Source organism: Tachyglossus aculeatus, chromosome 10 (assembly GCF_015852505.1).
Source record: "Tachyglossus aculeatus isolate mTacAcu1 chromosome 10, mTacAcu1.pri, whole genome shotgun sequence".
In the NCBI taxonomy this organism is placed as follows: Eukaryota; Metazoa; Chordata; class Mammalia; order Monotremata; family Tachyglossidae; genus Tachyglossus; species Tachyglossus aculeatus.
The window spans coordinates 52,440,666-52,544,054 of record NC_052075.1 but is presented as its reverse complement, the minus strand read 5'-3'; the positions used below and the strand labels follow the sequence as shown (position 1 = coordinate 52,544,054).

At 48.8% G+C, this 103,389-nt stretch overlaps 2 protein-coding genes across 2 annotated transcripts; one reads left to right on the top strand and one right to left on the bottom strand.

Moving 5' to 3' along the window:
• Nucleotides 1–42,457: 42,457 nt before the first annotated feature.
• SLC27A5 (solute carrier family 27 member 5) lies at nucleotides 42,458–65,368 on the bottom strand. The gene is made up of 10 exons (XM_038752702.1): nucleotides 64,818–65,368; nucleotides 60,803–61,012; nucleotides 57,867–58,025; nucleotides 55,617–55,741; nucleotides 53,728–53,922; nucleotides 52,449–52,539; nucleotides 48,739–48,937; nucleotides 48,034–48,131; nucleotides 44,883–45,013; nucleotides 42,458–42,969 (listed from the first exon to the last, which is right to left on the bottom strand). The coding sequence occupies exons 1-10, from the start codon at nucleotides 65,329–65,331 to the stop codon at nucleotides 42,793–42,795; spliced, it is 1,899 nt and encodes a 632-aa protein (XP_038608630.1). The 5' UTR covers nucleotides 65,332–65,368; the 3' UTR covers nucleotides 42,458–42,792.
• A 15,986-nt stretch (nucleotides 65,369–81,354) lies between these two features.
• Nucleotides 81,355–103,073, top strand: LOC119933317. Its single transcript, XM_038752770.1, has 12 exons — nucleotides 81,355–81,436; nucleotides 84,873–85,028; nucleotides 85,747–85,911; nucleotides 86,019–86,180; nucleotides 87,374–87,532; nucleotides 89,188–89,346; nucleotides 90,012–90,173; nucleotides 92,688–92,846; nucleotides 95,673–95,831; nucleotides 99,702–99,860; nucleotides 101,402–101,563; nucleotides 102,805–103,073. The coding sequence occupies exons 1-12, from the start codon at nucleotides 81,379–81,381 to the stop codon at nucleotides 102,978–102,980; spliced, it is 1,836 nt and encodes a 611-aa protein (XP_038608698.1). The 5' UTR covers nucleotides 81,355–81,378; the 3' UTR covers nucleotides 102,981–103,073.
• The last annotated feature ends 316 nt before the right edge of the window (nucleotides 103,074–103,389 follow it).

Genomic DNA, 103,389 nt, shown 5'->3' with positions numbered 1-103,389 from the left:
GGAAGACCCCGGGTGAAGCCCAGCTCCCGCGCCTGCCCCTCACTCACTTATCTCCCTGAGACCGGCCCAAGGGAAGTCTGTTCCCAGTGGGGAAAAGGAACTGAAACCGGAAGCATCTGATCCCGCCTCTTTTTTTTTTTTTAAGGTATTTGTTAAGCGCTTACCATGTATCAAGCACTGTACTAAGCTCTGGGGTAGATACAATAATAATGGCATTTGTTAAGCGCTTACTATGTGCAAAGCACTGTTCTAAGCGCTGTCAGGTTAAGCACAGTCCGTGGCCCACCTGGTGCTCATATTCGTAATTCCCAGATGAGGTAGCTGAGGCCCACACATCCACCAAGCTAGCTCTCTTCCTCCCTTCAAGGCCCTACTGAGAGCTCACCTCCTCCAGGAGGCCTTCCCACACTGAGCCCCCTCCTTCCTCCCCCCCTCCTCCCCCTCTCCATTCCCCTGCCTTACCTCCTTCCCCTCCCCACAGCACCTGTATATATGTTTGTACATATTTATTACTCTATTTATTTATTTATTTTATTTGTACATATTTATTCTAGTTATTTTATTTTGTTAATATGTTTTGTTTTGTTCTCTGTCTCCCCCTTCTAGACTGTGAGCCCGCTGTTGGGCAGGCACCGTCTCTATTTGTTGCCAACTTGTACTTCCCAAGCGCTTAGTACAGTGCTCTGCACACAGTAAATGTTCAATAAATACGACTGAATGCATGAATGAATGAATGAATGAAGTGATTTGCCCAAGGTCACACAGCAGACAAGTGGCGGAGCCATTCATTCATTCAATCGCATTTACTGAGCTCTTCCTGTGGGAAGAGCACTGTTTTAAGTGCTAGAAGCAGCGTGGCTCAATGGAAAGAGCCCGGGCTTGGGAGTCAGAGGTCATGGGTTCAAATCCCGGCTCCGCCAATTGTCAGCTGTGTGACCTTGGGCAAGTCACTTAATGTCTCTGGGCCTCAGTTACCTCATCTGTAAAATGGGGATTAAGACTGTGAGCCCCATGTGGGACAAACTGATCACTTTACCAGAGCTTAGAACAGTGCTTTGTACATAGTAAGCGCTTAACAAATGCCATCATTATCCAGCGCTTAGAACAGTGTTTTGCACATAGCAAGCGCTTAACAAATGCCATCGTTATCAATCAATCAATCAATCATATTTATTGAGCGCTTACTGTGTGCAGAGCACTGTACTAAGCACTTGGGAAGTACAAGTTGGCAACATATAGAGACAGTCCCTACCCAACAGTGGGCTCATAGAACAGTGCTTTGCACATAGCAAGTGCTTAACAAATGCCATCATTATCCAGCGCTTGGAACGGTGCTTTGCACATAGTAAGCGCTTAATAAATGCCATCATCATTATTATTATTCTCTGCACCTCAGTTCCCTTATCTGTAAAACGGGGATGAAGACTATGAGCGCCACGTGGGACACCTTGGTCACCTTGTATCCCCTCAGCACTTAGAACAGTGCTTGGCAAATAGTAAGCACTTAACAAATGCCATCATTTATTTTTATTTTTAGAACAGTGCTTTGCACATAGTAAGCGCTTAATAAATGCCATCATCATCATCATCATCATCGTAACAAAAAACAGATACGTTCCCTGCCCACAATGCTCTTAGAGGATTAAAATACACATCCTTCTGAGTCCCAGGCCCGTGCTGTTTCTACTAGGCCATACTGCCTCTCTTTTCTCAACGCTGAGGTAAACCCCCAGAGGGAGGGTCCCCTATTCTTGTCCAGCCTCCCCCAGGCCTGGAAGGAGGGCACAGTTTGAGGGAGCAGAGGTTTCTGCTAAAGGAAAAGTCCTCAGAACCCTCCAGCTGGGAAGGACCTCGAAAGGGGAGTGACGAAGCCCAGGTTTCACAACCCTTTCCTCCCTCTTCTCTCCCATCTTCAAGCTCGGTTGGTTTCTCACCCGGTGCTGACATTCCCTCCCAACTGTTTGAACACACGCGGGCAGGGGAGGAGAGAGAAAGAGGAAGGAAGAGGAGATGATAATAATAACAAAAATGGTATTTGTTAGGTGCTTACTGGGTGCCAGGCTGGGGTGGATAATAAACAAATCGAGCTAGAAACAGTCCCTGTCCCTCACAGACTCAATCGACATTTTTCAGATGGGGTAACTGAGGCCCAGAGAAGTGAAGTGACTCGCCCAAGGTCACACAGCAGACAAGTGACGGAGTTGGGATTAGGACTCATGACCTTCTAACTCCCAGGCCTGTGATCTTTCCATGTGGAGGAGCATCAGGTGGGACACACACACACACACACACACACACACACATGCGTGCATTAGACTATAAGCTTCTCGAGGGTAGGAATCACCCCCTCTTCCCCTCCAGCCACACACAGACAACTAGAGAATCAGCGTGGCTCAGTGGAAAGAGCCCGGGCTTTGGAGTCAGAGATCATGGGTTCAAATCCTGGCTCCGCCAATTGTCAACTGTGTGACTGTGGGCAAGTCACTTCACTTCTCTGGGCCTCAGTTACCTCATCTGTAAAATGGGGATTAAGACTGTGAGCCCCCCGTGGGACAACCAGATCACCTTGTAACCTCCCCAGCTCTTAGAACAGTGCTTTGTACCTAGTAAGCGCTTAATAAATGCCATCATTATTATTATTATTATGGTCAAGGATTGAGTCATCATCCCATCCCTGCTGTGCCCAGGGTAACTGCCTCCCTTGGCCTCCCCCGGCCCTCCCCCAACCGGCCCCTGGATCCATCGCGATGACTCCGATGACTCCGAGGTGATCAGGAACCGGCCCATTGGGCAACTCCATCCGCTTGGGCCCACAGCTCCGGCCTTGGAGGCTAAAAATAGCCAACCATCATCAGCAACCAATGGTTTTCGAGCTCCGCTCTGCCCCAGGCATAGGGGGAGGACTGCTTTTAAGACAAACACCACCATGCACCCCAAAGATCCTTCAGCCCTCTAATTCCACCCCCTCTGCCCCAGGCCCCTCCTCATTCTCACACAGATGGCAGTCTCTCAGGGAATGAACCCTCTCTCCAGATCCTCTCCCTCCCCTGCCTCTGCCCTGGGCCTCCTCCTCATTCTTACACATAAGGGGGTCTCTCAGGGGCTGAACCTTCTCTCCACACCCTCTCTCTCATCTGTGTCTATCCCAGGTGCCCCCCCTCATTCTCACAAAGATGAGGATCTCTCAGGGGATGAATCCTCCCTCGGACTTTCTCCCTCTCCTGACTCTGCCTAGGGCCCCCTCCTCATTTTCACACAGATGGGGGTCTCTCAGCAGTTGAAACTTCACTCCGCGCCCTCTCTCTCATCCATATCTATTCCGGGCCCCCTCCCCATTTTCACACAATGAGGGTCTCTCAGGGGCTGAACCTTCTCTCCACACCCTCTCTCTCATCTGTGTCTATCCCAGGTGCCCCCCATCATTCTCGCAAAGATGGGGGTCTCTCAGGGGATGAACCCTCCCTCAGACTTTCTCCGTCTCCTGACTCTGCTTCGGGCCTCCTCCTCATTTTCACACAGATGGGGGTCTCTCAGGGGCTGAAACTTCACTCCACGCCCTCTCTCTCATCCGTGTCTATCCCAGGCCCCCTCATTTTCACGCAATGGGGGTCTCTTAGGGGCTGAACCTACTCTCCACACCCTCTCTCTCATCTGTGTCTATCCCAGGTGCCCTCCATCATTCTCGCAAAGATGGGGGTCTCTCAGGGGATGAACCCTCCCTCAGACTTTATCCGTCTCCTGACTCTGCCTCGGGCCCCCTCCTCATTTTCACACAGATGGAGGTCTCTCAGGAACTGAACCTTCTCTCCATGCCCTTCTTTCTTGTCCACCTCTTCCCTGGACCCCCTCCTCATTCTCACAAACATGAAGGGCTGAACCATCTCTACAGTTCCTCTCCTTCCCCGCTCCTCAAGGCTGTGCCTTGGCTTGGCCTAGAGTCAGGGAGAGCCCCCAAAAGGTGCTAGCTGACCTGGGGGGCTGACCCTGTTTTTTGGAGGAAAGCTGCATGATCCTCGTGGTAGCTCCCTCATGGCTACATCCGTGTTCCCAGAGGGATGCCAGGCCCCCTGATGTTTCTTTGGGTAACAAACATTTCCATTTTCTGGCCTGAAACCACTGCTGAGCAGCTACATGCACCCAACACCCCAGCCCAGGGCCGTTGATCCTTCCTGGACCTGAGAAGGGAAGCAGCGTGGCTCAGTAGGAAAGAGCACAGGCTTTGGAGTCAGTGGTCATGGGTTCAAATCCCGGCTCCACCACTTGTCAGCTGTGTGACCTGGGGCAAGTCACTTAACTTCTCTGGGCCTCAGTTACCTCATCTGTAAAATGGGGATGAAGACTGTGAGCCCCCCGTGGGACAACCTGATCACCTTGTATCCCCCCAGTGCTTAGAACAGTGCTTTGCACATAGTAAGTGCTTAATAAATGCCATCATTATTATTGTCTGGGATCAACACCGCCAGTTCTGAACCCCACGAGGTCTAGCTAACCCCCGGGCTACCAGCCACAGACATTACTGGTCACCCCAACCCAGCCCACTCAACTCCTGACGCGGCCCATTAGCCAGGCTCTGATCTCCCCACTCCCTTGGCTTCCATTATTCACAGTTTATTAATTAGGCTACGTCTATTCTCTATAATCTCCTCTGTCAAACCCCACTAGGGTAGCTCATCAACATTATCTTTGGTTGAGATCTAGTGTGTACAGAGCACTGTACTGATTAGTGTGTACAGAACAATGCTACACTGTACTAGAAAAGCAGTGTGATGTAGTGGAAAGGGCATGGGGTTGGGAGACAGAGGGCCTGGGTTCTAATTTTTGCATTTCCACTTGTCTGCTGTGTGACTTTGGACGAGTCACTTAACTTCCCTGGGCTTCAGTTTTCTCATCTGTAAAATGGCGGCTAATTACCTGTTCCCTCTACTACTTGACTGTGAGCCCCGTTTGGGCCAGGAACTCAGTTCAACCTGATCTATCCCAGCACATTCATTCAATCACATTTATTGAGCGCTTACTGTGTGCAGAGCACTGTACTAAGCGCTTGGGAAGTACAAATCGGCAGCATATAGAGATCTTGTATCTATCCCAGCACACAGTGCAGGCCTTGGCACAGAGTAAGCATTTAACGAATACCACAATTATTAGGAATTGGTTAATCAATCAATTAATCAATCTTATTTATTGAGTATTTACTATGTATAGAACATTGCATTGAGCACTTGGGAGAGGGCACTGGATTTTAAGCTCCTTGAGGTCAGGGATCGTATCTATTACTTCTATTGTATTGTACTTGCCCAAGTGCTTAATGCCGTGCTCTTTACACCATAAAGAAACAGCGTGGCTCGGTGGAAAGAGCACGGGCTTTGGAGTCAGAGGTCATGGGTTCAAATCCCGACTCCGTCAATTGTCAGCTATGTGACTTTGGACAAGTCACTTCACTTCTCTGAGCCTCAGTTCCCTCATCTGTAAAATGGGGATTAAGACTGTGAGCTCCACGTGGGACAACCTGATCACCTTGTATCCCCCCAGTGCTTAGAACAGTTCTTCACACATAGTAAGCGCTCAACAAATACCAACGTTATTAATATTATTTGCAACTTTATTAATATATAATAAATCGTGATGAGCATGAGCCCGAGAGTCAGAAGACCTAATTTTGGCTCTGTCATTTATATGCTCTGTGACCTTTCACAAGTCACTTAACTGCTCTGTGCCTCAGTTTCCCCCTCTGTAAAATGAGGATTAAATCCTACTCCCTCCCACTTAGACTGTGAGCCCCATGTGGGACAAGGACTGTGCAATGGTGTCTAGTGGAGAAACTCTCTTCATAGCCACCGGGAGGGTAGGGTTTGATTTGGGGGGTTTTTTTTGGTATTTGTTAAGGCCTTTCTTCTTGATAAGTGCTGGGATAAATATGTGATAACAGGTTGGAGGCAGTCCATGTCCTAGAGGGCTCAATCTTAATCCCCATCCCCCAGGTGAGGCAACCGAGGCATAGAGAAATGACTTCATTCATTCATTCAATTCATTCAATCGCATTTTTTGAGCACTTACTGTGTGCAGAGCGCTGTAATAAACACTTGGGAGAGTATAGTATAACAATAAGCAGCACATTCCCTGTCCGCAATGAGCTTAAAGTCTAGAGGGGGAGACAGTCATGAATATAAAGAAATAAATGACAGATATGTACATAAGTGCTGTGGGTCTGGGAGATGGGATGAATAAAGGGAGCAAGTCAGGGTGATGCAGAAGGGAGTGGGAGAAGAGGAAAGTAGGTAATAATAATAATAATGATGGTATTTGTTAAGCACTTACTATGATGCAAAGCACTGTTCTAAGTGCTGGGGAAGTTACAAGGTGATCAGGTTGTCCCACGGGGGGCTCCCAGTTTTTAATCCCCATTTTTCAGATGGGGTAACTGAGGCACAGAGAAGTTAAGTGACTGCTCAAAGTCACGCAGCTGACAATTGGCGGAACGGGATTTGAACCCATGACCTCTGACTCCAAAGCCCGGGCTCTTTCCACTGAGCCACGCTGCTCAGGGAAGGCCTCTTGGAGGAGACTTCCACATGGGGCTCAGTCTTGATCCCCATTTTACAGATGAGGTAGCTAAGACCCCAGAGAAGTGAATTGACTCATCCAAAGTCACACAGCAGACTTGTGGCAGTACCGGGATTAGAACCCAGGTCCTTTTGACTCCCAGGCACGGACTCTATCCACTAGGCTACACTGCAGCTGCAGAAATTGTGAAAGCTGTCCGAGGGAGCTGCCCAGGTTCTCACCCATTCACTAATTTACCCCCTCTGGACTGTAAACTCATTGTGGGCAGAGAATGTGTCTGTTATATTGTTCTATTATACTCTCCCAAGCACTTAGTACAGTGCTCTGCATACAATAAGCGCTCAATAAACACAATTGATTAATGGATGGACTTACCCGGTTTCAGGCCCTTCCCTTCAGGCACCTACCCGGGTCTCCAGGGGTGGCATGTAGGGTGCCTCAGTTTCCTCATTTGTAAAATGGGAATGAGAGACCCCTAACACTCCCTTAGATGGAGCCCCGTGGTGGATAAGGAAATAAGCCCCTAGCATCTGTCTCAGTGCTCAACCCAGTCGATAAGGAGCGTGGCTCAGTGGAAAGAGCCCGGGCTTTGGAGTCAGAGGTCATGGGCTCAAATCCCGGCTCTGCCAATCGTCAGCTGTGTGACTTCGGGAAAGTCACTTAACTTCTCTGGGCCTCAGTTCCCTCATCTGTAAAATGGGGATTAAGACTGTGAGCATCCTGTGGGGCAACCTGATCATCTTGTATCCCCCCAGTGCTTGGAACAGTGTTTTGCACATAGTAAGCGCTTAATTAAAGCAATCATCATCATCACAGGGCTTGGGTTGATCAATCCCAAAGTTGTGAGCCCACTGTTGGGTAGGGACTGTCTCTATGTGTTGCCAATTTGTACTTCCCAAGCGCTTAGTACAGTGCTCTGCACATAGTAAGCGCTCAATAAATACGATTGATTGATTGATTGATTATTATTGTTATTTTTTTATTCTTTCCCTGTCTCCTCCTCTCCTCTTGACTCTCCACATTCCTCTCTCTCTCCACGTCCCCCACCTCCCAGCCTGCTCCCTCACCCCCCTTCCCCTCCTCCTAGGAGCCCTCAGCTTGTAGCCAATTGGTTGGAAAAACTTCGATCTGATATGGCAACACCCCCCATCCCACCCCACCCGCCATCCCCACTACCTCCTCTCTATCTGGGGGCCAGAAAACAACTCAGCCAGAGCTGTGGGGGCCAGACTGTTCCCACAGAGATCACGCAGACATGGGTGGGAAGGGAACATTTTGAGAGTACACACCTGTTCTCCTCTGACCGTTCCCCCCCAGCCCTTCCCTCACTGATCCGGTCCCCCCACCAACCCCGGGGCCACAAAGGCCACCGTGGCCTCAGTTGGCCGACGGGGTGATGGGAGGGCAGCAGAAAGAGGGTGGAGAGCAGTAGCAGGGACGGATAGGTCACGTCTGCGGACGAGCTGGAGAAGGCCCCCAGACCACTGATGATGATGATGATGATGATGGTATTTGTTAAGCGCTTACTATGTGCAAAGCACTGTTCTAAGCACTGAGGGGATACACTGTGATCAAGTTGTCCCACGTGGGGCTCACAGCCTTAATCCCCGTTTTTACAGATGAAAAATCTGCCTCCCCTTGTCATGGATCGAGGCCCAGTCCTCCCTGCCTGGATGGAAAAACTCGCGGAAACCTGGCAAAAGGGAACCCCTCTTCCCGCCACCACCGGCACTAATGCACTGACGTTCATACACTGACTGACTAACTCCAGTTGGAGTTGGCACCCAGAGGACTTGAGTTAGACTCCCGGAAGAACTTCCTGACTGTACTGGGTGCGAAACAGTATTTATTGAGTACTTACTGTGTGCGGAGCACTGTACTAAGCTCTTGGAAGAGTACAATGTAACAATAAACAGACATATGCCCTGTCCACAATGAGCTTACAGTCTAAAGGGAGAGGCAGACATTAATATAAATAAATTGTGGATATGGACATAAGTGCTGTGGGGCTGGGAAGGTGGATGAGTAAAAGGAGTAAGTCAGGATAATAATAATAATAATAATAATGGCATTTATTAAGCACTTACTATGTGCAAAGCACTGTTCTAAGCGTTGGGGAGGTTACAAGGTGATCAGGTTGTCCCACGGGGGCTTCACAGTCTTAATCCCTAGTTTACAGATGAGGGAACTGAGGCACAGAGAAGCAAAGTGACTTGCCCAAAGTCACACAGCTCACAAGTGGCAGAGGGGGTGGGGGTGGGAAAAGAGGAAAGAAGGGTTTATCCTCAACCCCACCTACACCGTCTCTCTCCTGGAGAAGATATGCTTTCCCCAAGTTCTCCTTTCCGGTAGCCAGGGACAAGTCAATCAATCCAATGATATTTATAGAGTGTGGAGCACTGTACTAAGCGAAAGTCCAATCTTTCTCTCCAGATTCACCCCCTCCATTTCTCCTTGATCCAATGTCCTGCCTGACCTCTAACTCAATATGGTGAAAACAGACCTCTTATCAATGATAACAATAATGATGATGGCATTTGTTAAGCGCTTACAATGTGCAAAGCACTGTTCTAAGCGCTGGGGAGGACACAAGGTGATCAGGTTGTCCCACGTGGGGCTCACAGTCTTAATCCCCATTTTACAGATGAGGTAACTGAGGCCCAGAGAAGTTAAGTGACTTGTCCAAAGTCACACAGCAGACAATTGGCAGAGCTGGGATTTGAATAATAATAATAATGATAATAATGTTGGCATTTGTTAAGCGCTTACTATGTGCAAAGCACTGTTCTAAGCACTGGGGGGGGATACAAAGTGATCAGGTTGTCCCATGTGGGGTTCACAGTCTTAATCCCCATTTTACAGGTGAGGTAACTGAGGCTCAGAGAAGTTAAGTGACTTGCCCAAGGTCACACAGCAGACATGTGGCAGAGTCGGGATTCGAACCCATGACCTCTGACTCCAAAGCCCGGGCTCTTTCCACTGAGCCACGCTGCTTCTCAACCCATGACCTCTGACTCCCAAGCCCGGGCTCTTTCCATTGAGCCACGCTGCTTGTCCATAAATGGTAAATGGTACCAGTAAATGGTATTTACTGAGCGCTTACTATGTGCAAAGCACTGTACTAAGTGTTTGGGAGAGTACAGTAATAGAGTCGATAGACGCTTTGCCTGCTTACAGTGAGATTACAGTCTAACTGTAAGTCAACCGCTTAGTACAGTGCTCTGCACACAGTAAGTGCTCAATAAATACGATTGATTGATTACAGTCTAGGCCTTTTCTCCCACAGACAGAGCCTAGTGGAAAGCGCAAAGGGACCGGAAGGAATCAGGAGACATGGATTCTAAACGCGGCTCTTGTCACTGCCCCTATGTAGAGAAACAGCGTGGCTTAGTGGCAAGAGCCTTGGGAGTCAGAGGTTGTGGGTTCTAATCCTAGCTCCGCCACTTGTCAGCTGTGTGACTTTGGGCCGGTCACTTCACTTCTCTGGGCCTCAGTTCCCTTGTCTGTAAAATGGGGATTAAGATTGTGAGCCCCACGTGGGACAATCTGATAACCTTTTATCTACCCCAGCCCTTAGAACAGTGCTCGGCATATAGTAAGCACTTAACAAAAACCATCATTATTATTATTATCTCGGGCAAGTCACTTAATCCCTTGGAGCCTCAACTGCCTCATCTGTAAAATGGGAATAAAATAGCCGGTCGCCCCTACCTCTTGCCTGTGAATTGTCGGGGGGCCAGCGGGGCCGAAGAGGTTGTTTCCTCTTCTGCTGTTTGCAACTGGCCACGTGGCCTTCCCTAAGGAGGGCCTCCTCCCCGGGGAACTCGCTGGCCATCGTGGGGCAAGGCCGAGGTCCCCCAGGGCCTTCGAGAGCAACTTGTTCCTGGGAGCTTTGGGGAGGAGGAGCGGGACCGTGGATGGGGGCGATGGGCTGGGGCTGGGGTGGTGGTCACAGCTCGGTGCTTGGCACCTCCTGCCAGGGATCAGGGAAGAGATGCCTGGGGCACTTGAGGTGGCAAGGCAGATAGAGAGGATACTGGGAGGGTGGCCAGAGCAGGAGGTCGAGAGAGAGAGGAGTGTCAGAGGAGGGGGAGCTACCTGGAGGCTATAAATTCAACCCCTGTTCCTTCCCGGTGGCCACAGAGGGGCTGAGGCTGACTGAGGATGGGGTTTCTGGTGGGAAAGCTGCTGTCCGGAGCCTGTCTGCTCCTTTTGCTCCTTGGGGTGGCCCAGGCCGACGAGGAGGCGGACTCTGAGGGGAGCCAAGAGGGGGACGCAGCGTCCTCCGAAGGAGGGGGAGACTCCGGAGGAGCATCCGAAGGAGGGGGTGCCGAGGGTGGGGGAGAGGGGGGTGAGGGTGACTCGACAGGGGCGACCAAAGGTGGCGAAGGGGGTGGCGAGGGGGGTGGCAAAGAAGGTGGTGAGGGGGGTGGCGAGGGAGATGGCGAGGGGATGTCCGGTGACGGGGGCAGTGGAGACTCTGGGGGGACATCTGGAGAGGGCGAGGCAACCACCCCTGAGCCGAGCACAACGACCTCGGCTCCCAAGTCGACCAAGGGCAAAGGTGAGAGTCAACTGCGACCCGTGGCTACTATTATCTCTATAGTAACAATCACTGTGGCATTGGTGAAGCGCTTACTCTGTGCCAAGCACTGTAATAAGCACCGGGGTAGATACAAGATAATAAGGTGGGAAACGGTTCCTGTCCCTTAAGGGGCTCCCAGGCTAAGGAGGAGGGAGAAGAGGGATAAGAATAATATTTGTTAAGCACTTACTGGGCCAGGCACTGTTCTAAGCGCTAGGATGAATAGAAGCAAATTAGGTTGGGCATAGTCCCTGTCCCATTAGGGCTCACACTCTCAATCCCCATTTCACAGATGAGGGGACTGAGGCCCAGAGAAGCTAAATGACTTTCCCAAGGCCAGGCAGAAGACAAGCGGCGGAGTGGGATTGAATCCTTATTTTACTGTTGAGGAAACAGAGCCCCTCCCACCTCCTCCCAAACCAGTGGTCTTGGGCCAGGGCCACCCAGATTCAAACCCTAGCCCACCCCCACCCCCAAGCTGGGAGAGACACAATGGTGAAGGTAAGCACTATGTGCCAAGCACTGTGTTAAGCCCTGGGGTAGATATGAGATAATAATAATAATATAATAATAATAATGGTATTTGTTAAGCGCTTACTATGTGCAGAGCACTGTTCTAAGCGCTGTGGGATACAAGGTGATCAGGTGATCACGTGGGGCTCAGAGTCTTAATCCCCATTTTACAGATGAGGTAACTGGGGCCCAGAGAAGTTAAGTGACTTACCCAAAGTCACACAGCTGACAATTGGTGGAGTCGGGATTTGAACCTATGACCTCTGACTCCAGAGCCCGGGCTCTTTCCACTGAGCCACGCGGCTTCTCTAATAATAAAAATAATAATAATCAGGGCAGACAGTCCTGGTGGCCAAGGAGGGGAATCCAGAAGCGGTCCTTTCGGGAGCAGGGGGGCAGTCCTGTTTGGGGGGACAAGTAGGAGATGAGTTGGGGGCTCGGTGGGGTGAGACAGCTGGGCTGTTTTTCACCTGGGGCTCATCCCTCTTCTGTGGCAGGGGGCAATTCCTGCGTCTTCCCCTTCACGTACAGGAAAAAGCTACGCTTCTCTTGTCTCACTGAGCGTCACCCCAGGCACTGGTGCGCCACCACCTCCAACTACGACAAGGACAAGAAGTGGAAGACATGCAGTTCCAAGGGTGAGAGAGAACCCCCCAACTTCCAACCCGAAACCCCTGCCAGCCGGGGCTCGGTTCCTCCCGAAAGGTCTCACCCTCTGACTCTCCTGATCCCGGGAACACGCAGTGCTCATTTGCTTATCGATTTGGCATGGGATTGATCCGTGTTGTTAAAGCTGACCGTGGGGGAGTTGAAGGGTGGTTACCTCTGCTCCTTCTCCCTTCGCAGCTTTTTCTCTGGGGTTCCCCTCAGCCCCACTCCAACCCCAGTGTCTTTTGTCCCACCCCACCCCCTTCAGTGTCCACTCTTTTCCATCCATCTCCCAACATCCCCTCAGCTTTAATCCCCCCCGACCCACAGTGTCTCTTGTCCCACCCCTGGAAGCGGTGTAGCAAGCTGGCAGGGTGCCAGTCTAAAAGCCGGAGGACTTGGGTTTAAATCCTAGCTGCTGTGCTAGTCTGCTATGTGACTTGAGGTGAGTCACTTAACCTCCCTGTACCTCAGTTTCCCCATCTGTAAAATGGGGATAATAACACCTACCTTGTGTCCCTACCTTACAGCGTTGTTGTGAGGGTTGAAATGAACTAATTAATGTGAGAGCCCTAAAGTAATAAGAGCTATATTTTTAAGCACTTTAATACAGTGCTCTGCACACAGTAAGCACTCAACAAATACGATTGAATGTTTGCCCCTCTTTTCCATCCTTCTCCCTGTGCCCCTTCAGCCTCATCTCTCCCTCTCTCCACCGTCCGTTCCCCCTTCAGTGTCCCCTCCTTTCTGTCCTTTCTCAGTGTCCCCTCAGTCCCGAGCATCATCCTCTCTCCTGCCCCGATCCCTCCTTTCCAGCTCTCTTTGAGCATCCCCTCCCACAGTGTCACCCACCGTATTCTTGAGTTCAGGGAGAGGAGGAAGGCAGGCCCCCACCATACCCCTCCCACACAAGCAGGGTGGCCTCTGATCTTCCCTAAAAACTGGGACCACAACCACAACCGTGGAAACCGTGTCGAGGAAAGGCCTGGCTTCAGAACTCATGGCACTAAGGGGCTCGTGGGAGAAAGAGAGCCACTCGCCCTGCTCTACTTTGCCTCCTAGGCCCATTTAAGCCGACTGACACCCTCTCTGCTTCCTCCCTCAGATTTCTCTCGTTGCGTCTTCCCATTCGTGTTTCGGCGGAAGGTTTATAATGCTTGCACCGACAAGCGCTCAAAAAACCTGTGGTGTGCAACCACCAACAACTACGACAAGGACAAGGAGTGGAAATACTGTTCCAGAACAGGTGAGAGGGCAGCAGGCGGGCCCGGAGGGGCTCCTTACTAGAGAGGATTCCCCGATGAGACCAAGTCTGACCCTGGGAAAGCACTCAATCAACTTGGACCTGACCCCGGAAGGGGGTTGGGGAGTGGTGAGACCCGAAGAACTGACTTGGTCTGGGCCCCCAGGAAGTTCATTCTCCACAGTTCCTGGCAGTGGCTGGTCTGAGAGGAAAAAACAGGTGCAAACTGATCAGACTGTACAAAGCCCATGTCCCACAGGGTATTCACTCTTAATCCCCTTTTTATGGATGACTGTAACTGTGGTTCGGGGAGAGGAGGAAGGCAGCCCCCCACCATACTGAAGGAGGGAGCTTCCATCCTTCTCCCTGTGCCCCTTCAACCTCACCTCTCCCTCTCTCCACTGTCCATCCCCCCCTTCGGTATCCCCTCCTTTCTGTCCTTTCTCAGTGTCCCCTCAGTTCCGAGCATCTTCCTCTCTCCTGTCCCTGATCCCTCCTTTCCAGCTCTCTTTGAGGTAACTGAGGCACAGAGAAGTGATTTGCCCAAGGTAACACAGCAGACAAGTGGCAGAGTTGAGAAGCAGCGTGGCTCAGTGGAAAGAGCCCGGGCTTTGGAGTCAGAGGTCATGGGTTCAAATCCAGCTCCAATGGTCAGCTGTGTGACTTTGGGCAAGTCACTTCACTTCTCTGTGCCTCAGTTCCCTCATCTGGAAAATGGGGATTAAGACTGTGAGCTCCCCGTGGGACAACCTGATCACCTTGTAACCTCCCCAGTGCTTAGAACAGTGCTTTGCACATAGTAAACACTTAATAAATGCTATTATTATTATAACCCTGGACCTTTTGACTCCCAGGGCTATGCTCTTTCCACAAGGCCATGTTGCTCCAATTAATTCCTGCAAGTTCCATGTCTGCCTGGGAATTTTTAGAGGCTGAGTCTTTTCGATATTTTGTCACCAAAAAATCCTGATGCCTAAGGATAGGGAACAGGCCAATAAATCCAGAATGGAGTCCAGCCAGTTGTCACGATTATCAATTCTCTATTATCGAGTGTTTATTAAGCACTATGCGCAGAGCACTGTACTAGACACTTGGGAGAGTACAATACAGATTTGGCAGACATGTTCCCCGTGAGCTTAGTCTAGTCTACAGTCTTTAGTACTGAGCACCCATTGAGATCGGAGCTTAACAGTGTAGAAGTGACACTTTCCTGCCCACAAGGAGCTTAATCTCAAAAGGAGACAGGCATAACAAGGTCAATCATTTAGTGAGTGCTTACTGTGTGCAGAGCACTGTACTAAGCACTTGGAAGAGCATAATAGATTCCAAGAATGTCCCTGTTAGCACTACCAAGAAAGCCTTCATTCAGACCTCTACCCCACCCCCTGTTCTGATTTTGTCTTCTTATTTGCCTTTCCAGTGTACTGGGGAAATTCCAAAAAGAAACTGTGTCAATTTCCATCCATCTATAACCGAACAAATTTCATAAACTGCATCGCAGGGGATAACGAACGCAATAATTTCTGGTGTCCAACTACCTCCAACTATGACAAGGACAAGGAGTGGCGTTACTGCCCTGACACCAGTAATGGGCCTTCCTCCTTCGGGGGGGGGGGGGAGGAGATGGGGATGGTGGGGTGGGAAGGAGGATAAAGGAAAGGGAGAGCGGGAGAATGGGGAAGATGGAAAGGAGAAAAATCAGATCATATTTACTAAAGGCTTACTGTGTGAAGAGAGCTTGGGATAGACATGTTGGTAGATGGATAGAGTTGGTGACATGTTCCTTGCCCAGTGAGCTTAGTCTAGAGGGGAAGACAAATAGTAGAAATTTATAAAAGCTGTGGGGTTGAGGGAGGGGGGATTGAGAGAAGATGAAAGGACATAAATCAAGGAAGCCCTCCTGGAGATGTGCCTTGAGAGAAAAGGTAGGGGACTACCAGGATGACTCAACCAGTCAGTTGTCAGTGGGGCAGGGAGGGGATACCCACCCAGTGACATCCACTTCTTCTATTCTCTCCAACCTCATTGGTTCTCGTTCCCCAGTGATTCTTGGGAATGATTTTATGGAAAAGCAATGTCGCTTCCCATTCCTCTTCAATGGCCAAATCCAGTACTCTTGCCTGAAGGGCGGACCCAGTCCCAAGAAAGCCTGGTGCGCCATCACCAAGAACTACGGACAAGACGCGGACAAAGAATGGACACACTGTGCCTTTGGCTGAGGTAGGGGGCTGGGGAAGGCGGATGGAGGATGGCAAGGAGAGCCGGGGAAAGGAGAGGGAATGCAGAAGTCCCAACTGGAACCTGCCTTCTCTCCAGCTCTTGACAAATTTCCTTCCATCCCTCAGCTGACTGACTGGTCCTTCCAAGCTCTCCATGCTTGGCACTCAGGACAGCACTCCTTTACTTGGTGTGGAAAATAAAAATGGCATGGCCCACGTGAGTGTAACTGAATTTTCTTGGATGCTCACACTGAACAAGGAGCTTTATGTAAAGAGTCTGCATCAACTGTGATTTTTCTTTTTTCCTTCTTTCCTTCCAAAGACTCCTGTGAGCCATAGATTGCGCCATACTGTGCTGTCACTTGGCTGGCAGCTTTCCATAATGCTCAATGACAAATGAAATGCATTTATTCTCCACTTGTCAGCTGTGTGATTTTGGGAAAGTCACTTCACTTCTCTGGGCCCCAGTTACCTCATCTGTAAAATGGGAATTAAGACTGTGTGAGCCCCCGTGGGACCTCATCACCTTGCAACCTCCCCAGCGCCTAGAACAAAGCCATTATTATTATAATGGTTGGTAGATATATTCCCTGTCCACAATGAACTTCCAGTCTAGCTTCCTATCTCCAGCAACTGCCCTGAGGACCCTAGAGGAAGACAGGCTAATATAAGAAATTATGGCTATATACACATGGGGTTGAGGATAAATGAAGTGTGCAAATCCAAGTGTAAGGGTGAACCAGAAGAGAATGGGAGAATTGATTATTTATTCAATGGCCCTGGAGGTTCCAAAGCTTGCCTGAGCATTGAGAACAGGCCTTCTGCAGCACTGGGAGAAGCGGTGTGGTCTAGTGGTTAGAGCCCGGGCGTCAGAAGGACCCAACTTCTAATCCTGGCTCTGCCACTTGTCTGCAAGTCACCTTAGGCAAGTCACCTCACTTCTCTTGACCTCAGTTATCTCATCTGTAACATGGGGATTTAGACTGTGAACCCCACGTGGAACAGGGACTGCATCCAACCAATCTCGTATCTGATTTCCTGTCACATTGTAAGCTCTTTATACCATTAAAAATCAGAGAATTATTTTTCAGGAACATTATGGCACTCAGGGCATTAGGGGACCTTCCATCTTGAATTTAACATCTCAACCATTCATCCAAAATAGTACCCGGGATTGCATTTTCCACTGGCCAGGGAGAATTCAGTAACAAGCATTAGTTGTAGGAAATAAAGGGAATTACAAATGGGAGTAAACCAGGACATTAGAGGGAATGTGAAATAATTGCACCCAAGGAAGGCTTCATCCAGGCAGGGCAATTCACATCTGGTCATTCGGCATTCACAAACACACAAAGACACATAAAAGTAGCAGTACAATTTATTGAGCACCCACTTAGGGCAATGAAGTGATCTACAATTATGAAGTACAGAATAATGAAGTTGGATCTCTCCTGTTCACAAGGAGCTTGTGACAAACCTAAAAACATTTGAGATATCAAAACAATTCAAAAGCTGACATGAAGGCTGAGGAGGGTGTAAATTTGTGGAAGATAGCTTATGCATTCATTCGTTCAATCTTATTTATTGAGCACTTACTGTGTACAGTGCTTGGGAAGTACAAATCGGCAACAGGTAGAGACAGTCCCTACCCAACAACGGGCTCACAGTCTAGAACGGGAAAGCTTATCTTGACATAAAATATGACATGCAAATAATTTGCTCTGGACACAGACCAAAAGACCCCATGACCCAACCCGACTTTCTTTTCTAGATTTCCAATACACGGCTTTGGCGAGTTCCATATAACACAATGAGCTTACAGTGTAGCGGGACTAAGCCGGAGTCATGGAAAGTTTAGGCATTCAGGTAGCCATTCCCCCAACCCGCATCTCATTCCTGGTTGCCAATCCCAACCTAACTCATCCAAATGGGAAGCACTTTCCCTTTTAAGTAACCGGTTAGTGCTGCCCAGTTGGATAGGCAAGGTTGAGCAATGGGGGTGGGAGTGGAGAGGGGGGATATTAGCCTTCTCTCCCATCAGGAAAGCCCACAAAATTCCAGTGGGAAACGGCGACTAGACCCTAACCAAGAACGATATGTAGTCCGTGACCTGAGAGTATGGTGATTAACTGGAGATGAGTCCCCACCAAACTCACCCAATCTGGTCGCACTTTCTGCTTTCTACATCCAGAGAGTGCAGCCGGGTTAGGTAGGCAGGGTGGGAGAGGGGAGCGCGTTCACTGAGGTTAAGAGATCAATCTGATGCCCCGAAGCTGTGACCCAACCAAACCCATCTGACCTGGTGGCAATTTCCCCATGTACGTCACTGGAGAGTGCTCCCAGGCCGGATAGGCGGGATTAAGCAATGAGCGAGCGACCTTCTGTTCTGGCAGGGTTATTTCCGTGGGTGGGATGGTGATGTGAACAGACCAAGCCCGTTCAAATTTCCCTACCATATGACCAGAAAGCAGCATGGCCTAGTGGATAGAGCACGGGCCTAATAATGAAGCTGGATCTCTCCTGTCCACAAGGAGCTTGTGACAAACCTAAAAACATTTGAGATCTCAAAACAATTCGAAAGCTGCCATGAAGGCTGAGGAGGGGGTAAGAGTCAGAAGGTCATGTGTTCTATTCCCGGCTCTGCCACTTGTCTGCTGTGTGTCCTCAGGCAAGCCGCTTCACTTCTCTGGCCCTTAGTTTACCTCATCTGTAAAGTGGGGATTAAAATTCAACCCCATGTGGGACAGGGACTATGTCCAACCTGTTTAGCTTTTATCTATCATTTCTTCAAACAGTACTTAAATATAGTAAGTGCTTAGCAAAAACATTTATGGTCATTAATTACATCATTACATGTTTATAGGTACACTTATGATACTTTCCCCCCGGGACCTTCTGGAGAGCAATTGAACCACAACCAGACAGTGTTTCTCCAGATCACTCTGGCAGAGTGCATGGGTGAGCAGGGTTGGATGGTTTAAAACATATCACTGCTGAAATTTTGGAAGGACAGGTAGCCATTCCTAGTTGTCACACTGCCCCAATCAAACACTTTCTTTCGCATCAATGGTATTTATTAATAATACTGATGGTATTTGTTAAGTGCTTACTATGTGCCAAGCACTGTGTACAATTCAGAGTTGGTAGATTCATTCATTCATTCAATAGTATTTACTGAGCGCTTACTGTGTGCAGAGCACTGTACTAAGCGCTTGGGAAGTCCAAGTTGGCAACATATAGAGATGGTCCCTACCCAACAGCGGGCTCACAGTCTAGAAGGGGAAGATGCCCACAAAGAGTTTACAGGGGAGATTAGTAGATTAGATTAAGGATGAATGAATAAATGATTGAATGATGTGCAAAGAGTACAGCTGGGTTGAATAGCCAAATGGCTGCATTTTGGAAATGGCAACCCAACCAAAACCATCCAATCCGATCAAGTGTCCCCCTTTTCCAGCACCAGGTTGGAGAGTCTTGGGAGTTCTGGAAAGCAGCTAGAAGATTCCCATGTCGGAAGCAAAGTCCCAACCAACTTCATCCAATCTGGTTGCACTTTTTTTTTAAATACAAGAGAGTGCTACCAGGCCAGATAGACAGGGTTGAGCAATGAATAAGAACCAGCCTTCTCTTCCAGCAGGAAACCACAGAAGGGTTACTGAAATGTCGGTTGAAGGGAGTGAATAATCAGAATCACAACCCAATTTCATTGCACCTCCCCTTTTATAAGGGCAGACTGGATAGATGTGGATGAGCAGTATAGCTCATCCCTGGTACATCACTTACTATCAATCAATCATATTTACTACAGCATGGTGCTCTGCACAAAGAAAGCACTTAATAAATACCAAGTGATTGGATCCCTCTGAAACGTACCCCTTCCCTTCTCAGACTGGATGGGACAGGCCAGAACAATCCTCATTAAGAATCCAATCTGAGAAATGAAGGAGAAAAGCTCATCCTGAATCTCTTTAAAACTGGTATTTAAGTGCTTACCATGTGCAGTATACTAAGTAGATCAGGTCCTGAGTTCTAATCCTGCTGCCAGTTGCTTGCTTTAACTTCTCTTGTGCCAGTTCCCCTGTTCTCCACAATACCATGAGGCCTATGCAGGATAGGGAAGCAGCGTGGCTTGGTGGAAAGAGCCCAGGCTTGAGAATCAGAGGTTGTGGGTTCTAATCCTGGCTCTGCCTCTTGCCTGCCATGACTTTGGGCATGCCACTTAATTTCTGTGCCTCAGTTACCTCATCTGTAAAATGGGGATTAAGACTCTGAGCCCCACGTGGGGCAACCTGATTACCTTAGATCAACCCCAGCACTTAGAACAGTGCTTTGCACATAAGCTCTTATCAAATACCATAATTGTTGTTAATTAACCTACCCCAGTACTTAGAACAATGTTTGAATAAATTATATATGTGCTGTGGGGATGGGAGGAAGAATGAAAGAGCAAGTGATGCAGAAGGGAGTGGGCCAAAAGAAGAGGTTGGCTTAGTGAAGGAAGTCTTCTTGGAGATGTGCCTTCAACCCCAGCACTTAGAACTGTGCTTTGCACATAGTAAGCGCTTAACAAATACCATCATAATTATTATAAGGCTTTGAAGTGGGGGGGGGGGGTGCAATTATCTCACCGAAATGGGGCTCAGTCCTAATCCCCATTTTCCAGATAAGGTCTAAAAGTGGAATGATTGTCCCTAAATCATTCAGCCGACAAGCGGCAGAACCCAACCCAACCAGGCCCTCCCTTGCTCTTTCCACCACTAGACCAAGCTGCTTCCATGCCGTGATCTTCCCGACCACACCCATCCAATCCGGTCGCACTTTCTGCTCATTATGTCCAGAGAGTACAGCCGGGTCAGATAGCCATAGCTGGGCGAGTTCAGCCAGATGACCAAAATCCTGCATTTTAGAAGCCATGACCCAACCAAGCACATCCAACCTGGTAGCAATTTCCGATTTTTATATCCTCAGAGAGTGCAACCTGGCCAGATAGGCAGAGTTGAATGATAATGATTATGGTATTTGTTAAGCTCTTACTATAATAATAATAATAGCATTTATTAAGCGCTTACTATGTGCAAAGCACTGTTCTAAGTGCTGGGGAGGTTACAAGGTGATCAGGTTGTCCCATGGTCTTAATCCCCATTTTACAGATGAGGGAACTGAGGCCCAGAAGTTAAGTGACTTGCCCAAAGTCACACAGCCGACAATTGGTGGAGCTGGGATTTGAATCCATGACCTCTGACTCCAAAGCCCGTGCTCTTTCCACTGAGCCAAGCTGCTTCAGTAAAATTTGGAAAATGCGGGCATTGATCCCGCTACTTCTCACATGCTAAGTGAACGCTCTACCATTTGAGCTAATTCCCCTCCCTCTGTGCCAGGCACTGCACTAAGAGACTTCTGACTACAATTCTCCCACTCCATCCATGTTACCCTGACTTGTTCCCTCTATCCCTCCCTCCCAGCCACACAGCACTTTTGTACATATCTGAATTTTATTTATATTAATTGTCTAGACTGACCCCGCAGTCTAGCAGGGCAGACACAATTCCTTAGTACAGTGCTCTGCACAAAGGAAGCTCTCAATAAATACAATTGCCTGATTGACAGATGTGAATGGCTAGAGAGTGTCCCGGGACGGATGGACAGAGTTGGCCTTGAGCAAAGCCCACTACTGTTTCTGAAATTTCGGTGAGGACAACTTGTCTACAATGTGACCCTGGGCAAGTCTCTTTGCCTCAGTGACCCCCTCTGTAAATGGTTAAGCCCCAGGGACTGTGTCCAACCTGATTAGTTTATATTGCCCCAGCAATTAGTGCCCGGCACACAATTAAGCACTTTCAAACTTCATAGAGAAAAGGGGAGGTAGAATAGAGGCAAAAATTTTGGAATTGTTTTGTGTGCGCTTTGTTCTCTCCTGGCAGGTTACCAAAATGGCAGTAACTTATAAGAACCAAGAGCAATCCAATTTCCGGAACATTTTAGTATTTGTTAAGCGCTTCCTATTTGCCCAGCACTGTGCTAAATGCTGGGATAGAGACAAGTTAATCAGGTTGGACACAGTCCCTGCCCGACATGGGGCTCACGATCTTAATCCCCATTTTACGCATGAGGGAACTAAAGGAGACTTGCCCCAAATCACACACTCCACTAGGTCACGCTTCCCGATTCTAACCATCCTGAGAATCCTAATCCCTTCTACCTCGGATGTGATGTCCCAACCAGACCCATCCAACCTGGTGGCACTTTCCCTTCCGCATCAACGGAGAGCGCTCCCAGGTTGGATTGGCTGGGTTGACTGAAGGGTAGATTCAGGAATGCTGCTGAAATTCCTAAGGGCTGACAGGGGTGTAGCCCATCCTGGTTCGTCGCATTCCAACCGAACTCATCCAAACGGGAAGCACTTCACTTTTACACAGCCAGAGAGTGCAGCCCGGTTGGATAGGTAGGGTCGAGCAACTCAGTGAGCCTCAACCAACTGAACTTCCTGTGAGTGACTCAACCAAACCTCTATCTGAACCACGCATGATTCTTCTTGTGTCCAGCGACTGCAGCCCATTTGGGGTGTAAATGCATGGAGGTCTTCCCCAAAACATCTATCCCATCCAGTGGCGCTTTCTGTTTTATATACCCAGAGAGTGAAACTGGGTCAGACAGACATGGTTGAGCAAAAAGTGAATTAAGATGATCATTTGAACCACTCGACCCCTGCATTTAGGAAGGAGACCCAACCAAATCCTTTTCCTTAGGTGTCAGGTGCATCTTGAGCCCGGGCTTTGGAGTCAGAGGTCATGGGTTCAAAACCTGGCTCCACCAATTGTCAGCTGTGTGACTTTGGGCAAGTCAATTAACTTCTCTGTGCCTGAGTTACCTCATCTGTAAAATGGGGGTGAAGACTGTGAGCCCCCCTGTAACCTGATCACCTTGTAACCTCCCCAGTGCTTAAAACAGTGCTTTGCACATAGTAAGCGCTTAATAAATACCATTTTCTCCAGCACTTAGAACAGTGCTGAGTCCTTAGAACAGTGCTTGGCACATAGTAAACGCTTAACAAATGCCAACATTATTATTATTATTATCATCATCTCACTGCTCTCCCACTACAACCCAGCCTGCACACTTCGCTCCTCTAATGTCACTGTACCTCAAAATCTAATTTATCTCACCACTGACCTCTTGCCCACATCCTCTTGGTTCACTCTCTTCAGATCCAACGATTCTCCTCCCCACCTTCAAAGATGTGTAAGCACATCTTCCAAGAGGCCTTTCCTGTTCTAAGCCCTTATTTCCACTTCTCCCACTCAGTTCAGAATCTCCTTTTCACCTGGATTTGCTCCCCTTACTTCACCCCTCCCTCAGCCCCACAGCACTTACATCCATGGAGTAAACACTTAACACAATGATAAAAATAAACACCACTGACTGATTAGTTGGTGGGGTTGAGCAAACTATTGAAATTTCTGTAGGAGGGACTAGCTTGAACCAAGCTCAATCCAACTTCCCTATTTCATGCCCAAAAGGGCTGTAGAATAGGCCATCAACTCTGGAAACTTCCCGTTTCTCTGTCGTGATGTCACACCTCAAACCTAACTCATCCAAACGGGAAGCACTTTCCATTTAATAAAAACCAGACAGTGCAAGCCGATCGGATAGGCAAGGTTGAGTAGTGAAGTGAGCATCAACCTTCTTCTCCCTGCAGGAAAAATCCAGTCACTTGAAATTCCTGTGGGAGGATGGTAAGTCCTAAACACACAACAATCCCTATTATGTATCTGAGTGCAATCAGTGGTATTTATTGGCACTTACTGTGATAATAGTAATGCTGACAATTACTAAGCGCTTACTATGTGCAAAGCGCTGTTCTAAGCACTGGGGAGGTTACAAAGCAGTCATGTTGTCCCACGGGGGTCTCAGTCTTAATCCCCATTTTACAGATGAGGTAACTGAAGCCCAGAGAAGTTAAGTGACTTGCCTAAAGTCACTCAGCTGACAAGTGGTGGAGCTAGGATTTGAACCCATGGTCTGACTCCAAAGCCCGTGCTCTTTTCCACTGAACCACGCTGTTTCTCAGACCACTGTACTACTCTTGGGAAGGGAACGTGTCTGCTAATTCTCTCCCAAGCGCTTAGTACAATGCTCTGCACATAGTAAGAGCTCAATAATTAGACACGTGGTAGACACATTCCTGGCCCACAAAGAGTTTAGGTTACAATCTGGATGCACATGGAGACTTGACGACAAGTATTCCAAGCAAAAGTCATCCAATCTGGTGGCAGTCTCTTTTGCTTATCACTTATCCCGAACCCCTTCCACATCCCCCACATCTTGGACCACGCTGGATATCATTGACCAGAAGAGTCAATCCAAACAATCCCAAATCCTACCTACTCCCTAAATCCTAATCCTTCCCACCTTCGGCGTTATCATCCCAACCAAACTCATCCAGTCGGGTGGCACTTTCCTTTCTTCAAATCACTGGAGAGTGCTCCCAGATTGGATAGGCAGAGTTGAGCAAGAGTGATTATGTTAGACTCCTTGAAATCCTCCGGGTTGGGAATTGATGGGTTTGGTTGCTGGCTCCCAGCCTGCTTATCCGAACAGGAAGCACTTTCCTTCTGACACAACCAGAGAGTGCAGGCTGATCGAATAGGCATAGATCGGGAATGACGCTTCTCTCCCGGCGGGAAAGCCCAGGATTGCTGAAATCCTTGAATTCTTGTGACTCGAACGTGCGAAGGATGCTCATTTCATGACCAGCCCCACAGCACTTATGGCTGTAAATGTATTTATATTAAATATTGTCCATCTGCTCCTCTAGATTGTGAGGTGGTTTTGGATAGGGAATTATAATGATGGCATTTATTAAGCGCTTACTATGTGCAAAGCACTGTAATATTGTACTCTCCCAAGCTCTTAATATGTTGCTTCGCTCAATAAATGTGATTGAACGAATCAGGGAAAATGACCAAATGATCCACCCCTCAAAAATGGGATCCCTTTTCGGCCCAGTTGCTTAGGCAATGGTGCCTGGGGGGGAAACTCGCCCACATGACCACCAAGAGGGAAGGGTGGGTTTTTTTTTTGGGGGGGGGGGGGGCGGTATTTGTTAAGTGTTTACTACTTACTAAATTTTGGACAAAGTACATGATAATTTGGTTGGATGCAGTCCGTGTCCCAGAGGGTTCACTCTTAATTCCCATTTTCCAGATGAGGTAACTGAGGCACTGAGAAATGACTTATCCCAAGTATATAATGGGATTGAAATCGTCTCCATCTCAGCACTAAACAGAGTGCTTAGCCCGTAGTAAACGCTTAACAAAGACCAATTGTCAGGATTATTTCTGGACGAGGGGAAAAAAGACCTAGGAGGGTGTGGATGAGTGGGTGGAAGCTTTTTAGCACCTCGTTAACCTGCTTGGGTCGAATAACGACCGTGGCTTTTGTTAAGCGTTTACTATGTGACAAGCACTGTACTAAATGCTGGGGTGGATACAATCAATCAATCAATCAATCGTATTTATTGAGCGCTTACTGTGTGCAAAGCACTGTACTAAGGGCTTGGGAAGTACAAATTGGCAACATATAGAGACAGTCCCTACTCAACAGTGGCCTCACAGTCTAGAAGGGGGAGACAGAGAACAAAACCAAACATACTAACAAAATAAAATAAGTAGAATAGATATGTACAAGTAAAATAAATAGAGTAATAAATATGCACAAACATATATACATATACAAGCAAATAGGATCAGACACAGTTCCTGTCCCACGTGGGGCTCAGTTTCAATCACCATTTTAAAGATGAGGGAACTGAGGGACAGAAGTGAAGTGACTTACCCAAGGTCACACAGCAGACCTGAGGTGGAGCCAGGATTAGAACCCATGACCTCCTGATTAAGGACGGGAAGCGGGGGAAGATTACGTGATTTGGGGGAGTTCTTCACGGTCGGGGGGAATCCGTCCTCTTCCCCAGAGGTTATCTTTAATGTGGTCCTCGGAGACGACCACTCCGTAATAAGTAGAGGATAAAGAGAAGCAGCATGGCCTAGTGGCTAGAGCCCGGGCTTGGGAGTCAGAGGACATGGGTTCTAATTCCGGCTCCACCACTTGTCTGCTGTGTGACCTTGGGCAAGCCACTTAACTTCTCTGGGCCTCAGTGGCCTTATCTGTAAAATGGGGATTAAGACTGCGGGGCCCCATGTGGGCCAACCTGATTATTCTGTATCTACCTCAGAGTTTAGAACAGTGCTTGGCACATAGTGAGCTCTTAGTACTATGATTATTATCTCGTCGCTCTCCCGAGGCCCAAACAAATACCATAATAATAAATAATAGAGTCAGGAGAATCTGGTTTCTAATGCAGGCTCTGCCGTGTGACCTTGGGCAAGTCTTATTTATTTATTTTACTTGTACATATCTATTCCATTTATTTTATTTTGTTAGTATGTTTGGTTTTGTTCTCTGTCTCCCCCTTTTAGACTGTGAGCCCACTGTTGGGTAGGGACTGTCTCTATATGTTGCCAACTTGTACTTCCCAAGCGCTTAGTACAGTGTTCTGCACACAGTAAGCGCTCAATAAATACGATTGATTGATTGATTGATTCTCTGTACCTCCGTTGCCTCGTCTGTCAAATGGAGGATAAGACTGAGCTCCATGTGGGACATGGACTGTGTCCCGAACTAATTAGCTTGGGCCTACCCCATGGTATACGCTTAAAAAATGTCATTTTAAAAAATCGACAGTTCTCCATTAGTATCATTCAACTTGACTTTCACATCGGTCGTATAATAATAGTAATAATAATTGTGCTATTTACTGTGTCCGGAACCGCTCTCCACACAGGAAGCGCTTAATACGATTGAATGAAATAAATAAATGCTGTAATTATTACCAGGGGGGACGCGGGCGGATACAAGAAAACCGGGTTGCGCAGTCCCTGTCCCACGTGGGACTCACAGTTGCAATCCCCATTTTACAGATGAGGTAACCGAGGCCCAGAGAATAATAACTGTGGCATTTGTTACCGTCTCCCGGGCGCTGGGGTGGATACAGGCAAAAACCGGGTTGGACAGAGTCCCTATCCCCAATTTCAACCCTCATTTTACTGCTGAGGTCACTGAGGCCCAGAAGTCCCTTGCCCAAGGTCACACAAGCATTCAAGTGGCGGAGACGGGATTAGAACACAAGGCCTTACATGTAGAAGCATTGTGGCTCAGTGGAAATCAATCAATCATATTTATTGAGAACTTACTGTGTGCAGAGCAGTGTACTAAGCGCTTGGGAAGTACAAGTTGGCAACATATAGACAGTCCCTACCCAACAGTGGGCTCAGTGGAAAGAGCCCGGGCTTGAGAGTCAGAAGTCATGGGTTCGAATCTTAGTACAGTGCTCTGCACACAATAAGCGCTCAATAAATACGACTGATTGATTGATTGATTGAATCCCGGCTCTGCTACATGTCTGCTGTGTGGCCTTGGGAAAGTCACCTCACTTCTCTGTGCCTCATTTCCCTCATCTGTAAAATGGGGATTAAGACTGTGAGCCCCACGTGGGACAACCTGATCATCTTGTACCCCTCTCTGACCTTAGAACAGTGCTTTGCACATAGTAAGCGCTTAACAAATGCCATTATTATTATCAATCGTATTTATTGAGCGCTTACTATGTGCAGAGCACTGTACTAAGCGCTTAATAATAACACTTGTTAAGCACTTACTATGTGCAAAGCACTGTTCTAAGCACTGGGGGGATGCAACGTGATCAGGTTGTCCCACGTGGGGCTCACAGTCAATCCCCATTTTACAGATGAGGTCACTGAGGCTCAGAGAAGTTAAGTGACTTACCCGAGGTCACACAGCAGATATGGGGCAGAGTCGGGATTCGAACCCATGACCTCTTACTCCAAAGCCGGTGCTCTTTCCACTGAGCCACGGTGGTATGTAATATCTATTATTATTATGTACCCTGGCACCCAGTAAGCGTTTAATAAATCCAACCCACCCAACAAAATAAAAAGCCCACTCCTGTGTCATCCTAGTCCCTCCGAGAGGCCTGTGGAAACTCACCTCTGCGGTCTCCGGGGGCTGCATCTTCGGATCTCTGCTCCCCCCAAACGCTGGTTCTGGAGTGGGATCCCCCCAGGTCGCCTTTTTATACCCTCTCCTCGCCCCTCCTCCTGGTTTCCAGGCCCACAAAGTGTTAACAAGCCAACGACGACCCCCGGCTGGGAGGGGGCGACCATGGGTGGGAGGGCGATAGTGGGGGGAAAATGGTCTCTGTGGACGGTCATCATTCCAGCATTTATTTATAGTTCCTTAGCGTGGCTCAGTGGAAAGAGCCCAGGCTTTGGAGTCAGAGGTCATGGGTTCGAATCCCGACTCCGCCACATGTCTGCTGTGTGACCTTGGGCAAGTCGCTTCACTTCTCTGAGCCCCAGTGACCTCATCTGTAAAATGGGGATTAAGACTGTGAACCCCACATGGGACAACCTGATCACTTTGTATTCCGCCCCCCCCCCAGCGCTTAGAACAGTGCTTTGCACATAGTGGGGAGAAAATGGTTTCTGTGGACAGTCATCATTCCAGCATTTATTTATAGTTCCTTAGCGTGGCTCAGTGGAAAGAGCACAGGCTTTGGAGTCAGAGGTCATGGGTTCGAATCCCGACTCCGCCACGTGTCTGCTCTGTGACCTTGGGCAAGTCGCTTAACTTCTCTGAGCCTCAGTGACCTCATCTGTAAAATGGGGATGAAGACTGTGAACCCCACATGGGACAACCTGATCACTTTGTATCCCCCCCCCAGCGCTTAGAACAGTGCTTTGCACATAGTGGGGAGAAAATGGTTTCTGTGGACAGTCATCATTCCAGCATTTATTTATAGTTCCTTAGCGTGGCTCAGTGGAAAGAGCACAGGCTTTGGAGTCAGAGGTCATGGGTTCGAATCCTGCTCCGCCACGTGTCTGCTGTGTGGCCTTAGGCAAGTCGCTTAACTTCTCTGAGCCTCGGTGACCTCATCTGTAAAATGGGGATTAAGACTGTGAACCCCACATGGGACAACCTGATCACTTTGTATTCCCCCCCCCAGCGCTTAGAACAGTGCTTTGCACATAGTAAGCGCTTAACAAATGCCAACATTATTATTATTTATGAAGCTCTTACTGTGTGCAGAGCGCTGTACTAAGCATTCATTCAATCGTATTTATTGAGCGCTTACTGTGTGCAGAGCACTGATCTAAGCGCTTGGGAAGTCCAAGTTGGCAACATCCCTACCCAACAGCGGCCTTACAGTCTAGAAGGGGGAGACAGACAACAAAACATATTAACAAAATAGAATAAATATGTACAAATAAAATAGAGTAATAAATACGGGAAGCAGCGTGGCTCAGTGGAAAGAGCCCGGGCTTTGGAGTCAGAGGTCAGGGGTTCAAATCCCGGCTCCGCCAATTGTCAGCTGTGTGACTTTGGGCAAGTCACTTAACTTCTCTGTGCCTCAGTTACCTCATCTGTAAAATGGGGATTAAGACTGTGAGCCTCCTGTGGGACAACCTGATTACCTTGTATCCCCCAGCGCTTAGAACAGTGCTTTGCACATAGTAAGCGCTTAATAAATACTATTGTTATTATTATTATTGTTATTATTATTATTATTATTATTACTATATACAGGTGCGGTGGGGAGGGGAAGGAGGTAAGGCAGATCAGTGTGGCATCAAAGAGAAGCGCCTCACCATCAGCTTTAAGGAACTCATTCATTCATTCAATCGTATTTATTGAGCACTTACTGTGTGCAGAGCACTGTACTAAGCGCTTGGAAAGTGCAAGTAAGCGCTTAATAACTGTGGGTTTTGTTAACAATAATGGTATTTGTTAAGCGCTCGTTATGTGCCAGACACTGTACTAAGCGCTGGGGTGGGTACAAGCCAATGGGGTTGGACACAGTCCCTGTACCACATAATTATTATTACGTGGCTCAGTGGAAAAAGCCCGGGCTTTGGAGTCAGAGGTCATGGGTTCAAACCTCGGCTCTGCCACTTGTCAGCTGGGTGACTTTGGGCAAGTCACTTCACTTCTCTGGGCCTCAGTTACCTCATCTGTAAAATGGGGATTAAGCCTGTGAGCCCCCCCGTGGGACAATCTGATCACCTTGTAACCTCCCCAGTGCTTAGAACAGTGCTTTGCAAATAGTAAGCACTTAATAAATGCCATTATTATTATTATTATTATTATGGTATTTGTTAAGCTCTTACTAGGTGCTGAGCCCTGGTCTAAGCGCTGCGGTAGATACAAGATAATCAGGTTGTCCCACGTGGGACAGATTTAACCCCATTTTACACATGAGGTAACTGAGGCACAGCACTTAGTACAGTGCTATGCACACAGTAAGTGCTCAATAAATACGATTGAATGAAAGTTAAGCTGTTTACCCAGCCGACAATTGGCAGAGTCAGGATTAGAACCCATGTCCTCTGATTCCCAAACCCGTGCTCTTTCCACTAAGCCATGCTGTTTTTGTTAAGCGCTTACTAAGTTTCAGGCACTGTTCTAAGCGCTGGGGTGGACACAAGCAAATTGGGTTGGACACTGTCCCTGTCCCGCATGGGGCTCACAGTCTTAATCCCCATTTTACAGATGAGGTCACTGAGGCCCAGAGAAGTGAAGTGATTTGCCCAAGGCCCCACAGCAGAAAAGTGTGTTCCAATCCCCAGTCTGCCATTTATCTGCTCTGATGACTCTGGGCAAATCAATCAATCAATCAATCAATCGTATTTATTGAGCGCTTACTATGTGCAGAGCACTGTACTAAGCGCTTGGGAAGTACAAATTGGCAACACATAGAGGCAGTCCCTACCCAACAGTGGGCTCACAGTCTAAAAGCTTGACTTTAGCTTGACAAATAGCTTGACTTTTCTGTTTCAGATGCTTCCTATAGAAAATAGGGAATAAATACCTTTTTTTTTTCATCCCACTCCTCCCTCAGATTGTGTTTAAAACAGTGCTTCACATATAGTAAACGCTTAACAAATACTATTATTATTATTGTGAGCTGCGTGTGGGACAGATACTGTGTCATACCCGATGATCTTGTCTATACCCCACTTAGTCAAGTGCTTGACACATTGTAAACGCCTAAGAATTACCTTAAAAAAGGACTAGAGGACAAGAGACCTGGGTTCTAATTCCAGACTGAGCCTCCCCCGACTGAGCCCCCTCTTTCCCTCTGCTCCTCTTCCCCTTCCCATCGTCCCCATTCCCTCCCTCTGCCTTACCCCCTTCCCCTCCCCACAGCCCTTGTGTATATTTGTATGTATTAATAATAATAATAGTGATGTTATTTATTAAGCGCCTACTATGTGCAAAACACTGTTCTAAGCACTGGGGAGGTAACAAGGTGATAAGGTTGTCCCACGGGGGGTTCACAGTCTTAATCCCCATTTTACAGATGAGGTAACTGAGGCACAGAGAAGTGAAGTGACTTGCCCAAAGTCACACAGCTGACAATTGGCGGAGCCGGGATTTGAACCCATGACCTCTGTGTATGTATCTATAATTCTATTTATTTTGATGGTATTGACACCCGTCTACTTGTTCTGATTTGCTGTCTGTCTCCCCCTTCTAGACTGTGAGCCCGTTGTTGGGTAGGGACCGTCTCTATATGTTGCCGAATTGTACTTCCCAAGCGCTTAGTACAGTGCTCTGCACACAGTAAGCCCTCAATAAATACGATTGAATGAATGAATGAGTGACTCCGCCATTTGGCTGCTCTGTGACGCTGGATAAGTCATTATGAGAAGCAGCGTGGCTCAGTGGAAAGAGCCTGGGCTTGGGAGTCAGAGGTCATGGGTTCAAATCCCGCTCCACCACTTATCAGCTGTGCGACTTTGGGCAAGTCGCTTAACTTCTCTGGGCCTCAGTTCCCTCATCTGTAAAATGGGGATGAAGACTGTGGGACAACCTGATGACCTTGTTAACCTCCCCAGCACGTAGAACAGTGCACATAGTAAGCGCTTAATAAATGCTATTATTATTATTATAACACTTTTAAAAAAAAAGACAGGGACAACTACACCAAATAAAAACAAGGGCAGCAGGGGAACAGAAACCCAGCTTCTCTATACATGACTATAAAAATGACCTCATGGCCTAGAAAACGAGGAGCAAATCTCTGACTGTTATTTCCCTCAATAGGGTATTTAGAGGTCCATCAAAGGCACCTAATCCTATTTCTCTCCTTTTGAACACCTCTTTTGCCCCCTCTCCCTCTCCAGCCCCCTTCTCATGCTGCAAATCAGCCTTGGCAGGAACCAGAGAACACGTTTCTGACTGGAAAACGTGTTGTGGACAATTGTTTTGTACAGTACTCTTCACATAGTAGATGTTCAATCAGCGCTATTGTGATGGACCGAATGCAACCATTACATTGGCCCCTCCAGGGTCCTGACAAGTAAGCTCGTTGTGGGCAGGGAATGTGTCTGTTTACTGCCTTATTGTAATAATAATGATGGTATTTGTCGAGCGCTTACTATGTGCCAAGCACTGTTCTAAACGCTGGGTAGGTACACGGTAATCAGATTGTCCCACGTGGGGTTTACGGTCTTAATCATCATCATCATCATCATCAATCGTATTTATTGAGCGCTTACTATGTGCAGAGCACTGTACTAAGCGCTTGGGAAGTACAAATTGGCAACATATAGAGACAGTCCCTACCCAACAGTGGGCTCACAGTCTAAAAGGGGGAGACAGAGAACAAAACAAAACAAAACCAAACATACTAACAAAATAAAATAAATAGAATATATATGTACAAATAGATTAAATAAATAAATAGAGTAAAAAAATATGTGCAAACATATATATGTATGTACATATGTATATATATATGTGTGTACATATATTCGTATATGTATATATATGTATATATACATATATACTGGTTCTTAATAATGATGATAGCATTTATTAAGCGCTTACTATGTGCAAAGCACTGTTCTAAGCGCTGGGGAGGTTACAAGACAATCAGGTTGTCCCACAGGGGGCTCACAGTCTTCATCCCCATTTTACAGATGAGGGAACTGAGGCACAGAGAAGTGAAGTGACTTGCCCAAAGTCACACAGCTGACAAGTGGTGGAGTCGGGATTCGAACCCATGACCTCTGACTCCAAAGCCTGTGCTCTTTCCACTGAGCTACGCTGCTTCTCAATCCCCATTTACAGAGGAGGGAACTGAGGAACAGAGAATAATAATAATAATGATGGCATTCGTTAAGCTCTTACTATGTGCCAAGCACTGTTCTAAGCGCAGGGGGAGATATAAGGTAATCAGGTTGTCCCACGTGGGGCTCACAGTCTTAATCCCCATTTTACAGCGGAGGACACTGAGGCACAGAGAAGTGAAGTGACTTGCCCAAAGTCACAAAGCTGGCAAGTGACGGAGCCAAGATTAGAACCCACGACTTTGGATTCCCAAGCCCGTGCTCTTGCAACTGAGCCACGCTGCTTCTCTGGGATTACGTGGGTTGATGATGATGATGAAGAGGGTGGCATTTGTTAAGCACTTACTATGTGCAGAGGTCTTGGGTTCAAATCCTGGCCCTGTCACTTAATAATAATAATAATAATAATAATAATGGTTTTTGTTAAGTGCTTACTATGTGCAAAGCACTGTTCTAAGCGCTGGGGGATACAATGTGATCAAGTTGTCCCACGTGGGGCTCACAGTCTTAATCCCCATTTTACAGATGAGGTAACTGAGGCTCAGAGAAGTGAAGTGACTTGCCCAGGGTCACACAGCAGACATGTGGTGGAGCTGGGAATCGAACCCATGACCTCTGACTCCAAAGCCCGGGCTCTTTCCACTGAGCCACACTGCTTCTCTGGACGTTCTGGGTTCTAACGGACGTGGGTTCTGATCCCGGCTCTGCCACTTGTCTGCTGTGTGACCTTGGGCAAACCACTTAACTTCTCTGCCTCAGTTGTCTCACCTGGAGGCCTTCCCAGACGGAGCCCCCTCCTTCCTCTCCCCCTCCTCCCCCTCCCCATCCCCCCTGCCTTACCTCCTTCCCCTCCCCACAGCACCTGTATATATGTATATATGTTTGTACGGATTTATTACTCTATTTATTTATTTATTTTATTTGTGCATATCTATTCTATTTATTTTACTTTGTTAATATGCTTTGTTTTGTTGTCTCCCCCTTCTAGACTGTGAGCCCACTGTTGGGTAGGTACCGTCTCTATATGTTGCCAACTTGTACTTCCCAAGCGCTTAGTACAGTGCTCTGCACACCGTAAGTGCTCAATAAATACGATTGAATGAATGAATGAATGAATCTGTGAAATGGGTATGAAGACTGTGAGCCCTACGTGGGACAACCTGATGACCTTGTATCTCCCCCAGTGCTTAGAACAGTGCTTGGCACATAGTAATGACACTTGCTAAATCATTAGTATTATTTAAGTGCTTACTATGTGGTAAGCCCTTTCCTAAGCGCTTTGACCCCTGGTTAAGCAGCTATATGCACCCCCAGAACAAAGCCCCAAGCCTCACTACTTTACTCTGAGCCCACTGTTGGGTAGGGACTGTCTCTGTATGTTGCCAACTTGTACTTCCCAAGCGCTTAGTACGGTGCTCTGCACACAGTAAGCGCTCAATAAATACGATTGATTGATTGATTGATTACTCTGCCCCACAAAGTTGCACCCCTAATTCACCCTGAATCACCAGGCCCTCCTGAGCTGAGATGGCTCATTTGGAGTCAAGTTCTCATAGGACAGTGTGAAAGCAGTGTGGCGTAGTGGGAAGAACCTAGGCTTGGAAGTCAGAGGACCTGGGTTCTAATCCTGGCTCTACCACTTGCCTGCTGTGTGATCTCAACTATTGAATATCCTTGACTGGCTGGAGAAGGTTGAGAGATCAAGAAAAAACAGGGGTATAGAAAAGTGAGAGTTTCACTGTCTGTGTTTTACTATTAGTGTTTTATTTCGGGGGGAGTCAATCTTTGTGTTCGAGAAGCCGCTGTCAATCTATGCTATTTATGGAGTGATTACCATGTGCAGAGCATTGTACTAAATGCTTGGGAGAGGACAATCCAACAGAGCTGTCACTCAATAAACCTTCCTACCCATGGCTGACCCAACTGAATCAATTCTCTCGGTGTCCGGGTCACCGCCAATCAGGTGGGGCACAGTCCGTGTCCCACATGGGGTTCACAGTCTCAATCCCCATTTTGCAGATGAGCGAACTGAGTCCCGGAGGAGTGAAGTGACTAGCCCAGAGTCACACGGCGGGCGAGTGGTGGTGGTGGGATTAGAACGCAGGTTCTCCAACTCCCCGGCCCCCGGCTGTTTCCACTAGGCCGGGCCGCTTCCCAGTTTCGAGATCACACCGGTAAAGACGCCTCTCATCCTTCCCCGGTGGGATGTCCCGGGTCATCACCAGGAGACGGGAGCCTGGAGCGGAGGGGGCTTTGGCTCACCGGGGGCCAGCGGCCCCCCGGCCCACGAGAAACTCCCGGGTGTTCCTGTCGGGCCGCAGGAGGAGGATGTGGCACTTGGGGAAGGAGATGCAGCCGAGCAGGCCAGAGCTGGAGCAGAGGATGCTGAACACCTCCACAGCCACCGCGGCCCGGCCGCAGGTGCTCAGTTGGGCCAGGAGGAAGGCCCCCCCACACGCTGACGAACACCACCATGCTGAACGTGATGAACTTGGCCTCGTTGAAGCCGTCGGGGAGTCGGCGGGCGAGGAAGGCCAGGACGAAAGACACCGAGGCCAGGAGCCACAGGTAGCCCAAGACGCACCAGAAGGCCACGGGGGACCCCTCGTTACACACCAGGAGGACCTTGCCGGGACTGGACCGCGTGTCCTGCTCGGGGAAGGACAGGGCCGCGGCCAGCCAGGCGGCACAGATGGCACCCTGAGCCAGCGAGCGTGCCAGAACGATGGCGCCGGGCAGGCCACCGCTGCAGGGGGCTGCCCGGCGCCATGGCTCGGAAGGCGATGACCACCAGGACGGTCTTGGCCAGCACGCACGAGACCCCCAGGGTGAAGGCGAGGCCAAAAGCCACCTGCCTGAGGAGGCAGGTCAGGGTCCCCGGGCGGCCGAGGAACAGCAGGGAGCAGATGTCGCAGAGAAGGAGGGAGGTCAGCAGGGCATAGCTGAGGGCGCGGCCGTTGGCCTGGACGATGGGCATCTCCCGGTGCCGGATGAACAGGGCCAGGATGGCGAAAGTGGCCAGGGCCAGCGTGGCCCCCAAGGAGGCTAGAGCTGCCCCTAAGGGCTCCCCAAACTCCAGGACCTCCACCGCTTTCTTCACGCACTGGTCCTTTCCCTTGTTGGGCCAAAAGTCGTCGCCTGGGCACATCCGGCACTCGAGGGAATCTGGAAGGCTGGAGGAAGAGGTGAGGTGAAAGTATCAGGGCTTACTATTATTATTATTAGTAGTAGTAATAGTAGTAGTAGTATAACCATTACTATCATTAATAAGGTGTTATGTAATGTATAATTAAATGGTGTATAATAATATAAATTTATAAAATACGGGATAATATAATCTACAGTATAAGTACATTATAATAGTGTGTAACGTATTATACTTTGATATAACCTAATTATTGCAATTCATAATACTAATAATGATGACATCATATTTGTTAAGCGCTTTCTATTTGCCAGGCACCGTTCTAAGCGCTGGGAGAGATAATAATAATAATCAATCAATCAATCAATCGTACTTATTGAGCGCTTACTGTGTGCAGAGCACTGTACTAAGCGCTTGGGAAGTCCAAGTTAACAACATATAGAGACGGTCCCTACCCAACAGTGGGCTCACAGTCTAGAAGGGGGAGACAGACAACAAAACAAAACATATTAACAAAATAAAACAAATAGAATAGATATGTACAAGTAAAATAAATAAATAAATAGAGTAATAAATACGTACAAACATATATACATATATACATGCCGTGGGGAAGGGAAGGGGATAAGGCGCTCTGCTACTCTCCCATCCTTCCCAGCAGTATCCTCAGAGGAGCTCTCCTCCCTCCTCTCAAGTGCTACTCTGGCCACCTGTGCTTCTGACCCCATTCCCTCTCATCTCATGAAATCTCTCGCTCCATCCCTTCTCCCCTTCCATCTTCAACCGCTCACACTCCACTGGTTCCTTCCCCTCTGCTTTCAAACATGCCCATGTCTCTCGCATCCTAAAAAAACCCTCTCTTGACCTCACCTCACCTTCTAGTTATCGCCCCATCTCCCTCCTACCATTCCTTTCCAAACTCCTCGAACGAGTCGTCTACACGCGCTGCCTAGAATTCCTCAACAACAACTCTCTCCTCGACCCCCTCCAGTCTGGCTTCCGTCCCCTACATTCCACGGAAACTGCCCTCTCAAAGGTCACCAGTGACCTCCTGCTTGCCAAATCCAACGGCTCATACTCTATCCTAATCCTCCTCGACCTCTCAGCTGCCTTCGACACTGTGGACCACCCCCTTCTCCTCAACACGCTATCTGACCTTGGCTTCGCAGACTCCGTCCTCTCCTGGTTCTCCTCTTACCTCTCCGGTTGTTCATTCTCAGTCTCTTTTGCAGGCTCCTCCTCCCCCTCCCACCCTCTTACTGTGGGGGTTCCCCAAGGTTCAGTGCTTGGTCCCCTTCTGTTCTCGATCTACACGCACTCCCTTGGTGACCTCATTCACTCCCACAGCTTCAACTATCATCTCTACGCTGATGACACCCACATCTACATCTCTGCCCCTGCTCTCTCCCCCTCCCTCCAGGCTCGTATCTCCTCCTGCCTTCAGGACATCTCCATCTGGATGTCTGCCCGCAACCTAAAGCTCAACATGTCGAAGACTGAACTCCTTGTCTTCCCTCCCAAACCTTGCCCTCTCCCTGACTTTCCCATCTCTGTTGACAGCACTACCATCCTTCCTGTCTCACAAGCCCGCAACCTTGGTGTCATCCTCAACTCCGCTCTCTCGTTCACCCCTCACATCCAAGCCATCACCAAAACCTGCCGGTCTCAGCTCTGCAACATTGCCGAGATCTGCCCTTTCCTCTCCATCCATCCCGCTACCCTGCTCATTCAAACTCTCATCCTATCCCGTCTGGACTACTGCATCAGCCTTCTCTCTGATCTCCCATCCTCGTGTCTCTCTCCACTTCAATCCATACTTCATGCTGCTGCCCGGATTATCTTTGTCCAGAAACGCTCTGGGCATATTACTCCCCTCCTCAAAAATCTCCAGTGGCTACCAATCAATTTGCGCATCAGGCAGAAACTCCTCACCCTGGGCTTCAAGGCTGTCCATCCATCCCCTCGCCCCCTCCTACCTCACCTCCCTTCTGTCCTTCTCCAGCCCAGCCCGCACCCTCCGCTCCTCCGCCGCTAATCTCCTCCCCGTACCTCGTTCTCGCCTGTCCCGCCGTCGACCCCCGGCCCACGTCATCCCCCTGGCCTGGAATGCCCTCCCTCTGCCCATCCGCCAAGCTAGCTCTCTTCCTCCCTTCAAGGCCCTACTGAGAGCTCACCTCCTCCAGGAGGCCTTCCCACACTGAGCCCCTTCCTTCCTCTCCCCCTCGTCCCTCTCTCCATCCCCCCATCTTACCTCCTTCCCTTCCCCACAGCACCTGTATATATGCATATATGTTTGTACATATTTATTACTCTATTTATTTATTTATTTATTTATTTATTTATTTATTTATTTTACTTGTACATATCTATTCTATTTATTTTATTTTGTTCGTATGCTTGGTTTTGTTCTCTGTCTCCCCCTTTTAGACTGTGAGCCCACTGTTGGGTAGGGACTGTCTCTATATGTTGCCAATTTGTACTTCCCAAGCGCTTAGTACAGTGCTCTGCACACAGTAAGCGCTCAATAAATACGATTGATAATGATGATGATGACGGTATGGCCTAGTGGCTAGAGCATGGGCTTGGGGGTCAAAAGGACCTGAGTTCTAATCCCAACTCTGCCACATGTCTGCTGAGCAATAGTAATAACAATAATGGTATTTTTTTACTAATAATGATGGTATCTGTTAAGCACTTACTATGTGCCAAGCACTGTTCTATGCGCTAGAGTAGATACAAGGTAATCAGGTTGTCCCACAGTCTCAATCCCCATTTTACAGATGAGGGAACTGAGGCCCAGAGAGGTGAAGTGATTTGCCCAACAGCTGACAAGTGGCGGAGCCAGGATTAGAACTCACGACTTCTTACTCCCAAGCCCGGGCTCTTTCCACTGAGCCACGCTGCTTCTCATAAGCGTTTACTGTGTGCCAGACACTGTTCTAACCGCTGGGGTGGTTACAAGCAAATTGGGTTAGACCCACATGGGGTTCACAAGCTCAACCCCCACTTTGCAGGTGAGATCATCGAGGCACAGAAAAGTGACTTGCCTAAGGTCACCCAGCAGACAAGTGGTAGAGTCAGGATTAGAACCCATGACCTTCTGACGACTCCCAGACTCGTGCTCTATCCACAATACCATGCTGTATGACCTTGGGCAAGTCATTCACTTCTCGGGCCTTATTGCTGAATCGTACTTTCCAAGCACTTAGTACAGTGCTCTGCACACAGTAAGCACTCAATGAATACGATTTGTACTTCCCAAGCACTTAGTACAGTGCTCCACACACAGTAAGTGCTCAATAAGAAGCAGCATGGCTCAGTGGAAAGAGCCCGGGCTCTGGAGTCAGAGGTCATGGGTTCAAATCCCGGCTCCGCCAATTGTCAGCTGGGTGACTTTGGGAAAGTCACTTCACTTCTCTGAGCCTCAGTTCCCTCATCTAAAATGGGGAAGAAGACTGTGAGCCCCCCGTGGAACAACCTGATCACCTTGTAACCTCCCCAGCACTTAGAACAGTGCTTTGCGCATAGTAAGTGCTTAATAAATGCCATTATTATTATTATTATTATCACCGTGGGTCTCCTTAGAGCAAAGGGGCTGTTTAAAGTGTGGTTCGGCCATAACAAAGAGGCCCTAACTGGTATTTGCGTTTTTTAGTGGCAAGAGCTCGGGCTTGGGATTCAGAGGCTGTGGATTCTAATAATCATAATAATAAGAATACTATTTGTTAAGCTATTTGGGAAGCAGCATGGCCCAATGGAAAGAGCATGGGCTTGGGTGCCGGAGGTCGTGGGTTCTAATCCCGGCTCCACCACTTGCCAGCTGGGTGACTTTGGGCAAGTCACTTGACTTCTCTGGGCCTCAGTTCCCTCATCTGGAAAATGGGGATGAGGACTGTGAGCCCCCCGTGGGGCAACCTGATCACCTTGTAACCTCCCCAGCTTTAGAACAGTGCTTAGCACATAGTAAGCGCTTAATAAATGCCGTTATTATTATTAGTATGTGCGAAGCACTATTCTGAGCACTGGGGTAGCTAGAAGGTAATCAGGTTGTCCCACGTGGGGCTCACAGTCTTCATCCCCATTTTACAGATGAGGTAATGAAAGCACAGAGACATGGGTCCAAATTTCTGCTCCGCCACTTGTCTGCTGTGTGACCTCGGGCGAGTCACCTAACTTCTCTGTGCCTCAGTTACCTCATCTATAAAACGGGGATTGAGTCTGTGAGCCCCATGTGGGACAACCTGATTACCTTGGATCTACCCCAGTGCTTGGTACATAGTAGGCGCTTAACAAATACCATCATCATCATCTTACTATGTGCCAAGCCCTGGGCTGAGCGCTGGGGTAGATACAAGCTAATCAAGTCCCTGTCCCACATAGGGCTCACAGTCTCAATCCCCATTTTACAGATGAGGTCACTGAGGCACAGAGAAGTTAAATGACTCAAGGACACACAGAAGACAAGTGGTGGGGCTGAAATTAGAACCCAGGTCCTTCTGACATCAGAGAAGCAGCGTGGCTCAGTGGAAAGAGCCAGGGCTTGGTAGTCAGAGGTCATGGGTTCTAATCCTGGCTCTGCCATGCGTCAGCTGTGTGACTTTGGGCAAGTCCCTTCACTTCTCTGTGCCTCAGTTCCCTCATCTGTAAAATGGGGATTAAGACTGTGAGCCCCACGTGGGACAACCTTAATTACCTTGTTACCCCCCCCCCCCAGCGTTTAGAACAGTGCTTGGCACATAGTAAGCGCTTAACAAATGCCAACATTATTATTATTATTATTATTATTATTATTATTATTATTATTATTATTATTACCCAGGCAGGTGCTCTATCCATTTGGCCACACTTCTTTCTGGGTTTGTACCATCTTTTCTGTTCTCATATTCATCTGTTAAAATAGAAATGAAATACCCATTCTTCCCCTTAGACTGTGAGATCCAGGTGCGTCCTCAGACCTGATTATCTTGTATCTAACCTAGCATTTAGTACCTTGTTTGGCACACAGTAATTGCTTAACAAATACCACAATTATTATTATTATTAGCTCTCCACTGGTTTAAGGCGTGATGACCTGAGGCCAGGCCTTAATCTCTTTCTGTGCTTCTTGAAAGGATTGGAACGGCCTACCTTTCCTTGCCTTACTGAGAATGTAAGAGAGGAATATTCAATCAAAAATGTGAAAAACGCTTAGGGAGTTTAGGAAACAACAGTGCCTGAGATATCTAAACGGGGGGAAAATGTAGTTCTGGGAGAGGGAATTACTTTGAGGGCAGATTTGAATTGCGCTCTCCAGGACTGGACTGCCTGATGGGCTTGTCAACCGATGAGGCTGATGCCCACATTTGACGCTTTTTCGGCGAGGAGACTTCCGGGGGGTGAAGAGCAGGCAAAGGGGCATTCCTGGACAGGCTTGGGGGTCTCTGGGAGCAGGAATTCTTGGACAAAACGCCTGTTTCTCCCACTAGTTGAAGCAGAGTCCATGACGGATGGAAGCTGGGATGCCGGTAAGTAGAGGTGAGACTGGTTTCCGGAGGCAGAGGGTTGGCCCAGATAATACTAATAATAATGATGGTATTTGTTAAGCGCTTACTATGTGTGAAGCACTGTTCTAAGCACTGTGGGGGGATACAAGGTGATCAGGTTGTCCCACGTGGGGTTCATGGTCTTAATCCCCATTTTACAGATGAGGTAACTGAGGCACAGAGAAGTGAAGCGACTTATCCAAGGTCATGCAGCAGATGAGTGGCAGAGCCAGGATTGAAACCCAGGTTCTCGCATTATCCATTAGGCCATGCTGTGCTAGGCGCTTGGGAGCGTCCAGTACAACAGAGCTTAGCTGTCAGGTGGGAGCCGGGGTGGAGGAGAGAGGAGGGGGGCTGAGGGTCAGAGTTGGGGTAGAGGGAGACTCAGCTGGACGGGGGTGAGGAGGACAGAGAGAGGAGGACAACGAGATCCTGCAACATGAGGTTTCCCGCCACAGGAAAGGGAAATCAATCAATCCCTGGTATTTAATGAGCACGTACTGTGTGCAGAGCACTGAACGAGGAACTCGAGAGAGTCCGATAAAACAGAGTGGGTAGACACGTTCCCTGCCCACAACGAGCTTACAGTCTAGGAAACTGAGAAACGGAGTAGAAAAAAGGAAGGGATAAACCTTGTTTTGTTGTCTGTCTTCCCCTTCTAGACTGTGAGCCTGCCAAGCTAGCTCTCTTCCTCCCTTCAAAGCCAAGGTCACACAGCTGACAAGTGGCAGAGCCGGGATGCCAATCAATCAATCAGTCAATCGTATTTATTGAGCGCTTACTATGTGCAGAGCACTGTACTAAGCGCTTGGGAAGTACAAATTGGCAACATATAGAGACAGTCCCTACCCAACAGTGGGCTCACAGTCTAAAAGGGGGAGACAGCGTACCCTGGGGATGACCTTCCAGGGTTGCAATTCCGCACAGATGGGGAGTCCAGAAGATTAATAATTACTATTATGGTACTCGTTAAGCGTTTACTATGAAGCACTGATTTAAACGCTGGGATAGTAGATACAAGGTAGTTAGGTGGAGGGTGTCCAACTGGCGGAGTGGAGAGGGGTGCTGAGCCAGGGTAGCAAGGCCGTCGGGTGGCGGGGAGGGGGCAGGGGGGACTCCTGGGGAGTCCCCACTGGAGTGGAGGAATCATAGTCTCCATTTCCCGTCCAGGATGGCCTGGTAGATGTCCCGAGTCAGAGACTGGAAGGTCTTCTCCTTGTTGCTGAGGACATACAGGGGCTCCGAGATGGTCCCAGGGTCAAAGCCCTCCCGGACCAGCTGGGCCTTCACCAGCTTGAAGGTGCCTGTGGTCTTCAGGGCTTCCTGGCAGGGAAAAAAGAGCGTCCCCACCACCGGACTTCAGTTGTCTCTCCCAACTGCCTCACCATCGTTCCCGCTCCTTTGCTCTCTGACACTCTCTTCCTCCCCGCCACTTAGTAATAATAATAAAAATAATGATGCCATTTATTAAGCACGCTTACTACGTGCAAAACACTGTTCTAAGCTCTGGGGAGGTTACAAGGTGATTAGGTTGTCCCACGGGGGGCTCACAGTCTTAATCCCCATTTTCCAGATGGGGTAACTGAGAAGTGAAGTGACTTGCCCAAAGTCACACAGCTGACAATTGGTGGAGCCAGGATTTGAACCCATCACCTCTGACTCCAAAGCCTGTGCTCTTTCCGCTCACTTCACTTCTCTAGGACTAACATTCCTCCCCATTCTCTGTACCCCCGTCTCTCCGTTTACACCTCTACATCTTAGTTCCACCTCAGCCTCAGTTTCCCAATCCATCTCCCGGGGCCTCACGGTCCCACCCAGCCTTCTGGCTGCACATCTAGATAATAATGATGGTGTTCGTTAAGTGCTTACTATGTGCACTGTTCTAAGCGCTGGGTCTCCACTCCCTTCACCTCTGGGTCCCAGAGTGTTAGCTCTCCTTCCATCCTGAGTCTAGGGGCTGGGAGGGGATGGAGCCGGGCCGGAGGGGAAAGAGGGGAAGGGGCAGGCCGTCCTGTGGGACAGGAGGAAGCTCAAGGGAGAGAAGTGACCACAGAAAGGGGGCAGGGCAATGGGAGGGAGGGGGAAGCGGTCAGGTTAATAATAATAATAATAATGATGGCATTTATTAAGCGCTTACTATGTGCAAAGCACATTCTAAGTGCTGGGGAGCTTACAAGGTGATCAGGCTGTCCCACAGGGGGCTCAAAGTCTTAATATGTAACAGTCTCATAGGTAACTGAGGCCCAGAGAAGTGAAGTGACTTGCCCCAAGTCACCCAGCTGACAATTGGCAGAGCCTGGATTTGAACCCGTGACCCCTGACTCCAAAGTCCAGGCTCTTTCCACTGAGCCACGCTGCTTCTCAGGATGCAGGGCCCCTAGCTCTCTTCCTCCCTTCAAGGCCCTACTGAGAGCTCACCTCCTCCAGGAGGCCTTCCCATACTGAGCCCCCTCCTTCCTCTCCCCCTCGTCCCCTTCTCCATCCCCCCACCTTACCTCCTTCCCTTCCCCACAGCACCTGTGTATATGTATATGTTTGTATGTATTTATTACTCTATTTATTTATTTATTTTACTTGTACATATTTATTCTATTTATTTTATTCTGTTAATATGTTTTGTTTTGTTCTCTGTCTCCCCCTTCTAGACTGTGAGCCCGCTGTTGGGTAGGGACCGTCTCTATATGTTGAGACGTCCCTCCTTCCCCTCCCCACAGCAGCTGTATATATGTATATATGTTTGTATGTATTTATTACTCTATTTTATTTGTACATATTCATTCTATTTATTTTATTCTGTTAATATGTTTTGTTTTGTTCTCTGTCTCCCCCTTCTAGACTGTGAGCCCGCTGTTGGGTAGGGACCGTCTCTATATGTTGAGACGTCCCTCCTTCCCCTCCCCACAGCACCTGTATATGCGTATATATGTTTGTACGTATTTATTACTCTATTTATTTTATTTGTACATATTTATTCTATTTATTTTATTCTGTTAATATTTTTTTTTTGTTCTCTGTCTCCCCCGTCTAGACTGTGAGCCCGCTGTTGGGTAAGGACCGTCTCTATATGTTGCCAACTTGTACTTCCCAAGCGCTTAGTACAGTGCTCTGCACACAGTAAGCACTCAATAAATATGATTGAATGAATGAAGGGCCCGAGGGGAAAATGGAAACTGGGGGCGGGTGGAGGGAGGTGGGGAGGATCAGGGAGGGCCCCCTCCTCGGGACCCAACTCTCACCTGGACTCGGACGAAGTTCGGGGCAGCGAAGCCGGAGAGAGTCCGTCGGACGTGGGCGTACAACCGCTGCCCGTCGAAGGCCCGGCCTGGAGCCAGCTGCACCGCCATCATGCCAATCTTCCCTTCATACCCTGGGGTCCGGGGGCAGGGGTGGTGGTCCGTCCGGTCCGCGGGGAGGGACTGCCCACCCCCATTCCAAGCCACCTCCCCCGCTAAGGCCACATCAGTACTTCCACACCACACTGGAAACTACCGTAACACGACTGGGAGCCACCTGGAACTTACTTTGGGCAGAGCACTGTACTAAGCGCTTGGGAAAGTGCAATACGACAATAAAATGACACATTCCCTACCCACAGTGAGTTTACAGTCTAGAGGGGGAGGCACTGCCCAAAGTCACGTCACTTGAGTTCTCTGTGCCTCAGTTTCCCACTCTGTAAAATGAGGGTGCAATGTAATCCTACTCAAACTGTGAGCCCCTGTGTGGGACGGGGACTGTGTCCAACCGGACTAGCCCATATCTGCCTCAGCATTTAGTACAGTGCTTGGCACATAGTAAATTGCTCAACAGATAATATAATAAGAATGATCATTTTTTGGAAAATGGGGATTGAGACTGAGCCCCACATGGAACTGTATCCAATTTGATTTGCTTGTATCCACCCCAGTGCTTAGTACAGTGCCTGGCACATAGCACTTAACAGACACCATTATTATTATTATTATTATTGCACTCTGCCACTGTACACTGTACTCTCAGTACAGTGCTCCGCATGCATCTGGCCTCCTTACTGTGCCTCGTTCTCGCCTGCCCCGCCATCGACCTCCGGCCCACGTCCTTCCCATGGCCTGGAATGCCTTCCCTCCGCACATCCGCCAAGCTAGCTCTCTTCCTCCCTTCAAAGTCCTACTAAGAGCTCACCTCCTCCAGGAAGCCTTCCCAGACTGAGCCCCCTCTTTCCTCTCCCCCTCCCCATCCCCCCACCCTACCTCCTTCCCCTCCCCACAGCACCTGTGTATATATTTGTACAGATTTATCACTCTATTTATTTTACCTGTACATATTTACTGCTCTGTTTATTTTATTTTGTTAATATGTTTTGTTTTGTTCTCTGTCTCCCCCTTCTAGACTGTGAGCCCGCTGTTGGGTAGGGACCGTCTCAATGTGTTGCCAATTTGGACTTCCCAAGCGCTTAGTACAGGGCTCTGCACACAGTAAGCGCTCAATAAATACGATTGAATGAATGAATCTGGCGCTCGACCGACGCGATGGATGATGACTTTCTCCACCCAGAATGGGCCAAGGATCAGGGTTCATTGTACCCAGGGATCATCCAGGGACCAGAGAGAGGGGGATGAGTCCCTGAACCCCAGGGCATCGAGGAGGGACGAGGGCGGCAAGGCCATCTGGACACGGATCAGCTGCCCTAGCCCAGAACAAGACTTACGAGAGAGTTTGTTTGAACATCAAGCTATCTCTGTCCATCGGGGAGATTAAAGTCTAGAACAGGCTAAGAAGACATGATGTACCTCCCCCTCTCCCCACTCCCTGCCCATCATCCCTTCTCTCTCACAGACAAACAACAGGCCCCTACCTGTTTTGGGTATCTAGGCTTTTCCCTGGTTGGAGACAGGAGCCTAGATCAAAACCCTCTTTTCCTTTCCTTCCACCCCCCTCTCTCTCCCCGACTTGGTCTCTCTTTATTCATTCCCCTCTCCCGGCCCCATACCACTTTTTTAAAAAAATAATGGCATTTATTAAGCACTTACTATGTGCAAAGCACCGTTCTAAGTGCTGGGGAGGTTACATGGTGATCAGGTTGTCCCACGGGGGGCTCACAGTCTTTATCCCCATTTTACAGATGAGGGAACTGAGGCCCAGAGAAGTGAAGTAGCTGACAAGTGATGGAGCCGGGATTCGAACCCATGACCTCTGATTCCAAAGCCACTGAGCCATGCTGCTTCACTTATGTTCATAGCTGTCATTTATTATCTTAATTTCTGTCTCTCGCTCTAGACTGTAAGCTCATAGTGGGCAGGGAATGTGTCTGTTGTACTGTACTCTCCCAAGTACATCTTACCTCCTTCCCTTCCCCACAGCACCTGTATATATGTATATATGTTTGTACATATTTATTTATTTTACTTGTACAAATCTATTCTATTTATTTTATTTTGTTAGTATGTTTGGTTTTGTTCTCTGTCTCCCCCTTCTAGACTGTGAGCCCACTGTTGGGTAGGGACTGTCTCTATATGTTGCCAACTTGTACTTCCCAAGCGCTTAGTCCAGTGCTCTGCACACAGTAAGCGCTCAATAAATACGATTGTTTGATTGATTGAGTGTTTAGTACAGTGCTCAGCACACGGTAATCGCTCAGTAAATCTGATTGGCTGATTGACCGGATCAAGTGATTGCTAAAGACCCTCACCCCCCACTAACAAGGTCCAGGATTCTCACCCCCTCTAGACTGTAAACTCACTGTGGGCAGGGAATGTATCTGTTTATTGTTGTTTATTGTTTATTGTATTCTCCCAAGCGCTTAGTACAGTGCTCTGCATGCCAAGAAGCAGCATGGCATAATGGATAGAGCACGGGCCTAGGAGTCAGAAGGTCATGGGTTCTAATCCCTGCTCCACCATTTGTCTGCAAGTCTACGAGTGACCTCGGGCAAGTCACTTCACTGTGACTTCACTTCACTTTTAGACTGTGAGCCCACTGTTGGGTAGGGACTGTCTCTATATGTTGCCAATTTGTACTTCCCAAGCGCTTAGTCCAGTGCTCTGCACAGAGTAAGCGCTCAATAAATACGATTGATGATGATGATGAAGTCACTTCACTGGGCCTCAGTTAGCTCACCTGTAAAATGGGGATTGAGCCTATGAGCCCTACCTGGGACAGGGACCGTGTCCAACCCAATTTGCTTGTATCCACCCCCAGCGTTTAGCACAGTGTCTGGCACCTAGTAAGAGCTTAACAAATACCATGAATGAAAGGTTGTTCCTGTCCCAGCGGTTCAGTGGTCTCTGGGCCTGTCTCACAGCTGATCACCTGACTGCCTCCCCTCCCCAAAACCCCCAACTCCTCCCGTCCAAACGCGTCGTTCACGGAGGGTGGGCGTCCCCAGGGTGGCCAACCCCATCCTCCACCTACCGGGCACCGGGACCCCGTAGACATTGACCTCCTTCAGGAAATCCAGGCTGGCCAAGGTCGCCTCCACCTCCCGAGTGGACACGTTCTCTCCCTTCCAGCTGCCAGGGATTGGCCAGGGTCATTCAGAAAAATTACCAAGCCGAGAGATGCCCCCCTAAAAGCTCCAGATCCCCCAGCTTCTGTACCCCAGCTTGGGGGGAGACGGGTCGGACACGGGCCAGGCCTGGGCTCCTCCAGTGACCCCTCCAGTGTAGCCCAGAAGTAACTCGTCTCATGAGTTACTTTTTTAGACTGTGAGCCCACTGTTGGGTAGGGGCTGTCTCTATATGTTGCCAATTTGTACTTCCCAAGCGCTTAGTACAGTGCTCTGCACATAGTAAGCGCTTAATAAATACGATTGATGATGATGATGATGACGACTTTCTCCCTCCAGAATGGGCCAAGGATCGTTCTGCTTAGGGCAGCTAGAACGGGGGTGGTGACTCCCTGTACTCTGGGCTCTGGGGAGGGATGGAGGCCACCAGGCCATTTGGACACGTTGGACGCCCTTCCCGTCCAAGCCCCGGACAAGAGGTTGAAGGTCAGGGACCACCCGGGACAGGGCCGGCCCTTCCATGGTGGACCAGCCCGGACAGTCCTCGCTCCGGACCTGTCCTGGGGAGCGGCGAGGGGGAGGTGGGCCGGCCACCCCACCTCCTCTCTCACCGGAATGTGTCCCCGATGCGGTCCCGAAAATAGAGGAAGCCGTCGGCGTCCAGGGTCAGCAGGTCGCCCGTGATGAAGTAGACGTCCCCTTTTCGCCTCACGTCCCGCAGCAGCTTCTGCTCGGTCTGAGTGGGGGACCCCTTGTAGCCGTGGAAGGGGTTGAGGGTCGTCACCAGGGTCAGCAGCAGCCCGGTCTCTCCTGGACAACGGGGGAGTGGCCGACTCAAAGATGGGCAGGGGATGGACGGGGTGGCGGGGGGGAGGTTTCCAAGCTGAATTGTACTTTCCAAGCGCTCAGTACAGTGCTCTGCACACAGTAAGCGCTCAATAAATGCGATAGAATGAATGAGAAGGACACATACACCCACCCTTAAACCCACGACACTCACGTACACCTTCCTTCCTTCCTTCCTCTCCCCCTTGTCTCCCTCTCCATCCCCCCCATCTTACCTCCTTCCCTTCCCCACAGCACCTGTATATATGTATATATGTTTGTACATATTTATTACTCTATTTATTTATTTATTTTACTTGTGCATATCTATTCTATTTATTTTATTTTGTTAGTATGTTTGGTTTTGTTCTCTGTCTCCCCCTTTTAGACTGTGAGCCCACTGTTGGGTAGGGACTGTCTCTATATGTTGCCAGCTTGTACTTTCCAAGCGCTTAGTACAGTGCTCTGCACACAGTAAGCGCTCAATAAATACGACTGATGATGACGTACACATCTATTAATCGTATATTATTAACGGTTTATTTCTATCCCCCCTCTCTAGACTGTAAGCTTATTGTGGGAGGGGAACGTGCTTCCCAACTCTGCTGTACTGTACTTTTCCAAGAGCTTAGTACAGTGTCTGCACATGGTAAGCACTCAGAAAATGCCATGGGGGGTGGTGATGACACAGAAACAGAGATCAATCGTATTTATTGAGCGCTTACTGTGCGCAGAGCACTGTAGTAAGTGCTTGGGAAGTACAAGTTGGCAACGTATAGAGACGGTCCCTACCCAACAGTGGGCTCACAGTCTAGAAGGGGGAGAGATGCAGAGAGACACCCTGGGGGACGAGGGAGAATAATAATAATAATTGTGGTATTTGTTAAGCGCTTATTATGTGCCACGCACTGTACTAATCTCTGGAGTAGATACACGGTAATTGGGTTGGAAACAGTCCCTGTCCCACCTAGGACTCACAGTCTTAATCCCCATCTTCCAGATGTGGTAACTGAGGACAGAGAAGCGAAGTGACTTGCCCAAGGTCACACAGCAGACATGTGGTGGGGCCGGGATTAGAACCCAGGTCCTTCCGACTCCCAGGCCTGTGCTGTCTCCACTAGGCCATGCTGCTTCTCAAGTGATTGAAAGTGATTTGCGGGGACCAGGGGTGGAGAGGGGAGACGCTGGATAATAATAATAATAATAATAATGATGGCATTTGTTAAGCGCTTACTATGTGCGGAACACTGTTCTAAGTGCTGGGGGGGGATACAAGGTGATCAGGTTGTCCTACATGGGGCTCACTGTTTTAATCCCCATTTTACAGATGAGGTAACTGAGGCTCGGAGAAGTTAAGCGACTTGCCCAAGGCCACACAGCAGACGTGGCGGAGCCGGGATTAGAACCCATGACCTCTGACTCCCAAGCCCGGGCTCTTTCCACTGAGCCACGCTGCTTCCCTTTTCTTTGCGGCTTCGCTTGCCACTGAGCCATGCAGCTTCTCAGCATGGAAGAGGTAGCCAGGAAAGCCATACGGAAGGGAGAGAGGGAATCAGAACTGTGAGCCCACTGTTGGGTAGGGACTGTCTCTATATGTTGCCAATTTGTACTTCCCAAGTGCTTAGTACAGTGCTCTGCACATAGTAAGTGCTCAATAAATACAATTGATGATGATGATGGAACACGGAGACAGTCACACAGAGAGACAGGAAGAGATTCAGGAGGCCAAAGGAGCCAGAGAGACAGACACAGAGAGAGAGACTCAGAGACAAAGGGAGAGAGAAAACAGGAATGAACATGGAGAGAGGGAGAGATCAATTGAGAAGCAGCGTGGCTCAGTGGAAAGAGCCCGGGCTTTGGAGTCAGAGGTCATGGGTTCAAATCCCGGCTCCACCAATTCAATCAATCAATTGCATTTATTGAGCGCTTACAGTGTGCAGAGCACTGTACTAAGCGCTTGGGAAGTACAAGTTGGCAACATATAGAGACAGTCCCTACCCAACAGTGGGCTCACAGTCTAGAAGGGGGAGACAGACAACAAAACCAAACATACTAACAAAATAAAATAAATAGAATAGGTAGGTACAAGTAAAATAAATAGAGTAATAAATATGTACAAACATATATACATATATACAGGTGCTGTGGGGAAGGGAAGGAGGTAAGACGGGGGGGGATGGAGAGGGGGACGAGGGGGAGAGGAAGGAAGGGGCTCAGTGTGGGAAGGCCTCCTGGAGGAGGTGAGCTCTCAGTAGGGCCTTGAAGGGAGGAAGAGAGCGAGCTTGGCGGATGGGCAGAGGGAGGGCATTCCAGGCCCGGGGGAGGACGTGGGCCGGGCGTCGATGGCGGGACAGGAGGGCTGAGTAGGTGCGAATGAGGTTGTTGTTAATGTAACTTGGTGATAACAAGGGCCTTTTTCCCTGGGTGGGGGGCGGTGGGGGGGAGTCAGTCATGACCGGACTGGGAAGAGGGGTTGGGGGGCACTATAAGGAAGGTCGCTAAAGTGGGGGGGGGGGGGGTGTGACTTTGGGCAAGTCACTTCACTTTATTACTATTTATTACTATTATTACTATTACTACTGTTATTACTACTATTTATTACTATTATTTATTACTCTATTTATTTATTTATTTATTTTACTTGTACATTTCTATCCTATTTATTTTATTTTGTTGGTATGTTTGGTTCTGTTCTCTGTCTCCCCCTTTTAGACTGTGAGCCCACTGTTGGGTAGGGACTGTCTCTATGTGTTGCCAATTTGTACTTCCCAAGCGCTTAGTACAGTGCTCTGCACATAGTAAGCGCTCAATAAATACGATTGATTGATTGATTGATTGATTGATTCACTTCTCTGGGCCTCAGTTCCCTCATCTGTAAAATGGGGGTTAAGACTGTGAGCTCCCCGTGGGACAACCTGATCACCTTGTAACCTCCCCAGCGCTTAGAACAGTGCTTTGCACATAGTAAGCGCTTAATAAATACCATCATTATTATTATTATTATTATTGACTTCTCTGGGCCTCAGTTACCTCATCTGGAAAAACGGGGATTAAGACTGTGAGCCCCCCGTGGGACAACCTGATCACTTTGCAACCTCCCCAGCGCTTAGAACAGTGCTTTGCACATAGTAAGCGCTTAATAAATGCCATTATTATTATTATTTATCAATTGAAAGAAGAAAAGAGCCAGCGGGGACTTCCAGAAAGCGAAGCAGAAGTGCTGTGAGATGGAGAAGAGGTTTGTGTGGAGAGAGGAACTGACAGAGAAGGAGGCTTGGACAGCCCCCTCGGCTTCGGCCTTTCTCAGAGCCCCCCGGCCTGGTCAATCAATTACTCAATCAATCGTATTTATTGAGCGCTTACTGTGTGCAGAGCACTGTACTAAGCGCTTGGGAAGTACAAGTTGGCAACATATAGAGACAGTCCCTACCCAACAGTGGGCTTACAGTCTAAAAGGGTCCAAACGCCACCCCTCCTCACCTCCGGCCGGGCGTACCTGGGCCCACGGGGACACAGCGGCCTTTGCTGTCCCTCACTGGCTCCTCCTTCTCCATGTCAAACTGGATCAGCTCAAAGGGGCAGAGCATCTTGGAGAGGAGAAACCCTGGAGTCAGAGTGGGTGAGGAGAATGGGAAGAGGCTGGATTCTGAGGGGACCGAGGTGTGGGGGCCACAGGGAGGGCCCTGATCACCTTGTATCCCCCCCAGTGCTTAGAACAGTGCTTTGCACACAGTAAGCACTTAATAAATGCCATTATAGAGGGGTGGAGACCCCGGAGTGGGATGGAAGAGGCTGGATTCTGATGGAACCAAGGCGTGGGGGCCACAGGGAGGGCCCAGGGAAGATAGAGGGGTGGAGACCCCGGGGAGGGATGGAAACTGAGAGGGGCAGGGGGAGACAGAAGGGATAGGGGAGACCATCCATTCATTCATTCATTCATTCATTCAATCGTATTTATTGAGAGCTTATTGTGTGCAGAGCACTGTGCTAAGCGCTTGGGAAGTACAAGTTGGCAACATATAGAGATGGTCCTTACCCGACAGTGGGCTCACAGTCTAGAAGGGGGAGACAGAGAACAAAACAAAACATATTAACGGAATAAAATAAATAGAATAAATGTGTACAAATAAAATAGAGTAATAAATACGTACAAACATATATACATATATACAGGTGCTGTGGGGAGGGGAAGAAGGGACGTTTCAACATATAGAGACGGTCCCTACCCAACAGGGGGCTCACAGTCTAGAAGGGGGAGACCGAGAACAAAACAACACATATTAACAAAATAAAATAAGTAGACTAAATATGTACAAGTAAAATAAATAAATAGAGTAATAAATATGTACAAACCAGAGAAGGGCTGGAGGCTGGGAGGGACAGGGAAGGACAGAGGGGTGGGGAGACCAGGGAAGGACTGGTGCCTGGGGAAAGCCAGAGGTGACAGGGGGATGAGGGAGGAGCTGGAGGATGTGAGGGATGGGGGGACACAGAGGGAAGACCCCGGGGAGAGGCTAAAACCTGGTGGGAGACCGAGGTGATGGGGGGATGCTCGATCCTGTGGGGTCAGGGGAGGTCAGAGGGGTGGGGACCTCAGGGAGAGCTGGACCCTGGGGAAAGACAGAGGTGATGGGGGGATCATCATCATCATCAATCGTATTTATTGAGCACTTACTGTGTGCAGAGCACTGTACTAAGCGCTTGGGAAGTACAAGTTGGCAACATATAGAGACAGTCCCTACCCAGCAGTGGGCTCATGAGGGAGGGACGCTCACCCGATAAAGGAAGGAGCTCTTGCCCACGGCGCCCAGCTTGCCGGTGTAGTTGATGAAGCCGATGTTGCCCTCAGTGGAGCCGTAGAATTCGCACACCCGCACGGGCCCGAAGCGGCTCAGGAACTGCTCCCAGACCTCCGGCCGCAGCCCGTTCCCCACCGCCAGCCGCACCGGGTGGTCCCTGTCGTTGTCCCGCTGTGGGGAGAGGCCCCCCACCGGGTCCCCGGCCCTCGGGGTTGCTGAGTGGATCACCCACCCCCAGTACCCGGCCACCCGCTCCCTGGTCTCCTTCTGTGGGTAATTCCGGCCTGAGCCGGGGGCCAGTTGAAGGCGAGTGTCCAGCCGGTCACACACATGCTGAGAAGCAGCATGGCTCAGTGGAAAGAGCCCGGGCTTTGGAGTCAGAGGTCATGGGTTCAAATCCCAGCTCTGCCAATTGTCAGCTGTGTGACTTTGGGCAAGTCACTTCACTTCTCTGCGCCTCAGTGACCTCATCTGTCAAATGGGGATGAAGTCTGTGAGCCCCCCGTGGGACAACCTGATCACCTTGTAACCTCCCCAGTGCTTAGAACAGTGCTTGGCACATAGTAAATGCTTAATAAATGCCATCATGATTATTATTATTATTATCCCAGGACCACCCAGGTACCCGGGATCACTCACCCCTCTTCCCCCCAACACACACACACCCTTCTGCCCAGGATCCACAGGAGGAGAGAGTGCCAAGAGGAACGGAGCAGTAGGCATATGCTCCATTCATTCATCATCAATCGTATTTATTGAGCGCTTACTATGTGCAGAGCACTGTACTAAGTGCTTGGGAGAGGACAATACTGCATTAGAGAAGAAAAGGTTGGGGGCAGAAAGTCAAGCCATCCTTCCCCCTCCTTCTCCCTCCCAAAGGAGAAGGGCAGGGGCAGGGTCTCCTAATGATAATAATTGTGGTATTCGTTAAGCGCTTACTATGTGCCAGGCACTGTACTCAGCGCTGAGGTAGATTCAAGGTAATCAGGTTGGACACAGTCCCTGTCCTACCTGGGGCTCACAGTCTTCATCCCCATTTTACAGATGAGGTCCCCCTTCTAGACTGTGAGCCCACTGTTGGGTAGGGACTGTCTCTATATGTTGCCAACTTGTACTTCCCAAGTGCTTAGTACAGTGCTCTGCACACAGCAAGCACTCAATAAATACAATTGATTGATTGATTGACACCGAGGCCCAGAGAAGTGAGTTGACTTGCCCAGTGTCACACAGCAGACTAGTGGTGGGGCGGGGATTAGAACCCAGGTCCTTCGGACTCCCAGACTAGGGCTCCATCCAGGTGAGACACAGCCCCTGCCCCACATCTTAGACTAGCTCAGAGTCTAAGGAGGAAGGAGAACGGGGATTTAATCCCCATTTTATAGATGAGGAAGCTGAGGCACAGAGGAGCAAAGTGACTCGTCCAAGTTCTACAGCAGGTCCGTGGCAGAGTCGGGATTCTGACTCTCTATCCACTAAGCAGCGTGGCTTAGTGGAAAGAGCCCGGGCTTTGGAGTCAGAGGTCAGGGGTTCAAATCCCGGCTCTGCCAATTGTCAGCTGTGTGGCTTTGGGCAAGTCACTTAACTCCTCTGAGCCTCAGTTACCTCATCTGTAAAATGGGGATTAAGACTGTGAGCCCCCCGTGGGACAACCTGATTACCTTGTATCCCCCCAGCGCTTAGAACAGTGCTTTGCACATAGTAAGCGCTTAATAAATACTATCATTATTATTATTATTATCCTGAGCGCTTTCCATTAGACCCCTCTGGTGGCCAGCGGGATTGGGGTGGGGCAACAGAGGCGGGGGGCTGGAGGCCTGGTGGTCCTGCAGGGAGGTGGTGGGGGGGGGAGGCGCAACGTAGGTTACCTGGGGGGTGGCACACAGGTAGCGCAGGACCTCTCCCACATACTGGATGACAGTGACACGGTGCCGACGACAGTCATCCCAGAATTGGGAGGCCGAGAACTTGGGGCTCAGCACACAGGGGATCCCTGGAGAGGTGGCAGGCGACTGTAAGCCCCTCAATACCAGGGTCCGGGTCGAATTCCCGCTTATACATTCTTTCCCAGCGCTTAGTACAGTGCTCTGCATGCAATAAGTACTTCCTTCTGCGTTGCTCTGACTTCCTACCTTTATTCATCCCCCCTCCCAGCCCCATGGCACTTTGAGGTGGATAGGCAACAACTGGAGATTTCTGAGGAGGGGGAGGTGACATCAATCCATCAATCAATCGTATTTATTGAGCGCTTACTGTGTGCAGAGCACTGTACTAAGCGCTTGGGAAGTACAAGTTGGCAACATATAGCGGTCCCTACCCAACAGTGGGCTCACTGTCTAAAAGGGGGAGACAGAGAACAAAACCAAACATACTAACAAAATAAAATAAATAGAATAGACATGTACAGGTAAAATAAATAGAGTAATAAATCTGTACAAACATATATACAGGTGCTGTGGGGAAGGGAAGGAGGTAAGATGGGGGGGATGGAGAGGGGGACGAGGGGGAGAGGAAGGAAGGGGCTCAGTCTGGGAAGGCCTCCAGTGACATGTCCTGAACGTTTCTATAGAAAGATGATCCAGGCAGCAGAGTGAAGTATGGACTGGAGTGGGGAGAGGCAGGAGGTTGGGGGGTCAGCAAGGAGGCTGATGCAGTCATCTAGGCGGGATAGGATGAGTGACTGCATTAACGTGGTAGTACATTGGATGGAGGGGAAAGGGCCGATTTTAGCCATGTTTTGAAGGTGGGACCAACAGGATTTGGTGACGGATTGAAATCCCTGCTGTTCTCTCTCCTCCATAACCAGGCCACTGGGCACGAGCTGCCCCCAACACTGTGCTTCTCTGGGAAGTGGCAAGACTGCACCCCAGCCTTGGGCACCGAGTGGGGAGACCCGAGGGAGGGTACAGCGCTTAGTACAGCGCTTCCTTTTCCAGCCCAGCCTGCACCCTCCGCTCCTCCGCCGTTAATCTCCTCACTGGGCCTCGTTCTCGCCTGTCCCGCCGTCGACCCCCGGCCCACGTCCTCCCCATGGCCTGGAATGCCCTCCCTCTGCACATCCGCCAAGCTAGCTCTCTTCCTCCCTTCAAAGCCCTATTGAGAGCTCACCTCCTCCAGGAGGCCTTCCCACACTGAGCCCCCTCCTTCCACTCCCCCTCCTCCCCTCCCCATCCCCCCCCCCACCTTACCTCCTTCCCCTCCCCACAGCACCTGTATATATGTATATATGTTTGGATGTATTTATTACTCTATTTTATTTGTACATATTTATTCCATTTATTTTATTTTGTTAATATGTTTTGTTTTGTTCTCTGTCTCCCCCTTCTAGACTGTTAGCCCACTGTTGGGTAGGGACCATCTCTATATGTTGCCGTCTTGTACTTCCCAAGTGCTTAGTACAGTGCTCTGCACACAGTAAGCGCTCAATAAATACGATTGAATGAATAGAATGGTGCTTGGGACATAGTAGTGCCTGGAATGCCCTCCCTCTGCCCATCCACCAAGCTTGCTCTCTTCCTCCCTTCAAGGCCCTACTGAGAGCTCACCTCCTCCAGGAGGCCTTCCCAGACTGAGCTCCTTCCTTCCTCTCCCCCTCGTCCACCTCTCCATCCCCCCATCTTACCTCCTTCCCTTCCCCACAGCACCTGTATATATGTATATATGTTTGTACATATTTATTACTCTATTTATTTATTTATTTTACTTGTACATATCTATTCTATTTATTTTATTTTGTTAGCATGTTTGGTTTTGTTCTCTGTCTCCCCCTTTTAGACTGTTAGCCCACTATTGGGTAGGGACTGTCTCTACATGTTGCCAACTTGGACTTCCCAAGCGCTTAGTCCAGTGCTCTGCACACAGTAAGCGCTCAATAAATACGATTGATGATGATGATGATAGTAAGCGCTGAACGAATACCATAATTATTATTATTACACCAGAGCCCCACTCAGCTCCCCTGCCCCCGTTGCTCTGTCCACCCCCGTTGGCCCGGGTGGTCCGTCTCTCCCCCCGCCCCCCGCACTTCTCGGGGTCCGGCCGGACAGGAGGAGTGGGAGTAGCTGCACCTGCTCAGCATCCGCCCCATCTCCCGGCCCTGCCCACACGTGCCCGCTTACCCATCTCGATGCAGCCCATGAGCCCCACGAACAGGGCAGAAGCGTGGTAGAGCGGCAGAGCCGTGTAGACCACGTCCGTCCTCGAGACCCCGCACAGGTACAGCGTCCCGGAGGTCTTCAGCACCTTACTGTGTGTCAGAACCGCTGGTTTGGGGAGCCCTGGAGGATGAGAAATGGGTGGGGGTCTGAGGCCTGGGAGCTAGGAGAAGCTGGGGAAGGACGGGGGGCATTAAACTGGAAGTTCTGGAAGCATCTGAGGAGGATCTGCACATAGTAAGCGCTCAATAAATACGATTGATGATGATCTGAGGAGGGCCAGGGGGCTAGGGTTGAAGCTGTGGGCCTGGGGAAGTTGAGGATCTGGGCCTCTAAACAAGAGAAGCCCCTAAATACGATTATTACTACGATTGTTAATAATACTGTGCTGCCTTGACTTACTCCCTTTATTCCTCCCCAACTTCCAGCCCCACAGCACTTATGTACATATCTGTCATTTATTTATATTAACGTCTATCTCCCCCTCTAGACTGTAAGCTCGTTGTGGGTAGCGGATGTGACAGATTGATAGAATGTACTTTCCCAAGCGCTTAGTGCAGTGCTGTGCACACAGTAAGTGCTCAATTCATTCATTTGCGCGATTGTATTTATTAAGCGCTTACTGTGTGCAGAGCACTGGACTAAGCGCTTGGGAAAGTAGCAGCGTGGCTCAGTGGAAAGAGCCCGGGCTTTGGAGTCAGAGGTCATGGGTTCGAATCCCGGCTCTGCCAATTGTCAGCTGGGTGACTTTGGGCAAGTCACTTCACTTCTCTGGGCCTCAGTTCCCTCATCTGGAAAATGGGGATGAAGACTGTGAGCCCCCCCGTGGGACAACCTGATCACCTTGTAACCTCCCCAGCGCTTAGAATAGTGCTTTGCACATAGTAAGCACTTAACAAATGCCATTATTATTATTATTATGGATAGATGAGTGGGGGAGACTGGTACTTTGGAACAGGGTGAAGATCAAAAGAAATACTTTATCTTATTATTATAATATAACATTATTACATCAATACTTCATATTATTATTTATATTATTATTATACAGTAATATATATTCCCCAATATCTATGGGCAGGGAATGTGTCTGCCATATTGTTCTACTGTACTCTCCCAAGCGCTTAGCCCAGTGTTCTGCATGCAGTAAATGCTCAAACTGACTACCCCTCAGCAGGTCAGGGGACCAGAATCCGGGGAGCCCAGGGAACATAATAATAATAATAACAATAATAATAATATTTGTTAAGTGCTTATTACGTGCCAAGAAATAATAATAATAATAATAATAATAATAATGGCATTTATTAAGTGCTTACTATGTGCAAAGCACTGTTCTAAGCGCTGGGGTAGATATAAGGTAAGCAAGTTGTCCCACATGGGGCTCACAGACTTAATCCCCATTTTCCAGATGAGATAACTGAGGCACAGAGAAGTTAAGTGACTTGCCCAAAGTCACACAGCTGACAAGTGGCGGAGTCAGGATTTGAACCCATGACCTCTGACTCCAAAGCCCGGGCTCTTTCCACTGAGCCACGCTGAGTACTGTTCTAAGCACTGGGGTTCATTCATTCATTCATTCAATCGTATTTATTGAGCGCTTACTGTGTGCAGAGCACTGTACTAAGCGCTTGGGAAGTACAAGTTGGCAACATATAGAGATGGTCCCTACCCAACAGCGGGCTCACAGTTTAGAAGGGGGAGACAGACAACAAAACAAAAGATATTAACAAAATAAAATAAATAGAATAAATATGCACAAATAAAATAGAGTAATAAATACGTCCTAACATATATACATATATACAGGTGCTGTGGGGAAGGGAAGGAGGGACGTCTCAACATATAGAGACGGTCCCTGTGCAACAGCGGGCTCACAGTCTAGAAGGGGGAGACAGACAACCAAACAAAACATATTAACAAAATAAAATAAATAGAATAAATATGTACAAATAAAATAAATAGAGTAATAAATACGTACAAACATACATACATATATACAGGTGCTGTGGGGAGGGGAAGGAGGGACGTCTCAACATATAGAGACGGTCCCTACCCAACAGCGGGCTCACAGTCTAGAAGGGGGAGACAGACAACAAAACAAAACATATTAACAAAATAAAATAAATAGAATAAATATGTACAAATAAAATAGAGTAATAAATACGTACAGACATATATACATATATGCAGGTGCTGTGGGGAGGGGAAGGAGGGATGTCTCAACATATAGAGATGGTCCCTACCCAACAGTGGGCTCACAGTCTAGAAGGGGGAGACAGACAACCAAACAAAACATATTAACAAAATAAAATAAATAGAATAAATATGTACAAATAAAATAGAGTAATAAATATGTACAAACATATATATGTATATATAAGTGCTGTGGGGGAGGGAAGGAGGTAAGGTGGGGGGATGGGGAGGGGGAAGAGGGGGAGAGGAAGGAAGGGGCTCAGTTTGGGAAGGCCTCCTGATTGATACCGGGTTGATACACGGTAATCAGGGTGAACACAACCTGGCCTGCATGGGGCTCACGGTCTTAATCCCCATTTTCCAGATAATAATAATAATAATAATAATAATGGCATTTGTTAAGCGCTTACTATGTGCAGAGCACTGTTCTAAGCGCTGGGGGGGATACAAGGTGATCAAGTTGCCCCATGTGGGACTCACAATCTTAATCCCCATTTTACAGATGAGGTAACTGAGGCTCAGAGAAGATGAGGCCCAGAGAAGCCAAGTGACTTGCCCAAGGTCACCCACCCGGAGGCAGGATTAGAACTCACGTCCTCCACCTCCCAGGGTCGTGCTCTATCCACTACGCCACGCGTAAGAGGGCTGTGAGGGAGGGAGGGGAAGAAGAGCCCCGTGTCCGTGGGTACCGGGGCCGCCCTCACCTGTGGTCCCCGAGGTGTAGATATAGAAGGCGGCGGAGTCTTTGGTGACGCCCTGACGGAAGGCTGGGGAGATGGGTTCGGGGGACGCAGCGTCCACGTGGCCCAGCAGCGGCTCCACTCCCGGCAACGAGGACGAGGAGCTCAGGAAGAAGACACGGACCCCCTCCTCTCGCAGCGTCGGCAGGATCTCCTCCAGCGCGTCGCTGAACTCTGTCAGCAACAGTCAGTCAATCCATCCATCAATCAATCAATCAATCGTATTTATTGAGCGCTTACCGTGTGCAGAGCACTGTACTAAGCGCTTGCGAAGTACAAGTTGGCAACATAATCCATCAATCGGCCGTGTTTATGGAGCGCTTACCGTGCGCAGTACTAAGCACTTGGGAGAGTATGAGAAAACGGAATTGGCAGAGGTGTTCCGGGAGAGTACGATAGAACGGACACATTCCCTGCCCACGACGAGCTTATAGTCTAGAGGGGGAGACGGACACTGATGTAAATAGATACATTTCAGCTGTGGATAGAAGTGGTGCAGGGCTTGGAGACGGGGATGAATACAGGGAACAAGTCAGGGTGACGCAGAAGGGAGTGGGAGAAGAGAAAAGGAGGGTGAAGTGAGGGATGGCCAAATAGTAAACCCTTGGGAGAGTACAACAAAACAGAATTAGCAGGCGCACTCCCTGTCTGTAACGAGCTTACAGTCTGGGATGGCGGGGAGACGTTTATATGAATAAAGAAGTGATTTATGATATAATATATCATCATCAGTCGTATTTATTGAGCCCTTACTGTGTGCAGAGCACCACAATAATAATAATAATAATAATAATAATAACGGTACTTATAATAATAATAATAATTTTGGTATTTGTTAAGCGCTTACTATGTGCAAAGCACTGTTCTAAGCGCTGGGGGGGATACAAGGTGATCAGGTTGTCCCACGTGGGGCTCACAGTCTTAAAATCCCCATTTTACAGAGGAGGTAACTGAGGCACAGAGAAGCGAAGTGACTTGCCCAAAGTCACACAGCTGACAAGTGGCAGAGCCAGGATTTAAACCCATGACCTCTGACTCCAAAGCCCGGGCTCTTTCCACTGAGCCACGCTGTGCTCTCCCTACTTGTTAAGCTTACTCTGAGTCAAGCACTGTTCTAAGAGCTGGGGTAGATTCAATCGTAATTATTGAGTGCTTACTATGTGCAGAGCACTGTACTAAATGCTTGGATACAAGCTAATCAAGTTGAACACAGACCCTGTCTCACGTGGGGCTCACAGTCTTAATCCCCATTTTACAGATGAGGTAGCTGAGGCACAGAGAAGTGAAGCGACTTGTCCAAGGTCATGCAACAGACGAGTGGCGGAGCCAGAATTGGAACCCAGGTCCTCGCATTATCCACTAGGCCATGCTGTACTAGGCGCTTGGGAGCGTCCAGTACAACAGAGCTTAGCTGTCAGGTGGGAGCCGGGGTGGAGGAGAGAGGAGGGGGGCTGAAGGTCAGAGTTGGGGTAGTGGGAGACTCAGCTGGACGGGGGTGGAGAGGACAGAGAGAGGAGGACAACGAGATCCCGCAACATGAGGTTTCCCGCTACAGGAGGGGGAAATCAATCAATCCCTGGTATTTAATGAGCATGTACTGTGTGCAGAGCACTGAACGAGGAACTTGAGAGAGTCCAATATAACAGAGTTATAACACAGCGAGCTTACAGTCTAGGAAACTGAGAAACGGAGTAGAAAAAAGGAAGGGATAAACCTTGTTTTGTTGTCTGTCTTCCCCTTCCAGACTGTGAACCCGCCAAGCTAGCTCTCTTTCTCCCTTCAAGGCCCTACTGAGAGCTCACCTCCTCCAGGAGGCCTTCCCAGACTGAGCCCCCTCCTTCCTCGCCCTCTCCATTCCCCCCGCCTTACCTCCTTCCCTTCCCCACAGCACCTGTATATATGTCTATATGTTTGGACGTATTTATTACTCTATTTATTTATTTATTTTACTTGTACATATCTATTCTATTTATTTTATTTTGTTAATATGTTTGGTTTTGTTCTCTGTCTCCCCCTTCTAGACTGTGAGCCCACTGTCAGGTAGGGACCGTCTCTATATGTTGCCAACTTGTACTTCCCAAGCGCTTAGTACAGTGCTCTGCACACAGTAAGTGCTCAATAAATACGATTGAATGAAAGAATGAATGAATGAGCCCATTGTTGGATAGGGATTGTCTCTCTCTGTTGCCAAACTGTACTTTCCAAGTGCTTAGTCCAGTGCTCTTCACGCAGTAAGTGCTCAGTAAATACGATTGAATGAATGAAAAGCTTGCCGAGCCCCCCAGAGGGCTGGGGAGAGTCACAGGGAGGAGCAGGGGGTCAACTAAATCCCCCAGCCCGACTCCAGCTTTCCATGAGAGGAGGCAAAGCTCCGGTCCTGAGGGCCACGAGATGCATCTGCAGATCGTGATTCAGTCCAGACTGTTCGCTCAAGGACACAAGCGTCCCAGGGGACACACAGACACACACACACACACACACAGACACACGCAGCCCCCTTCCACTGGCCCCCAGAGTGTCCGATTCAGGGGCCACCGGACCCGGACTAAGGCATGCAGACTGGCTCACTCAGACACCCCGGAATGTGCCCACATAGGCTCCCAACACATCGGGACGGGGAACCGTCTCTATATGTTGCCAACTTGTACTTCCCAAGCGCTTAGTACAGTGCTCTGCACACAGTAAGCGCTCAATAAATACAATTGATGATTGATGATGATGATGATCGGGGAAAGGTAAGCGCAAACACGGCCGCTGAGACCAGAGTTTTGATCTTTGATCTTTGAACCTGAACTCTGGGCCTGGAGAGTCTTGTAAACTCCGTTGTGCTGCTGTTTAGGTGGAGAATTTTGATGCCCTAGCTCCGTCTTCCAAGACCCCCCAACTCCACCTCCTCCAGGGAGTCCTCCTTGTTTAATCCCCCATGCCCCAAATCAGATCAACCCAACGATGACCTCTGAGCCCCATCCTTCACTTATAAAGACTAGGAGTGCTTAGTACAGTGCTTAACAAATACCATAATTATTATTACCCCACCCTATGATGTGGCATATGGGTGATCTCCTCCCAGTGCCCGCCCCTTGCCCACTGGTTACCAGGACCTAAGGGTGAGGGCATGGTCCTGCCTGGGGCCCTGATCCCTCTGCAGCCCCCCACTCCTGGACCAGAGAAGAGGGGGCTTCACTGACACGGATCCAAGTGCTCTCCATGTATCATGGCATAGTGGACAGAGCGTGGTACTAGGAGTCAAAAAAACCTAGGTCCTAATTCCAGCTACACCACATGTCTGCTGTGTCACCTTAATAATAATAACAATAAATGTATTTGTTAAGTGCTTACTACATCCCAGTCCTCCTCTTCCTCCCCTGCCTAATCTTCCTCCTCCTCCTCCTGGTCCTTCTCTTGAGGATGATGATGGTTTTTGTTAAGCACTTACTACACGCCCAGCTCTGTTCTAAGCGCTGGGGTAGATGCAAGGTAATCAGGTTGTCCCACGTGGGGCTCGCAATCTTCACCCCCATTTTACAGATGAGGGAACTGAGGCATAGAGAAGTTAAGTGGCTTGCCCGAGGTCACGCAGCTAAGTGGCAGAGGCGGGATTAGAAGCACAACCTCTGACTCCCAAGTCTGTGCCCTCTTCACTAAGCCACGCTGCCTCTCTTCCTCCTCCTGGTTCTCCTCCTGGTTCTCCTCTTCCTTCTCTTCTTCTTCCTCCTGTCCTCCTCCTCCTCCTCTTTCTAGTTTTCCTCTTCTTCTTCCTCCTGGTTCTCCTCCTGGTTCTCCTCTTCCTTCTCTTCTTCTTCCTCCCGTCCTCCTCCTCCTCCTCCTCTTCCTAGTTTTCCTCTTCCTCTTCTTCTTCCTCCTGTCTTCCTCCTCCTCTTCCTCCTCTTCCTAGTTCTCCCCTTCCTCCCTCTGTCCTCCTCTTCCCGGCCTTCCTCCTCCTCCACCTCCCCCTCCATCCCCCTCCTCCCTAACTCACCCTGATCGGCAAGGACCACCTTGGCCTCACTGGTCCTCACGGCGTGACTCAGAGCCCGGCCCCGGACGTGCCAATTCAGGCAGGCCACGACGCAGCCCAGCTTGGCCAGGGCCAGGGTCACCCAGACGTACGGGGCCCCGTTGGGCAGCAGCACGGCCACGCAGGTCCCGGGCTCCACGCCGGCCGCCCCCATCAGCGCCCGGGCCGCCTGGCTGCTCCGCCGGTCCAGCTGGCCGAAGGTGTGAACGCGGCCCCGGCACAGCAGCAGGGGCAGCTGAGGGTTGCGCCGGGCCTCGCCCAGAAAGCGCTCCAGCACCGTGACCGGGGGGCGACGGGACAGCCGCACGTGGCTGTGCAGGCCGTGCCGCAGCAGGGCCAGGATTATGGCCAGGTCCGCCACCTCCAAACCGGACCACAGCCAGGCCAGCAGCAGCAGCAGCAGCAGAAACAGAAGCGGCCAGGGCAGCAGGACCGCCAGACACGCGGCCGGCAACAACAACCAGGACCTCCTCATGGTGGGACCTCCAGACGGGCTCCAGGCGCTTGGGTCTGCGGGGAACAAGAAGGAGAACCCTAAATTGCCCCCGCCCCCTGTCCCCTGCCCCTTTCCCAAAGTGAGGTCAACAAATGATTAACCCAGAGCAAACTGGAGGTTGCCTCTCTGGAGTTTTCCTTCCACAACCCTGGTACCCCCTGCCTCCATCCTCGCCTCTCTTCCTCTCCGCCATTCCCTCCTTATAATAATAATAATCATATAATGATGGTATTTGTTAAGCGCTTACTATGCGCAAAGCACTGTTCTAAGAGCTGGGGAGGATACAAGGTGATCAGGTTGTCCCATGTGGGGCTCACGGTTTTCAACCTCATTTTACAGAAGAGGGAACTGAGGCTCAGAGAAGTGAAGTGACTTGCCCAAAGTCACACAGCTGACGAGTGGCAGAGCCGGGATTAGAACCCATGACCTCTGACTCCCAAGCCCGGGCTCTTGGTCTAACGTGCTCTATTCTGCCCAATCCTCCCTGGACCTCTTGGACTCCGTAGACTATAGTATTCACTGAGCACTTACTCTGTGCAGAACTCTGTGCTGGGAGTGAACAAAACAGTCGAGTTGTTTTTGACCACCACAAGCCTAAGACCGAGAGAGGGAGGACAGATGTTAAAATAAATTCCAGAATGGGCTATCCTCAATCAATCCATCAATCATATTTATTGAGCGCTTACTGTGTGCAGAGCACTGTACTAAGCGCTTGGGAAGTCCAAGTTGGCAACATATAGAGACAGTACCTACCCAACAATCAATCAATCAATCAATCGTATTTATTGAGTGCATACTGTGTGCAGAGCACTGTACTAAGGGCTTGGGAAGTACAAGCTGGCAACATATAGAGACGGTCCCTACCCAACAGTGGGCTCACAGTCTAGAAGGGGGAGACAGAGAACAAAACCAAACATATTAACAAAATGAAATAAATAGAATAGATATTTACAAGTAAAATAAACAAATAAATAGAGTAATAAATATGTACAAACATATATACATATATACAGGTGCTGTGGGCAAGGGAAGGAGGTAAGACGGGGGTGGGGGGGATGGAGAAGGGGACGAGGGGGAGAAGAAGGACAGTGGGCTCACAGTCTAGAAGGGGGAGACAGAGAACAAGACCAAACATATTAACAAAATGAAATAAATAGAATAGATATTTACAAGTAAAATAAATAAATAAATAAATAGAGTAATAAATATGTACAAACATATATACATATACACAGGTGCTGCGGGGAAGGGAAGGAGGTAAGACTGGGGGATGGAGAAGGGGACGAGGGGGAGAGGAAGGACAGTGGGCTCACAGTCTAGAAGGGGGTGACAAAGAACAAGACCAAACATATTAACAAAATGAAATAAATAGAATAGATATTTACAAGCAAAATAAATAAATAAATATGTACAAACATATATACATATACACAGGTGCTGCGGGGAAGGGAAGGAGGTAAGACGGGGGGATGGAGAAGGGGACGAGGGGGAGAGGAAGGAGGGGGCTCAGTAATCATGTCTATAATTGTAGCTAATTGTACCAGAACCATCATCACCATGAGCTAAACGAGCTAAAGCTGCAGTAGGAGGGATGGAGGGTAGACTTCAGGGAGAGAAGGTGGAGACACAGGAATGTGGGGAGTGAGGGAAGCCCACTGAGGGGGGCCACAGGGGTGTCAGAGAGAGTCCTGTGTGTCCAGGTGGGGGGAGGGGTTAATAATAATAATAATAATAATAATAATCAATCGTATTTATTGAGCGCTTACTGTGTGCAGAGCACTGTACTAAGCGCTTGGGAAGTACAAGTCGGCAACACATAGTGACAGTCCCTACGCAACAGCGGGCTCACTAATAATGATGGTAACGTTAAGTGCTTACTATGGGCCGGATACTGTACTAAGCACTGGGGTGGATGCAAGCAAATCAGGTTGTACAGAGTCCCCATCCCACACGGGGCTCCACCCCTTGTCTGCTGTGTGATCTTGGGCAAGTCACTTCGCTTCTCTATGCCTCAGTTACCTCATCTGTAAAATGGGGATCAAGACTGTGAGCCCTATGTCCAACCTGATGGCTTGGATCTACTCCCACGTTTAGAACAGTGCTTGACATATAGTAAGCGCTTAACAAATACCATCATCATTACCACGCCAGAGGGAGTCACCTCTTGCCCCGTGGTGACAATCAATCAATCAATCAATCAATCGTATTTATTGAGCGCTTACTATGTGCAGAGCACTGTACTAAGCGCTTGGTAAGTACAAATTGGCAACATATAGAGACAGTCCCTACCCAACAGTGGGCTCACAGTCTGGAGACTCAGTTCCCAGCTCTCCTGAGCTCCCCGGGGTCCTAGATGTAGCAACTGTGTGGATTGAGGTTACACGAGCAGAAAAAGCCCCGGCCTGGGAGTCAGAAGGTCATGGGTTCTAATCCCGGCTCCGCCACTTGTCTGCTGTGTGACCTTTGGTGAGTCACTTCTCTTCTCCGGGCCTCAGTTCCCTCATCTGGAAAATGGAGATGAAGACTGTGAGCCCCACGCGGGACAACCTAATTCCCTTGTATCTACCCCAGCGCTTAGAACAGTGCTTGGCCCATAGTAAGTGCTTAACAAATACCATTATTATTGTTATTATCATTATTATTATTATTATTCTCTGGGCCTCAGTTCCGTCATCTGTAAAATGGGGATTGAGAGTGGGAGCCCTACATGGGACAGGGACTGTGTCCAACCCTATTACCTTGTATCCACCCCGGCGCTTAGTACAGTGGGTGGCACATAGTATGCGCTTAACAAATACTACAATTATGATTGTTATTATTATTATTATTAATATTATTATTATTATTAGTGAGGCTCAGGCCTTTGTTGCCCCCGTGTGGCGACCCGGAGGATTGACGCGTTCCGTTCCCCTTCGTCCGGCCCTTCTCCAAGTCACCATTCCGTATTAATAATAACAGCAATAATAATAATGAGGGCATTTATTAAGCGCTTACTATGTGCAAAGCACTGTTCTAAGCGCTGGGGGGATACAAGGTGATCAGGTTGTCCCACGTGGGGCTCATGGTGGTAATCCACACTTTACAGATGAGGGAACTCAGAGAACTGAAGTGACTTGCCCAAGGTCACACAGCAGACATGTGGCGGAGCCGGGATTCGAACCCATGACCTCTGACTCCAAAGCCCGGGCTCTTTCCACTGAGCCATGCTGCTTCTGTATTAGCATTATTTAATAAATGTATTTGTTAAGTGCTTATCATACGCCAGGCACTGTTCTAAGCGCTGGGGTAGAGACAAGCTAACCCGGTTGGACACAGAGCCTGTCCCCCATGCGGCTCGCAGCCCCATTTTACAGATGAGGGAACTGAGGCACAGAAAAGCCATCCCCTTCTCCTGGAAACATTATGCAACCTCGGCTTCACCGACATTGTCCTCTCCTGGTTCTCCTAGCTCTCTGGCTGCTCATTCTCGTCTCTTTTGTGGGCTTCTCCTCTGTCTCCCACCCCCTAACCGTGGGGGTCCCTCAAGATTCAGTTCTGGGCCCCTTTTATTCTCCATCTATATTCTCTCCCTTGGAGAGTTCATTCGCTCCCATGGCTTCAACTTATACCTCTGTACAGTGCTAAGCGCTTAGTACACTCTGCACACAGTAAGCGCTCAATAAATGCGATTGAATGAATGAATGATACCCAAATCTACATCTCCAGCCCTGATCTCTCTGCCTCTCTGCAGTCTCTCATCTCTTCCTGCCTTTGAGACATCTCTACTTGGATGTCCTCCGGTCACTTCAAGCTTAACTTGTCTAAAACAGAACTTCTTACCTTCCCACCCAAATCCTGTCCTTTCCTGTTCTCCTCTAGGGAGGGGAGAAAAAAACCCTGTTGGCCTTTGAACCAGTTTGGTTCATATTCATTCAATCGTATCTATTGAGCACTTACTGTGTGCAGAGCGCTGTACTAAGCGCTTGGGAAGTCCAAGTTGGCAACGTATAGAGACGGTCTCTACCCAACAGCAGGCTCACAGTCTAGAAGGGGGAGACAGACAACAAAGCAAAGCATATTAACAAAATAAAATAAATAGAATAGTAAATATGTGTAAGTAAAATAAATAGAGTAATAAATCTGTACAAACATCTAAACAGGTGCTGTGGGGGAGGGAAGGAGGTAGGGTCGGGGGGATGGGGAGGGGGAGAGAAAGGAGGGGGCTCAGTCTGGGAAGGCCTCCTGGAGGAGGTGAGCTCTCAGTGGGGTTTTAGATGTACGCATTTATTACTCTATTTATTTTACTTGTACATATTTATTCTACCTATTTTATTTTGTTAATATGTTTTGTTCTCTGTCTCCCCCTTCTAGACTGTGAGCCCACCGTTGGGTAGGGACCGTCTCTATATGTTGCCAACTTGGACTTCCCAAGCGCTTAGTACAGTGCTCTGCACACAGTAAGCGCTCAATAAATACGATTGAATGAATGAATGAACATGTTTGGTTTTGTTCTCTGTCCCTCCCTTCTAGACTGTGAGCCCACTATTGGGTAGGGACTGTCTCTATATGTTGCCTACTTGTACTTCCCAAGCGCTTAGTACAGTGCTCTGCACACAGTAAGCGCTCAATAAATACGATTGATTGATTGATTGATTGATTGATTGATGAATGAACCTCTATTCCCGACTCTGCCCCATACCTACTATTTGACCCTGGGCAAGTCACTTCCTTTCTCCATTCCTCAGGTTCCTCATCTATAAACTGGGAATTCTAGGCCTATCCCCCTTCCCCCATGACTGTGAGCCCCAGGTGGGACAGGGGTTGTGTTCATCCATTCAATCGTATTTATTGAGCGCTTACTGTTTGCAGAGCGCTATACTAAACGCTTGGGAAAGTACAACCCAACAATAAACAGTAACTTTTCCCTGCCCACAACGGGCTTACCATCTAGAGGCAGGGAGACAGACATCGTTACATATTTATTCTATTTAATTTGTTTTGTTAATATGTTGTGTTTTGTTGTCTGTCTCCCCCTTCTAGACTGTGAGCCCGCTGTTGGGTAGGGACCGTCTCTAGATGTTGCTAACTTGGACTTCCCAAGCGCTTAGTACAGTGCTCTGCACACAGTAAGCGCTCAATAAAAACGATCGAATGACACAAATAAATAAAATGACAGATATTGTTGTGGGACCGGGGGCTGGGGGGAGAGCTAAGGGGGTAAGCTCTCTGATCACCTGATCACCACATCTGCTGTGTGACCTTGGGCAAGTCACTTCACTTCTCTGAGCCTCAGTTCCCTCATCTGTAAAATGGGGATTAAGACTGTGAGCCCCACATGGGACAACCTGATCACCTTGTATCCCCCCCAGAGCTTAGAACAGTGCTTTGCACATAGTAAGCGCCTAACAAATACCATTATTATTATTATTATTATTATTATGGATAGAGCTCAGGTCTCCCAACTCTAGTGGATTGTATTCTCCAAGTGCTTAGTGCACCACCCCGCACAAAGCGCTCAGTAAGTAGCACTGATTGATTGACACATAAGAAGTAGCATGGCCTAGTAGATGGAGCCCGAGCCTTGGAATCAGAAGGACCTGGGTTCTAATCCCGGCCCCGCCACTTGCCTGCTGGGTGACCTTAGGCAAGTCACTTAACTTCTCTGTACCTCAGTTAGCTCATCTGTAAAATGGGGACTAAACCTGTGAGCCCCATGTGGGTCATGGACTATGTCCAGCCTGATTAGCTTGTCTCTACCCCAGCACTTAGTACGCTCCCTGGCACATAGCAAGCTTTTGACAAATAGCTTAAAAAAAGAAAAAGGATAAAGCATTTGACAACGGGGAACTAGAAAAATATTCAGGCCTCGGAAAAATCCCAAAAGGGCCAAATAACTTCCAAGAAGCCTGGATGCAGTTTAGAAACGTCATATTACAGTCCCTGGTGAGAGAGGTGTCCACTAAAGCACCAACCCCCCAAAACAGGTGATCAAACAGAAACCCTGTCTCCCCTTTCTAGACTGTAAGCCCGTTGTTGGGTAGGGATTGTCTCTATCTGTTGCCGAATTGGACTCTCCAAGCGCTTAGTACAGTGCTCTGCACAGTAAGCGCCCAATAAATACGATTGAATGAATGAAACCCTGCAAGCCTAATTGGCAAAGTGAAAGAGTCTGTTGCTTAATAAACGGAAGAACTGGAAATGTCAAAGGAGAGTTGTCCATTTAAGTGTCAGTGGAAATTAGGCAGGCTGCAAAGAAGAGACCTCGTGGAAGAGTTCAAAACTAATAATAAATGATTGTTCCAATATACCAAATTCAGGAAGCTTTCAAGGAACTCAGTCAAGTGTGAAAGATGAAAAGTAGATGGTTATCATCATCATCATCATCATCAATCGTATTTATTGAGCGCTTACTGTGTGCAGAGCACTGTACTAAGCGCTTGGGAAGTACAAATTGGCAACATATAGAGACAGGCCCTACCCAACAGTGGGCTCACAGTCTAAAAGGGGGAGACAAAACCAAACATACTACAAAATAAAATAGAATAGATATGTACAAGTAAAATAAATAAATAAATAGAGTAATAAATATGTACAAACATATATACATATATACAGGTGCTGTGGGGAAGGGAAAGAAGTAAGATGGGGGGGTGGAGAGGGGGACGAGCTGGAGAGATGGTTCAATTACTTTGGAGAGATTATCACCCAGCGCTTGGTACAGTGCCTCAGCATTTAGTACAGTGCCTGGCACATAGTCTGCGCTTAACAAATACCATTATTATTATTATTACTTTATTTTGTACCCGGACAGTTGATTATCTTTTTGAGATCTTTTAATGGAAAGATGACTGGCCTGCGTGTCCAAGAACCTGGGTTCTAATCCCAGTTGTGCCACCTGTCTGCTTTGTGACTTTGGGTGAGTCACTTCACTTGTCTGGGCCTCGGTTTCCCTACTTGTAATGTGGGGATTCAAAACCTGCTCTCCCTCCTATTTAGACTGTAAGCCCCAAGCAGGACAGGGACCGTGTCCAATCTGATTATCTTGTATCTACCCTAGTGCTTAGTGCAGCGCTTGCCAGGTAGTAAATGCTTAACAAAAACCACAAATAATCATTTCCTATCCCAGTGCCTAGTGCAGCGCTTGACACATAGTAACTACTTAATAAATACCATAATAATTATAATCATTACTAGTATTATCCTAGTCAGGCCAGATAGCCTGGAGAGCATATTTTGAAACTATATTTGTTAAACCCTTAACAAGTTAACCAGGCCAGACACAGTCCCTGTCCCTTATGGGACTCACAGTCTAAGTAGGAGGGGCAGAGCAGGTATTTTGCAGTTCAGGAAACTGAGGCACGGAGAAGAGAAGTCACCTGCTCAAGGTCACCCAGCTGGTACATGGTGGAGCCGGGATTCATCAACCAATCGTATTTATTGAGCGCTTACTATGTGCAGAGCACTGTACTAAGCACTTAACCCAAGTCCTTCGAACCCAAGTCCTCTGGTTCCTAGGCCTGGGGCTTTATAATAATAATAATGGCATTTGTTAAGCGCTTACTATGTGCAAAACACTGTTCTAAGCGCTGGGGAGGTTACAAGGTGATCAGGTTGTCCCACGGGGGGCTCACAGTCTTCATCCCCATTTTACAGATGAGGTAACTGAGGCACAGAGAGTAATAATAATGGCATTTATGAAGCGCTTACTAGGTGCAAAGCACTGTTCTAAGCGCTGGGGAGGTTACAAGGTGATCAGGTTGCCCCACAGGGGGCTCACAGTCTTCATCCCCATTTTACAGATGAGGTAACTGAGGCACAGAGAGTAATAATAATGGCATTTATGAAGCGCTTACTATGTGCAAAGCACTGTTCTAAGCGCTGGGGAGGTTACAAGGTGATCAGGTTGCCCCACATGGGGCTCACAGTTTTCATCCCCATTTTACAGATGAGGTAACTGAGGCACAGAGAATAATAATAATGGCATTTATGAAGCTCTTACTAGGTGCTAAGCACTGTTCTAAGTGCTGGGGAGGTTACAAGGTGATCAGGTTGTCCCACGGGGGGCTCACAGTCTTCATCCCCATTTTACAGATGAAGGAACTGAGGCACAGAGAGTAATAATAATGGCATTTATGAAGCACTTACTATGTACAAAGCACTGTTCTAAGTGCTGGGGAGGTTACAAGGTGATCAGGTTGTCCCACATGGGGCTCACAGTCTTCATCCCCATTTTACAGATGAGGTAACTGAGGCACAGAGAATAATAATAATGGCATTTATGAAGCTCTTACTAGGTGCTAAGCACTGTTCTAAGTTCTGGGGAGGTTACAAGGTGATCAGGTTGTCCCACGGGGGGCTCACAGTCTTCATCCCCATTTTACAGATGAAGGAACTGAGGCACAGAGAGTAATAATAATGGCATTTATGAAGCACTTACTATGTACAAAGCACTGTTCTAAGTGCTGGGGAGGTTACAAGGTGATCAGGTTGTCCCACATGGGGCTCACAGTCTTCATCCCCATTTTACAGATGAGGTAACTGAGGCACAGAGAATAATAATAATGGCATTTATGAAGCTCTTACTAGGTGCTAAGCACTGTTCTAAGTTCTGGGGAGGTTACAAGGTGATCAGGTTGTCCCACGGGGGGCTCACAGTCTTCATCCCCATTTTACAGATGAAGGAACTGAGGCACAGAGAGTAATAATAATGGCATTTATGAAGCACTTACTATGTACAAAGCACTGTTCTAAGTGCTGGGGAGGTTACAAGGTGATCAGGTTGTCCCACATGGGGCTCACAGTCTTCATCCCCATTTTACAGATGAGGTAACTGAGGCACAGAGAATAATAATAATGGCATTTATGAAGCGCTTACTATGTGCAAAGCACTGTTCTAAGCGCTGGGGAGGTTACAAGGTGATCAGGTTGTCCCACGGGGGGCTCACAGTCTTCATCCCCATTTTACAGATGAAGGAACTGAGGCACAGAGAGTAATAATAATGGCATTTATGAAGCGCTTACTAGGTGCAAAGCACTGTTCTAAGCGCTGGGGAGGTTACAAGGTGATCAGGTTGTCCCACATGGGGCTCACAGTCTTCATCCCCATTTTACAGATGAGGTAACTGAGGCACAGAGAATAATAATAATGGCATTTATGAAGCTCTTACTAGGTGCTAAGCACTGTTCTAAGTTCTGGGGAGGTTACAAGGTGATCAGGTTGTCCCACGGGGGGCTCACAGTCTTCATCCCCATTTTACAGATGAAGGAACTGAGGCACAGAGAGTAATAATAATGGCATTTATGAAGCACTTACTATGTACAAAGCACTGTTCTAAGTGCTGGGGAGGTTACAAGGTGATCAGGTTGTCCCACATGGGGCTCACAGTCTTCATCCCCATTTTACAGATGAGGTAACTGAGGCACAGAGAATAATAATAATGGCATTTATGAAGCGCTTACTAGGTGCAAAGCACTGTTCTAAGCGCTGGGGAGGTTACAAGGTGATCAGGTTGTCCCACGGGGGGCTCACAGTCTTCATCCCCATTTTACAGATGAAGGAACTGAGGCACAGAGAGTAATAATAATGGCATTTATGAAGCGCTTACTAGGTGCAAAGCACTGTTCTAAGCGCTGGGGAGGTTACAAGGTGATCAGGTTGTCCCACATGGGGCTCACAGTCTTCATCCCCATTTTACAGATGAGGTAACTGAGGCACAGAGAATAATAATAATGGCATTTATGAAGCGCTTACTAGGTGCAAAGCACTGTTCTAAGCGCTGGGGAGGTTACAAGGTGATCAGGTTGTCCCACGGGGGGCTCACAGTCTTCATCCTCATTTTACAGATGAGGGAACTGAGGCACAGAGAATAATAATAATGGCATTTATGAAGCGCTTACTATGTGCAAAGCACTGTTCTAAGCGCTGGGGAGGTTACAAGGTGATCAGGTTGCCCCACATGGGGCTCACAGTTTTCATCCCCATTTTACAGATGAGGTAACTGAGGCACGGAGAATAATAATAATGGCATTTATGAAGCGCTTACTATGTGCAAAGCACTGTTCTAAGCGCTGGGGAGGTTACAAGGTGATCAGGTTGTCCCACGGGGGGCTCACAGTCTTCATCCCCATTTTACAGATGAAGGAACTGAGGCACAGAGAGTAATAATAATGGCATTTATGAAGCGCTTACTAGGTGCAAAGCACTGTTCTAAGCGCTGGGGAGGTTACAAGGTGATCAGGTTGCCCCACATGGGGCTCACAGTTTTCATCCCCATTTTACAGATGAGGTAACTGAGGCACAGAGAATAATAATAATGGCATTTATGAAGCTCTTACTAGGTGCTAAGCACTGTTCTAAGTGCTGGGGAGGTTACAAGGTGATCAGGTTGTCCCACGGGGGGCTCACAGTCTTCATCCTCATTTTACAGATGAGGGAACTGAGGCACAGAGAGTAATAATAATGGCATTTATGAAGCGCTTACTATGTGCAAAGCACTGTTCTAAGCGCTGGGGAGGTTACAAGGTGATCAGGTTGCCCCACATGGGGCTCACAGTTTTCATCCCCATTTTACAGATGAGGTAACTGAGGCACAGAGAATAATAATAATGGCATTTATGAAGCTCTTACTAGGTGCTAAGCACTGTTCTAAGTGCTGGGGAGGTTACAAGGTGATCAGGTTGTCCCATGGGGGGCTCACAGTCTTCATCCCCATTTTACAGATGAGGTAACTGAGGCACAGAGAGTAATAATAATGGCATTTATGAAGCGCTTACTATGTGCAAAGCACTGTTCTAAGCGCTGGGGAGGTTACAAGGTGATCAGGTTGTCCCACATGGGGCTCACAGTCAATCAACCAGTCAATCAATCAGTCATATTTATTGAGCGCTTACTGTGTGCAGAGCACTGTACCAAGTGCTTGGGAAGTAGAAGTTGGCAACCTATAGAGACGGTCCCTACCCAACAGTCTTCATCCCCATTTTACAGATGAGGTCACTGAGGCTCAGAGAAGTGAAGTGACTTGCCCAGGGTCACACAGCAGACTTGCGGGATAACTGGGTCAAAAGCGAGGTTCTTCTGGGTAGGGAATAAGAACATGAGCACTGCCATTACTGGGCTAGCCCAGGGGCCAGTCAATCAATGGTATGTGTTGAGGGCTTATAATAGTTGGGCCAGTCTAGTATTGGATCTCCATCAGAGGCAAGAAGATGTGGGAGGAAGTGTGTGACGGTTGGTTGCCTTGATCTATCTCCTACCGTTAAGGATAGACCATTTGTTCTGACTTGACACCCGTCCACATGTTTGTTTTCATCATCATCAATCGTATTTATTGAGCGCTTACTGTGTGCAGAGCACTGGACTAAGCGCTTGGGAAGTCCAAGTTGGCAACATAGACAGTCCCTACCCAACAGTGGGCTCACAGTCTAAAAGGGGGAGACAGAGAACAAAACCAAACATACTAACAAAATAAAATAAATAGAATAGATATGTACAAGTAAAATAAATAAATAAATAGAGTAACAAATATGTACAAACATATATACATATATACAGGTGCAGTGGGGAGGGAAGGAGGTAAGATGGGGGGATGGAGAGGGGGACGAGGGGGAGAGGAAGGAAGGGGCTCAGTCTGGGAAGGCCTCCTGGAGGAGGTGAGCTCTCAGTAGGGCCTTGAAGGGAGTAGGGCCTTGTTTTGTTGTCTGTCCCCCCCTTCTAGCCTGTGAGCCCGCTGTTGGGTAGGGACCGTCTCTCGATGTTGCCGACTTGGACTTCCCAAGCGCTTAGTCCAGCGTTCTGCACCCAGTAAGCGCTCAATAAATACGATTGAATGAATGTATGAATCCGGGATTTGAACCCATGACCTCTGACTCCCAAGCCCGGGCTCCTTCCACTGAGCCACACCGCTTCTCCACCCAGGGTCCCCAAATTATGCATCCACTGGGGTGATCGATGGAACCTTCTTGAACTTCTGCTCCATCCCCCCATCTTACCTCCTTCCCTTCCCCACAGCACCTGTATATATGTAGATATGTTTGTACAGATTTATTCCTCTATTTATTTATTTATTTTACTTGTACATATCTATCCTATTTATTTTATTTTGTTAGTATGTTTGGTTTTGTTCTCTGTCTCCCCCTTTTAGACTGTGAGCCCACTGTTGGGTAGGCACTGTCTCTCTATGTTGCCAATTTGTACTTCCCAAGCGCTTAGTCCAGTGCTCTGCACATAGTAAGCGCTCAATAAATACGATTGATGATGATGATGATGATGCTGCAGGATTCTTGGCGAGAATGTCACCTATTGTGACAAAAGAGCACTCCCCTCGAAGGCTAGTGATCCCCCAGTGCTCCAGAGGACCAGGATTTTCATCCTGTGAGTCTCTTTTTTCTCCCCGACCGACTATAGCGTCTCTACGGAGGTTTACATTTAGTCATTTGAGGGTTGGGGGACAGAAAACTAGGTTTCCTGCTGGCTAATCGATTGGAGTCCTTTAAAGAGTCCAGCAACTATTAGGAAATTGTGTTTGGATTTTCAAAAGCCTTTGAAAGAAAGGCTTAAAAAAAAAAGAAACACGTAATCCATCAATCCGTGGTATTTATTGAGCATTTTTTTGTGTGCAGAGCACTGTAGAATAATAATAATGGCATTTATTAAGTGCTTAAGCTTAAGCAAGGTGATCGGTTTGTCCCACGTAGAGCTCACAGAAGCAGCCTGGCTCAGTGGAAAAGAGCCTGGGCTTTGGAGTCAGAGGTCATGGGTTCAAATCCCTGCTCCGCCAATTGTCAGCTGTGTGACTTTGGGCAAGTCACTTAACTTCTCTGTGCCTCAGTTACTTCATCTGTAAAATGGCGGTTAAGACCCGCCGTGGGACAACCCGATCACCTTGTTACCTCTCCAGTGCTTAGAACAGTGCTTTGCACATAGTAAGTGCTTAATAAATGCCATTAAAAAAATCCCCACAGTCAATTGTATATATGTTTGTACATATTTTTTACTCTATTTATTTATTTTACTTGTACTTTACTCTCCCCCTTCTAGACTGTGAGCCCACTGTTGGGTAGGGACTGTCTCTCTATGTTGCCAACTTGTACTTCCCAAGCACTTAGTACAGTGCTCTGCACACAGTAAGTGCTCAATAAATATGATTGATTGATTGATTGGTTGTACGGATTAAGCACTGGGAACGTTACAAGGTGATCAGGTTGTCCCAAATGGGCCTCAGTTCCCTCATCTGTAAAATGGGGATGAAGACTGTGAGCCCCACGTGGGACAACCTGATTACCTTGTATCTACGCCAGTGCTTAGAACAGTGCTTGGCACATAGTAAGCGCTTAACAAATACCAACATTATTATTATTATTATTACCCCAGCACTTGGCACATAGTAAGCGCTTAACAAATACCGCAATTATTCTTAACCTCTCTGGGCCTCGGTTTCCCCCTCTATAAAATGGGGATTCAAACAGCCACTCTCCTCACCTCTTAGTCTGTGAGTTTGTGTGGGGCAGAGACAGCATCTGACCTTACTGAATGCCTACGGTGGGCCCTTGGGTGAGGACAGTAGAGGTGACCCCTGCCCTCAGGGAGCTTGAAACCAAAGAATTGGATAAAAAAGTGCATAAACTCATGGAATTCCACTAGGTAGTAAGATCCTGGAAGGCAGGAATCAGGAAGCAGTGTGGCCTCATGGAAAGAGCCCGGGCCTGAGAGTCCGAGGATGTGAGTTCTAATCCCGGCTCCACCACTTGTCGGCTGTGTGACCTTGGACAAGTCACTTAACTTCTCTATGCCTCAGTTCCCTCATCTGTACAGTGGGGATTAAGAGTGTGAGCCCCATGTGGGACAAGGACTGTGTCCAACCTGATTACCTCATATCTACCCTAGCACTTAGAACAGGGCCTGGCACATAGGAAGCGCTTAGTACAGTGCTCTGCACACAGTAAGCACTCAATAAATACGATTGAATGAATGAATCATCATCATCATCATCATCATCAATCATATTTATAGAGCGCTTACTGTGTGCAGAGCACTGTACTAAGTGCTTGGGAAGTCCAAGTTGGCAACATATAGAGACAGTCCCTACCCAACAGTGGGCTCGCAGTCTAAAAGGGGGAGACAGACAACAAAACCAAACATACTAACAAAATAAAATAAATAGAATAGATATGTACAAGTAAAATAAATAAATTAAATAGAGTAATAAATATGTACAACCATATATACATATATACAGGTGCTGTGGGGAAGGGAAGGAGGTAAGATGGGGGGATGGAGGGGGGAAGAGGGGGAGAGGAAGGAAGGGGCTCAGTCTGGGAAGGCCTCCTGGAGGAGGTGAGCTCTCAGTAGGGCCTTGAAGGGAGGAAGAGAGCTAGCTTGGTGGATGGGCAGAGGGAGGGCATTCCAGGCCCGGGGGATGACGTGGGCCGGGATATGAGTTCTAATCTGGGCTCCACCACTTGTCTGCTGTGTGACCTTGGACAAGCCACTTAACTTCTCGATGCCTCAGTTCCCTCATCTGTACAATGGGGATTAAGAGTGTGAGCCCCATGTGGGACAAGGACTGTGTCCAACCTGATTATTTCGTATCTACCCTAGTGCTTAGAACAGGGCCTGGCACGTAGGAAGTGCTTAGTACAGTGCTCTGCACACAGTAAGCGCTCAATAAATACGATTGAATGAATGAATGAACAAATACAACTGTTACTGATATGGTTGTTATTATTACTGCATTTGTCTTCTCCCAAGCATTTGGTGCAGCGCTCTGCACACAGATAGTGCTCAATAAATAGCCTTGATAGATTGGTCATCAGAGACAGAAAATCTCAGCCGGTCCCAGAATGTATCGGGGGATACATTCCTAGATGAGACACCCGACCCCAGTTATAGGGAACATTTAGGCGTGCTAAGAGTCGGTCAGTCAATCGTATTTACTGAGTGCTTACTGTGTGCAGAGCACTGTACTAAGCGCTTGGGAGAGTATAGAGTTCATCCCTAACCCTGCGGTCGGATGTTGGACGGGGCCCCTTCAGCTCACACAGGGGCCCCAGGTCAATGGTCTCCCTGGACCTCACGGACCAGACTGTGGTCAAGGAGAACATCCCGGCTCCACCAATTGTCAGCTGTGTGACTTTGGACAAGTCACTTCACTTCTCTGGGCCTCCGCTACCGCATCTGTAAAATGGGGATGAAGACTGTGAGCCCCGCCATGGGACAACCTGATTCATTCATTCATTCGAAAGAGCCCAGGCTTTGGAGTCAGAGGTCATGGGTTCAAATCCCGGCTCCGCCAATTGTCAGCTGTGTGACTTTGGGCAAGTCACTTCACTTCTCTGTGCCTCAGTTCCCTCATCTGCAAAATAGGGATTAAGATTGTGAGCCCCACGTGGGACAACCTTATCACCTTGTATCCCCCCAAGCGCTTAGAACAGTGCTTTGCACATAGTAAGCGCTTAACAAATACCATCATTATTATTATTATTCAATCGTATTTATTGAGTGCTTACTGTGTGCAGAGCACTGTACTAAGCGCTTGGGAAGTACAAGTTGGCAACATACAGAGATGGTCCCTACCCAACAGTGGGCTCGCAGTCTAGAAGGGGGAAACAGAGAACAAAACAAAACCTATTAACAAAATAAAATAAATATGATGATCATCATCATCAATCGTATTTATTGAGCGCTTACTGTGTGCAGAGCACTGTACTAAGCACTTGGGAAGTACAACTTGGCAACATATAGAGACAGTCCCTACCCAACAGTGGGCTCACAGTCTAAAAGATCTCTCCAATGGGACAGAGTCGAGCAGAGGCACATCCGTCCCAATCCTAGCTTCAGTGGTGGTGACAAGAGTAGAAGGCGAGATGGTATAAGTCAACCTCCCCAGCGCTTAGTACAGTGCTTTGCACATAGTAAGCGCTTAATAAATGCCATCATTATTATTATCCAGTAAGTTCGCCCTCCCTCCAGCAGTGACTTCTTTGCTTAGGGCGAGGGCAGAGCGGCGAGGAGCCCCAGGGACTCAATCACCAAGGGCCAGGTGAGCCAGGATGGCGTCCACGTGTCTGACGGTGCTGCTGATGGCCACCCTGCCGCTCATGCCCATGGGTAAGGGGCGTCCGGCCTCCCTAATGCCAGCCCTCCCCTTCCCCTCCGATGTCCGGTGCCCAGATCCCCCTCTCCCCGCTCCCCCAATCCCCCATGCCCCTAACCCTTCCCTCCCCAACCAGTGCCCGGGGCCCAGATGCCCCCAACCAACTCTGCCAATCGTTCTCTGTCTCCCCCTTTTTGACTGTGAGCCCACTGTTGGGTAGGGACTGTCTCTATATGTTGCCAATTTGTACTTCCCAAGCGCTTAGTCCAGTGCTCTGCCCATAGTAAGCGCTCAATAAATACGATTGATGATGATGATGATGATGCAGAGCACCGGACTAAGTGCTTGGGAAGTACAAGATGGCAACATAGAGAGGCAGTCCCTACCCAACGGCGGACGCACAGTCTAGAAGGGGGAGACGGAGAACAAAACCAAACATACTAACAAAACAAAATAAATAGAATAGATATGTACAAGTAAAATAAATAAATAAATAAATAGAGTAATAAATATGTACAGACATATATACATATATATTTACCAAGCGCCGCGTGCCTGCGTGGCCTTCCCCTCAGGCCATTCATTCACTCATTCATTCGTACAAGTATGTTTGGTTTTGTTCTCTGTCTCCCCCTTTTAGACTGTGAGCCCACTGTTGGGTAGGGACCGTCTCTATATGTTGCCAATTTGTACTTCCCAAGCGCTTAGTCCAGTGCTCTGCACACAGTAAGCGCTCAATAAATACGATTGATGATGATGAATCGTGCCTAGCACGTGGCTCAGTGGAAAGAGCCTGGGCTTTGGAGTCAGAGGCCATGGATTCAAATCCTGTCTCCCCCTTTTAGACTGTGAGCCCACTGTTGGGTAGGGACTGTCTCTATATGTTGCCAACTTGGACTTCCCAAGCGCTTAGTCCAGTGCTCTGCACACAGTAAGCTCTCAATAAATACGATTGATGATGATGATGGCTCCGCCAATTGTCAGCTGTGTGACTTTGGGCAAGTTGCTTCAATCAATCAATCAATCAATTGTATTTATTGAGCGCTTACTGTGTGCAGAGCACTGGACTAAGCGCTCGGGAAGTACAAGTTGGCAACATCTAGAGACGGTCCCTACCCAACAGTGGGCTCACAGTTTAAAAGGGGGAGACAGAGAACAAAACCAAACATACTAACAAAATAAAATAAATACAATAGATATGTACAAGTAAAATAAATAAATAAATAGAGTAATAAATATGTACAAACATCTATACATATATACAGGTGCTGTGGGGAAGGGAAGGAAGTAAGATGGGGGGGATGGAGAGGAGGATGAGGGGGAGAGGAAGGAAGGGGCTCAGTCTGGGAAGGCCTCCTGGAGGAGGCCTTAACTTAACTTCTCTGGCCCTCAGTGACCTCATCTGTAAAATGGGGATAAAGACTGTGAGCCCCCTATGGGACAACCTGATCACCTGGTAACCTCCCCAGAGCTTTAGGACAGTGTTTTGCACATAGTAAGCGCTTAATGAATGCCATCATTATTATTATTATTATTATTATCCAAGAATTAGTAGAGTCTCCCAGGGGGCTGGAAGCCATTCAGAGACCCTCAGGTAAAGAGCTCCTCAACCCTAGCCCTCCCATCCCGTTCTGATGACTTGACACCTGTCTCCACGTTTTGTTTTGTTTTGTTTTGTTGTTGGTTTCCCCCTTCTAGACTATATATATATACATATATGTATATATGTTTGTACGCATTTATTACTCTATTTTATTTGTACATATTTATTCTATTATTTTGTTAATATGTTTTGTTTTGTTCTCTGTCTCCCCCTTCCAGCCTGTGAGCCAGCTGTTGGGTAGGGACCGTCTCTATATGTTGCCAACTTGGACTTCCCAAGCACTTAGTCCAGTGCTCTGCACACAGTAAGCGCTCAATAAATACGATTGATTGATTGACCGCCTCTATATGTTGCCAGCTTGTACTTCCCAAGCGCTTAGTCCAGTGCTCTGCACACAGTAAGTGCTCAATAAATATGACTGAATGGATGAATGAATGAATGAATGATATCTGGGGCCCTTAGCCACTAGATTGTAAGCTCATTGTGGGCAGGGAATGTGTATCATTGTCCTCCCCCGAGTGTTTAGTTCAGTGCTCTGCACACTGTAAGTGCTCAATAAACACGATTGACTGGCTACAGGATGCTTGGCCCTGGGAGCTACCTGCATACCTCCCAACTGCTCAATACAGCTCTCTGCACAGAGTTAGCACTCAATAAATACCAATGATTGATTGGAGTCTCCCCTTAATCTGCTCCATCATCATCATCATCAATCGTATTTATTGAGCGCTTACTGTGTGCAGAGCACTGTACTTAGCTCTTGGGAAGTACAAATTGGCAACATAGAGAGACAGTCCCTACCCAACAGTGGGCTCACAGTCTAAAAGGGGGAGACAAAACCAAACATACTACAAAATAAAATGGAATAGATATGTAGTAAAATAGAATAGATATGTAATAAAATAGAATAGATATGTAGTAAGTTGGCAACATATAGAGACAGTCCCTACCCAACAGTGGGCTCACAGGATCCTCCCCCTCATTTGGCTCAGAGCCCTTAGTTGGCATGACCTACTGAATACCCCCTCCCCATCCCCCCGCCTTACCTCCTTCCCCTCCCCACAGCACCTGTATATATGTATATATGTTTATATGTATCTATTACTCTATTTATTTATTTTATTTGTACATATTTATTCTATTTTGTTAATATGTTTTGTTTTGTTCTCTGTCTCCCCCTTCTAGACTGTGAGCCCACTGTTGGGTAGGGACCGTCTCCATATGTTGCCAACTTGGACTTCCCAAGCGCGTAGTCCAGTGCTCTGCACACAGTAAGCGCTCAATAAATACGATCGAATTGAACTGAATTGAAAATAGAGCATGGGACGAAAAGTCAGAAGGACCCCCGGCGGCCCCACCTGTCTTCTGGGTGACCTTGGGCAAGTCACTTCGCTTCTCTGTGCCTCGGTTACCGTATCTGTAAAATGGGGATGAAGACCGAGAGCCCCCACGTGGGACAGGGACCGTGTCCGACCCGATTACCTTGTAATCTACTACGGGGCTTGGCAGAGAATAACCAATCAATCAGTCGTATTTATTGAGCGCTTACTGTGTGCAGAGCACTGGACTAAGCGCTTGGGAAGTCCAAGTTGGCAACATATAGAGACAGTCCCTACCCAACGGTGGGCTCACGGTCTAAAAGGGGGAGACAGAGAACAAAACCAAACATACTAACAAAATAAAATAAATAGTATAGATGCGTACAAGTAAAATAAATAAATAGAGTAATAAATAAGCGCTTGACAAACACCAGTCTTATTATTTATCATTCCGGTCGTGGTCACGGGCCTAACTCGAAGCTTCCCCATCCCTGCGTCCTCCCACCCTGTCTGGCTTCTTCTCTCCAGGGGCCAGCGCCAACCCCAGACCCTGCTCATTCCCTTTCACTTACAAGGACAAGGTCCACATGTCCTGCACCTCAGAAGACACACCGGGCCAATCCTGGTGTGCCACCACTCCCAAGTTCCACGGTGATCAGACGTGGAAATACTGCACCAAGAAAGGTGAGACTCCTCTCGCGACCCGGGTGGGTCGGGGAAGAGATGCCATGGCAGGGCTCGGGGGGCAAGGAAGGGATGTAGTGGTGGCGTGCTTTGATCCAGTCCATTGGCCTTGCTCTCCTGAAGCCAAGCAATGGGACTTGGTCCGGGAGAGGAACAGCAGTCCATCATCAATCGCATTTATTGAGCGCTTACTGTGTGCAGAGCACTGTACTAAGCGCTTAAAATTCGGTTTTTTTTGGTCTTGAGACTGCAAATGGCAGCTGGGCTTTCAATTAACAAGTGGGCCCAGGCTTCCTATGGCCCCTTTACCGTATTGCTTGGATTTGAGGCCTGAAGAGTTCCAGTAACATGGTTGCATATGACTGTGTCACAGCGTCAGTCCAGGGAGAAGGTGGTGAAAGGTGGCAGCGCCTCTTCACCAGTTTTGCCACTTGTCTGCTGTGTGACCTTGGGCTAGTCACTTCACTTCTCTGGGCCTCTGTTACCTAATGTGGCTCCATGTGGCAGTCAGCGGTGTGGCCAGGGTCCAGGCCCGTTACGGGGTAGAATGGGGAGAAAAAGCCACGTCTCCCTCCATGCTCCACCCCAACAGCCAGCAATCACCTGGCTCCAGTAGAGCCCATCGTTGCCTTTGAGAAGAAAAGCCGGACGGTGGCCAAAAGCCCCCAACTCCTGACATAGGCTCAAAGTCGGCTTCCTCCTTTCACCCTCCCCCCAGAGTATGGTGGGAACTCCGAGGGCCGTCCCTGTGTCTTCCCCTTCATGTACCTGGAGCGGATGTGGCACAGTTGTGTGAGGGAAGACAACAAACCCCGAGAGGCCTGGTGCGCCACAACCATGAACTACGACCGGGATGAGCAGTGGAGCTTCTGTCCCGACACCAGTAATGGGGAGGCCGGGGAGGGCCGGCCGGGTGGGGTGGTGAGGGACGGTCGGGAGCGGGCCGCCCGGGGTCCCTGACTTTGTCCCCCGTTTCCCTCTGGCTGGCAGTGTTGGGTGGGAACTCCGAGAAAGCCTGCGTGTTCCCCTTCAAGTACAAGCTGAGGTTGTACACGGCGTGTACCACGGATCAGGAGGCCAGCGGGCGGGCCTGGTGTGCCACCACCGCCAACTTCGACCAGGACAAGCTGTGGCGCTACTGCGGGACGCCCGGTGCGGAGAGGCTCCAATTGAGTGGGGGGGGGGGGGGGGGGCAGGAAGAGAGGAAGGAGGGAGGATGGACAGAGCGGGAGGAGGAGAGAAAATGGAGGGAGTGGGAGGAGGGAAGGAGAGGAGAGGGAAGAGGGAGGAAGAGAGGGAGAGAGAGGAGGCGGAGAAGGGAAGGAAAGGGAGGAGAGAAGGAGAGTGAGGGGGGGAAGAGAGAGAGGGAGAGAGAGAGTAGAAGGATTGAGAGGAGGGAAGGAGGGAGAGGGAGAAGGAGAGGGGCTAGGAAGGAAGAGGGAGGGAGGAGGGAGGAAGGGTGGGAGAGAAGGGAGGAAGTAGGAGGAGAAAAGGAAGAGAGAGGAAGAGAGGGAGAGAAAGGAGGGAGAAGGAGGAGAAAGGGAGAGGGAGAGGGAGAGAGGGAGAGAAAGGAGGGAGAAGGGGGAGATAGGAGAGGGAGAGGAAGAGGGAGAGAAAGGAGGAAGAAGGAGGAGAAAAGGAGAGGGAGAGGAAGAGGGAGAGGGAGAGAAAGGACAGAAAAGGAGGAGAAAAGGAGAGGGAGAGGGAGAGAGGGAGAAAGGAGGGAGAAGGACGAGAAAAAGAGAGGGAGAGGGAGGAAGGGGGAGGAAGGGAGGGAGAGAAGGGAGGGAGAAGGAGGAGAAAAGGAGAGGGAGAGGGAGAAAGGGAGAGAAAGGAGGGAGAAGGAGGAGAAAAGGAGAGGGAGAGAAAGGGGGAGGAGGAGAAAAGGAGAGGGAGAGGGAGAGAAAGGAGGGAGAAGGAGGAGAAAGGGGAGGGAGGAGGGACAAGGAGGAGAAAAGGGAGAAGAGAGAAGGAGGAGGGAGAAGCTAGAAGGGGAGGGCGTGGGGGTGAACAGGGCAGAAAAGGAGAGGGAGAGGGAGAGAAAGGAGGGAGAAGGAGGGGAAAGGGGAGAGAGGGAGGGACAAGGAGGAGAAAAGAGAGAAGAGAGAGGGAGGAGGGAGAAGCAAGAAGGGGAGGGCGTGGGGTGAACAGGGCAGAAAAGGAGAGGGAGAGGGAGAGAAAGGAGGGAGAAGGAGGAGAAAGGGGAGAGAGGGAGGGACAAGCAGGAGAAAAGGGAAAAGAGAGAGGGAGGAGGGAGAAGCAAGAAGGGGAGGGCGTGGGGGTGAACAGGGCAGACTGGGTAGGTGGTCTGTGATTATGAATGGCCCCCGCCCCCCGCCCTGCAGGGGAGGAGGCTAGGAATGCCCCGTGCATCTTCCCCTTCACCTACCGGAGCCAGGAGCACACCGACTGCACGGGGGCGGGAACCGAAGGAGGGAAGCTGTGGTGTGCCACCTCCCACAACTATGACCTGGATAAGAGGTGGCACTACTGCTCTACTACAGGTGAGAAACACCCCCCACCCCCACCCCCACACCATCCCGCCCCAACTTCTCCTCTTATCGTTTGGGGTTTTTTAAAAAATGCTATTTCTTAAGCATTACTAGGTGCCAGGCCCTGTACTAAACGCTGGGGTAGAAAGAAGCTGGCCCATGTTTATGTCCCACATGGGGCTCACGGTATCGATCCCCATTTTACAGATGAGGGAACTGAGGCCCAGAGAAGTTCAGTGGCTTCGTCAAGGTCACACAGCAGACAAGCGGTAGAGCTGGGATTAGAACCCGGGTCCTTCGGACTCCCAGGCCTGTGCTGTAGCCACTAGGGAAGCAGTGTGGCTCAGTGGAAAGAGCCTGGGCTTTGGAGTCAGAGGTCACGGGTTCAAATCCCGTCTCCGCCACTTTCCAGCTGGGTGACTTTGGTCAAGTCACTTCACTTCTCTGGGCCTCAGTGACCTCATCTGGAAAATGGGGATGAAGACTGGGAGCGCCCCGTGGGACAACCTGATCACCTTGTTACCTCCCCAGCGCTTAGAACAGTGCTTGGCACATAGTAAGCGCTTAATAAATGCTATTATTATTATTATTATCATTATTATTATTATTATTATTATTATCCCAGAACAGGGAGGGATGGAGACAGGGATGAGGAGCCCAGAGGGGGCCGGAAACAAGCCAGGAACAATCCCACCTACCCTAAACCACAGAAGCAGTGTGGCTTAGTGGAAAGAGCCCGGGCTTAGAAGTCAGAGGTCGCGGGCCCTAATTCCGGCTCCACCACTTATCAGCTGTGTGACTTTGGGCAAGTCGCTTCACTTCTCTGTACCTCAGTTACCTCATCTGGAAAATGGGGATTAAGACCGTGAGCTCCACGTGGGACGACCTGATTATTTTGTATCTCCCCCAGCGCTTAGAACGGTGCTTGGCACATAGTAAGCGCTTAGCAAGTACCATTATTATTATTATTATTATTATTATTATTACACAGAAGCATGGAGAGACCTGTGAAGCAGTGTGCCCTAATGGATAGAGCTCGGGCCTGGGAATCAGAAGGACCTGCGTTCTAATCCCAACCCTGACACTTGTCAGCTGTGTGACCTTGGACAAGTCACTTCACTTCTCCGGGCCTCTGTTCCCTCATTTGTACAACAGGGATTAAGTCTGCGAGCCCCCTCCCTGTCCAACCTGATGACCTTGCACCTACCCCAGCGCTTAGAATAGTGCCTGGCACATAATAAGCGCTTAGCAGATATTTTTTTAAAAAACAACCCTCATCAGGGGGCCCCCCATCCCAAGACCTCTTTCCACTGAGAAGCAGCGTGGCTCAGTGGAAAGAGCAGGGGCTTTGGAGTCAGAGGTCATGGGTTCAAATTCCGTTTCCGCCACCTGTCAGCTGTGTGACTTTGGGCAAGTCACTTTGCTTCTCTGGGCCTCAGTTACCTCATCTGTCAAATGGGGATTAAGACTGTGAGCCCCCCGTGGGACAACCTGATCACCTTGTAACCTCCCCAGCGCTTAGAACAGTGCTTTGCCCATCGTAAGCGCTTAACAAATACCATCGTTATTATTATGATTATTAAGACCTCGGCCCTTCGGCACTAAAGGGGAGTCCTGATGGCGGGAAGGAGTCCTGACCGTGTCTCTCCCCCGTTCCTTCTCCCCAGCCTTCGGGGGCAGCTCCCAAGGGCAGCCCTGCATCTTCCCCTTCCGCTACAAGGGCCGCGCGTACCTCACTTGCCCCCGGGACGACGAGGGAACCTACTGGTGCGCCACGACCAGCGACTACGACCGGGACCAGCTCTGGAGCTACTGTCCGGACACCAGTATGTCCCTCGCATCCCCGTTTCCTTCCCCCGCCACTCCACAGCCCCCGCCCCCGGCCCCACTGGGCCGGAGAATGGACGGAGGCTGTGTCTGACCTAATTCGCCCGTACCTACCGCGGTGTTGGACGCGTAGTAAGCGCTTAACAAATACCGCAAACGAAAAGAATCAAATCAAATCAAACCGCCGGCATCCGTTGCCGGCCGGGGACCGTCCAGGGGCAGATGTCTGACAACTGGACTGTCCGGCATAGAGCTGGCTTTACGTAGCTCATTCCCTTCGGAGGCCTGGCCCACGGTGGCTCGCCCCGAAAGACATTCCCAGTGTCCGTCTTAATATCCGTAATAGGGGGACACTTGGGGGCTTGAAGGAGGTCCGGATAAGTGGGGTTGGAGAGCAGGCCTGGCTTCGGGTGGTGAAGCGAGAACCTTGGGGTGCCCCTTTGGGGAGGGGGTGATGGTGAGAGTGAATAAGGTGTGAACGGGGCCCTAGGAGGGGGATGTGACATTTAGAGGGGCGGAGAAGTTAAGAGATACAAATGGGCTTCTGTCCGAAAGTCACGCTCCGTCCGTCTTCCGGAACAGGGCCCGGGCCCAACCCTGGGAAAGAGAGGAATGGAGGGAGGGGATCTCCCGGGAGACAACCGTGTGTCCCTCTGGCTGGCAGTGTTGGGTGGGAACTCCGAGAAAGCCTGCGTGTTCCCCTTCACGTACAAGCTGAGGTTGTACACGACGTGTACCACGGATCACGAGGCCAGCGGGCGGGCCTGGTGTGCCACCACCGCCAACTTCGACGAGGACAAGCTGTGGCGCTTCTGTGGGATGCCCGGTACGGAGCGGCAGGGGCGGAGAAGGAGCGAGGGAGGGAGGCAGGGAGGGAGAGACGGCGTGGTCTGATGGAGAGAGCCTGACGGTCAGAGGACCTGGGTTCTAATCCCGGCTCCACCACTTGTCTGCTGTGTGACCCGGGGCAAGTCGCTTTACTTCTCTGGGCCTCAGTCACCACAGCTGTAAAATGGGCATTGAGATTGTGAGTCCCACGTCGGGCAGGGACTGTGTCCAACCTGATTAGCTTGTATCTACTCCAGCGCTTCCGGGCAGTGCCCGGCACGTTCGTGCTCAACGAATACCACAAAAAAAGACACAGAGGAGAGGAAGGGGGTGAGAGGCTTGGGAAGGAAGAGAGGGATGGGATAATCCATCAATCGATCAATCAATGATATTTATTGAGCACTGAACTAAGCACCCGGGAGCAACCAATGGAGTTGGTAGACACATTCCCTGCCCACGAGGAGCTGACAGTCTAGAGGGGGAGGCAGACATTAATATAAATTGCCGAATATAAATCCCCCTGTCCATCCCCCGCATCTTACCTCCTTCCCTTCCCCACAGCACCTGTATATATGTATATATGTTTGTACATATTTATTACTCTGTTTATTTATTTTACTTGTACATATCTATTCTATTTATTTTATTTTGTTAGTATGTTTGGCTTTGTTCTCTGTCTCCCCTTTTAGACTGTGAGCCCACTGTTGGGTAGGGACCGTCTCTATATGTTGCCAACTTGGACTTCCCAAGCGCTTAGTACAGTGCTCTGCACACAGTAAGTGCTCAATAAGTACGATTGATTGATTGATTGATTGATTGATTGAATGGTACTTTCCAAGCGCTTAGTCCAGTGCTCTGCACACTGTAAGCTCTCAATAAATACAGTCGAATGAATGAAGAAATTAAATAAATTACGGATTTGTGCGTAAGAGCTGTGGGGCTGAGGGTGGGGTGGATATTAAGTGCAGGAATGAATGAGTCGATCATTCATTCGTTCAATCGTATTTATTGAGCACTTACTGTGTGCACGGCACTGTACTAAGCACTTGGGAGAGTACCATATAGCAATAAACAGACACATCCCCTGTCCCCAAGGAGCTCACAGTCTAGAGGGGGAGACAGACATTAGTCTAAATAAATAAATTACAGATATGTACATTCATTCAGTCGCATTCATTGAGCGCTTACTGTGTGCTGAGCACTGCACTAAGCACTTGGGAGAGTGTGACAGAACAATAAGCAGACACATCCCCTGCCCACAGCGAGCTTACAGTCTAGTAGGGGAGACGGACATTAATCTAAATAAATAAATTACAGATATGTACATTCATTCAGTCGCATTCATTGAGCGCTTACTGTGTGCAGAGCACTGTACTAAGCACTTGGGAGAGTGCGACAGAACAATAAACAGACACATCCCCTGCCTACAACGAGCTTACAGTCTAGAAGGGGAGACGGACATTAATCTAAATAAATAACAGATATGTACATTCATTCAATCGCATTCATTGAGCGCTTACTGTGTGCAGAGCACTGTACTAAGCACTTGGGAGAGTGTGACAGAACAATAAACAGACACATCCCCTTCCCACAGCGAGCTTACAGTCTAGAAGGGGAGACGGACATTAATCTAAATAAATAACAGATATGTACATTCATTCAATCGCATTCATTGAGCGCTTACCGTGTGCAGAGCACTGTACTAAGCACTTGGGAGAGTGCGACAGAACAATAAACAGACACATCCCCTGCCTACAACGAGCTTACAGTCTAGAAGGGGAGACGGACATTAATCTAAATAAATAACAGATATGTACATTCATTCAATCGCATTCATTGAGCGCTTACCGTGTGCAGAGCACTGTACTAAGCACTTGGGAGAGTGCGACAGGACAATAAACAGACACATCCCCTGCCCACAATGAGCTTACAGTGTAATCACATTCATTGTGCGCTTACTGTGTGCAGAGCACTGTACTAAGCACTTGGGAGAGTGCGACAGAACAATAAACAGTCACATCCCCTGCCCACAGTGAGCTTACAGTCTAGTAGGGGAGACGGACATTAATCTAAATAAATAAATTACAGATATGTACATTCATTCAATCGCATTCATTGAGTGCTTACTGTGTGCTGAGCACTGTACTAAGCACTTGGGAGAGTGCGACAGAACAATAAACAGACACATCCCCTGCCTACAACGAGCTTACAGTCTAGAAGGGGAGACGGACATTAATCTAAATAAATAACAGATAAGTACATTCATTCAATTACATTCACTGAGCACTTACCGTGTGCAAAGCACTGTACTAAGCACTTGGGAGAGTGCGACAGGACAATAAACAGACACATCCCCTGCCCACAGCGAGCTTACAGTCTAGAGGGGGAGACAGACATTAATCCAGATAACAGATATGTTCCCCGATTACGAATGACCCTCACCCCAACACTGAGGGGACTCAGTCCAAGCCCACCTTTCTCCATCCTCGCCCTTCCTCTCTCCGATCCCCAGGGAAGGACCCCGGGAATGCCCCGTGTGTCTTCCCCTTCACGTACCGGAGCAAGGATTACAATGAGTGCACGGGAGCCGGGGAGGAGAAGGGGAAGCTGTGGTGTGCCACCTCCCGCAACTACGACAGAGACAAGAAGAAGCGCTACTGCTTCAGTTCAGGTGAGACCCCCGTGGGCCCCCCAAAAAGGGCGGCTCTGCAAATCCCACCTTAAGATTTATCATCCAAGGAACCTGGAGGAGAGAGATCGGTGTGGCCTAGTGGATGGAGCACGGGCCTCGGAGTCGGAAGGACCTGGGTTCTAATCCCACTCCACCACACAATAATAATAATAATAATAATGGCATTTATTAAGCGCTTACTATGTGCAAAGCACTGTTCTAAGCGCTGGGGAGGTTACAAGGCGATCAGGTTGTCCCACGTGGGGCTCACAGTCTTCATCCCCATTTTCCAGATGAGGGAACTGAGGCCCAGAGCAGTGAAGTGACTTGCCCAAGGTCACACAGCTGACAATTGGTGGAGCCGGGATTCGAACCCATGACCTCTGACTCCAAAGCCCGGGCTCTTTCCACTGAGCCACGCTGCTTCTCTGCCAATAATAGTGGTATCTGTTACCCCTCAGCTCTTTATCTTCTTTCTATTCCTTTTCCCCTCCTCTCCTTTTTTCTCCTCTTTCCCTTATTACTGGATTTAATTCCTATTGGATCCACACCCCTGGATCCAGCCCCACCCCTGTTTTTAATGTTACCAAATTATGCCCGAAGTGGGGCAGTGTATTTGATTGCACTCAGTGTAATCCTCGCTCCGGTACGCGAAGGGGAAGACACACGGGGTGTTCCCAGGAGGGAGAAAGGGCGAGGATGGAGAAAGGGCGAGGATGGAGAAAGGTGGGCTTGGACTGAAGCCGGTCGGTGTGGGGGTGAGGGTCATTTACTATGTGCTAAACGCTGGGGTGGCTACAAGGTCCGGTTGGACACAGTCCCTGTCCCACATGGGGCTCACCGCCTTGGTCCCCATTTTCCAGGTGAGGTAACGGAGGCACAGAGAAGTGAAGTGACTTGCCCGAGGTCACACAGCAGGCGTGTGGCGGAACCGGGATTAGAACCCACATCCTCTGACCCCCAAGCCCGGGCTCTTTCCACCAGGCCACGCTGCTTCCCACGCTGTGTGACCTTGGGCAAGACACTTCACTTCCCTGGGCCTCAGTTCCCTCATCTGTACAATGGGGATTAAGAGCGTAAGCCTCACGTGGGAGAGGGACGGAGCTTGTATCTTTTAGACTGTGAGCCCACTGTTGGGTAGGGACCGTCTCTATATGCTGCCAACTTGGACTTCCCAAGCGCTTAGTACAGTGCTCTGCACACAGTAAGCGCTCAATAAATACGATTGATTGATTGATTGATTGATTTTATCCACCCGAACAGTGCTCGGCACATAGTAAGCACTTAACAAGCACCGTAATTACTAGAATTATTATTGGGGCCCTGCAGCCTCAGCTGCCCAAGATGGGGGCCGGAGAGCGGAGTGGGGACGATGGTGCCAGAGCTGGGGAGGGGGGTCTGAGCTGAGGCGAGCTGTCCGCAGAATCCCAGGGAGAACTTACCATTCATTCAGTCATTCATTCAATCAATCAATTAATCAATCAATCAATCAATCAATCGTATTTATTGAGCACTTACTGTGTGCAGAGCACGGTACTAAGCACTTGGGAAGTACAAGTTGGCAACATATAGAGATGGTCCTTACCCAACAGTAGGCTCACAGTCTAGAAGGGGGACATAGAGAACAAAACCAAACATATTAACAAAATAAAATAAATAGAATAGATATGTACAAGTAAAATAAATAGAGTAATAAATACGTACAATCATATATACATATATACAGGTGCTGTGGGCAAGGGAAGGAGGCAAGAGGGGGGAGGGAGGAAGGAAATAAAATAAAATAAAATAAAATAAAATAAAATAAAATAAATAGAATAGATATGTACAAGTCAAATAAATAGAGTAATAAATACGTACAATCATATATACATATATACAGGTGCTGTGGGCAAGGGAAGGAGGCAAGAGGGGGGAGGGAGGAAGGAAATAAAATAAAATAAAATAAAATAAAATAAATAGAATAGATATGTACAAGTAAAATAAATAGAGTAATAAATACGTACAATCATATGTACATATATACAGGTGCTGTGGGGAAGGGAAGGAGGCAAGAGGGGGGAGGGAGGAAGGAAATAAAATATAAAATAAAATAAAATAAATAGGATAGATATGTACAAGTCAAATAAATAGAGTAATAAATACGTACAATCACATATACATATATACAGGTGCTGTGGGGAAGGGAAGGAGGCAAGAGGGGGGAGGGAGGAAGGAAATAAAATAAAATAAACTAAAATAAAATTAATAGAATAGATATGTACAAGTAAAATAGAGTAATAAATACGTACAATCATATATACATATATACAGGTGCTGTGGGGAAGGGAAGGAGGCAAGAGGGGGGAGGGAGGAAGGAAATAAAATAAAATAAAATAAAATAAAATAAAATAAATAGAATAGATATGTACAAGTAAAATAAATAGAGTAATAAATACGTACAATCATATATACATATATACAGGTGCTGTGGGGAAGGGAAGGAGGCAAGAGGGAGAGGAAGGAGGGGGCTCAGTGTGGGAAGGCCTTCTGGAGGAGGTGAGCTCTCAGTAGGGCCTTGAAGGGAGGAAGAGAGCGAGCTTGGCAGATGGGCGGAGGGAGGACATTCCAGGCCAGGGGAAGGACGTAGGCCAGGGGTCGACGGCGGGACAGGCGAGAATGAGGCCTAACGGTGAGGAGATTAGCGGCAGAGGAGCAGGCTCGTATTTATTGAGCGCTTACTGTGTGCGGAGCACTGTACTAAGCGCTTGGGAAGTGCCAATCCTGCTCCTCCAGCTCCATGGGGAAGGGTCCTCACGGTGCCTCTCCGCGGGTCCCTCTCCCCAGCCTACGGGGGCAACTCCAGAGGGCAGCCCTGCATCTTCCCCTTCAGCTTCAAGGGCCGCGTCCACACCGCCTGCCCCCGGGATGACAATAAAATCTACTGGTGCGCCACGACCAGCGATTACGACCGGGACCAGCTCTGGAGCTACTGCCCGGACACCAGTGAGTCACAGGACAGTGCTTGGCACATAGTAAGCGCTTAACAAATACCATCATCATCATCACCAACCCCACAAGGCCGCCCCCCCAAACACCTGCCTCCTTTCCCCGCAAGGGCCCAGCCCGCACAGAGAAGCAGCGGGGCTCGGTGGAAAGGGCACGCGGGCTTTGGAGTCAGAGGTCATGGGTTCAAATCCCGGCTCCGCCGATTGTCAGCTGGGTGACTTTGGGCGAGTCACTTCACTTCTCTGGGCCTCAGTTACCTCATCTGGAAAATGGGGATTATGTATATGTATATGTATTATGTATATATGTATATATATGAATGTGTATGTATATATGTATATGTATATACATGTACGTGTATATGCATATACATATACACATGTGTGTATATGTATATATGTATACATATATACATATATATGCATATATGTATATGTATATATATGTGTGTATATATATGTATATGTATATGTATGTGTGTGTGTATATATATATATATATATATATATATATATACTTCTTAGAGAAGCAGTGTGGCTCAGTGGAAAGGACACAGGCTTTGGAGCCAGAGGTCATGGGTTCAAATCCCGGCTCCGCCACTTGTCAGCTGTGTGACTTTGGGCAAGTCACTTAACTTCTCTGGGCCTCAGTGACCTCATCTGGAAAATGGGGATTAAGACTGTGAGCCCCATGTGGGACAACCTGATTGCCTTGTATCCCCCCAGCACTTAGAACAGTGCTTTGCACATAGTAAGTGCTTAATAAATGCCATTATTATTATTATTATATATGTATATGGATGTATATGGGTATGTATATACATATATGTTTGTACATATTTATTACCCTATTTATTTATGTATTTATTTTACTTGTACATATCTATTCTATTTATTTTATTTTGTTAATATGTTTGGTTTTGTTCTCTGTCTCCCCCTTCTAGACTGTGAGCCCACTGTTGGGTAGGGACCGTCTCTATATGTTGCCAACTTGGACTTCCCAAGTGCTTAGTCCAGTGCTCTGCACACAGTAAGCGCTCAATAAACACGATTGATTGATTGATTGATTGATTGATTGATTGATTAAGACTGTGAGCCCCCTGTGGGACAACCTGATCACCTTGTAATTTCCCCAGCGCTTAGAACAGTGCTTTGTACATAGTAAGCGCTTACTAAATGCCATCATTATTATCATTATTACCCCGCCTCAGCCTCTCTGCGATTCTTTCCCGGACTCTGGTGTCTGGCTGTCTCTGCCCTGCCCGTAGTGGCCCAGGATGGCACGGGGAGGATGGGCAGGGGCGACCAGCTCTTGGGTGGGTGAGTGGAGGGAAGTCTCCTGAAATCAGGTGTTGTCACGGTGGGGGTCTCGGGACCATTTTCTGTGAGACACTAAGGCTGCCTCATCCTCCCTAGGATAAACAGCTTTTCGGTTGGTTCCTTTGACTCGGTGCTGTAAGGCTGCTCGTTTAATAATAATAATAATGGCATTTATTAAGCGCTTACTATGTGCAAAGCACTGTTCTAAGCACTGGGGAGGTTACAAGGTGATCAGGTTGTCCCACAGGGGGCTCACAGTCTTCATCCCCATTTTACAGGCCCAGAGAATTTAAGTGACTTGCCCAAGTCACACAGCTGACAATTGGAGGAGCCGGGATTTGAACCCATGACCTCTGACTCCAAAGCCCGGGCTCTTTCCACTGAGCCACGCTGCTTCTCTAAGTCACTGTTTAAGTCGCTGTTTAAGTCACTTACTTTCTGGTTCCCCGTGAGTGGTGACTTGGATTTACTCTCGCATAATTGCCCCACTTTGGACATGATTTGGTAACATTAAAAACAGGGGTGGGGCTTGTATGTGGAGCCAATAGGAATTAATAACAATAATAATGGCATTTGTTAAGCGCTTACTATGTGCAAAGCACTGTTCTAAGCGCTGGGGAAGTTACAAGGTGATCAGGTTGTCCCACGGGGGGCTCACAGTCTTAATCCCCATTTTGCAGATGAGGTAACTGAGGCCCAGAGAAGTGAAGTGACTTGCCCAAAGTCACACAGCTGACAACTGGAGGAGCTGGGATTTGAACCCATGACCTCTGACTCCAAAGCCCAGGCTCTTTCCACTGAGCCATGCTGCTTCTCTAAGTCACTGTTTAAGTCGCTGTTTAAGTCACTTACTTTCTGGTTCCCCGTGAGTGGTGACTTGGATTTACTCTCGCATAATTGCCCCACTTTGGACATAATTTGGTAACATTAAAAACAGGGGTGGGGCTTATATACGGATCCGATAGGAATTAATAATAATAATAATGGCATTTGTTAAGCGGTTACTATGTGCAAAGCACTGTTCTAAGCGCTGGGGAAGTTACAAGGTGATCAGGTTGTCCCACGGGGGGCTCGCAGTCTTAATCCCCATTTTGCAGATGAGGGAACTGAGGCCCAGAGGAGTGAAATGACTTGCCCAAAGTCACACAGCTGACAATTGGCGGAGCTGGGATTTGAACCCATGACCTCCGACTTCAAAGCCCGGGCTCTTTCCACTGAGCCACGCTGCTTCTCAAATCCAGTAATAAGGGAAAGAGGAGAAAAAAGGAGAGGAGGGGAAAAGGAATAGAAAGAAGATAAAGAGGCCACTCGAGATGACAACTCTTAACTCTGTTGTGTTCTCTCAATCAATTAATCGTATTTATTGAGCGCTTACTATGTGCAGAGCACTGTACTAAGCGCTTAGCACTGTACTAAGCTCTCAAGTGCTACATACAGTAAATTCACTCCCTGCCCCACTGTGTCCTCTTTTTCTCACCCTTCTTCTCCTCCTCCTCCCAGCCTAGGCTATCACAGTTTACAATTCAGTGGCACAAAAAATAATCTTTTATTTCCCTGGTGGGGCAATAATGTGAGTAAATAATAATGATGGCATTTGTTAAGCGCTTACTATGTGCAGAGCACTGTTCTAAGCGCTTGTGGAGGTTACAAGGTGATCAAGTTGTCCTATGGGGGGGTCACAGTCTTAATCCCCATTTTACAGATGAGATAACTGAGGCTCAGAGAAGTGAAGTGAGAAGCAGCACGGTGTAGTGGATAGAACCTGGGAATCAGAAGGTCATGGGTTCTAATCCCGGCTCCACCACTTGTCTGCTGAGTGAACTTGGGCAAGTCACTTCACTCCTCTGGGCCTCAGTTACCTCATCTGGAAAATGGAGGATGAAGACTGTGAGCCCCACGTGGGACAGGGACTGTGTCCAATCTGATGACCTTGTATCTACCCCAGCGCTTAAAACAGTGCTTGGCACCTAGTACGTGCTTAATCAATACCATAATAATTATTCTTATTAACTGTGGTCATTTCTCTGCATCCTAGATGCCCCTTCAAGTGGGTTACTGTTGGCTGGTGGGTGGTTTTCCTTTTCCCTAATCCCCACTGCCTCCCAGGGTTTTCTCACTCCCTGGGCACGCTTGAGGTTGAAATAATTCCTTACCGTAACTCTCGGTGGTGATGGGGGATCGTCACCATCATCAGTCGTATTTATTGAGCGCTTACTGTGTGCAGAGCACTGTACTAAGCGCTTGGGAAGTACAAATTGGCAACATAGAGAGACGGTCCCTACCCAACAGTGGGCTCACAGTCTAAAAGGGGGATGAAGGAACAGGGGTTTGAGGGAGGCCTACTGAATCCCGGGATATTTCCTTGAGGGGTCCCTCCACTTCCACCCCGCTCCCATCCCGATCACCAGCAGTTGACAAGTGGAACCAAAGGAGGAGGGAGGGAGGGAGGGAGGAAGATGGCAGAGACGGCTGGGCGGCCTTCCCTGGGCCGGCCTGAACCGGGAAGCCGGAAGCGGGGACCCTGTCCTCAGTTTCTCCTTCTCCTCAGCCCCCAGAGGCAACAACCCCACTGAACTCTGCGTCTTTCCCTTCCTGTTCGGTGGGAAGAATTACACCAGCTGCATCCGGGATGGGGAGGGTAAACTCTGGTGTGCCACGACGAAGAACTACGACAACGATAAGAAGCGGAAGGACTGCTCCGTGCGAGGTGACTGGGGTGGGGATGGGGACGGGGGGCGGCTCCTGGGAGCTCCTGGGGGAACGCCACCCCCCAACACACACACACACACACACCCACACCCACACACACAATCCCGAAGTTCCCAGCCTGGAAACTAGTGAGAACCTGAACTTAAGGACAAAGACGACTTGTCCAGAGAGCAGGTGGCTCACCATTCAATCATTCATTCATTCATCCATTCATTCAATCGCATGTATTAATAATAATAATAATAATAATGGCATTTATTAAGCGCTTACTATGTGCAAAGCACTGTTCTAAGCGCTGGGGGGATACAAGGTGATCAGGTTGCCCCATGGGGGGCTCACAGTCAATCCCCATTTTACAGATGAGATAACTGTATTGAGCACTTACTGTGTGCACAGCACTGTACTAAGCGCTTGGGAGGTCCAAGTCGGCAACATTCATTCATATATGTACATGTATATATGTATATATGTTTATACATATTTATTACTCTATTTATTTATTTTACTTGTACATATCTATTCTATTTATTTCATTTTGTTAGTATGTTTGGTTTTGTTCTCTGTCTCCCCCTTCTAGACTGTGAGCCCACTGTTGCGTAGGGACTGTCTCTAGATGTTGCCAACTTGTACTTCCCAAGCGCTTAGTCCAGTGCTGTGCACACAGTAAGAGCTCAATAACTGCGATTGATTGATTGATTCATTCATTCATTCATTCAGTCATATTTATTGAGCGCTGACTGTGTGCAGAGCACTGGACTAAGCGCTTGGGAAGTCCAAGTTGGCAACATCTAGAGACGGTCCCTACCCAACAGCGGGCTCACAGTCTAGAAGCAGCGTGGCTCAGCGGAAAGAGCCCGGGCTTTGGAGTCAGAGGTCATGGGTTCAAATCCCGCCTCCGCCACTTGTCAGCTGTGTGACTTTGGGCCAGTCATTTAACGTCTCTGTGCCTCAGTTACTTCATCTGTAAAATGGGGATTAAAACTGTGAGCCCCCCGTGGGACAACCTGATCACCTTGTAACCTCCCCAGCGCTTAGAACAGTGCTTTGCACATGGTAAGCGCTTAACAAATACCATCATCATCATCATTATTATTAGAAGGGGGAGACAGACAACAAGCCGTGGGACAACCTGATCACCTTGTAACCTCCCCAGCGCTTAGAACAGTGCTTTGCACATGGTAAGCGCTTAACAAATACCATCATCATCATTATTATTATTAGAAGGGGGAGACAGACAACAAAACAAAACATGGAGACAGGTGTCGACGTCGTCAGAACAAATAGAATTATTCATTCTCTCTGCCACTCAGTCGTACGTATTGAGCGCTTACTTTGTATAGAGCACTGTACTAAGCGCTTGGGACAGTAGAATATGACAATAATCAGGCAAATTGCCTGACCACAATGAGCTTACAGTCTAGAGGGGGAGACAGGCATTAATATAGTCATCTCTGGTGGAGTCACTGAGCCCCCCTGCTCTCTGACACGAGTCTTCCCTTGCCTCCCACCCCGCCACATCCATCTTTCTCTCTCTCCCAGCCCACGGCGGGAATTCCGGCGGGCAGCCCTGTGCGATCCCTTTCCAATACCGTGGGAATACGTACCACACCTGCATCAATCAGAACAGCCCGGAGGGCTACTGGTGTAGCACCACAGACGACTACGGGCGAGACGGGCTGTGGAGCTACTGCGCCGACACAGGCGAGCCGGAGGAGCCGGAGGATGGGGAGGAGCGGGATGATGGAGAGGAGCGGGAGGACGGGGAGAAGAGGGAGGACGGTGAGGAGCAGGAGGATGGAGAAGAGCAAGAGGACATTCAGTCAGTCAATTGTATTTAGTGAGCCCTTACTGTGTGCAGAGCACTGGAATAATGATGGCATTTGTTGAGCGCTTACTATGTGCCAAGCACTGTTCTAAGCGCTGGGGGGGGATACAAGGTAATCAGGTTGTCCCACGTGGGGCTCACAAACTTCCAGATGAGGGAACTGAGGCCCAGAGAAGTGAAGTGACTTAATCATAATAATGGCATTTGTTAAGCGCTTACTATGTGCAAAGCACTGTTCTAAGCGCTGGGGAGCTTACAAGGTGATCAGGTTGTCCCTCAGGGGGCTCACAGTCTTAATCCCCGTTTTCCAGATGAGGGAACTGAGGCCCAGGGAAGTGAAGTGACTTGCCCAAAGTCGCACAGCTGACAAGTGGTGGAGCTGGGATCCGAACCCATGACCTCTGACTCCCAAGCCCGGGCTCTTTCCACTGAGCCACGCTGCTTCTCCGTACTGTACTACGCCCTTGGGACAGTACAACAATAAGCAGACACATTCCCTGCCCACAATAAGGTCTAGAGGGAGAGAAATGGGATCCTAGAATGGATGAACCATCAGACGATCCCAGGAATGGCGGCCGACGGATGGTCGTTTTCGGCCCCGTCCCCATCTCCTGGACCCTTTTGGCCACCGGTGCTCTTCAGGCCACAGCCTGGAAATCTCTTGGGACAGACCCATAAGACTTGAGTTCTAATCCTGACTCCGCCGCTTGTCGGCTGTGTGACCTTGAGCAGGTCACTTAACTTCTCTGAGCCTCAATTACCTCTCCTTTAAAATGGGGATTAGGACGATGAGCCCCATGTGGGACGCAGACTGTGTTCAATCTGATCAGCTGGCACGTACCTCAGTGCCTAGTAAGCACTTAACAAATTCCATATTAAAAAAAAATACCCCAATCATTCCTATTGTCAGCCAGTCCATCGTATCGATTGAACGCTTACCGCGTGCCCAGCACCGTGCTAAGCAATTGGGAGAGTACAACAATAAACAGGCTCATTCCCTGCCCGTAAGGAGTTTACAGTCTAGAGGGAGACACAAACGTTAATAGAAATCGATGAATGACAGATCCGATCTCGCTCCCTCCCGCGCTCTACTCCCCCGCGCCCCGTGTCTCCGCAGCCCTGGGCGGCACCGACCCCGGAGCCCCCTGCGTCTTCCCGTTCGTCTTCAAGGACCACAGCTACCACAACTGCACCGTGATGGGCGAGGACAGCGGGCGTTCCTGGTGTGCCACCACGGACAACTACCCCCGCGACCTCAAGTGGACCTACTGCTACTTCACGGGGCACCTGTGAAGTACCAGGCTTCCCCGAGGGATGGCCGATTAAACATTTGCGTTAGCCAATTTGTAGCAGAAGTGGCCCATCCCGTCCCCTCCTCGCCCGTTGAATTCGTGTCCCCGCGCCCCCGTCCCCGCCTCCCCCATCCTCCCCTCCGGACTCCTTTCCATGTCCTAGAAGTTTCCCCGTCCGGGTCGGGGGCCCAGATAAACGGGACGGGGGCAAGAGCCGGACTCTGCCCCTTGGGCCTTGGATGACCTTTGACCTTGGGGTCGATCTGTGGTATCGCTGTCGCTTACGGGACTCTGGGGTCCTCACTGGCCGCCGGGCCACGGGGAAGGGTTACGGAGCACTGTTTAGAGACCCCCACCATTACCCTTCCCCTACACACACAAACTCACACACGACAGAACCCCTTTGCTAA

Bases quoted from the DNA above. Each gene is read 5' to 3' on its own strand.
- SLC27A5 (XM_038752702.1), bottom strand. From the start codon at position 65,331: ATGAGGAGGTCCTGGTTGTTGTTGCCGGCCGCGTGTCTGGCGGTCCTG. The intron at 58,026-60,802 runs GTGAGGGCGGCC...CTCATCCTCCAG, and splicing joins CTACACCTCGGGGACCACAG to GGCTCCCCAAACCAGCGGTT. The intron at 42,970-44,882 runs GTGAGAGTTGGG...TTTCCCTGCCAG, and splicing joins CGAACTTCGTCCGAGTCCAG to GAAGCCCTGAAGACCACAGG.
- LOC119933317 (XM_038752770.1), top strand. From the start codon at position 81,379: ATGGCGTCCACGTGTCTGACGGTGCTGCTGATGGCCACCCTGCCGCTC. The intron at 81,437-84,872 runs GTAAGGGGCGTC...TCTTCTCTCCAG, and splicing joins CCTGCCGCTCATGCCCATGG to GGGCCAGCGCCAACCCCAGA. The intron at 101,564-102,804 runs GCGAGCCGGAGG...GTGTCTCCGCAG, and splicing joins GAGCTACTGCGCCGACACAG to CCCTGGGCGGCACCGACCCC.